Below are 144,179 nucleotides of genomic sequence, written 5' to 3'. Positions count from 1 at the left end.
CTTCTCTTCCTCCTCCTCGTCCTCCTCCTCACTACTCTTTCATCACCATGTCTTCCTCCTTCTTTTCAGTACTCCTTCACCACCGCCATCACTCCTGTTGGTAGTAAGCAAATGTTAAACACCGATGTGATAAGATGTATCACACTAGAAACTATTAACAGACGCATTAAATCAAGTGAATGTTATGCTTTTACTGATGATTCTGTGCAGGTAGAACAGGCTGTGCAATTGTAATATGTAAAGAAAAAGAGATGGTAGTGTCAAACAAGCAAAGGCTGAACAACTGGGCCAGCACAACACAAACTGACTAACTGGAATCTACTTAACCACAGACTACCTTAAAGAAAGTGGAGGTGAGGTGATATTCTGTGACTCTCAAAGTGTCTTAAGTTGTCTGTGATATTAAAAGAAATAAGATAACTGCTAAGGAGAACAACTTTCGTATTGAATTTGTGTGGATTCCGTCCCATGTTGGAATTAGGTATCATGACTGTGCTGATAAGTTGGCCAATGAAGCATGCAAGAATTAAAATGTTGACCGTGACCTTGGCCTGTCCAATGCTGTACTTAAAAACATTGAAGTCAAAATCATGAACTCTGATCTAGAAGAACTGAGAAATGCAGAGAGACCTAGCGGGTGTAGCATTAGTAAATATGACAAATTTTGTGACAAGAGTTGCCGGTTTGGCCAGCATAAGGACAGAACCAGACAATGTGATGTAGTCGTGGCCAGAATTAGTCTAGGATACAGACACATATGGCAAGTTAGTAACGCTGTACCCAAACTGGAACAGCATTTAAACTTTGTGATAAACCTTTAAAGCATACACTTGAACACTATATTATTGAATGTGACACTGTCAAAGACTTCAGACCACCTGGCTTATTGTATCGTGAACTATGTAATTACTACATTAAATCAGTAGCGCTTGTGAACATTTTTGCTGTTCATCCAAAATTTGCTAGCCCACACTGATTAGTCCTGACTTCTGTATATGAACCACTGTCCTGCGTGGCAGTGAACAGTGTTATCACCCACATGACTCTGGCCTACATATACTGATTGTGGATGAACCTCTGTCCTGCGCCTCCTCCTCATCCTCCTTCTTTATCATCTTTCTTCCCTCCTTTATAACTCCCAAAATACCTCCTACCTCCTTTCTCAACTCCCCCCCCCCCATTCCTACAAAAAAATCTCACAGCCGAGGGAGAGGAAGGGTATAGGAAGGCAAGGCAAGGTAGGGGAGGGAGGGAAAGGGGAAGAGAAGGGATGGTAGGTAGAAGGGAGGGGAGAGAAAAGTAAGGTAGGGGAGATAAGAAGGGGAAGATAAGATAGAAGAGGGAAATAGGGAGGGTAGGTAGGGGAAGGGACGGGAAGGAGGAAAGGTTATGTAGAGGAGGGAGGAAAGGGGAGGGAGAAATGGGAGTGTAAGGGAGGGAGGGAAGATTCAGATTTGCCCCGCGGAGGGAAGAAGAAGGTAAGAGAGAAGAGGGTGGGAAAAGGAGAGGAAGGTAAGATTGGGGGAAGAAGGGGAGGGCGTGTAGGGGAGTAAAGGGGAGAGGAAGGGATCCAGCCTCACCCCTTAGGGACGGCCGCTACTGACTTGTAAACAGACAAGTGTACGCCGGCGCCACCACCTGCATCCTCTGGCGGTGCGTGATGGGTGTGTGAGGGTGCTGAGTGTGTGTTGAGTGTGTGAGGGATGTGGAGAGTGTGTGTGTGGGTGAGGGTGTGTTGAGTTCGTTTTAAGTGTGTGTGGATGTGTTGAGCGTGTGCTGAGTATTTGGTGTTGTGTGATGAGTCCTTGTGGGTGTGTTGAGTGTGTGAGAGTATATTGAGTGCATGGTGAGTGTGTGTGTGTGTGTGTGTGTGTGTGTGTGTTCTGTGTGTGAGTGCGTGAGTGTGTTCAGTGTGGTGAGTGTATGAGTATGACTATATATGTTGAGTCTGTGAGGGTGTATTGAGTGCATTATGAGTGTGTATTGAGTGTGTGAGGGTGTATTGAGTGCATTTTGAGTGTGTATTGAATGTGTGAGGGTGTATTGAGTGCATTATGAGTGTGTATTGAGTGTGTGAGGGTGTATTGAGTGCATGATGAGTGTGTATTGAGTGTGTGAGGGTGTATTGAGTGCATTATGAGTGTGTATTGAGTGTGTGAGGGTGTATTGAGTGCATTATGAGTGTGTATTGAGTGTGTGACTGTGGACAATGAATGGCCCCAAACATTCAGACGCTCCCGGAAGTTGATTAACTCTGAGGTGTGGAGATACCTGTGGCGCCATCCTCATCCTCCTGCTTCTCCTCCTCCTCCTCCTCCCCCTCATCCTCTTCTTCTTCTTCTTCGTCTTCTTCTTCAATCAATCCTCTTCCTCGTCTTTCTCGTATTCTTTCCTGTTTTCCATTCCTCTTTCTTCTTCTTCCGCACTTAGTTCCTCATCTCTACCACCTCCCTTATTCCACCTCTCCTATTCTCTCCCCTCCCTTTACCGCACCTCTGCACCACCCTTCGCTAACCATCCTTCACCACTCACTCTCCCCTCGTTATCATCACAACTCAAGCCACTCACAAAAACGCAATAACACATTTCACTCATTATTCAAACAGCGAGGTGTAGCCCCCCCCCCTCCCCTCCCCTCCCCATTTTACACTGGTCGGGTTTATCTTAAAAGAACAGCGAGTGTGGAAGTGGTTGATGGCTGCAGGCCCTCTCATCCCTTTCCTCTGAGTAATGGTTGTTAAGATAAGCTGATAACCTCAAGTACGTCAGTCCAGTACTTAGATTAATAGCTGTTGTGTTTCTGACCAAACACCCAGGAATAGTAGTGCTCAAGTCTCATGGGGGGGGGGGGGTTGTTTTCCTGTCTTTACGTGGAGGCTTTGTCCAGAAGGTCTCAAGCACGTCATAGTTCACACAAGGCGGATTCGTTTTCGTTTCGTCCTTGTGTGTGTGTGTGTGTGTGTGTGTGTGTGTGTGTGTGTGTGTGTGTGTGTGTGTGAGAAGTGAGTGTTGGTTGTCTCCTCTGCCTGGTCTTGTGGGGGTCTTTCTGTAGGTGTGTTATGAAAGCTTACTGTTGTATGATGGGCATTCCTTTAGATCACCTGAAGATTAGACACTCTAAGAGCTTTCTTTCACCTGATGATTAATTACCCTAAATGTTAACCTAACCTCACCTAACCCACGTAACGTAAGGTTAAGGTGTTTAATCATCAGGTGAAATAAGCTGTAGCGTTGATGACGGTCTGCGAGAAATATCCCGTGTTCGGTGTTATGGGAAGCCAGGTAGGGACGTGGCTTTTGGTTAACATTGGTAGTTGTCTTATTTCGGGATTGTTTTCACATTTAACTCGTGATATTAATACTTTTTTCGTATGAGTTTTATGTTATATATATTTTGATAATTATTATATTTATTTTTATGTATAATATTGTCATTTCTCTTTGTCACCGTAGTGTTCTTATTTGCTCTTCTGAATCGATAAAAAATAAAGAAATATACTAAATTTATTACAACCAACAAGTGGTGTATCAAATTTGAATCTGACCTGTTGATTACCTGAAACGAAGATTCAAATCAATGTTTAAGACAACGCCGAATCAAATCAAGATTCACTGAGTCAAATCAAGATCTGCTGAGTCAAATCAAGATCCGTCGAATCAAAATAAGATCGGTTGAATCAAAACAAGATCTGCTGAGTCAAATCAAGAACCACTGAGTCAAATCAAAGTCAACCGAGTCAAATCAAGATCAGCTGAGTCAAATCAAGGGCAGCCGAGTCAAATCAAGGTCAGTCTAGTCAAACCAAGATAAGCCGAATCAAATAAAGATCACACGAATCAAATCAAGATTTACCGAGTCAAGTCATGATACACGGAGTCAAATCAAGATTCACCGAGTCAAATCAAGATCCAACGAGTCAAATCAAGATCTAACGAGTCAAATCAAGATCCGCCGGCATTAATTTATTTTAAGTCGAAGCAGCTGATCATCTCTAAGTCACTGGAGTTGGAGTACTGTACTAAATTCGAGACAAAAGGAGCGTTAGGGAAAGGAAAGTTGTTGACGTCTTGTAGCGACACAGATCAACCTAGCAACCTGGGGTGAGAACTACAATCTGGTCGTCATAGTAACCTGGAGTATATACAAATAACACTTCCTCCCTTTAAGAAGCCAAGTGTGTGTGTGTGTGTGTGTGTTAACCCCACCATTGATAGTAAACCCACTGCCAGTTCTTGCTAGCCATTTTTTCACCTTAAAATGGCGGCAGTGAGTCTCCCAGTACTAGAGACAAGATGCATTTTGCACCCTAAATGTAAAGTCCCCTTCACTGGTGCGTTCACAGGAGCTCGTCAGGTTTTGTGCAGTGTGTTGGCGTTGTTGTGTTTGTTTACATTCGTCGAAAGGAAACTCGCAATAGTAAACATACAATGAAATCAAATTAAAACAATATTAAAACATATCTCAATGTAATGATTTGTGGAATGTTTACATGACGAGCCCCTGTAAACGCACTAGTGAAGATGACTGTACATCTCTCGACTAAGCGCCTCATAAAATCCGCTATGTGCCAGGGACAGGAGACAGCAGGAGGAGGAGGAACGGGCCGGGTGGTCGTCGCATGGAGGGACTCTGAACCCACCACAAGAGGTTGTAATTAACAAGTGTGTGAGGGTGCTAGTGAACCACTTGTCATGAGGACTTCCACTTACTACTCCCTCTACCACTTCCCCCCTCCCCTCCCCTCTCTTCCTTACTTCCTCTCTCTCTCCCCGTACACCTTCCTCTCTCCTCTTCTGCCCCCCTATACCTTCTATCCCTTAACACCCCCTCCTCCTCTATTCTTTTTCTTCCTCCTCCTCCTCCTCCTCCTCCTTCATACCCCCGTCTCTCACTCTGACCGTCCCTTCGGCCTGACACCCCTCCCCCTCCTCACTATGGGGTGGGTGGGTGGAGCCCCTGTCACACTTTACCCCCCACGGAGTACCATCAGCTGCCGCACCCAGTGGCACTCCCCACACCACACTACTACTGCTGCTGTTGTTAGTGCCAACTGAAGCTGTTACTCTTGTCCTACTCTTGTTAATGCTGTTTTAAGTTACTTTTGTTGTAATCATTGTTACAGCTTCTGCTACTGCCGGAGCTGCTACTCGCTACTGCTTCTACTGTTGTTGTTATTATTATTAGTATTGTCGTTGTTATTATTATTATTATTATTATGTTCCTGTGGTTGTTACTGTTGTTATTATCATTGTTGTTCATGTTATTGTTGTGGCCGCCGTGTAGTTGTAGTCCTGGTGACCTCGTAGTCTCCACCAGCTGTCTCTGAGGAAGCTTCGAATTGCTTCTCGTCCTTGCTGGTCGATCTTCCCATCTTCCTCTTCTCTTGTTTTTGTTCTTCCCAAAAGTCTCTCCTTCGTCTCTTGCTACACATAGTTTATCTTCTATTTCTCTTGTTATTGTGTGTGTTATTATCAATGTTTTGCTTCACTCTCTTATATGTTCCTTAAATCTTTCGTTTTGTCTTATTTTGTATTTCCTTGTTTCTCAAATTCCTTATGTGTCCCTTCTTTTATTTGTATTTTTCTTCCTTTGTTTTTGGTATTTCACTTTCGTTTTTTTCAATGTCTTAATATTCGTATTCGGTATCTTGACTTATTTGCGTTTTCGTTATCTAGACTTGACCTTTTCGTTATCATTATATCGCTAAAATGTATCATCAACGATGTTATCATTTCTTCGTCTTCGTCCACATAAGATTTCTCGCCCTTTAAGTCTTTTTTTTTTCAAGGATGACGAGTCTCGCTTTCATTCATTCTTGTCTTTTTTTCCCAGGTTCTCCTCCAGTTACTCGTTGGTATTATAGTCATTAATTCTTCTTCACTTACGTAGTAGAGCCACATGGTGCTTCAAACCCTTGCTGGCTCTCCTTACTGTCACACATGCGCCTTCTGCTGATGTTCCTGCTGCTGTTCCTGCTACTTCTGCTGGCTCTACTTACTGCCACACATAGGCTACGTCTTCTGCTACTGCTGATGCATTTGCTTCTGATTCTCTACTATTTCTGATGTTGAATCTCTACAGTATAGCTGTCGTTGTTTCCATTCTGCTGTAATAATTTTGGATGCATTTGTTGTGTCGCTGCTGTTCTTGTTACTGTTGATGAACTCTAAGCTGTTGTTGTTGGTGCAGCTGTTGTTATGCCTCATGCAGTTATTGCTACTGTTCTAGTTGTTATTGTTATTGCTGGGTTGGGCTACTGCTGTCATAACTGTGCTGTTGTTAATACCGTTGCTGTTTCATTGCTTGTAACCGTTTTACTGTTTTCATTCTAATGTTACTCTCTCGTCATGTTCCTGTCCTATACTGTGGTCATGCTGTTGCTGTTTAAGTGGTGCTTCTGGTACAGGAACAGCACAAGTGGCGGCGGCAACAACAGCAGCTTCCCACTCTGACCCGGTAATGTTTTTTCTGGTGGCATTGCGTTTGTTGTTGTTACTTCTGTTGTTCTTGTGGAGGCGAGGCGGCGTTCTGGGGTCTGCGTCATTCTCGAGATATTTAACGCACCCCAGTTCTCCTCCTCCTCCTCCTCCTCCTCCTCCTCTTGCTTCATCTTCTTATTCGTTCTCGCCATCATCTTCCTCTTCTTATATTTCTTTATCACCTACTTTATCACCTAATCTTTGTCTTCCTCTTCTTTCTTATCCTCCTCCTCCTATCCTCCCCTTCCACCTCTTCTCCTTTTTACTTTTGCTCATTCACATTACGTCATTCGCCGGATAGCTGATACACCCCAGCCTTCGCTTCTGCCTTCTGCCTTCTTCTTTATCCACCTCCCCTTCTTCTTTTTCTTCCTTTTATCTTCTCCCCCAACATCATCTATTTCGTCTTTCAGTTGCTATTTCTGCCTTAGTCTAGAATAAGACAAAGGAAACTATAGACTCTGAAGGAACTAAAGAGTAAACAAATGACTATCGGAAGGAACTGAATAGTAAAGAAAAGTCTAAAGGAAGGATTTATATGAAACAGGAACAAACAATTACTTTAACACAAATAAATTAAAAACATATCAAATAATTCAGTCGACAGAAGCAGACACTAAAAAAATAAACAAAAGATTCACAGAAAAAAGGCTAAGAATAGTTTAAATTAGTTCATTAATATTGTAAAACAAGACCAAATTTAAGAAACCAAATTCAATGTAAAATGTGAGGCTTTTGTAGTAATCTTTATGAAGTAAAGGAACTGTGCTCGAGGTAAACTGAGCGGGTGTTTGATATTATAAATAATGCCATTTGTCTATATTTTTCTTTTAGTGTTTTCAAATTCCAGAATGAAACTTCTTCCAAAAGAGAAATACACAATATTCATGATATGCTCCCAGGAAATGATAAATCTAGATCTATTAATTTGTTTTTCTCAAAAATAAAAATAAAAATCTTAAGATGAGTTAAAACAGAAAAGGAGAAATTTGCGTAATTTTTTTACCAAGTCAGAAAAGAGTTTTCATTATTTTGAGTTACTTTACTATTCCAAGATGGTGAACTTCACAATAACAAAACAATTTATTTTTAATCAACGTCCTTACAGGAAAAATGTCTTATGTGTGCCAGATGAGGGAAAGATGCAAATCTGTTGGGGAAGGTGGGTAGTGAGGGTAAGCAATCATGAGTCGTGTGCAGGAGGGCAGGAAGGGTCAGGATGGTAGAGCACCTCCTCACCACCGCCTCTCTGGTAACCGTCGCAGCCTAGCCGTGGGAAACTGCGCTCTCTAGTCGCTACCCCTCCCTCCTTTCCTTCGTCCTCCTCCATCCCCCTTCTCCTCCTCCTCCTTCCCCCACCATCGTCCCCCTGCACCCTCCTACCCCCCCAAGTAACCCACAACCAGACTTTTGGCTTCTCAGAGGTCCATCGTCTCCTCGCCTCTCCCTCCTCTTCTTCTTTCTTGCCGTCTTTTTATTTTTAACACATCTTTGTCTTTTTTTTTGTATTATTATATTTCAGTATTTCGTGATGGTCTACAACATATATGACCATTTAGGATATTAATATTGGTTTACCTTTGTAAGGTTATCTTAGGTTAAATCGACTTAACCTTTACCATTGTTTACCTGCTGTCTGTGTACATTGTAAAGTAGGTACCTGTTGTAAGTCGAAAAGTTGCGAATTCGTATTCAGGGAGTTGTTGGAGCTTCCAATAACTTGATGACATAAACTATTGACTCTTCAGGCTTCTACGCCCTTAACTCATGAGACATAAAGGCAAGCATGAACTTAGCATGCTTCCCTGTTGGGCGCTGTAAACGCTTCTGCGCTTCACCTTACACAAGGATGTAGGGGATTGCCCCCCCCAAAAAAAAAAAAAAATTGTGTACCTGATGTCTGTGTACATTATTTGTATACCAATAATATGTACATTGTATTCTTGCGCTGTACATTCTGTACGTTATATACCTGCACTGTTTATGTACACTGTTTATATACTTACCCTGCCATGTACATTGTTTATATACCTACATTTTGCACGTGTTTAATTTAAATGTGAATTTGTATGTCGATTTTAGTGAAGAATATCTATTTATTTTTCAATCTGGATAAACGAATTATGGCTGCCTCCTTCACACAAATATAAATTATCTGCTATGAACTCAGGATTATTTTTAATGATGATATAGAATTATAGATGGTATTTAACAGTACAACGAGAACTCCAGATTTTTTCATATTAGCAATATACTAAATAAACGTAATAATTTAGGGGATATTAAATTTGAATAATATAACTAATTTTTATTATTTATTATTTTTATTAATGCCGGTATTATTGTTCAAAGTGGTACCTATGCCGGAAATTTCCGGCTAGGCAGAGTAGAGATTATGTAACCATGATGTTAAGTTAGGTTGGAAAAGTCACGCATACTGATATTATAAGAGTCGTCAGGTTAGGTTCTTTAGGTTTATGTGGGTATAGTCAGTGCTGGCCCGTGCTGGCTATTCTCATATTTTACAATTACCAAGCTAACCTAACCTAAGCTTTACCGAAAACTTTAAAAAGGTTACCTAGTAATATTTCAGGAGATGCGCGGGTTAACGAACAACAATAGGAAACTTCAATAAAAGAAAACTTCTTCCTTTTCTTAAGAACACTCCCCCAAAAAGAGCGGAGGAACATTTTTTTTACTAAATCTAACCTAACAAAAAAAAATATCTATTGAACCAAACCTTTTGACTCACGTATCAGGACACATGACTTCCACCCTAACTTAACATTCTGGCTATGTAGCATCTAGTTTATACAGCCGGGAAATCCCGGTTAAATAGCCTTTCCATTGTTATTATTGTTAGTATCATAATTTTATTACTATATAATAGTAGCAAGAGATCATATTATCATAATGGTCCCTAGCTCTCGCTGTTGCTGGCGCCGATGTCACGAAAACATTTTTTTTCGTTGACCTTTGTTCCTGTTGCATTTTTATAACCACCAAATTGTTCTCAAAATGCAATCTCCGGTAATTTCTCGACGATTGGTATCAGTGTACAGAAAAACCACAGGTAGGTAATTTCCACCAGGTCACAGAAACACACTTGTGACATATAGACTTCTTTAATAATAACTAAATCTTCACAAAACTGTTCACGGGATAATTTCTTCACAGCTGGACTTCTCACTTCGTATATGTAGTCAGCACACTACCAGTGTACAATTCTTTAGTCTTTTCACTTTATATCGCTCATAACAGTTCCACAATACTTGAACACCAATATTATCTTTAGTTGTCACTAGGTTTGTTCTTCACATTCAAAGCAGAAACAGGCGACCCTACCCCAAGGCAGGTCGCTCGTGCTTATATACCTCTCCTCAGACGCCTAGAGTATCCTAGCGCCTTCTAGGCATTGCAGGTCACAACGAGATATGCCCAGAAAGTTCTAGAATGATCTAGTTCTAGGCTTACAATACGTAAGTAAATCATAACAAAAATGATTGAATGCACTGTAGAAAATTCTTACATAAATAATACATCAACATATACAAGAAAAGCCTCCAAAACTTGCCAAAATAACTGCTGCTTGGACTAGAAAATAATCAGAACACCTAGTTCACAGATCTATAATACTAAATTATGCCCCTGAATAACAGTATTCTTTCTCTTTAACAAATATCTAAAACCTCGACAGTCGCTCCCTTGTTTTGTTGTTGTTCACTGTTTCATTATGTTGACTTCCATTTCTTCATAGTAAGTAGTAAGTAAGAACTGTTTGTCTTCACGCGGAAACCTCCTGTCTTCCCTCCTCCCTCCTTTTCTTTCTCCTTCCTTCTTCCCCTCCTCCGCCAGACACACGCAACTGCTTAGTTTATTTGTGTTTCCCCTTTTTACCAGTGGTGCGCGACCCTTTTTCTTTTATCAAACAAAAAGCTTTAAATGGACTTTTTTTATTTGCCTATAAGGAATTATTTTTAATCGTAATTCACAGTTTTGTTTTCTTTTGAATCAACTTTGTTTGCTTTGTTATATCACCAGTAGATGGATGGATAAGGAGGGGGGGGGGTCTTTTCCGCCTTATTTTGCTCAACATCGACGTGGTTAACTAATGGAAAGATCTCAGTGTTCGCACCTCGCGCTCATAGAAGATAATTACGCTTACAAAACGCAAAAACCAGCGGCCACTAAGGCGCAAACATACGTAGTGAGGAGGCTAGTTTGTTTACACACAGCGTGGTGCGTCCACCAGTCGGTCTGGCCGTCAAAAACAGGACATAACCTCACCGCAACCACCAACTCCCGCACATACACCTACTGAGAAATAGTCACCAGGAGCTGCGAATCTAACCTTTCTTCTTCCTTTTTCTACTACGTCGCGGCCTTCTACCGTAGGCGATGACGGGCGGGGAGACATGTAAGGCGACATTCTTCCCGCCACGAACATAGTGAGGTCGCCGACACTAAGGGCGGGAAGATGGTCTCCGCTCACTAGCTTAAACACTCACGACACATATTGGACGTGTCACAGGCCCAGCCCTCGTTTATTTTGTGAGTGTGTGTTTGTTAGTATAGCGGAGGAGTGGGAGAGGGAGGCGGAGAACCGAGGGGATAATGATAATGAGGAAGCAAGGAGAACTCTTGAGACACTGGACTAGCAAAGTGGAACATGGTGAAAAGATACGTTTATATTTGTATGTAGAGCCAGCTGATGTTCCATATGATTTATAAAGTTGATTTTAAAATAATTTCACAGATGCAAGATATGGCTTCACAGCTGATTGCTGGACATTCCTCTTCAGTCTACAATATCATTCCACACTGACAGTAACTTGACCTTACCAGCCATGAATATTTCCAGGCAATATAAATTACACAAGATGTAAAAATAGTGGTGCTGGCAAATCAGTCATGTCATGTTGACAGTAAGGTTAGACTCCTCGCATTCCTCCCCTGTCATTCTTCAGAAAACTAATATAAGGCGTAGGCTCACCCTCACCCCCTGCTCTCACCCACCTCTGAATTACACCTCACTTTGACGGTAATACGTCAACAGACCCAATTATTTCACTTCTGACGTATGAAAAGAAATACATTGGCATAGACGCGAAGTTACGTAAAACTGATTTTCCCCTTACAACGAATCAAATGAATGGGAGTTTCTGATTAGCGACAACCTACATCATCCGCCTACACATGTGTTGTCGCTGAATTTGACATGAATTGAGTTTTAGTAACCATGTTATTGCTGGTTGTCTATGTGAAGATCGCAGTTAATGATGAGGAATGTTTGGGGTGAGCAGAGAAGCACGTGTGGTGGAGGTGAGCAGGGACAACCATCTTGGAGGTACAAAACCTAACCAAACTTAACCTAACAACCTACCCCAATAACTTAACCTAATAACCTAACCTAACCTAACCTAACCCTATGTAGCATTCGGTAATCTACATTATATTTCCACTCTGAAATAAAAGTTTTGGCTCTCGTGTGCTGTTGTCTTTCACTTGCGACTCACCTCACTCCAGAAAGATTTATCTCTTTATTTTCAACCTAAAATACTAAATACACGCTTAATAACGTAGTTGTTGAAGAGTAGTAATACATTATAGCACCAACAACATCGTCTCTCAATGGCTAGAGAATCAGTCAATCAGACACCGTCGCTCCCTTTCTATACTGTATACATGTTATGTGACAACAGAGGACCAGTTTACCATACAGGTGATGGAGCATCACTTAATCTAACAAAGTTTTTATGACCTGAAGAACCTTCAGCTGGTGGAATATTGTCCATTTTAATTTTTTTGGTTGTGGTATTTTGTTCGTGGGGAGACTGGTAAGATTTTGTCGTTGATGGGTACAGTGGGCACGAGGGCAGGTAAGGTGGACCACGAGGCCAGGTGTTGCCAGTTAACCAGCTAAGGGGATGGATACTGTCATGCCCCAACACACGCAGGTGATGCAACACTGGCTCAACATTGTAGATCTCTTTCTCTCTCTCGTCCTTAGTAGTGTTAAATTAAAAGCCCAATGTTCCAGAACAATATTGCTTCAAGTGCATCTCAGTATGTGTTTATGATGCAAAAATAAAAATGATGTAATCTTGTGTTCCTTTATTACTGAGACCCTCTGTGTTATCTACTGTATTAGATCCCTATTGGTGTTCAGAACCCACAGGAGCCTTTACCCAGAGTTCCTGCAGCTATTATAATTATGGTAAGAGGAATGAGTGGAGTATGTGCCTCTGTGATACATTTCCAAGAATCATATATCTGTGAACATTTAAAGGTGTGATCATCGGTCACAAATGCTGGCTTGAGTTACCGAGCAGGTTGCTGAACGTTCACAGTGCTTCCTCTTGTATAATTCATTAACCGTAAGCTCAGTAGTGAAGGCGTAAGCTAGAGTTTGGTTCAAGTAACAATATCACAATATCAGTTAAACTTGGGCAGCAGCAAGACGGCGCCAGGCAGCCACTTAACGCTAATTAGAAAATCTGGGAGAGATTAGAGGCGAGTCTTGTTGGGGTGCGGTGAGGGACGAACGTGCTAGGTTAAGGCGGTGCAAGGACGAGATCCCACCGGAAAAAATACCCACTTGACAATTTTCCCACTCAACCAAATGCTACTGACATATGTACCGTATATATATTAACAAAATCCCAACAGCTTAAGTTCCTATGAGTATTAATGCCGTGTTAGGTAAGCAATACGCCCCCGGGGTTAAGTCACCTCCACCTTTACTGCAACTCACTGGTGACGTGAACGTGTTTGCCTGCCACATAACTCTCACTGCTCCTCCACTGTATTGTGAAGCAAAACAAATCTCGTGTGTGCGTCATATCATTGGTATCTGGGCTTGTCCGATGATGAGGTGAATCGGGGGTATTGTGTGGACTTACCGACGTTAAAGATAGCCAGTCGAACGTCCGTCAAGCTGTAATATTATTCAGGACACTTCGTTTAGCCAACTGTACTGAGATACAGTACACTGATGAGTTTTGGAGCCGCGATTACTGCAAGTATGAGTATAAGACCGTTTGTAAATCCTAGCTTATGGAGCGTACCCTTCCTTAACCTTCCTTCCACCACCTCTCCCCCCCCCCCATCTCCTCTTCCCCTCTCCCCCCCTCGTGCCTTTCTCCCCTCCTTCCCGAAGTATATTTTTTATCTCCTCCGTACCTACCTTATATTATTCTTTCTCTTAACAACGCCAATGCTGTTAAAATTTACTATATAATTTCACACTGAAAAATACGTTGCTGAAAATAACTCAGGTTCGTCTTTTGAGAGAAGTGCGAGGTGAGGTTAGGTGAGTGATGGTAAATGAGTGGTTGGCACCCGGGGTGTCCGCCTGCCTGCCCTCCCCCCTAGACTGAATGGAGCCACCTGCCACCCAGCTCGCTCTGCCAGAGGGCAAGGCGAGGGGAAATGAAAGAATGACAGGATTATGTGTGAAAGACAAGATATAGCTTGGTAGGGGTAATTTTTTATACAGTAACTGTAGATCACTCGAAGATAAGATACTCCAGCTTATTTCACCTGATGATTAAACTGGGGTACCCAAACTTCAGGTGACCCGATAATTCTTCCTATAAGAGGCATCGGAACAAGACTGACTGAGGTCGGTATCCTTATAGCCTTGTACAACCGTTCATTCTTCTGTTTAGTCAAATATCAAGACAATACAAGAACCACGTCACCTTCACATCTTAAGGCGGAACAAAATAACTTGAGACAACGAAGACCTTTTACAGCGTACATGAAGTGGTCTGTGCAAGTGTAGCTTGTGTTATGTATGTCAACGTTTGGGAGTGGCTCCGGCAATTGAGGATATAAGGCCCCATAATGCCTCCCCCCCCCTGTCTGTATGTTGAGATCAATGTAACAGACGCTTTTGTAAATATTTTTGGTGGCATGTTATGTCATTGATTTTTGGGGATGGATTTCAAAATTGAGACTATCTATATTAAGTTCAGTCCTATAGTTGAACACAAACATAAAGTTAAGTTCCTAAACGTCTCATTATTATAAGACAGACTTGTTATTTATAAATTTCATAACGTACTTTCAGAGCCACAATATCTTCACTAGTCATCACTGTGTTGAGAGGCTCTCGTGGCCCAGTTTTAGCTTCTCAAGAGTATGTATCTCTTGTAAAAGCAAACCTCACTTCATTTTGCTCTTATTTCAGGACACAGCTAATGCCGTCCAGCTAGGCTACCACATGGAGAAGTTGATCTTTGACTTGGCAGATACACATTTCTTCTTCAACGATTTGGAAGTAAGTTTCTCTCGGCTTAATTTACTTTCACTTATAAAATGGATGTTTTTGCTTTAGTAATGAAACAGGGTACAGTGCGTGTAATTTGAACGGTGGCGAGGTAACTGCCATCATTAATTACACACCTGATAGTTTGATTATTTGAATGATAGTGATCTTGATTATAGAGAAATTAGAAATGGCAACAAAATTGGATAAAAGTAGATGTTTGCCTTAAATACTATTTATGGTAATTAATCCTCTTGAGTGGGCACAGTTGTTGTCTCTTGCCTTAAGCGCCCTAAGGGTTGCTGGTTCGATCCGGGCCATTCTCAGTCCACCTAGCTGTAAATGGTCACCAAGGCATATCCAATTTTAAAATGAATATTGGAAGAAAAAATCGTGTACTTGAAATTTTAGTATATTTTTTTACGTTGATTTTGCGTTTATGCTACCAAAGTGTAATGTCCGTCGAATTCCCTTTTTTATTAATGATGTATTTGAAATATGATTAAGTAAAACGGTGTCAGTAATAATGTAACACGTTTTTTCCAACAAAAAGTAACATGAACTAAAGAGCTAGTGAAAAAAGCACAAGTCTAGCATAATTATGCTACTTTTAGCACAATTTTGTAGCAAATCAATTATTTTTTCCTAACAAATCTGGTAACACTGCTTGGTGGGTACTTAATACAGTTGGGAAATGAAAGTGGTTGAGTGTCACCTTCACTCGATGAGTGCAGTGCCGGACCAACCTGCAGGCCACTCTACCGGTCACTGCCGGCCGCCCTGCATGCAACGGAGTCATCCTTAGATAACTCACTTTTATTCCTGCCACACGAGTTGGTAGGTTAGTTTATGGTATTCTTAGAAGTTTTGTATAATGTGTTGATGTTTGGCTTGCCTGCAGGAGTGTGACCAGGTCCATATAGACGACGTATCATCTGACGACAATGGACAAGACCTAAGGTCAGTCTTGCTGTTAATATTAAATGGTGGGGGGTGTTATAAACTCACACACATTTAACACAGTACAGTGGTATCCTTAAACTTGAGTTCAACCTTTCATCTGAAATTTAATTAATAAAGCAGTTGCACATTCTCACAATTTATTTTGAAGGAATCAGTCATCGAATCACCTCATGATTAACCATCCTCATGCGAACATAACTTAACCTACCCCAAACATAACTTAACCTACCCTAACATAATTTACCCTACCCTGACGTAATTTACCCTACCCTAACATAACTTACCCCTTACCCTAATCCCCCAGGTAGCATTAGGACGGTTAATATTCAAGTGATATAATAGGGAGAGACATCTTCAGGTAATCCCAATCATCTCTTAGCATCCCATTAACTTCTGTGATACATTTCATTTGCTACATTATCTCTTTAATCTTGCCACCACTCACCCAATGTTTTTATTTAGGTGTTTATTTTATTTTATTTATTTTTTTAGCAATTACAACTTCGCAACGGACGGCTTCAGCGCAGCCAACAGTAACGCCTCCTTATGCTTGGGTACAGGAGTTCGAGGGGGTGTTGACTGGATGAGGAAGCTTGCTTTCAGGTACCGGAAGATCAAGGAATTATTCAACAGCTGCAGAAACAATTCTGGTAGTAAGTATACAGCTTTGAGTATGATAGTTTAACCCCCTGAGTACTGTACAGCACCAGTGTTAAGGCGCCATACAGAAGGTGATAAGCTATATTGAAGGTCTTAAGTCATCATGCCAAAGGGGTTAGGTTAGTGTGGAAAATAGCCATTCAACATTGATGATAGGTTAGCATTAGGTTAGTTTGGGTTTTGTTTGTTTAACACAACGTGTTTAATCATCAGGCTAGATAATCAATGGCACCAAATTTTCATGTGAGCCATTATGTCATATCCTGTAGAATTTTTTTATTTTTTATTTTTTTAAGAGTTTTCCTTTGTTGAAACCATTCAATACTTAATGGAGTGCAAAGTTAAACTGTATTTGTTAATAATTAATAATACATTCATAATGATTTATGAACAAAATATACTAAGGAATACTATATAATAATAAACAAGTCTATATGGATTTTACCCACACAAATATAAGTCATACAATCTCTGATATTTAATTTCATCTGATTTTATTGTGTTAAAATTCATACAGTAATGTACAATCTCGTTCAAGATTCTTTGAACACTGCTGGAGACAGCTGACAACTCAAGGCCGTTTGTTTACTATAGTACGTAGTAAAAATTACGAATAAATGTAAAAGTGATCGATGATTGGTTACTTAGTCCCCATTGCTTAATTTAATTGTAGGGCTTTGCTGTTTCGTATTATATTATACTACGTACTATAGTAAACAAATGGCCTTGAGTTGCCAGCTGTCTCCAGCAGTGTTCAAAAAATCTTGAACGAGACAGTACATACATACATACATCTACTGTATAAACATAAACCAACATAAAATTCTTCTTGAAAAAAAGGTTACTCATGTTTAAGATTTGGGGTTTAAAATAGCGAGACAGCACACGGTGAATATTTTTTTTTGCTTTATCAATTTCCCTCCCCAAAACTTGTTTTTATTGCCTTCGTAACTGATTGCTCTGCAGCATAAGCCAAAAAATAATACAAGTATATAGCTATTTATCATCACTTATAAACATGAGAAAAAAATACACACCAATATGTTCACAACCTCCTAGCTTAAAATTGTCTGAGCCAATGTGAAGTACTATACACTGCTATAAGCGTAATTTCATGACCTTTCCAACTCAGTAATTAGATTTCTGATATGACCAATAGTTTATGAGAAAATAGCAAAAAAATATTCTCAAATGGTAAAATATTTTTGGTAAATTTTAATTTAGGGCATGAGTCCCTAATGGGTTGACCAATATGTTTTTCCAGTGTATTTTGGTGTGTTTTAAACGAATCTGACCTTTAGTTTTGGTGGAAATAGCTCGTTTTTGTCCCCCAACAATAATGGGGGAGAGCCTGAGAAATCAGGGTTTTTGGGTGGGGGAGAAAACGAAAACGAGTCCTCTGACCTACCGGGTAACTCCTAGCTGGGGGTTAGGCCTACCGATAGACCTAGCTTAAACTAACCTAAATGTTTCAGTAGTTAAAAACTTTGGGCCGCGCCATGTCCGGAAGTACAATACCTTAGTTAGAAATGGAAGGACCAGGGAATAAGTAAAAATTGGATATAATAATCGTCTTTCTCGTAAAACTCGGCAATAAACTTAAAATAAACGTAGGAAGCACAAACGACAACCAATCTTCACCACGGCCATTGTGAAACTGGTCAATGAAATTAAAATCGTACCAAGGCTGCTTCCTTTGATAAAAAATCAAATGTGATTGGTCGAAAAAAATTTGCGTGGTGATATCGATACCTCATTGGTCACGACTGGATGACGTCAGTCAACATTGCGCATGCGAGATGCACTGACAATACCTCACAGACGAAGACTAAAAACTACTTAAAATCGATTAAATTCAATTGTGTCACTATTATCTATTTCCGCCATGTATATATGGGGTTCAAAATGCTCAGAACAGGGAAATCTAAATGTTTAAGTACAGGGTAGTTTATAAATTTTGGGTGCGCTATGTCCGAAAGTAAAATAATACCATATTTTTATTTCCTTTTAAATTATTTTTGTGCCTATGTTTTATATCAATATAAATTATATTGCATCTTGTAGCCAACACTATAACGAAGAGAATGGTACTGATAAAATTCATGTTAGTCTAGAAAATCATCCTCTTTCAGAGACTTTTCGAGACAGTCACGACGAGGTTGTATAACCCGATACCGTACCGGCTTTTGAAAACTAAACACTCCCTGTAAATATGAAAAAAGGTAAAATTTCAGATTACAGCAACCAAAGAATATGATAAAAAAGAATGTGTTACCTAACCTAACCTAATGTAATATAAGGAAATTATCATAGAAAAGAGTTATAGTGATTGAGCGTAGTGAATTTCTGGAATTCTGTGGATGTTGTTTTCTGCAATATTCCTTAAAATATAACATTACACAGCCATCACTTCACTACACTAACACTAAAAATAAATTATTTCAGGTAATAGGGTAAGCACTGCAATCCAGGAGTTGAGGCAGCCCGCAGTTATGAAAATTCAAATACGGCTCAGGGTCCTACTGCTGTGATAATACTGCACATTTATCGTTCCGCTCTTCTCCTCCTATAGGCCTCGAGACAGAGTCGAGAGTTGCCAATTAGTTTATTTGATAGAACTTAATTGCTACTATGACGCATCAAAATTTGAGACAATTCTGCTGAAAATTTGATTTGGGGCAATTTTTTTTAAAGTTTTGTGACTCGACTTGCGAATCGCGTCATCATGTGCAAGAGGGTTAAGTTCACACACACACACACTGTAATAGTTTTTATACACCTATGCACTACCAGACAGGTATTATGCCACCTTTACTCCCCTATGCTGTACTGTTTACAGTACTGTACACTTATTCTTACTTCAGTACATGTTACTCCCTCTGAAATGTCTTCTTAAAGTACTGCACAGAGACGACATACTTGTGAGATTTACCGTATGTATACACTGTATTGATCACACACACACACACACACACATTAATATATTGCAAGTTTCTTTATATTTTCAGTAATAAATTTGTCAATAATCAGAAATTAAAAGAAAACATTTCTTTTAAGGTTTGTTGGATCCAGAAAACAGGGAAAAATGGCATCGAGTCCGCCAGGATATTGAGACGTTGACTGATAGTTGGCTGACTGAATCCATGAAGTGTTTGCAGCTTATTGCCTCCAGACCCAACTGTGTTAACGTCCTAGTTACCACCACGCAGCTTGTGCCGGCACTAGCCAAGGTCTTACTATATGGTCTAGGGTCGGTCTTCCCTATAGAGAATATCTATTCGGCAACTAAAGTTGGTAAGTGAGCTTTGATGTATGTCTACACATGTGTACAGTATTAGTACATATAATACATCCAATATCTATAGTATACATATACATAATGTGTTGTCTAATGATAGAACCTGCTGCCATCTGGCATCAAAACATTTTTGACCAAGTCCCAGGTTGCTGATCTGACTTTCTGCCTCGTTTACACACACTTGCAGGGTTACAATTTTTTCTCTTCCTATATTGACAAAACAACATACATTCTGTATATCGTTTCTCATTCTTGAATTATATTTTTTTTCATTTTGGTTATGGTTATTATGTTTATTATTATTTTTTTATTATTATTATTATTATTATTATTTTTGCCCCCCAGGCCCCAATGTGGGTCAATTACCTGTGTCCGGGAGGGTTAATCCCCGTTAAAAAAAAAAAAAAAAATGTCATTGCTGTAACACTCTTGGCAGTGGTTGTCTCTAATTCTTGACATATACATATAGGTGTGCAATATATGACAGTATATTTAATGAGTGTTGGAATGACCTGGACAACTTCTTCCATCTTCTGTTGTCACTCCGTTTAAGTGCTTTAGCAGAAGTGGTCTACCATTTAGTTCATCTTGAACAACAAGAATAAAAAAAGTCACTGCCTACAATCGACTGAATATACTCATCTCTTGTCGTATAATGATGCTGAATCCTTGTAAAATCGTTGTGAAAAAAAATAAACACATTCCTAGCAGTTTTTTTTTTCAATCCGGCATTATTTCTTATAACTTTATGATCTATAAAACTTATGACATTAAATGAACTTTTCTCAACAGGAAAAGAGAGTTGTTTTGAACGAATTGCTTCACGATTTGGACGGAAGCCGGTGTATGTTGTTGTGGGCGATGGAAGAGATGAGGAGATGGCTGCCAAGCAAGTCAGTTAAAAATAATTTTTGTATTTGAATATAGTTTATTAAATATTATTTAGCTGTTTTACATCTAAGTCTGGGATTTACCATTGACTCTGATATAAGTAGGATAGAAAATAAGTAAAAATAATAGGGATTAAACTTGGACAAGATTTTCAGTGTAAGTTTAACTGTTGCCAAAATGGTTTGAATGAAAATAAATTGTTAATTATGAGGAAAGTTTGACATGGTGATACTGTTGTAAACTACAAGTGATGACGACTGTGTTAGCATCAGCAGATCACACCTGATAATCCAGCTCAGTAATGTTTGGAGTAGTGTGGAATCAAACAGTGCCAGTGTCAGGTCTTTACACAGTTTTCATCACCGTCAGTGACTGATCACACCAAGTCGCTGCTACTGACATATGAGGCACATATGACCAGAATGGAGAAAACAATAGAAAAAAAAATGAAGACCTTTGACGTTTTCCTCTGTGTGATCTACCGCCCATATACCACTTCCATTCTGAGTAACTGAGTCTTTCTCGGGATACAGATGTGGTTTCCCTATCCTTTGTCCATTCTGGTCATACGCACATCATGTCAACAGTGGTGAGTGGTGTAGGGGTATCGAGATATTAATGTTGTCTAGCACTCAGGATGGATGGAAACTCTAATGTGGTTTTCTTGTATAATATAAGTTATATGAAGACAGTCTGGTGCTGGAGATGCCGTGTGGTGGGGAGCTGCTCAGTAGAAGACGTTCAGTGAGTAGCGTGTTGTAGGAGGTAGATGTGCAGGAGCTTCGTTAGAGAAGATGTTGCCTGTTGCTGGCCTCCTGGTTGAATAAATGTTAACAGCTAGGAGCTTGCTGGAGGAGGTGTTGCTTGTTCAGGAAAATGGGCAGAATGAGAGTTGGTTGGTGAGGAAGCTCAGAGGACGGCTGGTGGGTCGCCATGCTCGCTGGCGGGAGCGAGAACCGCCAGGCAGGCGAGGAGAAGCGAGGGGCTGCCAGGCAGCGGCGGAGGAGGAGGTGTTGCTTGTTCAAGAAGAATGGTCAGAATGAATCTCAATGGAGAGACAGAGCTTATATACCCAGCAGCAGCCGCTATGAGTCATGTTGGGAAAACCCAGAAAGTCGCCGGTGAATAGTTTCGTTGCTAGGCAACGGCACGTTGGAATGTGATAGCAGGTGGTGGGCTGCTACGCAGTTTGTAGGGGAGACGTCCACTACAGTGGCATCTTAGCATGGGACCCACCCAAGAAAGGTCATGAACACATACTGTAGACAGTACTGTATCTGGGATTGGACACCAGTTTGTCAAAAACATATCATCTTATATTGTTTATTGTTGTCATTGTTGACATTATAAAATAAGCTGTAGAAGCAAAAATCTTAAAATAGAATTAGCATATTTTCTTTACTATAAGTGAAAGAACTTGTGTCAACTAAAATTCTTTTTTGCAAACTTTTTTCATCAAAATTAAAGTCTGTTACTTATTAATTAAGTAAACTGATTAGGTTATTTGTAAAATTAAGTTTCCAGAAAAAGTTGTCAATCCATTTGTTTTGAATCTAGAAAGCCAATAATAACCTTACTAGTACTTTTAATTTCTTATCTATACAGAATATTAGTGATGTAATCGACATCATCTACAACACCATTTGCAATTTTAGTTTTTATGGACCACATGGAGATTATATATCTCTCGGGTAGTTTTGGGGTGGTTAAATTAGAGGCTAGTGAGCACTTTGGGAGCTAATTTTTAGGTGATCTATAAAATCTAAAATTGTGATTGGGCTCGTTGGTGGCCGGGACTACATCACTGCTCTATATGAATGTACTGTATTTACTGTACTCTATATTATATTAAATTAACCAAGAAAACAGAACCTCTTTCTAAACAGTAAAAAGTATCTCTGTTAGCCGGATTCCCTCAAACCTGGAACTCTCCGATATCCGGAATTGAAATTTTCTTGATAAATCATTCCCAAACCCAGAATTTTCTGAAAAATTCCGGCTTTGGGAATGATTTTCCGAGGGGCACATTTTCCGGAAAATTCAGAGAAAATTATCCCGATACCCGGAAAATTCCGAAAAGTTCCAGGGATGGGGATCAGTGCAATTTCTGGAAATTCCAAGAAAATTTTTCCGTTACCTGGAAAATTCCAGGGATGAGGGATATTTTTACTGGTTCGAGAGAAGGTGGAATGTGCAACTTCTGAAACTTCCGAGAACATTTTTCAGTTACGAAATTCCAGAGATGGGGATTTTTTCTTTCTTTGAGAGGGTGGTCTCGTTACCTGGAAATCTCTCATTCCCGGAAGTGCTCTGCACCAATTTGTTCCGGCTAACAGAGATATCATTATACCTTGTACTCTCATTTCACTCAAAACCCAAATACTGTAATGATAAAGCAAAAATAAACAGTATGGTACCAAAGTTGTTGAAGATTTTTTTGTTTCTGCCATAACTAGACAATGTTTATGCTCTTTTATTAAATACTCATCACTTAAATTGATTCTGATGATGATCTTTATTCTTCTCTTTTTCAGCTTGATTTCCCATTTTGGAGGATCCAAACTCATCACGATTTTGTTAACCTGTACAAGGCTTTAAGTATTTGCGGCCTTTGAGTACACCTGGATGGTCATCACATCATCTCAACTGTAATAAGAACCTTCTTTCTCTTCTTCCCAATAAATGATCTTCAGCAACTCACAGTAGCCCTCAACTATCTCTGTAATATCAAATAACAGTTTTCAGCAAGTTCAAACTATTTTCAGCACTATTCTTAAGACATTTTTGTAACCCTCTAGATTCTTACTCTGTAGACTTATCAGTATATTTAGATATCAGAGTATCACCAGAATACTCCCTTTAGAACAACCAGTCATCTCTACTAGTTTGATTACATGGTTACCTGTCCATGAATTTTAAAGTTTTCTCACTATGTACTATAACCTAACATTATAATAACCTTATGCTCACATACAGTAATTAATTTTACACCAGTAACCTCTTCATAAACTTGATCTACATGCCAGATATCCCTTAAATTCTCATGAACTTCTTAAGATGTCCAGAATTTCAGTACAGGGTACAGTATTGCTATAATCCATAATTCAGTATTGGTATGAAATTGGTCTGCAACATTTTCTCGTCAGAAGGAGAAGTGAGACTCGAAGATTCTCGGCAAGTGTTAATAACGTTGAGCAAATAGTCGGCAACATATGACCTAAGCTGTTGCGTCATCATGGCTGTAATTACCACAATCAATCAATCAATCGAGCAAATAGTGATAAAGTAATCCACATGAGAGAGTTAAAGAAGAAGGACCTTCGCTTACTCTCGGTTATGTTGGAATATAATGCCGAGGAGGACCACATCTCATTTAAATGAAATGTAAAAAATGTCAGTTTTGACACTGCAACAGTGCTTTTTGTGTGAAGCAGAGAGATGCTTTGAAAATGCATCAGTCATACTCTGAAGTTTTGAAACTGTATGTTGAAAATATACATGTGAACTATACTGTGGATCTGGTGACATTCAAGAATCACATTCAGTATGTACAGTATACTGCTGTTGTGTATGTATTAATGCTGCAGATACATGAGCAGAAATCATTGATGATGCTTTTGATTCTGATTGTAATACTCAAAATCAATTTCAAATGAATATGCATTAGATAAAATTGAAAACCACAAGAAACCTGTTGTGTAGTAGACATGTATGTTTGCTCTAAACATTCCCAAAATACATATTCACAAGGTATATATATTTCTCATTATGCTAATACATCGTCTGTGTATGAAAATTACAGGCACAGTGGAGTGTACACCTGTATATTGTACAATATGTGGGATTATGGTTGGACAGTGTAAAACAAAGCCTCATATTGCCCTCTGCCAGAACTGTTGGATTGTAGACTGTACAGGAGCTCAGTCGTGTCCAGGAGCATATTTATGAAAACTTGCGGTTCCATACAGTTGAAGAATTTTTCTGTTCTAGAGCATTTGGCATCAGAAACTGGATCTAGTGTCTTCATTTACGGCTTGTTTCTGTAGTATTACTTCGACCCCCACACTACGGTGGCACCAGGGCATGCCTCTTGAAGTTCTTTATGTTGTAGTGCTGTTGTTGAACACTGTTTTGTATATATCTGCCTCTCCTACTCATTCAGAATAAGTCAGTTTGCCGGGCCTAATATGATACGTTGAGCCGTAGAGGTAAACTTAGAGAAAGAAAGCCTTTTAGGTAGTGATATCCTGCTTTTGAAACAGTCCAGTTAAGTGGCATAATAAGTAAGCAACGTTCCATTTATATAACCAGATGAAATATCCCTCAAAGTAGTAATGTTTGTACAAAATGTAAAGCATTAGATGATTGTCCTAATTTGCTTTGTACCTTAATATTTGTAGTGACTGTAGCCTAGAAAAAAGTTCTGGAATATATTAGTACTGGCCACAAACCCTTCGAGCTCAGTGTTTCTGTCATCTTATGCTGGAAATTACTCTCACCTCGAAAATATACAAGGATTAATCAACTACTGGGCCTTTCATATATCCCAGTTTTCATTTAAGATATTGTGATGATGCTGTTAATTTTTATACATGCTTCAAACACAGTGGCTGGCAGACATTATCATTTATTGGTATTTTTTTTTGTTTTTACAAGTTATTAAGCTCATAGTTGATTATTTTCCTTGAGTCTATAGGTATGGTGGTACAGTATATTACAAGGAGCATCTGTTACCTTATGAATAATATCAACTGGAATAATTTAACTGTATATTTGGCTCCTGTGTATGCATACAATTATGTTACAATTACCGGTACTTTATTTATTGCCAAATTTTTCAACAAACCAACCATTTACTAAAATTACACTGTACAATATTCTCTTCTGTATTGATTCATGCATAATGGAATACTGAGTCCCACATCAAATAGTTGATTGATGTAGACATGAAAACAGATGACATCAGCAATAAAGTCATGCTCCTCACCAGCACTATGTTGGTAAGTTTCACTAAGTTACTACAGTACCATTTTCTGTACTGTTGGTCTCAGTGCTGTTTCTTCCAGTATAGTCCATAATTAGCAACACTGTAGAATTTATTGATACACTCCAGACACATTTGTTTTAGTAATCTTCAAATTATTACTTTGTATCTTTTGTCATCCCATAAAACAATTCTCATGTTGTTTTTATTTTCTCACGAGAGTATTTGATATTCTTTGATGCTTTCCCATTAAGCAAATTACAGTACAGGCAGTGTTCTATTTTCCATAATGATTGTCTTTCATATGTACATCCATTGTTTTGTTATGCTGTCTCTTGGTCTTTGGTTTATAAAAGCTGTTGTAGAATGGGAGACGAGATCTGTGAATGTGAGTCGGGTATTTTACGTTAATTTACTTCCGTGCAAAATATACTGGAATTTAGAATAAAAAAAATAATCTCGGATTTCAGTGATTTATGTTCATGGCACAAGGTAGTGAAATTAAAATAAAATACGGTATACCTGTACAGTATTATGGTTTGGTGTTGATTTTGGATTGATACATAAAACGTTTCATTATTGATAAACTATGAAATACACTTGATGGAAAACCGTAAGTGTCAAGAGCATTTGTTTGTTTGGCTCAATCACAGATAACGTTTCAAATACTGTATGTATTTCAGTGAAAGATATACTGTAGTTTACAATTGTTGATATTCTTACATAACATCACCAGATGAAATCAGTAAAAATGACACCACTTGAGTGCAGTGGAAGGGTTTCATAGTTATTATGAATCCTATTTTATTTTTATTTTTTAAAATACATCACTTGAGCATTTGCTGAAGATTAACAACTCAGTTTAGACACATCCATGGGAATTGCATCTCATATTTTATTAATGTATCATAGTTGATTCCAATGATATTTTTGCTGATGAATAATATATATACAATAATATCTCCATTAGCCAGAATCCCTCAAACCCGGAACTCTCCGATAGCCAGACTTGAAATTTTCTCGGAAAATTGTTCCCAAAGTCAAAATTTTCCGGAAAATTACGGCTTTGGGAATGATTTTTCGAGGGGCTCATTTTCTGGAAACTTCCGTGAAAATTTTCCCAGTACCCGGAAAATTCTGGGAATGGATTTTTTCCAATGTTTGAGATATGAAAATCGAGCACATTTTCCAGAAATTCAGAGAAAACCGGAAAATTCCGGGGACGGGGGATATTGATCCGTGTTCGAGAAATGATGCAATGGGCAATTTCTGGTACAGTACTTCCAAGAACATTTTTACGTTACCTGAAGGAGCTCTGCACCAATTGTTCCTGCAAACGGAGATATCACTTTATATATACTGTACTGTACTGTGTCGGCAGCAAAAGGCACTAATTAAAAAAGTGGTTGAATATATTCATTACTTTATGCATTTTTTTTTTAATATCCATAATAGATATATTAAAATTTTCTGCAATTAGTAAATGACATTTACAGTAATCAGTTATTTTATTTTTTAAAAGTAGGTAGTGGGTAGACTGCCTGTGTGAAAATTGTCAAGGTCACAAAATTACAACTTGCACTATAGGACACAAATGTGAATATAAGCACAACTCAAGAGTACGAATGTTCGGTTTAGTTGTATGAATTACAGGCAACACTTCCTGTTCATCTGACTTTTGTCTGGACTTCCTTCAATATTTGTAATTCTTAATGTATGGTTACAAATATGTGAGTAATAAATTACTATACTTTTACTCTTTGTTATTATTTCTCTGGCCCAGTTCATAGTTATGGGGGGAATTTTTTTCTTATGTGGTTAAAAATATGGTATTAAGGGTTACATCATTAGGGTGACTTTTAATGTGAGGTTCTTTTATTTGTGTAGAAGAAATACTTTTTTATGATAATACTTTCCACCTGACATATTTTATCACTGTTTTAGAATGTAACAGCACCTTTGCTTTATATAAATGCACCCAAATGAATAACACCAAGTTATTCATGACTAGATCACTTGGCTTGTATCTCTCTCAAGGGGTCAAACCAGGGTCAGCTGATATGGCAAACACCGGCTCACTCTCGCTCACCCAGGTAGTGGCAGTTTACTTACTACCAAAGGACAGGGAAGCTGGGCACTTAACTCAGTGTTATTCACAACACTTTCCTGGAGAGAATTCACAATATATTCTCTCAGATTGTACCTGTCTATATACTGTATATATACTACCTGCAAGTCAACAATATAACAGAAAATGCCAAGAAGTGTTTACGTCAAGCCCTGCCACTTAAGAGTTCCAGAACTTAATTAAAACAATCAGTGTGACACCCAAACAGCTGTCACAAGAATATTAGAAGACTTGGAGGAGAAGTAGTCTTAATTACCCTTTACCTGTAGAAGCAGTTAGCATTAAGATAATTTTATTGATCACCTGAAGATTAGCCTCTAGTTTATTGCACCTTAAGATTAACCTAACCTAATGATTAGGTTAGGTTTGATTAGCTTAGATTCATTCAGTTTTGTTTTCATTAGATTAGGTTTGATTTGATTAGATAAGATTAGGGCATATTAGATAAGTCAGGTTTGGGTTTACTTGTTAATTCTTAAGTGGCATATAATCTACTGCTACATTATTTGAGTGTTGAGAAAATCATGATAATGCTTTAAAATAATTAATGAAACAATTTACTGATAATAGGATGCAGGGTAGGAATTATGTTCTCTAAAATAAACTTTCAGGTGAAATTTAATGAACACAGAAAGATACACAAAATGAAGTTAAAAAAAACAAAAGAAAAAGAATAAAATTACTACCTGCCATCACATGATATTTCTTCCTGTTTATTTCACCTGAAGATTAGACACCCCAGTTTATTTCACCAAATTCTGAAATAAATATGTTAGGCCTCACCATTTCCTCCAATATGTCCTGGAAATCACACATCGTTAAAATAGTTAAAGCTGCCTCCTGAAAGTTGGGAATGCTGTACAGATGCCGTAGCTACTTCACTCCTGAGCAGTTAGTTGCTCCAAGTATATAAGGGATTCATTCGTCCTAACTTGGAGTACTGCTCTCATATCTGGGGTGGCTCTTCTTCTGTCCAACTATTTGATAGGGTGGAATCAAAGGCATTTCGTCTGACTAACTCTCCTCCTTTAGTCGCAATGTTGCTTCTCTCTCTCTTACAGGTACTTTAACGGGCAATGTTCGGTGGATTTGGCATCCTGTGTACCACAGGCAAGGCCGTGGGCTCGTAACACACGTCTTGCCCGCAGTGCCCACCGTTTCTCTGTGGATGTCGGGCACACGAGAATAACCCGTTATAGTACCTCCTTCTTTCCTCACACAGCCAAACTGTGGAATGCTCTGCCTTCTTCTGTGTTTCCATACTTATACAATCTGTCTCACTTTAAAAAGCTGGTTTTCCGGCATCTTCGTGGTGTAGATTAAACACAGTATAACCTTTTTCTTTTCTATTTTCAATTTCTTTCTGTTCTTTTTTTTTTCGACCCCCAGGCCCCGTTGTGGCCTGTGTCCGGGTGGGCTAATTCCCGTAAAAAAAAAAATTATTAGACACCCTAGTTTATTTCACCTGAAGATTAGACACCCCAGTTTATTTCACCTGAAGATTAGACACCCAAGTTTATTTCACCTGAAGATTAGACACCCCAGTTTATTTCACCTGAAGATTAGACACCCCAGTTTATTTCACCTGAAGATTAGACACCCCAGTTTATTTCACCTGAGGATTAGACACCCCAGTTTATTTCACCTGAAGATTAGACACCCCAGTTTATTTCACCTGAAGATTAGACACCCCAGTTTATTTCACCCAGATTAGACACCCCAGTTTATTTCACCTGAAGATTAGACACCCAGTTTATTTCACCTGAAGATTAGACACCCCAGTTTATTTCACCTGAAGATTAGACACCCCAGTTTATTTCACCTGAAGATTAGACACCCCAGTTTATTTCACCTGAAGATTAGACACCCCAATTCACCTGAAGATTAGACACCCGTTTATTTCACCTGAAGATTAGACACCCCAGTTTATTTCACCTGAAGATTAGACATCCCCGTTTATTTCACCTGAAGATTAGACACCCCAGTTTATTTCACCTGAAGATTAGACACCCCAAGTTTTTATTTCACCTGAAGATTAGACACCCCAGTTTATTTCACCTGAAGATTAGACACCCAAGTTTATTTCACCTAAGATTAGACACCCCAGTTTATTTCACCTGAAGATTAGACACCCAGTTTATTTCACCTGAAGATTAGACACCCCAGTTTATTTCACCTGAAGATTAGACACCCCGTTTATTTACAAGATTAGACACCAGTTTATTTCACCTGAAGATTAGACACCCCAGTTTATTTCACCTGAAGATTAGACACCCCAGTTTATTTCACCTGAAGATTAGACACCCCAGTTTATTTCACCTGAAGATTAGACACCCCAGTGTATTTCACCTGAAGATTAGACACCCCAGTTTATTTTATCTCATAGTTATACCAGGGGCGGATGTAGGAATATCAAAAGGGGGGGTCCAAGAAATTATGGGTTGGGGTAACATGGCGAGCGCAGAGAGCCCACCTAACTGGGGTTTTTTTTGGGGGGGGGAGGGTCCGCTTGTAGGGTTTCGTGACATTATGTTGTCTTGCACTCAGGATGGATGGATGGAAACTCTAGGTGGTGGTTTTCTTATATAAAATATATTATATACAAGACAGTCTGGTGCTGGAGATGCCGTGTAGTGAGGAGCTTGCTCAGAAGACACGTTCGGTGAGTAGCGTGCTTTAGGAGGTATCTGTGCAGGAGCTTCGTTAGAGGATATGTTGCGTGTTGCTGTGCTCCAGGTTGAATGAGAGCTGGAGGACAGCGAGGAGCTTGCTTGGAGGAGGTGTTGATTGTTCAGGAACGTAGGGCAGAATGAATCTCAATGGAGAGACTGCTAGCTTATATACACAGCAGCCGGAAGTAAACCCGTGGGAACTCGCCTGTTGCTTGACTCCGTTGCTAGGATAGACGTAGCAGGTGACGACCCCCCCCGAGCAGCTCGCTGGTTGCTAGGATACTGTCGCATTGGAATGCGGATACGCAGTTGTAGGGGAGAGGTCCACTGCAATACTCCCCCTTCCCTCCGGGCGCTGCAGGAGACTTGTTGTCACCAGGGTTGTATCTCACATATGAGACATAACGGGCAGGGGTGTGGACGACTCGGCCGCTACGGGTGACGACTCCGTCCAGTAAACAGAACCTGTGGGAGAATCAGGGGGAGAAGGATGGTTGTGGATTAGCGAAGGTTGTACAGGCAATGGTTGTTGTGCTTCTATCGTGGCTGGGGCAGCGTCCTCAGGGGCACTGGCTGGGTTGACTGGATCAGGGGCGATGTCAGGAGGAGGGTCCATGACAGGAGCAGGTTCTATGACAGCAGCAGGGTTCACGACAGGAGGAGGGTCTATGATAGGAGTAGGTTCTACTACGGCAGCAGGGTCCAGGACAGGAGCAGGGGGTACCTGAGGGTGAAAAGAGGGTGCCCAGAAATGTCGTGGGCGGAGTGTTGCTGCCGGTGGCAACTGCGGGTAGACTGGTGCAGGCGTAGTTTGTTGGTAGTGCTGCTGGGTAGGGGGCTTAACGGGTAAGGTGGCCGGCTTGACTCGGTCTATGCTGACGGTGTCGTGTCTGCCATTCCTGATAATCGTCAGGAACTTCGCTGAACGGGTAACAACCTGGAAGGGTCCATCGTAGGGGCGTTGTAGTGGGTTTGCGGTGAGCATCATGCCTGACGAAAACATACTCGGCCGTGAGTAGTGCAGGAGGGATGTGTTCATTGCGCCAAGGAGGCTGGCTTGGAGCAGTAGCTCTGAATGCAGAAACTGCTTGTCATAGCTTTTGGAGTAAGTCGTGACGAACGGCAGGAGTGGTTTGGTGGAGGTCAGGAGGGAGTGAGAAATCCCCGGGTAGGCGAAGGGGCTCGCCTAGGGTGAGATCTGCTGGGCTACAGTTCATATCCTCCTTGTGTGAAGCACGGATGCCGAGGAGCACTAAGGGTAGCGCATCTGTCCAGCTGTAAGGGTCGTGCTGTGCCTTGAGTGTGTCCTTCAGCTGCCGGTGAAACCGCTCTACCATGCCGTTGGATTGAGGGTGGTATGTAGTGCTGGTTTGCCTAGTCGTGCCGAGGAACTGTAGGAGGCTGTGCCAAAGTTATGACTCAAACTGGGCTCCTCGGTCAGTCATGACGGTAGCCGGGGGGGGCCAAAGCAGGAAACCCAACCGGACATAAAGGCGCGGACGGCAGACTCTGCTGTAGCATTGGGTATGGGGATGGCTTCTGTCCACCTGGTGAAACGGTCGATGCAGGTGAAGATGTAGGTGCTACCTCAGGATGATGGAAGCGGTCCCACTACGTCGAGGTGCATTACTTGAAAACGTCCTTTGGGAATAGGGAAGGTTTCTAAAGGGACCCTTGTGTGACGGTGTATTTTGGAGGACTGACAGGCCAGGCACTGGGCAGCCCATTTCTTAGTATCGGTCTTGATGCCGGGCCAGACGAAGCGTTGCGTGAGGAAGCGCTGGGAGGCCCGCACATCCGGGTGGCTGAGACCATGGATGCGGTCGAAAACAGCGCGGCGGTGGACGTGAGGCATGAACGGTCTAGGCTGCCCACAGGATACGTCACACCATAATTTGATGTCTGTGCCGGGGATTGGGAGTTCTTGGAGTGTGAGGCCTGAGGGAGATGTCTTGTATGCTGCCAGGTCTTCGTCTTTCTCTTGAGCCGCGGCTAGCTGCCCATAATCAATGGGTGGAGATGAGGGAAGAATGTTGGATATACAACGAGAGAGGGCGTCGGCGATCTCGTTGTGGCTGCCTTTAATCTGTTGGACGTCGCTGGAGAACTCCGAGATATACGCCAAGTGGCGCAGGACACGAGGTGTATGTGACTGGGAGGCTGAAGTAAAGGCGTGGACGAGGGGCTTGTGATCAGTGAAGATGGTGAACTGACGGACCTCGAGGAAGTGCTGGAAATGCTTGACAGCCAGGTATATGGCCAGGAGTTCTCGATCAAAGGAGCTGTATTTGAGGTGTGGTGGTTGAAGTCGTTGTGAGAAGAATGCAAAGGGCATGAGAACTCCGTTGATCTCCTGCTGTAAGACGGCTCCCACTGCAGTAGAAGAAGCGTCTGTTGTGAGAGTGGTCCGGGCGTTAGGAGCAGGGTGGGCCAGGAGGGTAAGGCGTGTGATGTGCTGTTTGGTAGCGGTGAATGCCGTAACAGCCTCTTGAGTCCATACGAGAGGCTCTTGAGACTTCTTTGGGAGTCCCCTGAGAAGGTCGTAGAGGGGAACTAGGACGGTGGCAGCGTTGGCAATGAAGCCGTGGTAGTAGTTGACTAAACCAAGGAATTCTCGGAGTTTCTTCGCCGTTTCAGGTTTGGGGAACTCCCTCATGGCAGTTATCTTCTGTGGTAGGGGTTGGGTGCCACTAGGCGAGACTCTGTGACCGAGGAAGTCGATGCAGGAGGCTCCGAAGACGCACTTAGCAGCGTGAACTTTCATGGCTGTCTTCTGGGTATCAGCAGGTGCTACAGGGATCTGGTGGAAGGCACGCTCCAAGTCGATCTTCGAGAAGATTGTCTTGCCATTAAGTTTGTGGTGGAAGTCCTGGACATGCGGAATAGGGTACCTGTCAGGTTTGGTGACGAGGTTCAGGGATCTGTAGTCACCACACACCCTCCAGTCGCCGGATGATGGCTTAAGAACCATGTGAAGAGGCGATGCCCAGGGACTCTTAGAAGGAAGAATGATGCCGTCTTGCAGTAGTCTGTTGAATTCCGCCTTGGCTGCGTTCAGGAGATCAAGGCATGGGCGGTGGGGGCGTGAGAAGACTGGAGGTCATTTGGTCTCGATGTGGTGGAAAATTCTCGACGTAGGTGTGTCATGATCGTAATGACGGATAACCTGTAAAACTAATGATCCATATTACACTTACACGTCCACAAAACCTTCTGAGTCTCCTAGTGGGAATGTCCTCCGTTTTCCCTGTTTCTTTGATGATGTCATCGAGATGTCGTATGTTTGTTGACTGTAGTTGTAAACTCTTTCGGCTACCGAGAACCTGTAAACCTTTTTTTTTCACCTATGATTAGCAGAGACTCTGATCATAGTGAAATTGTGGTAGGGAGGTTAACTGAGGAATTAGTTAATATTCTGAAGGGAACTTTTAAAATCTGCTCATCGGGTGTTGTAGCAAGGCGTTGCGTGTTGGGACCTGTTGCCATCCAACCTTTTGTCATTAATTTAATTCTTGCCTTTGATTGCTCAGTCAGAGCATTGTTTGTAAAGATAATAGTAGGGAATGAAACTGAGTTCGTAGTCTCAGTTTCAAACGTCAGTGTTACAGTAACATAATTCAGTGAAATGGTTGAGTAGGTGGAATCTGTGACTTTAGCGGGGGTGGAAGGCGGCTGTTGGTTTTCAAATCAGTGAGCCGCCACGCTTCCCTCCCACAAGTAGGTCACTCCACCTTCTCCATGTTGTAATTCGCCATTTTTAAGTGATTTGACCTAATTAATAGTTTGATTACAAGTGTTAAAGTAACGTAGTTAATGTGCTTTGAGTTAAGTATTTTATGTCCTTACTTAATGACCCTTTGAAACGTTGAGGTTCGTTATACAACGCCAGTGAGCCACCACGCTTTCCTCCCACAGGTCCCTAACGCAGCCTAGGCCGTGTCTGTAGCATGGATGACGCATCCACTAGTCTTGGGAGATGTCTGAGGTCCAGTGGAGACGGGTGTCCCCGTGAACCCCGACCGTCAGAAGCTCCACTACCACCCATGGGCCCCATAGGAGGTAGAATTCCCCTTACGCCCTGCCCCTGTGGTGAACCCGGATCTTCAAGCCCCAAACTACTGCCAACCCCATCATTGGTGGATGAGTACAGTACATAACTCAGTGGGGCTGTTGGTGTGGTGGTGTTAGTCCACCAGAATTATCGGAGTTTGTTGGAAGGTGTCACTTGGTGATGAGACTCCCAGGGCGGCCGCTGGAGTATTGCCCCTGGTGTATTGAGTGTTGTACTGGCAGGTGCCACTGGTTTTATTGGTACTAAGGTGCTGTAAGAGTTTATGTGCATTTTGGTGTGGGTATACCCAGTAGTGGTGCAAGTAAATTGAGTCTGAGGGCATGGTACCAGGAGTTCCTGTTTTGCACTCAAATTCATGCTGTAATAAAATTAGTCTTCTAAAAGAGGAAATTTTCAAGTTGGGGACACATGTGATTACTCTACTGTGGGTATCACTTAACAGAGCCTTAATTCTTCAAGTGATACATTTACTGCCAGCCTGGATTGCTTTTGTTGCAACTAGGCTTCTGCACAAGAAATTCTTCCACGGGCAATAACAACAAAAAGTACTCTTGGGTTACCACACATAGTCTCGCGTCACTGACAGTCACTGCAGACGGTTGTCGCGGCAAGGAGAACTGGTAAGCATGACTTGAATTAACCACTTAGGTGCAGTAGACCAGCCTGGATTGCTTTTGTCGCAACTAGGCTTCCACACGTGATATTTCCATGGGGATAACAAACCTAGGTTAACACACTTAGTCTCGTGTCGATCACGGTCACTGCAGACGGATGTCGTGCCGGAGAACTCTAAGCGTGAATTGATTAATCATTTACTGTAGGTTTGATAGGCCAGCCCGGATTGCTCTTGTTGCAACCAGGCATCCACACGTGATATTTTCACGGGATAACAACCTAGGTTAACACTCTTAATCTCGTGTCGACGACGGTCCACAGGACGGAGTGGCGGTGGAGGACTCCGGGTGGTGTCCTGCTCCCTTCAGGAGAGAGGAGGTGAGTGTCTTGACTAACCCATGGCCAAGGGGATACTACTTAAAATTATGCTTTTGGGTGCGAGGCGATGAACAGTACAACACTGTCTCACTGGCCCCCCCCCCCCTAAAGGCTGGCTAACATACCACTAATGGAAAATATATGTCCCAGTTATGCCTCGCCGGGTGCCTTATCTCTAGTAAAACAAACTTTGTAATTGGTTGCTTGGGTAAGCCAACCCATGACAATCGCCCCTACTAAGAAAAATTTTCTTCGGAGAATAAAAATTTCAGCACCTGTATACAATCAAGAGAATGCCTAGCCCAGACACACATTTCGACATTCACACTGTGGTGTGTGTGTGACACTAACACTGGAAGGGATGTAGTTGCCAATCGCTACTGAGGGAAAACCTCAACATTTACTTTAGATTATCAGGCTGGAGGAAAACTCCGAGGCGAGGGTGACAATTCCCGAGCAATAGTACATGATAAGCGTAAACACGCTACATTTATGTTACAGCAACTTGTTGTGTGGTGTAGGGTATGTAGACATTGTTTAGGTGGTACAGGTGTCGTGTTATGTTCTCAAGTGTAGAGAGGTGTGAAAGGGTTTACATAACATTTGAAGAGTCGTCAGATGAGTGGAGGTTCGAATTTACCGGAATATATGGACACTCCCACACATAGGTCAGGTCCTAGACACGCTCTGCAATGTCGAATGAACTTCCCCCGGTGGGTGAAGAGAAGGATTCCTTCAGCCGGCTGAAGTGGAACTGGGTCCCTCTGTCGCTGAGGACCCCCAAGGTGAGGGTGTACTCTGCCCATCACTCACCCTTGGGTCTACTGTCCACCGCCTCTTGCTGAAGTCCACCAAGATGAGGATGTAAATCCGTCCGTCACTCGCCCTTGGGTTTACTGTCCACCGCCTCGTAGTGAATCGAGAGGCTGAGGTGGAACTGGGTCCCTCCGTTGATGAGGACCCCAAAAGGTGTGGAGGTACTCTTCCCGTCACTCACCCTTGAGTGTGCAGTCCACCGCCTCGTACTGAATCAGCTGGCTGATGTGGAACTGGGTTTACTGACCACAATGTCCGCCGCTACCCTCTCAAGGGTTCGGGGATCACTGTGAGAGGCCACAGGGGTGCAGGTAGAACTCGCCCTCCGTCGTTGGTTCTGGCAAACGTCACAAGTCCTCTTCTGTTTCTATATTTTCCACCTTTAACTTCAGATTCAAAATTTCTTAGGGTCCCCTCAAATGTACTAGTAATCATTTCGTAGTACAATATATGCGTTTGCATAAACTGCTGACAAGAGTGCAATTATCCGCGGTCTGTGTCCCTGTTCGGGCGCCAATTGTCATGGTTTTATGGTATATCGGTGGTAGTATGAGTGGATTATATTATATAAAGATTATAATTTGTTGTGTTTCTTATTTCTTACTTTAGAATTTGATACCTTCACACTGGTTACTTACAGGAGATTATGGCGTATCTACATAGAAGTTCACTCCACCACTCGACATTCCATGATTTATACTTGATAAATGATGATTTAATGAATTCCATTAATTTTCAACATCCATCTAAGTTCTTGGTTATACTTTGTCATAACCAATCAGTCATCACCTTTAGTAATAATAAGATAAGATCACAGATACGGGCAGATAATTGCACTTACATATATTTTTCCAGCTTCCATACAATGATTGACAATTTGCATGGATATATGACTCACTCACATTCACGCTGTAATAAAATTAATCTTCTAAAAGAGGGAATTTTCAACTTGGGGACACATGTGATTACTCTACTATGGGTATGACTTAACAGAGCCTTAATTCTTCAAGTGATACATTTACTGCCAACCTGGATTGCTTTTGTTGCAACCAGGCTTCCGCACAAGAAATTCTTCCACGGGCAATAACAACAAAAAGTACTCTTGGGTTACCACACATAGTCTCGCGTCACTGACAGTCACTGTAGACGGTTGTCGCGGCAAGGAGAACTGGTAAGCATGACTTGAATTAACCACTTAGGTGCAATAGGCCAGCCTGGATTGCTTTTGTCACAACCAGGCTTCCACACGTGATATTTCCACGGGGATAACAACCTAGGTTAACACACTTAATCTCGTGTCCACGACGGTCCACAGGACGGAGTGGCGGTGGAGGACTCCGTGTGGTGTCTCGCTCCCTTCAGGAGGGAGGAGGTGGGTGTCTTGACTAACCCATGGCCAAGGGGATACTACTTAAAATGAGGTTTTTGGGTGCGAAGCGATGAACAGTTCAACACTGTCTCACTTCCCCCCCCCCCCTAAAGGTTGGCTAACATACCACTAATGGAAAATATATGTCCCAGTTATGCCTCGCCGGGTGCCTTATCTCTAGTAAAACAAACTTTGGAATTGGTTGCGTGGGTAAGCCTAACGCAACCCATGACATTTATTTATTTATTTTTTTAAATGTAAGTCATTGTTACGGCCCTCCTTTCACCGCTTACACAGCTTCCACCACTGGTTACCAGCGGCTAGGGTTGTATGAACAGAAACAGTCGATATCTCAAAAGGGTTGTCGAATTATCACTGGCTGTCCCGCCAGTCTCTAGTAATTCCCCGACGATCGATATCAGTGTACAGACAAACAACAGGTAGGTAGATTTCCACCAGGTCACAGAAACACTTTTGTGCACTGTAGTCTTCTTTAATAAACAGTAATCCTTCACAACACTGCTAACAGGGCAATGTCTTCACAGCTTAACTCCACACTTCAAATATATAGTCAGTACACTACCAGTTTACAATTCCTTAGTTTTGTCACTTTATATTAATCACAACAATTCCACAATATTTGCAAAACAATTGTCTTCAGTTGTTCTGCTAGGCTTAGTCTTTACACTAGAAATAGAGGCGAGCGACTAACTGTCCCTGTCAGTCAGTCAGAACACCGAGATAAGAGAGCCGTGGCTCTGAGGTGAACAAGGAGATTTAGGGCAAGGTATAGTTAAGAAGTGGGAAGTACAGAAGAAGAATGATAGCAGGTGGGCTTTCCACCTTGCAGAGGCTGGTTTGTGGCTTAACCAATGACAGACGTCCCTCAGTCCTCCAGGGGCAAGGGAGGTTAGATAAACAAAGCTAAGCTGGTTTAAAGTGCGATCCAAGGGAATGTGCTGTTTTAGGGTTTGTTGAAGGGTCCCTTCAGGTCCTTTTGTTGCTCAAGGGATGTTCCTCATCTTTTGTGATTGGGGGGTCCCGCCAGGTCCTTGTGTAACTGACAGGATAATCCCCATCTTTAAGGTTATGCATGTGGTGATGGTCTTTCGTGTTGGTTGTTTCTTGGAGGGTCCCTTCAGGTCCTTGTGTAACTGAAGGGCTGTTCCTCATCTTTAGTGATTATGGGGGGGGGGTCCCGCCAGGTCCTTGTGTGAACTGGCAGAATAGTCCCCATCTTTTCGGTTATATGAGTGGTGTTATTCTCTCGCGTATAACGGTTCCTGGCTGATTGTGTTAATGTTGATGCTTCTTGGCCACCAGCTGTGTGATATATTGTTGTTTACCTGTAATAGTTCCTGTAAAATAGGGTCTTGTGTTCGGTTTAGTTTGTCCCATACCGCTTTTGCTTGTCTATGTTATGTTCGATGTGTATGTCTCGTATTTTTTGTCTGTATGGCGGCCTATGTTTTGCTGTTCTTCTTAGTGCTATATTTTGGACTACTTTCAGCTTGAGTTTGTTAGTTAAGGTGTGGTCTGACGAGTGATTCGTATAGATGTAGCTGTGTTTTGGTGTTTAGTTTTCTAAGGCGACGGAGTTTGGTTAGTTGTAATTTGGCTTTCGTCAATCTTTCTCTAGTGTGTTGGTGTATACCGTTTCTGGTGATTTTGAGTCCCAGTGTTTTTCCACTTTCTGCATATGGTGTACTGCGCACATCACTGTCATTCCTAAAAACCTCATTTAATTCACATTACGCTACATAACATTCAAATCCACCGCGCTTGTAGAATCTCAGAAAACGGGAAACATTGATAAAGGATAACTCACCTACTCAATGTTACTAGATCATGTGTTGTATTGTACCCAGGTACAGTTATATAATGTTAATTGTATGTATTCATAGCATTAAGGAGAATTCAGGGTATCCATAAGATGATTGGGAAAGTCCAGTTGAGCCGGACTAGTGTACTGTAGGACTAACTGTGGATCATGGCTTAAAGGTCATACTATTTACGTCTGTGAAAATGTAGCGAACATAACTTCCACAGATATCATATGAAAATACATGAAAACCATGATCTGGAAAAAGGATAAATGTATCAGAACTATGTGAGGTGTTGGAAGTGACCCAGGAACTATACTTGAAAGGAAATATCTTGTATGCGTCGGTGTGAACTTAATACACCTCGTATCCTCACGTGACATATACCCACGACATGTACAGTGATCAGAGAATCTCATGTCTGTGTTCAAATAGTGCAATGTGTGAGAGGAGGATCCCTCATTACAGTTGTGAGTGAAGTGGATATACCCATGCCATGAACATTCGGCCTTTGTTTTGGGAAGCGTCCTGTACCCGCCTCGAGAGTGCCGCGTTGACATTATAACCCAATGAATTTACCCACGAACTAGCAAACCAGGACCTTACCTTAGTGTGTAATTTAGGATTAAAATATGTGTTTTAAGGCATGAGTGACAATATACCGGAAAGTGTTCAGGTGAGAACCGTAAGAAATAAAAGTAAAAATTAAAGATTGGAAACTGTAGGCCTATGTGGTGACGAGCGGCGGGGCACTGCCCTCAGTACCCTCCGTTCTACCGTCACCTCAGGTCAGTGTCCTATCGGGCTATATCCCGCCCTGTAATTAAGGCTTATATAGAAGTTATTACAGTTTAAAGCTTTGCCTGATGTATAAGTGTAATAGTAATGTGTTAGGGTGTGTGATAACCGCCCGTCAGGCATTATTTCTCAGTACCCTCCGTTCTACCGTCACCTCAGGTCCCATGCGGTCGGAGTGCCTTGCTGCGCGGCAGCCATTGTCCCTGTGAGCGTCCCTCCAGGTGGTGACTACTCCCAGCTATGCCGACCCACTGTGAACCTGTGGATTCCCAGCACACCACCCCAAATGAGTAGTAACAAATAAGGAGACCGTGAGAAACTCCGCGGTCGTCACTTGGAGCGACCTATAATACCAGGCATAGAAATAGTACTGGTATGTCTCTTGGTGAAGCCCTCGTCTTTACCCACCGAGGACAGTGCGCGAACGAGGTGCCTGTTATGTATACCTAAAAGTTACAAGGAGTCCCATACCTGCAGGGGGGGAGTGTAACATGTGTGTTGAGATGGTGCTACTATGTATGATAACCGACGGTGCTATATTCCATACAGGTGGAGCAGTCTGATGTGTTAAGGGGTAGTGTAAGAAGGAATGACCGAGGTAAGGAGTTCACAGGTTGTTATGCAATGAGTATGTGGATGACATGCCATTAATGTAAGACGTCTGGTGCCGAGCGGGGTAACCAACATTTTCGTTGTTCTTCTGAGGAAGGCCAATTCATTTGTATGTTTTTTTACCAGTATGCTTTATAAGGAATAAATTAATTAAGACATGTTAAGGTTTCACCCTTCTTTCCCCTTATCGATCTGGTCAATGAAAAGCCTAACCCAATGCCTAGTCCACTCTGCACGCTACCTAACGAGTTACATACTGTCCAGAGGGGGTCTGGTGGCAGCGACCCTTAGAAATTAAGATTAGAGCTAAGTATTCCCCTTAGAAGTAGTGACCCCAGTCTGGCAGTATAATGGTAACTGTTGATTTTTTATTATGATTGGGTATGGATTTATTTTTGCAATGTATTAATCTTTAGTTTCTGGATGCTGGTTTGGATTTTCCATTTTCTCTCATAGTTGTTAATTGCTTCAATTTCTCTTCCTGTTCTTATGGCCATCATTTGTTTAGATCTCCCTGGATATTGTATTATTTGCGTGATATAGTCAGCGTATGCTATGTAGTCCGATTGTCTTGGGTCTGGTATGTCTGCTGTGTATATTGTGTACAGTGTGGGTGAAATGTTACTGCCCTGTGGGACTCCACTGTTTATGTTGAAGGTTTGTCCAGGCTTGTCTGTTGTCTAAGAAGTTGCAGAGAAGGGTTGTCATGTTTTTTGGCCACACTTTATCGAAAGCTTTTGATACATCTCTGAGAAAGAAATTGCACTGGGTTTTATTGCTGAGGGGATTAGCTATTGTTTCGTAAATTAGTGCAATAGCCGTGTTTGTGCCTCGGTTCTTCCGGAATCCATGCTGTCTGGGGTTATATTTGTTTTCCTGTTCTAGATAGTTTCTGAGTCTGTTGTTGACTATTTTTCTAGCATTTTGCCTGGGGTTTCTAATAGGGATATTGGTCTGTAATTTTCGTCCTTGTTGGGTTTTTCCGGGTTTGGGTATGAGTCTGATTTTGGCTGTTTTGAATCCCGTGGGGAAGTGTCCTGCAGGGCCGGATTTAGACCTGTGGAGGCCCATGGGCAGCTTCTTTGTGGAGGCCCCCCTCATTATAACTTCCCAAGAGGGTGGGGTGACGAGTGAAGCGAGCCTAAACATGTGGGAGTTCCGGGGGGCGCTGTAAGCCCCCCGGGAAAATTTAGAAATTTGAACACTTCTTTGGAGAATTTTGAAGCCATATGCAGTTATATTGAGGAAATTAGAACATTGAGAAATTTTTAATTAACTGTATATTTATTGATAGTGTACAAATTCACAACACACACAAAAGTGAGACATGACTGGAGTCATTCATGTGGTTTCAAGTCGACCAGCCCTGATATAGCTACTACCGCACATGTCAAAATTTTTCAAGAGACTTCACAGAAAAGAATATATTATTAGTTATTACAGAGAGATGATTCTTTGCATTATTAATCAGATAAACCTTTACTCAAATAATGGATTTGTCCAAGAATGCATGTATAGGCTTCTTTAAGCCCAAGGTCTGATGTAATATGTGGAGGCCCCCAGATTGTGGAGGCCCTGGGCAGCTGCCCACTTTGCCCACTCCTGAATCCGGCCCTGGTGTCCTGTTGCTAGTGAGGCGTTAAAGATCTGTGTAAGTTGTTTTATCAGTTTTGTGAGTATGTTTTGAAGGACGGTTTTGTTTATCTGACTTAGGCAGCCCGTATATAAGTATGTACGGTTCGTCAGACACCTAGAACATTCTAGCGATGTCGAGACGCGGGAGGTCGGCTCGAGACCCGCCTGGAAAATTCTAGAATGATCTAGGCTTACAATAAGAGGTAAATTAGAACAAAAATGATGCAATACATTCTAGAATATTATTACATAATTAATATATCAATATCATCAATATACACACGAAAATTGCATTAATTTTACCCAAAATGACTGCGGCACGGGACAGAAAACAGTCAAAAGACCTAGTTTACAAGATTATAAGACGAAATTATGCCTCGGCATAACATTACCCCTCCCTAATCCTTGTGTCGTCCCGACACACTCATTCCCTATATACATGATAATCCTGAAACTTGGTAGGTCTGCTCTTCTTCCGCTGCTGCCGCCGACGTACTGGGATGTCTTCAGAGTCCTCCCTTGGCACAGCAACCTCAGTCACATCCTCAGATTGGTCCCCCTCTCCTGTCACGTCCAATTCTGCTAAGAGGGAACAGTGCTCCACTTCCTGGCCCATGGTTGGGTTCCCTGCATCGACACGGCCCTGAATTCTTCCAGGATCTCCGGTCTGGTCCTCGTCGGTGGTAGGTGCCTGCTCCTCGGATTCTTCCAGGTGTACTGCCCTGGCCCATGATACTGCCACAGACGATTGACGTGGACTACCTTCGGCTGAAGCTTCCTTCTTCCCCTGATCCGGTAGGTCACATCTGAAAGGCATTCCACTACAGTGCATGGTCTTTCCCGTGGACTCTGCAACTTCGGTGACTGACCTGTCTTTCGCAGAAGGTTATACAGCCAGACCTTATCACCGTCCTTGTAACAGACCTGGCGTGCTTTGACATCATAGTTGCGCTTCATCACTTCACCCCAGAACTCCAGAGCTCCTCGAACTCGATGGTGGACCTCCGTCAACCCTTCTTGGAGGTTTTTGACGTAACTGGTGGTTTCTTCAGGAAGTTCTTCATCAGGAGGTCCTCCTGTCAGCAGGTTAACTGGTAGCTGCAGTTCGTGACCCAGCATCAGTTTTGCCGGTGTGTATCCAGTTGACTCGTGGGCAGCCGACCGATATGCCATCAGCAGAGCAGGCAGCTTCTGGTTCCCATTCTGTCTGCCCTTCAACACAGTACTTGGCCAGTTCTTGTCCAATTAAACTTTTCTACCATTCCGTCTGACTGGGCCGAAGTTGAGTGGTTCTAGTCTTCCTCATGCCCAACAGTTTACAGCACTCGCTATACACAGCTGACTCAAAATTTCTGCCCTGTTCCGAGTGCAACTCGTGGGGCACACCAAACAGACAGAAGAACTGGTCCACCAGCACCCTGGAAACAGTCGTGGCCTTCTGATTTGGGATGGCATAAGCTTCTGGCCACTTAGTGAAGTAATCCATGGCCACACAGATGTACCTATTCCCATCTGCAGTGAGTGGCAGAGGTCCTGCAATATCCACTGCGACCATTGGTGCACCTGCCTGGTACAACTGCAGCGGGGCACCCGGGTGAAGCTTTGGTCCCTTCTTGGCACAGCAGACATATCACATGACCGGCACCATTCTTCCACATCCTTACGCATGCCAACCCAGTAAAACCTTTGCCGCAGGCGACTCAGGGTCTTCTTCACTCCCAGATATCCACTGGTTGGATTGGTGCGCATCTCCCTCAGAATCTCTGACCTTATCTTCTGGGGAAGTACTGTCTGCCAGTACCTGTTGAGGCCATCGGTAGTCACCCACTGGCGCTGCAGCAGACCATCCTTCAGCCGAAGAGCATCCCACTACGCCCAGTAGTTTTTAGTCGTCGGACTTGCTCCAGAGATCGTCTCCCAGGTTGGCAGCACTGAGCTCTGGTTCGTCCACTCGACCACTGGTTACAGGTCTTGATCTTCCAGCTGCAGCTTCTCAAGGCCTTCCCCAGCAACGGCTGGATCCTCCTCCACTGTAGTGCGACTACACTTCTTGGGAACCGCCTCTCTCCTGCAACACTGCTGACAATCAGGCTCCACCACTCCCAGACGGGTATGCAAGGCACCGTTCACCTTGGGGGGCAACCGCACCTCTGTTCTTGGGAGAATAAATCTTGTCTGCCTAGCTGTAATCTTTGCACTTGCATGTTTCACAGACCTCAGCGGTACCCGCTTTCCCTTTATTCTCAAATGCCTCGAGCCAAGGTCCAGTTGACACTTGCGAGGTAGAAGGTAGTCCAGATCCAGGATGCAAGGGTCTTCTATATCTGCTACATAAGCTTGTAGGGTTTATTCTTCCCCTCCTAGCTCGATGCTGATATCCACTGGTCCCTTTAGCACTGTGCATTGTCCAGTTACCCGCACAGCTGTTGCAACGTCTCAGGCAGTTTTCGATGACTAACCACGTCTGGCCTCACAAAAGTCTGCTCCGAGGCTGTGTCGATCACCAACGGATACCTTACGCCATCGATCTCACCTTCAACCTGGACACTGCTTACAGTGGCTCGGTTGTATTTTGTCAATAGTGGGGCTCTGGTGAGACAGGCTGGTAGTTGCCCCTTAGCACCAGCCATCTCTAGTCTCCTCGCCTGAGTGGGCTGCTCTTTTTTCCCTCTCGGAATTCTGTAGGGGCTTACTCTTGAAGTGTCCATCTTCTCCACACGTCCAACATCCTCTCCTCTCCACGTTCTTCTCTGTATTGCCCTTCTCTCGCTCTCGTTTCCGCTTGTAACAGTCCTCTTGTTTGTGCGCAATCTTCTCACAATACCAGCAGGCTCCTTTAAATTTCTCTGCCTTTTGTACTTAGCCCTTTCGTGCTTTAAACCCAGAGCTAGATTCCATCCTGCAGTTTGGTAAACTTGACCTCACATACGATTCCAACTCCAGGGCTCTAGCCAAAGCTTCCTGTAGAGTTGCAGGTTGGGACTGTTTCACCTGAATCTTGAGCTGCGTGTTGTCCAATGCATCCACAAACTGGTCCCTCGACAACATGGCTAACAGATCAGGTGATGCTCCAGGGTACGCCCTATGAGCCATATTTTCCAGGTCTCAAGCAAGCTGTTGCAGTGTTTCACATCGATTACAGGTACAAGTACGGAATCTGGCTCTGTAAACCTCATTTTGGTGCTTGGTTCCATACCTTCGTTCTAATACCTTTACCAGAGACATGTAACTGCTACGCTCTTTTCCTGTCAACTGGCTGAGAACCTCCATAGCAGCGCCTTTAAGACTCGTGGCTAATTGTACTGCACACTGCTTGTCGTCCCACCCGTTTTGTTCAGCTAGTAACTCATACTGTGCCTGGTATGCTTTCCATGAGACCTTTCCGTCGAATTCCTGTGGTTTCTTCTTCACTGGCACTTTTGGATAGTTCATCACTTCACTTGACGTAGATTGGGATCTGAACTCAGGTGCTCTGTAACTTAACTCCACACTTCTTTTTTCCACGCACTCATTGTATTTTCCATCATTTTTAACACAATTCACTCCACTCTGAGAGTGCACAAATGATGTTTCACGCACACCATCACAATTATAGGAGTCACTAGTTCATGGCTGATACCCTGCTACTGACTTTCTTTAGCTCTTCACGTACCTCTGTCATCTCACCACTCAGTTTTTGTTTGTGCTGCTTCAATTTTTCACCTAGTTCCTCCTTTGTCGGTCCTAGTTCAACTTGCACTTCATGAAACGCGTCATCTCATCTGTTACACATCACTTGCAGAGCCTCATCCCGTTCATGAATTTTCTTGACGATCTCTTCCTGCAGCTGCTGTAGTTGTTGCTTCTGCTCTTCTCTGTTCTTGCAGCTGTTCCTGAATTTTCACTTGCAGCTGCATATTTTCATGTTTCTGTTCTTCTCGTTGTGATGTAGGAATTGCATGAGATCAGCCATGGAAATCTCTCCTTGCCTGGCCTGGCTTCTGGTCTGGACACCTCCACCCTCCATCTTGATTAATATCTCACTGCTAGGCTATCCCAACCTTAACATCAGTGTTACGACCCTCCTTTCCCCGCTTACCCAGCGTTCACCACTGGTTACCAGCTGCCAGGTCGTATAAACAGACATGTGTATCACAAGTGTCGTCGAATTTCCACTGGCTGTCCCGCCAGTCTCCGGTAATTTCCCGACGATCGGTATCAGTATACAAACAAGCAACAGGCAGGTAGATTTCCACCAGGTCACAGAAACAGACTTGTGAATTGGAGCCTTCTTTAATAATCACTAAATCTTCACAAAACTGTTCACAGGATCCGTCTTCACAATTGGGGTTCACACTTCAAATATATACAGTCAGCACACTACCAGTGTACAATTCCTTAGGTTTTACACTTATATCTCTCACGATAATACAACAATTATCACTAGGCTTGTATTTCACACTGAACAGAAACAATCGACTTACCTATAGTCTGCTCGCAGGTGTTTATAAATGTCTCGTCAGACGCCTAGAACATTCTAGCGATGACCAGACGCTGGAGGTCGGATTGAAACACACCTGGAGAATTCTAGAATTTTCTAGGCTTAGAATACGTAAGTAAATCATAAAAAAAATGATGCAATACATACTAAAATATTTTTACAAATGTAATACAGAAATATATACACAAAATCTCCAAATAACTGCTGCTTGGAATAGAAAATAATCAGAACATCTAGTTCACAAACATTATAATATCAAATTATGCCTCAACATAATAGTATCTTCATGGGAAAGTATGTGGCGGAGTTTTTTTTAACCACAGCTGAGTGTTTGTACTATATTTGAGGAACGGTGTTCCCACCTATAAGACCTGAGTCGGACTGCCGTGTCTAGGGGCGTGGAAGCCAGCATGGTCACACGTTTCTATTTTAAGAGGTCAGGCAGTTTGACCTTTGTCCCTGTTGTATGCGAAGGGTTATTGAGTAGTATATTGAGATGTTTGTTATACACATTTATTGGTGCTTGAACATTCTGACCAAGAATGTAAGGGAAATTAGTCCAGACTTAAATATAATTTTAAAACATTTATAAAGATGGTTTTCGATCTTTACTGTAGTCTATCGTTTGTATAACTTTATTAATTCTCCAAATAAAAATTAACAATCATATTTTTATCTTTGTCACCCTCTCCAAAAATAGTGTCCCGTATTTTGAAATAAAAGTTCTGACAACCTATAATTTTAATTGGTCAATGTTTGCATTTAATGGTGTTATAACAAACAATTAATAACACTGCATGTGCCATTTTTATATTATTATCTCCCAAAACCACAGTGTAAGGCGGCGCTGTGCATTAAAATATCGTTGTCAGTTGATCGCCTCACTTAAAGACATAAACGGTAGTGTTAACACTCAACTTAACAAACCAAAACTGGGTCTTTAATTTACCTGCATAATGTAATAGTAAATACATCGAAATATTTTATTTTTTGTGTGCGATTTATATGAATTTTGGGCTGTAGAGAATTACTAGTACTGTAGTTAACACCGGAACAAGGTTGTTCGCTTTCTTTAAATAATAAACTCGTATATAAATAACAACTATGCTACAGTACGTCTGGTTATCAAATGTTAATACAGTACAGTAGTCATGCATCAATATATTATCAATGTATCGGGAGTTACTTATCCATAAGGCCACAATAATGTTTTTTAATTGATAGTTTGAGGACTATCTTACAATAGTGATCGTCATTCGCCAATCACCACCAGACGCAGGCAGCGGTGTGCCAGACTGCCAGTTGACAGCCCGCCCTGGCAGGGTGAGGAAGGGTTGGGATTTGTGCCGTTGTCATGCACCAAACCCTAAGTTATGCCAAATCTTCTGGTTGTATATGAAAGATTATATTCCTGAAAAAGGTCACGATGATGGAGAATTACAGGTTTTAAGAAGTCTTACAACTGAAGGAAGTACGAATGATACAAGTCCATCTGTCAATTTTTGTGATTTTTTTTTGGGGTTATTCTTTTACTCTCAGGTCCTTGACTTTGCATTGCTTCGAGCACTAGTAAATTCTTTAGAAAAACTTGCGCTTCTGAGAAACAAAAGTTCAGCTATTATCATTATTATTATTATGATGCACAAGCGTGGGATTTGCTCGGAATTTCTATACTGTATCATGTAAACGTAATATTTCTTCTGGCTCGACAAACTTTCTGCCCGGAAGTTTCATTTTAATTCAGTTCTGTGCAAGCAACAATCGGTCACTCCCAAAACCGTAATGCTTTTTCTTTTCTTATAAAGAGCATTACGTTCAGCTCATTTTCACAAGGAAACCGAAAAACGTTAAACATTAAAAAAAAATCATTCCTCTTCCTGCAATCTTTACAGGAACTTTAAGTTGTATTAATATATTAACAAATATTAATGTGATTACAAGGTTATAAAAATTAGGATTGTATCATAGTTCATTGTAGTGGTCAAGGGAGGAAACATTTGAAAACTGGACATGGTCCTATGGGGGACTTTGTAAAAAAAAAATGCTGGATGAATGCAAGTAATTCATTAAATACCTTTACAATCCCTCCGCCTTTTAACAGAACTGAATCACTGTTCCAAGATAAAGCCCATAAAATATACGTCATAATGTTGTCAAAATTACAAGAGCAAATGGTCCCCACTTGTTGATGGGCGAGGATTCCCACGACCTGACGTTATGGTAGACCTCGCCCCAGAGGTGTTATTAATTAATTAAACAGACATAAATAAGCCAGGTACAGTACCGTGAACATACTGGTGTGAAAATTGAAGCATCCATTATCAAGATACAGCACCGGGACCTGGCAATTATCACAACGTACACATCGCAAAATGGAAGTTGACAACATTATCGTGAATGTTAGCGCCGTGAATTACCCTCGAGGTAGTTCGAAGGCTAGAGTATTAAAGGTCCGTATGATATTTGTCTCTAAATTTCAGATGAAAGAATAGATCTTCTCTTACGAGGAAATTTCACCGCAAGAACCTTTGAAATTGACACCTAATATGACTGTGAACTAAGACATCTCACCGAATACCCTGTATTTGGCATGACGCATTTATTTCATTCATGACGAAGGTAGAATCCCTTCGGAAGACCAGAACGCATCGTGGCGCAATAAGTTCCGTGAGAGCCACCACTCAATACCACATCTGCAGTGCCATAAGTGCCGTGGGAGCCAATATGAACTGCACACCGGCACCACAGTTAATAACAAGATAAAAAGCAGGTCCACCGCATCTGAAGGCAGACACTCTGTTGATTGTGTTCAAGAAAGACGAGGACCTCGCAGGCATCAATATGGTAAGTCACTATGTGCTTCACTGTACGGTACACACACACTCGAACAATTCAATTTTCTTCAGTAAAATTGTCATACAAGTTCACACTGATCTAGCATGTGTATAGAGTCTATAGCATATAGACAATATAGCTATACAGTTCAGCATGTGAAATGTGCACACAGGGTGGTGTAATGTGTCCAGTGTGGCAGTATTATGTTAGTGCTAAGGTGCAGGCATTGCTTGCTTCCTCTCGCTGGCTAACCCTTGTGGTGAACTGGGAAGTAGCCTTGCCGAAGTCTTCCCCTGCCAGTACACAGCCTCTTCACCATTAAGACTGTAATTAAAGTATATATAAAAATAAATAATTAAATAAACTAAAAAATAAATAAAAAATAAAATTAATAAATGTTGAAGTGATAATCGTGGTAACATTATGAGATGTTCTTATTACCACCATGCTATTGTACTATTCCAGATGATACTAAATGTTACATAATACTTCTTTGATATAAATGTATACTGTAGTATATACAAGTGATCATGGGCCCTTCGTGCCCGGTGGTGAGTCTGTTGGTACAGTTTACCGAGGTTGTTATAATCATAGTCGTGGTTATTATAATCATGGTCGTGGGTGTTATAATCATAGTCGTGGTTGTTATAATCATAGTCGTGGTTGTTATAATCATGGTCGTGGGTGTTATAATCATGGTCGTGGTTGTTATAATCATGGTCGTGGTTGTTATAATCATGGTCGTGGTTGTTATAATCATGGTCGTGGTTGTTATAATCATGGTCATGGTTGTTATAATCATGGTCGTGGTTGTTATAATCATGGTCGTGGTGTTATAATCATGGTCGTGGTTGTTATAATCATGGTTGTTATAATCATGGTCATGTTGTTATAATCATGGTCGTGGTTGTTATAATCATGGTCCTGGTTGTTATAATCATGGTCGTGGTTGTTATATTCATGGTCATGGTGGTTATAATCATGGTCGTGGTTGTTATAATCATAGTCGTGGTTTTTATGAGCATGGTCGTTGTTGTTATAATCAGTCGTGGTTGTTATAATCATAGTCGTGGTTGTTATATTCATGGTCGTGCTTGTTATAATCACAGACGTAATCTTTATAATCATGGTTGTTTTTGTTATAATAATAGTCGTGATTGTTATAATCATGGTCTTGATTGTTATAATCATAGTCTTGGTTATGATCATAATCGTGGTTGATATAATCATGGTCCTGGTAGTTATAATCATGGTCGTGGTTGCTATAATCATAGTCGTGGTTATGATCATAATCGTGGTTATTATAATCATGGTCCTGGTTGTTATAATCATGGTCGTGGTTGTTATAATCATGGTCGTGGTTGTTATAATCATGGTCCTGGTTGTTATAATCATGGTCGTGGTTGTCATAATCATGGTCGTGGTTGTTATAATCATGGTCGTGGTTGTTATAATCATGGTCGTGGTTGTTATAATCATGGTCGTGGTTGTTATAATCATGGTCGTGGTTGTTATAATCCTGGTCTGGTTGTTATAATCATGGTCGTGGTTGTTATAATCATGGTCCTGGTTGTTATAATCATGGTCGTGGTCATAATCCTGGTCTGGTTGTTATAATCATGGTCGTGGTTGTTATAATCATGGTCCTGGTTGTTATAATCATGGTCTGGTTGTTATAATCATGGTCGTGGTTGTTATAATCATGGTCGTGGTTGTTATAATCATGGTCTGGTTGTTATAATCATGGTCTGGTTGTTATAATCATGGTCCTGGTTGTTATAATCATGGTCCTGTTTGTTATAATCATGGTCGTGGTTGTTATAATCATGGTCGTGGTTGTTATAATCATGGTCAAAGTTGTTATAATCATGGTCGTGGTTGCTATAATCATGGTCGTGGTTCTTATAATCATGGTCGTGGTTGTTATAATCATAGTCGTGGTTGTTATAATCATGGTCGTGGTTATTATAATCATGGTCGTGGTTGTTATAATCATAGTCGTGGTTGTTATAATCATGGTCGTGGTTGTTATAATCATGGTCATGGTTGTTATAATCATGTTGATGGTTGTTATAATCATGGTCATTGTTGTTATAATTATGGTCCTGGTTGTTATAATCATGTTGATGGTTCTTATAATCATAGTCGTGGTTGTTATAATCATGGTCTGGTTGTTATAATCATGGTCGGTGGTTTGTTATAATCATGGTCGTGGTTGTTATAATCATGGGCGTGGTTGTTATAATCGTGGTCGTGGTTGTTATAATCATGGTCTGGTTGTTATAATCATGGTCGTGGTTGTTATAATCATGGTCGTGGGTGTTATAATCATGGTCGTGGTTGTTATAATCATGGTTATGGTTGTTATAATCATGGTCATAGTTGTTATAATCATGGTCTGGTTGTTATAATCATGGTCCTGGTTGTTATAGTCATGGTCGTGGTTGTTATAATCATGGTCGTGGTTGTTATAGTCTGGTCGATGTGGTTATAATCATGGTCGTGGTTGTTATAATCATGGTCATGGTTGTTATAATCATGGTCGTGGTTGTTATAATCATAGTCGTGGTTGTTATAATCATGGTCGTGGTTATTATAATCATGGTCGTGGTTGATATAATCATGGTCGTGGTTGTTATAATCATGGTCGTGGTTGTTATAATCATAGTCGTGGTTATGATCATAATCGTGGTTGTTATAATCATGGTCGTGGTTGTTATAATCATGGTCGTGGTTGCTATATTCATAGTCGTGGTTGATATAATCATGGTCGTGGTTGTTATAATCATGGTCTGGTTGTTATAATCATGGTCGTGGTTGTTATAATCATGGTCGTGGTTGTTATAATCATGGTCGTGGTTGTTATAATCGTGGTCTGGTTGTTATAATCATGGTCTGGTTGTTATAATCATGGTCGTGGTTGTCATAATCATGGTCGTGTTTGTTATAATCATGGTCGTGGTTGTTATAATCATGGTCGTGGTTGTTATAATCATGGTCGTGGTTGTTATAATCATGGTTGTGGTTGTTATAATCCTGGTCTGGTTGTTATAATCATGGTCGTGGTTGTTATAATCATGGTCCTGGTTGTTATAATCATGGTCGTGGTTGTTATAATCCTGGTCCTGGTTGTTATAATCATGGTCGTGGTTATTTATAATCATGGTCTGGTTGTTATAATCATGGTCCTGGTTGTTATAATCATGGTCGTGGTTGTTATAATCATGGTCGTGGTTGTTATAATCATGGTCGTGGTTGTTATAATCATGGTCGTGGTTGTTATAATCATGGTCTGGTTGTTATAATCATGGTCTGGTTGTTATAATCATGGTCCTGTTTGTTATAATCATGGTCGTGGTTGTTATAATCATGGTCAAAGTTGTTATAATCATGGTCGTGGTTGCTATAATCATGGTCGTGGTTCTTATAATCATGTGTCGTGGTTGTTATAATCATAGTCGTGGTTGTTATAATCATGGTCGTGGTTATTATAATCATGGTCGTGGTTGTTATAATCGTCGTGGTTGTTATAATCATGGACGTGGTTGTTATAATCATGGTCATGGTTGTTATAATCATGTTGATGGTTGTTATAATCATGGTCATTGTTGTTATAATTATGGTCCTGGTTGTTATAATCATGTTGATGGTTCTTATAATCATAGTCGTGGTTGTTATAATCATGGTCCTGGTTGTTATAATCATGGTCGTGGTTGTTATAATCATGGTCGTGGTTGTTATAATCATGGTCCTGGTTGTTATAATCATGGTCGTGGTTGTTATAATCATGGTCCTGGTTGTTATAATCATGGTCGTGGTTGCTATAATCATGGTCGTGGTTGTTATAATCATGGTCGTGGTTGTTATAATCATGGGGTCTTGGTTGCCAGTCATAGTGGAGTGCTTTTATAATCTGGTCGTGGTTGTTATAGTCATGGTCGTGGTTGTTATATTAATCCATGGTTGTGGTTATTTACAATCATTGTCCGTGGTTGTTATAATCATGGTCGTGGTTGTTATAATCATGGTGGTGGTTGTATAATCATGGTCCTGGTTGCTATAATCATAGGTCGTGGTTGTTATAATCATGGTCATGGTTGTTATAATCATAGTCGTGGTTGTTCTAATCATGGTCCTGGTTGTTATAATCATGGTCGTGTTTATTTATAATCATGGTTGTGGTTGTTGCAATCATGTTTTCGTGGTTATTTATAATCATGGTCGTGGTTGTTATAATCATGGTCGTGGTTGTTATAATCATGGGTCGTGGTTGTTATAATCATGGTGAGTGGTTGTTATAATCATGGTCGTGGTTGTTATAATCATGGTCGTGGTTGTTATAATCATGGTCGTGGTTGTTATAATCATGGTCGTGGTTGTTATAATCATGGTCGTGGTTGTTATAATCATGGTCGTGGTTGTTTATAATCATGGTCGTGCTTATTATCATGGTCGTGGTTGTTATAATCATGGTCGTGGTTGTTATAATCCGTGGTCGTGGTTGTTATAATCATGGGCGTGGTTGTTATAATCATGGTCGTGGTTGTTATAATCATAGTCGTGGTTGTTATAATCATGGTCGTGGTTGTTATAATCATAGTCGTGGTTGTTATAATCATGGTCATGGTTGTTATAATGGTCGTGGTTGTTATAATCATGGTCGTGAAGTTTGTTATAATCATAGTCGTGGTTATTATAATCATGGTCGTGGTTGTTATAAGCATATGGTCGTGAAGTTGTTATAATCATGGTCGTGGTTATTATAATCATGGTCATGGTTGTTATCATGGTCGTGGTTGGTGTAATCATGGTCGTGGTTGATATAATCATGGTCGTAGTTGTTATAATCATGGTCGTGGTTATTATAATCATGGTCGTGGTTGTTATAATCATGGTCGGTGTTGTTATAATCATGGTCGTGGATTGTTATAATCATGGTCTTGGTTGTTATGATCATGGTCTTGGTTGTTATGATCATAGTCATAGTTTGTTATGATCATAGTCATGGACCTGTTATGATCATAGTCATGGTTGTTATGATCATTGTCGTGGACCTGTTATGATCATGGTCGTAGTTGTTATAATCATGGTCGTGGGTGTATAAATCATGGTCGTGGTTGTTATGATCATAGTCGTGGTTGTTATAATCATGGTCGTGGCTGTTATAATCATGGTCGTGGTTGTTATGATCATAGTCGTGGTTGTTATGATCATGGTCGTGGTTGTTATAATCATGGTCGTGGTTGTTATAATATGGTCGTGGTCGTGATACTTACAGTATCTAATATACTTTAAGAAGGAACAGAATAAAGGTTAGAATAACTAGTTAAAGAAATATTCGCCATAAGGAGAGGTTAAAATCATAAATAAATAAAAGTTATTATGAATCACCGATGATCATTCCGAGATAAATTGTATTATGAAGAGAAGTGACCTTGATTCTGGTTAGATTTGTCACCATCTGCTTAAGTCATCACCTGTGTTAAGTCATCATAGTCATCATCTACGTTAATCAGGTTTAGACCGACCATTGATGTTCTTTCCTTGCGAGGGTGTTAGTTTTCAATGCGTCTTATTATTTACGCTGGTGGATATAAGACCTCCTACCCTCACTGACGCAACTATGGTCAATTTGGTGTTATTCTTGTTTATAAATGCCTTCTAATCTGTCTCAAGTCTATCCGTCCTGTCTATTGCCATCCCAACTGTCTGTTCGTCAGCGTGGTGTTTGAATGTGAGCCCGTCTGTACTCTTTGTGTCGTCAAATCTGTCTGTCTTATCCGTTGTTGGCGTGTGTCTGCCTGTTTGTCTAATGTGAACCAGTCAGTCAGCTGTCTGTCTGTCATGTTAGTTGCCATATTGTCTATTTGTGCATGTATGAATCTGTCTATTTTTGTCAACCTCCTGTCTGTTTCACTGTCTATATTCACCCTGCGTCTATTGTAGTCATCTTCTCCATGCATTCCTGTTATTATCTTTTTATCTCTTCTCCTTTTCCATATACAGTCACCCACAGGAATAAGTATACACTGTAGCTGTAAGGTCGTCTGGTAACGGTGAAACTGCGCATCCAGACGCATGATGAAACTCAGCTCCCCCCACCTGTTATCTCTAAGTATTTTCTGTTTCCCCTTCTTTATTCTTCTATTCACTCATCTTCCTTCCTTTACTAATCCAAACAACATTAAAAAAAAAGAAAAAAAGTGGGGGGGGGAGGAGGGAGCCGTATGATAACTGCAATCGTGAGCTGACAGTGTACAGCGAATGAGGGTGCGCCAAGTCCAAAGCCTTGCATCGTTTTCCAGCGTAAATAAAATGGTTAATTAATGGCTTCCTAAAGAAACCATCGATATGGGACCAGGTTTGTTCCACACTACGAATTCTTTGCGATTTTTCCACCAAGTTCGGGTGCCCAAAACAGACACCTACACACACAAACAGACACACGCCTAGTCCTATAGTATATTAGATCAGGTGCCTAAAACAGAGCTCAGGTTCTCAACTGGCTCAGCCATGTTAATATTATTGTTATTATCCACTCTGTATCTGTGTTTTTCTGGCTAAATAAACTGTTCCAATTCAATTCAAATTCAATTCCTCGAGGTAACACACGGTAACTGGGTGCCTCGCTGCCCCAGGCCAGGCCAGCAGGGGTTCTCGGAGCAGCAGTAGGCCCCAGAGGGACGGCACATAGGCCCACCGGCATGTGGACACACTCTGACGCCTACCAACCACTGCCTTCCAGATTAACCTTGGTAGGTATAAGGTTACGGGAGTAAACCCCAAACGAAAAACCTGCGGTGGAGCCCTGCATCAGGCAGACATGCCGACAGTAAGACCCCAATGGCAGAATAGGCAGAAGAGGTGACCAACACGTGAACCCGATGACTATACTGGCGGATGAAGGCAATGCAAGATGGACAGGCTACCTGCACCACTAGATCAGGAAAAGGAAGGCCAAGATGTGTGGTTGCAGCCTGCCCTCCGGCCTCACCACATAAATCAACTCATGTACAGCCATCATCCAGCTCACCATACTTTTCAAGCAGACAGGCAGGCAGAGATGACTGCCAGGAATCTCTAGTCACAACTTTGCACATAGGGGCATAGATAAGATGGTCGTTTATGCACTGGGATCTAGGCAGCAGTGCAAATCGGTTCTGTCTTTGCGACTGGGCAGCCCTTTCCAGAAGCCACTCTGCTCACCCCACATAGGAATGGGGCTAGAAAGGTGCCCTAAACATAGCCTGCCTAAAAAAAAAAAAATGACTGGGCTACAGCACCCAGTAAGGACATCCGAATGCAGTCGAAAACATAATCATAATCACAGATTAAAGCAAAAACAAATTATGCAACCTCTTATGGACGCTGCATGGAATGTCAGAACCCTTCTGGATACAGGCACAAATGAGCATCCGGATAAAATAACCGCACTTTTAGCAAAACAGCTGTCTAGTTATAACATCGACATAGCAGCCATTAGTGAGTCTCGGCTCCCAAACGAAGGTCGGCTCACAGAATGGTGGTCCAGCTGTACCTTCTTCTGGAAGGGTAAGCTTGCTGCAGAAATTAACTGCATTTATGGAGTTGGCTTTGCCATTTGCCGATGTATCCTACATCGACTAACTGAAATGCTTGTTGGGGTCAACGAGTGTCTCATGACGCTCAGAGTTCCGCTGAATTACTCACGTTATGCCTTCTTCACCAGTTTATACGCCCCAAAACTGGATGCAGAGGATGACATCAAGAAGGCCTTTTGCCGACGTTGACAGAGTTATAGCCTCTATCCTCAGAGAAGATAAGAATGCCAAAGTTGGCAGAGATGGTGACTTATGGCAAGGAACCACAGGGAGAAACGGAGTGGGCAAGTGTAATCCTAACAGCCTTACTTGTTTTGGCAGGCCTACAAGTTCAAGAGTTTGTGGCAACACCCATGACGCAAACATTGACATCTCATTGACTACAATCACACTCAGAGAAAGAGATCGCCGAGATGTCCTCATCACCCGAACCATGCGTGGCTCAGAACACTGTGACACATCATTGTCTTTTCTGAGCCAAACTCTTCAAGTTGCCCCAAAACGGCGAAGGCAACAAACCTCCAGAAGAGGCTTTAACACCAAGCGACTCGAGGATCAAACAATAGCACGTGCTTTCAGAAAGCAGCTCAACAAGGGGATGATAAACAACCCAACAACAAACAATCTAAATCCAAGTACCGAATGGGGTATCCTCGACGCTCTCATCACAAAAACCTGCAAAGAGACCCTCAATTAAAGAAGAACAAGGCATCCGTCAGGGCTGGAAAGAGCACTACATTCGCTGCTCAATCAAAACACCAATGTGGATGTCCTGACTACCCAGCAAATCCCTCAGAACCCAGATTTGACCTTCCTCAGCTATCCCCCATCTGTGGATGAGGTAACTTCTGCCATCAAGCAGATGAAAAATAACAAAGCCACAGGGCCTGATAGAATCGGAGCCGAGGTGTATAAAACAAGAGGACCTCTGCTTACCAGCTGTCTCCACTCTCTCCTGGAGAATATACGGGAGAAGGAGGAAATCCCCCAAGATCTTAAAGACGCCTCCATCCTCAATATTTATAAGAACAAGGGAGACCTGTCAGACTGTGGCAACTACCGTGGGATCTCGCTGCTGTCTTTTTCATTTTCTTGGCTGCCTTCCTTACTCATGCCAGTGCCAATTTAGCCGGTGGGGTGGACATCCAAGTACCGGTTGAAGGGAGTTTTCAACATAAGATGACTCCAGGCAAGAACAAAGGTGTCAGCCGCTTCCATCACTGAACTTCAGAAGCATATACACACTTCGTCCTTGAGGTGAATTTATGTAAGATTCAGAATCTCTTTCAGCCTTCCCCTGGTTCAACCACACCTCCATCATACATCCACGTTAACGGCACTACCCTCTCTAATGTTACCCACTTTCAATATCTTGGCTCCCACCTGACCACCAGATCAGATGTGCATCTCAAACCTTTGGCAAACTCTGTTCCCATGTCTTCAGCTGTAGGGAGCTGAAATTATCTACAAAGTTGCACCCTGCTGTATGGCAGCGAGACATGGGTCACATACAGGGGGCACCTTAAGGCACTTGAAAACTTACACCAGTGTAGTCTATGTTTCATCCTCCAAGTTCACTGGGGAGATAAGAGAACAAATGCTGGTATTCTCGCCGACACCAACTGTAGGAGCATCGAGGCTACCATTCTCCATGAACAACTATGTTGGACTGGCCATGTTACCCTCATGGACGACAGTAGACTGCCAAAGTGGCTATTTTACAGTCACCTAAACGAATGATAAATGTAATGCTGGTGGGCAACTGAAAAGGTATAAGGATAGTCTTAAGACAAGCCTGAAAAAGTGCCAAATCGACCCCTCACCTACTGGGAGACGATCACTTCACACCGTAAAGCTTGGAGGAGCATCACAAGAGAAGGTGTCAATACTCTTGAATTAACCCGACTGCACACCGAGGCAGACAAACTCCATCACCGGAAAGATGCTGCCGCTGCCCCTCCTGCACTAGATGTAAACCCCCAGATGTGCAACATCTGTGGACGTCCCTGGCGGTTCCGTATCAGCCTCTCGAGTCACCTTAGAGCTCACCAACGAAGGTGACAGTAATCGGCACGACGGACTTCAAGACCGAGTACGTAACAGGAAAGGTGAATGAGTGGGTCAGGGAAATCCAAGCTCTGTCTGAGATTGCTAACACAGAGCCACATGCGGCTTTTGCGAGCATTCACCCATGGAGTCAACATCGCTGGAACTACCTAATGTGCACTATCCCTGATATCGGACCCCTCCTCCACCCTCTGGAAAAAGCTATCAGCGTCAATTGCATTCCCAAATTAGTGAAACACCCTCACTTAACCCCAGCAGTAATATCACTCCTTGCACTACCACCGAGACTGGGAGGAATGGGATTGACCAATCCAGAGGAGATTGCTGCCACCGAACATCAAAACTCAGTTAAGCTCACAGTAGCCCTCAGGGACCACATAATAGCTCATAACGCAACAGGGGAGGTGGATACCAGTGAAGTAAACAAGATTCGAAGGTCCATTACGACAGAACGACAGCACGGCCAAAGTGATAAGTCGCAGAAACTGTTGCTGCAAGTACCAGAGAATTTGAAAAAATAAGTAGCTATAGCGCAAGAGGTGGGCGCCTCGAACTGGCTGACTACGTTACCGATAAGGGCAAATGGTTTCAGTCTCAATAAACAAGAATTTACAGATGCCAATGCTCTAAGGTATGGGAGGCCAGTAGAAGGTTTGCCCTCCCAATGCGTGTGTGGCTCTTCCTGTGGCGTCGATCACGCCATGGTGTGCAAGAAAGGGGCTTCATATGCATGTGGCATGACGAAGTAAGGGATCTCACAGCAAATATGTTGAAAAAAATCTGCTATGATGTCAGGGTAGAGCCGACCCTCCTTCCATTGAACGGTGAGAATTTCCAACATAGGACTTCAAACACATCCAACGAAGCCCGTGTAGACGTCAGTGCTCGAGGATTCTGGATGCCGGGACAACGAGCCTTCCTCCACATCAGGATTTTTGATCCCATGGCCGCATGTCACCATAACTTAGCTCTACAGTAGATGCTGCACACAGGTGGAACGAGAACGACAAGATAAGGACATACGGGGAGAGAATTCAGAACGTTGATCAAGGCAGTTTCACTCTTCTAGTGTTCACAACCTCTGGTGGGATGGGACCAAGTGCAAGATGCTTCTATGCCAGACTTGCGGAGGGGCTATTCGAACAGAAGCAGCAGCCCAGAAGTTATGTTACAGCCTGGATGAGCTGTCGACTGTCCTTCTCTCTCCTTAGGTCGGCTTTGCTAAGCCTCAGGGGAACGAGAGCATCGGCCCCAAAGCCGACAACAGTTGCAGATATTGACTATGAGGCAACAGTCACTGAATCCAGCATAGATCTGTAGCTCAACTAACTCAACACAGCTTGGGTAGCTACTTATGTATTAGGATATTTAATTTTAAGGTAATAAAATGGCGGCGAAGGTGTGGCTATTGGGGGAGGCTGGAGGCCACATAAAAAAAAGTAGTAGTAAACACACACATATATATATATATATATATATATATATATATATATATATATATATATATATATATATATATATATATATATATATATATATAAACTATGCAAATGCACAATATACATAAAGTGGGGCGGATAAGCACATATAATAGGCCTGATTGTACACTTTTGTATAGAATTATGAGACTTTGGCCACATATTCAACTTGGGTTAGGAAAGATTTTCTGATATAGTGCCAACTGAACAGCGCCCCCTGGGTGCCTACAGCGCACCTAGCCACTGACCTCGGTAGCGCCTCCCGAACAGTTTTTCTAACTGCAACAGTTCCCTTATTTTTGGCCCAAACATGCTGAAATTTGGATATGTTATGTATCGTGGCCTTATAAAAACATTTTATTCCATATAATTTTTTTCAAACCAAAGTGTGTTTGTTTATTTGTTTGTTTGTTTGTTTGTTGTTTAGAAAATTTCCGATTTTTTCCTGAACTGAATTTTTTTAATTTCATATTTATGGTCTTTATTTCAAAACAGTAATATAATATACCCCTTTATGGGGTACGCTGTTGAAAGCCTTGTCAAAATCTAGGTTTATATTGTCGTTATTGCCACCCTGTTCCAAAATTTGGGTCCAAACATTCAGTATCTTACGTAATTGTGTCAAGCAGGAGCGTTCTGGCATAAAACAGTTTTGGCAGTCCTTTACAAGGTTATTTCGGAGTAGATGTTCCATAATGGCATCTCTTATAATGCTCTCAAGTACTTTACATACTATGCTGGTCAGAGTCACTGGTCTTTAGTTATTCGTGGATCTCTCTTCTTGAATATAGGACTCACATAAGCCATTTTCCAGTCATCGGGGACCTTTTGTTCATCCAGGCATTTACAACCTTTAGCTTTGACAGTTTAATTCTTATATCCTCTTATACGAACACAATGTGGGTCAGCACTGTGTCAAACCGTCTGACCTCAAACGCAGGAAGATTGTTCACATCCTCTCTTGTGAACACCAAGGAAAAGAAGTTCTACAACGCCTTCGCCTTATCCTGGTCAGAACCTGCGTAATTACCATCTTCAAGCCTCAGGTCCGATACTCCTACTCGCTTTTATAATTTCGACTTTGCGTAGCGGTAAAAGCCTTTTGGTTTGACTTGACCTCGCCTGCAACCAGCCTCTGGAACTCTTTTTCAGCCCTTCTACACTCTGACATTACTTGGTTCCTGGATGTGGCATATATCCTCTTGCCCGGCTCATAATTTTTCCTAACCCACGTCTTGAATTTCTGAGTCATTTTTCATAACTTTGTCGACCGCCGCATTGTTCATGTGTTTGTGTAGAGGTCTCCTTGTATTCCTGGAGGCACTGGGTTTGGTCTTGGGTAATATATTTATCGATCAAATGGTTCCCTTTACTGGTGAGATGCATATATTTGTAATTATCATCTTGTTTTCCTTACAAAAGTTAATTACTATTTCTCCTCTCTCATTTCTATTACCCAACCTCTAGGGTCCTTCTTCTGATACTTCTTTCCCTTTCCCAACTTTTGCGTTCAAATCACCCGTTATAATCAGACAATAATTAAACTGTATGTAGTCTTTTGTTTTCTTTAATTCTTCATAAAATTTTACTAAGACTTCATCCTTAACGTCATTTGTTGGTGCATCAACCTGCATTATTACCAAGTCCATGGGTTTAGCATTACTGTAAACTTGACTTACAAAACTCTCTCTGACACTGCCCAATATCCCTTTACACTGCTGTTCAACTTCTGGTTCACAAGAATACCATGACCTCTCTCATGTTTTTCACAACCTGAATATATGAAGAAAAAATCTTCACCACTAATGCTATTTGAACCTGTCCATCTTACTTCACTTAGTTCCATAATGTCCCACTGCAGTCTCTTCATTTCCCAACAAACACTTGCATACTTACCAGCCTCATATAATGTCCTCACATCCCATGTTCCAATCTTGATTTTGTGTGTGTTTATCCATAAACTTTCTGTAGTTGTGTTTAATGTCCAAGGCTTTGTTTTGCTCGGACAGTACTTGCTAGCTCTCGGGAGGCAATGTGGTTGGACCTTTAGTTGACGATGATCCAACAGGAACGCCTGAGAATCGCTTATTGTCTGTCCATGGTTGTTCAAGGGCAAGAGATGAAGTTAATGAGAATGGATGTCCCAAACCTTTTATCATCACAAGATTAATTAAACGGAGTAAAGAATTTGCCAGTTTAGTGACGACTCACTTTCAACCTCATTATTTGAGGTTACAAGATGAGAACTTTAATACCCATCCCAGGTATTTGAAAGTGATTCGCTCGAGCCCCCACATCACGACAAGGTAGCACAAATTCGCCCACTAAATGGATTCGTACCTTGTGGGGTACTGTACGCACAATAAGGTCTAAAGAATAAAAGGATGTGCTCATGCGCATGTGGGGGGGCTTTATGACGTCACCCTCCCTCCTCAGAACGCTTGTATACTAACATATTGTATTTCTCAAATCGTGTGACATTAAACAAAAATTTGACCATCTGGTCATATAATTCCTGTTAAGAAAAAAATTTTCATTGTTAGACTTACAGTACTACAAACAAGTTCAGTTTATTGTATAGTGAAATATATGCATACAGAAATAATACCAGTTGAATAAAAAAAATTTGTAAAGCTAATAATTATACAAACATCAAACACAGCATAACTTTACCAATTTTGACAGAATTCGTGTGCAGTTAAACATTATATTAAATATTTTTTTTTGTATTACTGTACTACATCTTGTGAAAGTTAAAATAAAAATTTTAGTGACGATTTTTATGGTGCTGGCGCGATGATGTCACTTTAGAAAATATTTTGTGTAATACAATACAGTATTGAGTTATACCCCAGAGAGATGCATATGAGTATTATTCATAGAAATAGTGCAGCTGTTTGAGTTAAACTTCTGGTACTCTGTGGCAAAGACTTTATGAATGATGTGCCATAATTTTGGTCAAGCATTTTCAACCATCAGTATGAGCTTGTTTCTTGTATACCGGAACTTATGGTGTTTTAACGTTTACTGGGCACCAAGGAAGAGAAAACACACCACGAACCTGAAATTTGTGCACTGCAGTGTGTATGATCACAAACAACTGAATGGTGCATGTAATTATATTAAAAACAATAAAATATTTTATGCTATTTTACACAACTTTCAAAATACACTTTCTATGTTACTCCCCTGTAAATATCATTAGAATCTTGTCTTCTACATAAGGAAGCGCTTCTTCTTGTCACTTCTTCATTCTTGGGAAATCTGTGAAAAATAATATTCCCCTTATGTTTGTAGCTTGAGTAGCAACCATACACTGTATAATTAGTAGGCATGATTTCACAAGTTTATAATCCCACTCTAAACTTCGTAATTATAACCAGTAATTAAAGGATAAAGGAAACACGTGCATGCTTCTATTCTTTCAATATGTACTGAGCTGGATCGGTGGTAGAGGGGGTGTGTCGTCATGAGTATGAGTGGTTGCATTTCCGTACACTACAGAACAGGACTTATTTTCTTCAGACCTTGACGACAGGAACACGTCCTCCATATGACAGGATGCGCCATTATTGTTTCTAGTGTAGACTGTTCGTCAGTCAGAGAGACTTCAATTTGATAAGGTTAGGTATTGTGTGGATGAATTTAGATAGGTTAGATTATGTTAAAGTTAGGTTTGTTTTAATTTAGGTTAGGCTTAGGTTAAACTAGGATATATTTTACATAGGTTAGGGTTAGTTTGATTTAAGTCAGACTTGGTTAAGATAGGTTTAGTTTCATGTTAGATTAGGTTTGATTTAGTTAGGTTAAGTTAAGCTATTGGAATAATGAGCCCACTGCAAGCTATAATTAGATGTGTTTATTTTGTCTGTATATGTTTGAGTAACTCTATGCCTCTCTGTTTGTCTTTATGTTTAACTTTTTTATCATTAAGAATTTTTGGCATCTGGCACGTAGCAGTACTCAGTAACAAAAAGTGATATTAAATTGAGATTTATATTGCAGAATCCTGACGCGCTGCTCTATCTGCTGTTGTTAGCTGTCACCCTGCCTACTGGACACTCTATGTATCAAGATGAGTGAGTATCTCTCTTTACTACTGTCGTTCTCAAATGACTCCACCTACACCTCAGTCACCTTAATGATACCCGTTAGAGGTCTTTGACTTTATTTTAGCAAACATTCGATTCTCATTCATTCATTTCTGGGTCAGTAGATTTGAAATTGGCCCGGGTGTATATACCTTAGTCTGGATAAACTGAAATTTAGACACTCCATCTTATTTCACCTTTGGATTAACTTAACCACCTTAACGCTAACCTAACGTAACATAATATAAAATAACGTAACCTGACATAGACAGACAGAGAGGATTGGTAGGAGGAAAAAAAGGTAAGGAGGTAGGCACAGTATGTACTGTACATGACCTGCAAGTGATAAGAGGCTCACCAGAGGTCACTCCCCTTACTTACAGCGTCAAGGCGTGGCCCTGCCCGAACCCAGAGGAGCTAGTCCCGTGCACCTGTTATGCTGATGAAGACCTCAATCTCTTTGTGGACTGCCAGGACCTCCCCAACTTAGAAACGCTTCAAGATGTCTTTGACGAGAAGTTTCCCTTTAAGAAATTCTTCAGATTGCAGGTTTAAAAATGTTTCACCTATGTGATATTGTTTTCTCTCTCTATTTTTTTTTATTTATTTGTTTGTGTTTGCATGACAGATTCCTCCAGCGAACGTGTATTCTTAATCAAATTATCTAGAAAACATTCATTTTCAATATTTATTGACTGTTAACTTTCACAATAGGATATTTTAGTTATCCTAAGCACTTTGTTTTCTGTCGTGTTTTCTGTGTAAAAACTGTTATATATGTTATAGTTAATTTATTTAAGCGTTACAACACACAACGGACTCTGGTTCAAAAGGAGAATAACTTATTTTGTATTACTTTTATAACTTCATGGAAATTAGTGTCTTATACGGTAAAGTTATCGTCCTTCCCTATCTTATCTTATTGCTAACTTTGCTACGCGCTTTAAGACTGTTGTTGAAGCGCAGTAATACAGTGAAACCTCTATATAACGGACTCTTCTCGCCATATAATCCGTAAGATGGAGATTTCACATTACAAACCCTCAATGTAACGGATTTTCCTCTCTATATAGTCCGTTAAACAGAGGTTTCACTGTAACATTATAACAACAACAGCTATCGCAATTTTTTTTACCTAAATCAGGTTAGGTTAGGTTAGGTACTGAATTTTATTTACTTTTATCCTCTTCGCCACTGATCGGCTCGTTACTGCTTGGGCGATCGGTCACGTCTGTTACTCACTGTTGGCAAGTACTGGGCATGCACTGGCTCCTGAATGTATCTGATCCTGCTCCAGAGTTCAAGTCTGGTCTTGAAAGAACTCACTCTCGGTGCCGTCACAACGGTGAACGGTAATAAAGTCACAGGAAAAAAAGTCACAGGAAAAAAAGTCACATTTAAGGTATTAAAACAATTTTTTTTAAACAGTTATTAACTGACAATACATGACTTTTACATATTGACAACACAATTTATATATGATGCACGTAGGTTAGGTTAGGTTAGGTTAGGTTAGGTTAGGTTAAGTTAGGTTAGGTTGGGTTGGGTTAGGTTAGGTTGGGTTGTTGTTAGGTTAGGTTAGGTTGGGTTAGGTGACTTTTTTTCCTGACTTTTTTCTGACTTTTTTTCCTGTGACTTTTTTACCTGGATTCGTCACAACACTCTCTGGCAGGTTGTTCCAAAAGTTCAAATTGGATGAGTTGTCAGAATTTTATCGTAAGATTGCACGTCAATGGGAAAAGAAAACGCTTAAATTCACTATGGTAATGATATTTTTTAATAAATTGGGCCAGAAAGTATAAAACATAAGGGTTAAAGTAGTTAAAGAGGCACGTGACTGTGAAAAGCTCTGTGATTGGTTGTGACGTCACCGGTTGGCTAGAGCCACCGTGCAGGAGCCTGGAGTAGCCAGCTTTTTTTTTTTTTTTTAGATTAGCCCACCTGGCACAGGTCACTGACCCACATCGGGGCCTGGGGGGGCGAAAATGTAATAATAATAATAATAATAATAATAATAATAATAATAATGTTGATAATAATAATAATAATAATAATAATAATAATAATAATAATAATAATAATAATTAGTTCGTAGTAAATAAAAGATATAATAAAAAATAAAAATAAAATAATAATAACAATAAAATAATAATAATAAAAACCATAAATAAAAAAATAAAAGAGATCATTAGTGAGAAATTTCATAATTATGTACTGTATGTATGTTGTGTTGTCAACCGTAAGAGAAACAATTGAGACCCTGCAACTGTGTGTAAATGAGGCAGAAAGTCAGATCAGCAACCTGGGACTTGGTCACAATTTTTGTAATGCCATATGGCAGCAGGGTCTACCATTAGACCACACATTATGCTTCCAATATCTTCCCAGGCGGTAGTACCTCCCTGTTTGGTAGCCGCCTACCGTGGTGTTTGTGTTGTTACCAGCAGAAATACAGGAGTTGTGGCCATATATAGTACAATGTTGAACTACACAGGCACACCTCATTATTAGGTTAAAATAAATTACTGTTCAAGTATCATTGTGTGTATTTACTTGCTGGGTGCCAAACTGATGCAAAAGACCGATAACTCCAACATGGAAGTTTTCATCACTGTTCTCTATTTCATGTCTGGAAAATTTAAATTTTCATCACTTATGTCTATATTTAATGTTGTGGAAGGACTAGGGACGACCATGGCCAGGGGATGGGCTTGAGATGATCAGATGACAGATGTGAGTTAACGTGCTTCATAGCTGGACGGCGGAGTTATTGATAATACTCTACAATCATAAAGACATCTACTTTTGGTAAATTTCTTTCATCTGCCCTGATGAACCCTGGATGTAGTTGTCCAACCTTCTCGGCTGATCGGCTCTGTAAATAAATTTTATTAGATAATTAATTGTGCTTTACTGTGTAACACAGTAATGCTGTATTGAATATATAAATATTACTAAGCACATTAACTAATTCAATGGGTATACAGTATGCTGCCCCTACTACAAATTTCATAGTACAGGTATAAACATTCCAAAAAATTTTGGTATTATTTTGGTTTTGGTCATCTGGGGAACCTTAAGATTCTAACTGTGGGATTAAGTACTTTAAACATTAAGACACATTATCTCCACAGGATTTCTGTCGCAAAATATTTTTCGATCGCATAAGAAAATACAGGTCATATGTTAGGTTAGGTTAGGTTAGGTTAGGGTATGATAAGTTATATTATAAGTTATAAGGTTAGCTTAACATGCACCGTTAATGGGGGGGTAGTAACTCAAAACTAGTGATTTCCGATAGAAATGAAGGTCAAAATCGTTCATCTCACATCGCAAACCATCAGAAAAAAACATAGTCTGCATGTCTAAGTACAGGGATGACCAAAACTTAAAATTTACCCAATATAGCCTATCTCGAATCTAAACATCAAAATACTTCTGGTAGTTAAAGTAAAATGTTATCTAATAATTAATAGGTAGGCTCGTAGATAGTAGGCAGCTACTGAACAGGGAGATACTACTGCCTGGGAAGATATTGGAAGCATAATGTGTTGTCTAATGGTAGACCCTGCTGCCATATGGCATCACGAAAATTGTGACCAAGTCCCAGGTTACTGAATTGACTTTCTGCCTCATTTACATAAAATTGCAGGGTCTCAATTGTTTCTCTTACTTTGACAACACAACATACTGTACATAGTGTATATCGTTTCTCACTATTGATCTTTTTTCATTTTTGTATATCTATATGGTTCTTTATTATTATTATTATTATTATTATTATTATTATTATTATTATTATTATTATTATTATTATCAGTGTTATTATCAGTTATTATTATTATTGTTATTATTATATTTTTTTTAATTTTGTATTTATTATAAATTTTAATTACTTTGAACTAATTATTATTATTATTGTAATTATTATTACGTTTTCGCCCCCAGGCCCCGATGTGGGTCAGTGACCTGTGCCCGGGTGGGCTAATCCCCGTAAAAAAAAAAAAAAGATATAGCCCAAGCCCAATGTATTCTCGAAACAAAGTGCAGACAACAATATCATTACCTCTCAATTGACTCATATCGCCATCCCTGCGTCGTCTGCAGGGAAGTTGGTGACGTCATTGCAAATGGCGGACCCGTTTTTGGAGAAATAAACTTATCTCGACTATTATAGCAGGACTTTAAACTTTTATTACAAATTATATATACTGTATCACTCTACGAACGTGACAGAGTGTGTTTGCTTGTGTTTGCTCAGAACCCATAACTTGTCCAAACACTGAAAAATTTTGCTCTCACTGTTTTCTGGACTTATGGCTTCTTCAACCTTAAGCTGTGACTACTTGTGGGGCAGGCAACCGCCAGCTCCAGGTATGGACACTCGACTGAGTAGTGCTCTTTGAGATATTTATACACTTCAATTAGGTCCTCCCTTGCCTGTCTGTCGCATAAGCTAGGCAGTAGCAGGCGCTCTAATCTTTCCAGATAGCTGAGGTGCCGAAGTGCAGGCACCAGTCTAGTGGCCCTCGGACATTCCAATCGCACTGACAATCCCTAGCATATCTCGAGGACCAGACGGGGTGACAGTACTCCAGACGGGGTGACAGTACACCAGGCGGGAAAACACCTCACTCTTAAAGATCGCTACGAGGGACCGTCTAGATATCTGAACGGCCTTCTTATAAGACCTACTAGTTTAGTTACTTGGTTGACCTTCTTCTCACAATGGCCCGAGAACTTCAGTTCATTGTCAACATACACACTCAGGTCCTTTTCGCATTCGGTCTCTATTAATGCAGTGTCTTCGTCTGGGACATATGATACGCCTCCTTACCGTTGGTACGACCTACGTGTAGATGCATCCTCTTACATTTCGTGACATTGAGTCTTAGTAGCCATTTTTTCTACCATTCTATAAGATTACGGAGATCTTTCGAATCCAGGTAAAAAAGTCACAGGAAAAAAGTCACAGAAAAAAGTCACCTAACCTAACCTAAGTGCATCATATATAAATTGTGTTGTCAATATGTAAAAGTCGTGTATTGTCAGTTAATAACTGTTTTAAAATATTTTTAGTTTTATTACCTTAAATGTGACTTTTTTCCCTGTGACTTTTTTTCCTAGCCAAAATTGTGACTTTTTCTGTGACTTTTTTTCCTGTGACTTTATTACCGGTCACCGATCTTTCTATAGTTCTACGCGCTCTCTTTGGTTCGGAAATTCCCTAAACATCTTGGAATCGTCCATAAGACATTTGTATGGAGGAGTGTATAGCTTCTGGCATGTCATTTATGAAACAGACAAACAACAACGGGACCAATACACTGCCCTGTGGTACCCCGCTAGTGACAGGCACACAAGACGATTTCGTACCATTTATCACCACACACTGTTTGCGGTCAAGCCGAAAGTTTCCGCTCCACTCTAGGACACTTCCCGAATCCCGTACCCTTCCAGTTTAATTCTCAGCTTTTCATGGGGTACGCTGTCAAAAGCCTTGGCAAAATCTTTTTCTTTTTTTTCTTTTTACGGGGAATAATCCACCCGGGCACAGAGCATCTACTCACAGCGGGGCCTAGGGGGCGAAAAAATAAGAGTAAAAATAAATTAAAAATAGAAAAGAAAGAGATTACATTAATCTACACCACGAAGATGCCGGAAAACTAGCTTTTTGAAGTGAGACAGATTGTGTGAGTATGGAAACACAGAAGAAGGCAGAGCATTCCACAGTTTGGCTGTGTGAGGAAAGAAGGATGTACTATAACGGGTTATTCTAGTGTGACCGACATCCACACAGAAACGGTGGGCACGGCAGGCAAGACGAGTGTTACGAGCCTACGGCCTTGACGGCGGTACACTGGGTGCCAAATCCACCGAACATTTCCCATTAAAGTACCTGTAAGAGAGAGAGAGTGAAGCAACATTGCGGTGAAGAGAAAGGGGTTCCACCCTTTCTAACAGTTGGACAGAAGAAGAGCCACCCCAGATATGAGAGCAGTACGCCAAGTTTAATGTCGATATTGTCACCCTGCTCCAGAATTTATCTATATTGGGCCTACTCATCTACTGCAATGTCTAAATTCTAATTTTCTAATAAATGAGAAATATGTTGAGACAAGACTACAGTATAGTTAAACATGGCATCATAGCCTGCGCAGTAAGAATTTGTTTTGTCTCAGCCGAGTGTGAGGACGCTGTACTGTACAGTACTGTACCCTGAACAGTTGAGAACTATTGTTATGGGAAATAGTTTAGATTGTGCTTGAGTGGCGTACTTCCATTTTCTTTGGTGGGTTAATTCCACAGTATATTATTTGTTTGATTAGTATATTGAATTTTTCAACAGCATTTTGTTTTTGAAAGAACCGTTTTATATTTTTATTATATTTAGAGTATCAATTATAATGATATGGTATATTTTAATGGTTGGAAAATAACTGCCCTTACTGGGCTCAATGGCCTTATTACAGTATGGTGTGGAACCGTCAGACTCGGTTCTAACGTGGAGACGAGATTGCGCACTTAGTTTTCTGGAAGGACACACACAGAGCTAGGTGATGTAAGTTTAAATGGAGCCCGCTGTGCATCCCGATGTTCTTTTGTTATTATTTGTAGAGAGGCACATGGCCGGCAAGTAAACAGAGGGACCCTTCTCTCCATGTATTATTATCACCCTACAACATCCCCTTGCCTTGCCTGCTCGACACGTAACATGGTGGCAACAGGTGGAATACATGATGGAGAGGAGTCTGGCCGAATAAGAAGTGCTGACAAGAAGAGGTAACACCTCTGTAGTGGAGGTCTGAGCCACTATTTTCTGGTGAGGGAAGGCTCAGAGGACGAATGCTGCGGCAACGACCGCTGTGACTGTTGTGTTCACCTACCTGTTGTGATAATTGCTGTGCCGATATACCGTAACTGCTACCCTGCTGTGAAGACGACTCAAACCTCAAGCTAAGTACCTAATTGTATTGTAGCTCAACCCTGTACCTGGTATCAAGCCACCACAACCACTGTCACTTGGTTCCAACGTAGCCGAGAATTGGAAAATTTTCAAGTAGCGGTGGAAGGACTATGCAGTGCTTTCTCAATTGGACAAGCTTTGTATTCGTAACTGAGGAGTCAGAGATAAGTGTCAAAGAGGGAAAGTGATATATGAGAAACCTAAGAAAGACTGCAAGTTTTGTGGTTACAAACATGCTCTCGTAAAATAGAAATTCCCTGCATATGGCAAAAAGTGTGTATCATGTGGCCTCAGTAATCATTTTGCTAACGCGTGAAAACCACAGAAAAAGTCAATTTAGTCAAAATAGAGGTAAAGAATAAGAAAAGGCATATGATCTATAATGTATGTGACATTGACTGTGACACATCTGAGTCTGGATCTACCTCAACAGAGGCAGCTGCTGACTATATTCATTCAGTGTCTTCTAACCTAGATCACATGAAAACAATCACAAGGAAGCTAAGTGTAAGATGGTAACAGGGGGTAAAGAGACAGTCTTTCAGATTGACACTGGTTGTACTGTGAATACTCTACCCCTCAGTTTTGACAACATTTCAAACCTACAGATGGAGTCCTTAAGACCTGGAACCAAGGCAGTCAGGTTCCAGCTAGTATATGTATTACGAATTTGTACAATCCTGTAACTGGTCAGAAGTTTCCTATTGATTTCATTGTCTTTAAAGAGAATCTTACACCACTTTTAGGGATGAATGTTCGTCAACAGATGGGACTGGTGGAAGTAAAGGAGGGCAACTTTGAGCGAGAGTACAATATCAGATGAGAAGAAGAGTATTTGGATGTGATGAAGGGCTCTCTAGGAACCCTCCCTGGTGTACAGCTCTTCAAAGTTGACCCAAATATTAAACCTGTAATTATGCCTGACAGACGCATGCCAATATCCATGAAGCTTAAACTAAAGGCAGAACTAGAGAGACTATAATAGTCAAGCTGGGTGTAATTGTACCTGTAGATGAACCAACCCCTTGGGTGAATCAAGTTATTGTGAGTCCCAAATAGGATGGGGAAGTCAGAGTTTGCATAGACCCAAGAGAGCTCAATAAGGCCCTTCAGAGGGAACACAATAGACTTCCTATTCTTGAGGACACCCTTCATGAATTGGGCCAGTCTAAAGTAATCTCAAAAGTCGTCTTGGCATCTGGCTATTGGCATGTGAGGCTTGATACTCCTTGTTACTTGACCACATTCCAAACATGTTATGGTAGATTCATGTGGCTGCGCCTACCTTTTGGGCTTAATGAATCCTCAGAATTTTTTTAGAAGCGATTACTTGAGGCACTAGCAGGTTTGAAGGGAGTTGTCTGCATTGCTAACGATGTCATAATACACGGGGCCGATACGACAGAACACGATGCAAACATAGAAAGTTTTCTCAAATGTTGTAGAGAGAATAATATCCAGCTTAACAAAGACAAGATTGAGTTGCGGAGTGACACTTTAACGTTCATGGGACATCAAATAACGAAAGAGGGTCTTGAAACTGGTCCTGAAAAAGTAAAAGTAATTATGAATTTTCCAACTCCAGACTCCAAAACTAGCCTCAGGTCATTCCTAGGCCTCGTGAATTATGTGTCCAGATTCCTACCTAATGTATGCAATGTCTTACACACACTTTATAATCTGTTGAAAAATGATGTACCCTGGTACTGGTCCAATGCACAAGAGCAGGCTTTTCGGAAAGCTAAAGGCGTGATAGCTGATAAATTTCTACTGGTGTCCTATGACCCTAATAAAGAGTTAACGCTTGAGAATGATGCTAGTGAATATGGTCTTGGCTCAATGCTTCTACAGGAAGGAAAACCTGTTGCTTTTGCAAGTAAGTCTCTAAGTGAGGCAGAGAGGAAATATGCACAAATAGAGAAAGAAATGTTGGCATTTGTCCATGGTCTTGAGAACTGTCATTATTACACATATGGTCGCTTTGTTAATGTAATTACAGATCACAAACCTCTTGTTAACATTAGAGGCAAGCCTCTGTCTCGTGCTCTCAAACGTTTACAAGCAATGCTAATGAGAACTCAAGAGTACCACTATAAATTATACCACAAATCAGGCAAAGGCATCCTCGTGGCTGATACCTTATCTAGAGCCTAGGTGGATGAACCCCGGAAAATCGTGCTGTCGATTCATAACTTGACTGACGCTCCTTTCAAACCAGGCAGGCTGTGTGAAGTTAGAGAGGCCACTGAGAAAGATGAAATACTGAGTCAACTGAAGGTAGTTGTTTTGAAAGGTTGGCCAGCTAACAAAAGTGATGTTCCTGTGAGTGTGTCACCTTATTTTAGCTACAGAGATGAGATAACTGTTCAAGATGGTGTGTTGTTACGGGGAGAGAGGGTTATAATTCCCACCACACTTAAGGATGAACTTAAATGCAAACTACAGTACATGCGGGCCATTCAGGAATAAACTCATGCCTGAGGCCAGGAAGCTGATTTTCTGCCCCAGCATGTGTTCTGAGGTTAAGCAGTACATAGAATCATGTAACATTTGTGCTTCTTCAGCTAGCAGACAGGCCCCGGAGCCACTTTACTTGCATGACGTACCAGACCGTCCATGGAAAAAAGTAGGGACAGACATATTCACAATCAAGCGTCGAGACTATTTAGTTACCGTAAACTCTTTCAGTCAGTTTATTGAGGCTGACAACTTGCCTGTGTCTGACTCTGAGACTTTTGTTTTCAAACTTGAAAGTCATTTTGCTCGTCATGGCATACCTGCAACTCTGATCAGTGATAATGGACCGCAGTTCACATCGAAACACTTCCAGCAGTTTACCCGAGCTTGGAACATCTCCCATGAGACGTCAAGTCCAGGCAATAGTTAGGCTAATGGAGCTGCTGAAGCAGTTGTGAAGACTGTGAACAGAATGATAAAGTGGTGTTTGAAGACAAAAGAAGACATGTACCTATGACTTCTAAACATCCGAAACACCTCACAAGAGGAACTGAACACGAGTCCTGCACAACGATGGGGAAGAAGACGCTGGTGCCCACAAATGATACCCTACTGAAGCCCAATGTTCTCTGGACGAAAATAGATGGCTTATGCAGAACAAGGAGAGTACTGTGACAGAGAGACACCAGGACCATAGATCGCTGAGATCGCTTTCAGTTGTAGAGGTGGTAAGGATGCAGCCTATTGACAACAAAACGCAAGAGTGGAAGGGGGCTACAGTCACCAAGAAGATCAAAAGAGAACCTATGAAGTCGAGACGGAAGAAGGCAAAAAGTACAGAAGGAATCGGCATACGACCCACAAGAGTTAAAAGAGACAATAAACCTCAAAGAAGCCTAGAACCTGAAATCCAGGAGGAGCTTGAAGGGAAACCAGCATGGTCTGAACATGGTGCAACTCCCATAGCAGAACGCTCCCTAGTAGAAGAAAAATACAGGACTAGAACTGGACGTAAGGTGACTGCCCTTAGGAGACTAGACCTATAGCTTGACTATATCAATGGGACTTATCTACCTGCCCATAGTGACTCTGAGATCTGATCTGAAAGCACTAACTATGTAGGTTTTGTAAACTATATACTGTACTTAGCATTAAGTCTTGTATTACCGTGAGTGTGTTTTTGTAACATTCTACAAAATAACTACCTATGCTAATTCAAGGAAGATACTGTGGGGTTTCGTGATGTTGTCTCGCACCCAGGATGGGTTGGAGAAAGGAAACTCTTTATGGTGGTTTTCTTATATAAATATATTGAATGTACAGTGCAGTTTGGTGCTGGGAAGTTGCTGCGTGGTTAGGAGCTTGGTGACTGGTGAGGGAGCTGGTTGGCTGAGGAGCTTGTTGGTTCGGGAGCGTGGAGTAGTGAGAGGCCTTCACGGCTAGGCTGGGGAGCTTGCGGAGAGGTGTTGCGTGGCTGTAGGTCGAAGAAGGGAGTTCACGGCGAGGTTGAGACCTTATAATAGCGGAGGTAGGCGTGGCTTGATAGCAGTGCCGGATTTAGACCTGTGGAGGCCCATGGGCAGCCTCTTTGTGGTGGCCCCCCTCATTATAACTACCCAAGAGGGTGGGGTGGCGAGTGAAGCGAGCCTAAACATCTGGGAGTTCCGGGGGGCGCTGTAAGCCCCCCGGGAAAATTTAGAAATTTGTACACTTCTTTGGAGAATTTTGAAGCCATATGCAGTTATATTGAGGAAATTAGAACATTGAGAAATTTTTAATTAACTGTATATTTATTGATAGTGTACAAATTCCCAACACACACACTCACACACACAAAAGTGAAACATGACTGGAGTCATTCATATGGTTTCAAGTCGACCAGCCCTGATATGTGGAGGCCCCCAGATTGTGCAGGCCCCTGGGCAGCTGCCCACTTTGCCCACTCCTGAATCCGGCCCTGCTTGATAGCTGACCCCCCTTTGTCAGACCACGAGGCTTTGGCTGGGGAACTCGACAAGGGATCGGCTGGTCAGCGACAAACGGCAGTTGCAGTTGTAGGGGAAATATCCACTACAATACCTTGATTTTAACCTTAAGAAAATCCTTTAATATCGATGTAATGAAGTATAGAACATATTATTTTATAATTTTTATTATTATATTGCATTTCTATTTTTGTTTGTTTCTTTGTTTGAAATTTGTCAGTACATTCTTTACCTTGAGGGGAAGCATGTTACGTGATGTAAGTTTAAATGAAGTGCGCTGCGCATCCCGATGTTCTTTTGTTATTGTTTGTAGAGAGGCACATGGCCGGCAAGTAAACCGAGGAGCTTGTAGGAATTCGTGGTATAATGTTGTCTAGCACTCAGGATGGATGGAAACTCTAAGGTGGTTTTCTTGTAAAATATAAGTTATATGATAGACAGTCTGGTGCTGGAGGTGCCATGTGGTGAGGAGCTGCTCAGTAGAGACGTTCAGTGAGTAGCGTGTTGAAGGAGGTAAATGTGCAGGAGCTTCGTTAGAGAAGATGTTGCCTGTTGCTGGCCTCCTGGTTGAATGAATGCTGGGCAGCGTGGAGCTTGCTGGAGGAGGTGTTACGTGTTCAAGAAGAATGCCAGAATGAATCTCAATGGAGAGACAGAGCTTATATACCCAGCAGCCGTGAGTCCTCTATGAGTCATATTGGGAAAACCCGAGAAAGTCGCCGGTCTTTTGGTTCCGTTGCTAGGTAACGGTAACATCTGGTGTCGCCGCTCGCTTGGTTGCTAGGGAAGATTGTAGCAGCTGGTGACGCCGCTACGCAGTTGTAGGGGAGACGTCCACTACAATACTCCCCCTCCCCTCCCGGCGCGGCGGGAGGCTGGATGTTGTCCGGGTTGTGTCCCACACATAACACATACCGGGCAGGTGTATGTACGACTCGACCGCTACGTGTAACAACTCCGTCTAGTGACACAAAACCTGTGGGAGAATTAGGAGGAGAAAGAGGGTTTGGGATTAGAGGAGGTTGTACAAGCAATGGTTGTTGTGCTCCTGCTGCTGCAGGGGCTGCGTCAGGAGGAGGGTCCATGGCAGGAGCAGGTTCTATGATAGAAGGGAGATCTATTACAGGTTCAGGTTCTATGACAGGAGGAGGGTCTATGACAGGAGCAGGCTGTACATGAGGGTGAAAAGAGGGTGCCCAGAAATGTCGTGGGCGTGGTGTTGCTGCCGGTGGTAACTGCGGGTAGACTGGTGCAGGCGTAGTTTGTTGATGGTGCTGCTGGGCTGGGGGCCCGACGGGTAAGGCGGCCGGTTTGACTCGGTCTATGCTGACGGTGTCATGTCTGCCATTCCGGATAATTGTCAGGAACTTTGCTGAACGGGTAACCACCTGGAAGGGTTCATCGTAGGGGCGTTGTAATGGGTTGCTGTGAGCATCATGCCTGACAAAAACATACTCGGCTGTGAGTAGTGCAGGAGGGATGTGTTCAGGGCGCCGAGTAGGCTGGCGTGGAGCAGTAGCTCTGAATGCAGAAACTGCTTGTCGTAGCTTTTGGAGTAAGTCGTGACGAACGGCTGGAGTGGTTTGGTTGGGATCAGGAGGAAGTGAGAAATCCCCGGGTAGCCGAAGGGGCTCGCCTAGTGTCAGATCTGCTGGGCTACAGTCCATATCCTCCTTGTGTGACGCACGGATGCCGAGGAGCACTAAGGGAAGCGCATCAGTCCAGCTGTAAGGGTCGTGCTGTGCCTTGAGTGCGTCCTTCAGCTGCCGGTGAAAACGCTCTACCATGCCGTTGGCTTGAGGGTGGTATGCTGTAGTGCGTTGTCTAGACGTGCCGAGGAACTGTAGGAGGTGCTGCCAGAGTTGTGACTCAAACTGTACTCCTCGGTCAGTGATTACGGTTGCGTGGGGGCCAAAACGGGAAACCCAACCGGACATGAAGGCGCGGACAGTAGTCTCTGCTGTAGCGTTAGGCATGGGAATTGCTTCTGTCCACCTGGTGAAACGGTTGATGCAGGTGAAGATGTAGGTGCTACCGTAGGATGATGGTAGAGGTCCCACGATGTCGAGGTGTACTACTTGAAAACGTCCTTTCGGAATAGGGAAGGTTTGTAAGGGGGCCCGTATGTGACGATGTATTTTGGAGAACTGGCAGGCCAGGCACTGGGCAGCCCATTTCTTAGTATCAGACTTGATGCCGGGCCAGACGACACGTTGCGTGAGGAGGCGCTGGGAGGCCCGCACACCCGGGTGGCTGAGACCATGGATGCGGTCGAAAACAGCGCGGCGGTGGACGTGAGGCACGAACGGTCTAGGCTGTCCACAGGATACGTCGCACCACAATTTTATCTTTGTGTCAGGAACAGGGAGTTCTTGGAGTATGAGGCCTGAGGGGGATGTCTTGTATGCTGCCAGGTCTTCGTCTTTCTCTTGAGCCGCGGCTAGCTGCCCATAATCAATGGGTGGAGATGAGGGAAGAATGGTGGATATACAACGAGAGAGGGCGTCGGCGATCTCGTTGTGGCTGCCTTTAATGTGTTGGACGTCGCTGGAGAACTCCGAGATGTAAGCCAAGTGGCGCAGGACACGAGGTGTATGTGACTGGGAAGCTGAAGCGAAGGCGTGGACGAGGGGCTTGTGATCAGTGAAGATGGTGAACTGACGGGCCTCGAGGAAGTGCTGGAAATGTTTGACAGCCAGGTATATGGCCAGGAGTTCTCGATCAAAAGCGCTGTACTTGAGGTGTGGTGGTTGAAGCCGTTGTGAGAAGAAAGCAACGGGCATGAAAATTCCGTTGATCTCCTGCTGTAAGACGGCGCCCACTGCAGTAGAAGAAGCGTCTGTTGTGAGAGTGGTCTGGGCGTTAGGTGCGGGGTGGGCCAGGAGGGTGAGGCGTGTAATGTGCTGTATGATAGTGGTGAATGCCGTAGTAGCCCCTTGAGCCCACATGAGAGACTTGTGAGACTTCTTTGGGTGTCCCTTGAGAAGGTCGTGTAGGGGGGCTAGGACGGTGGCAGCTTTGTCAATGAAGCGGTGGTAGTAGTTGACTAAACCCAGGAATTCTCGGAGTTTCTTCGCCGTTTCAGGTTTGGGGAACTCCCTAATCGCGGTTATCTTATGTGGTAGGGGTTGTATGCCACTGGGCGAGACTCTGTGACCGAGGAAATCGATGGCCGAGGTTCCAAAGACGCACTTAGCAGGATGAACTTTCATGTTGTTGTTCTGCAGGCGTTGGAGAAGGAGTTGTAGGTGGTGGCGGTGCTCGGCAGGCGTCGAAGATGCGACGAGGATGTCGTCAATGTAGACGGTGACAAAATCGAGGTCGCGAAGCATATGGTCCATGAACCTCTGAAAAGTCTGTGCTGCATTGCGTAAGCCAAAACTTATGAAAGTGTACTCGAAGAGTCCAAACGGAGTGGTGATGGCTGTCTTCTGGGTATCTGCCGGTGCTACTGGGATTTGGTGGAAGGCACGCTCCAAGTCGATCTTCGAGAAGATAGTCTTGCCATGAAGTTTGTGGTGAAAGTCCTGGACATGCGGAATAGGGTACCTGTCAGGTTTGGTGACGAGATTCAGGGCTCTGTAGTCGCCACACACCCTCCACTCGCCGGGTGTTTGCTTAGGAACCATGTGAAGAGGCGATGCCCAGGGACTCCTTGAAGGGCGAATGATGCCGTCTTGCAGTAGTTTGTTGAATTCTACTTTGGCTGTGTTCAGGAGCTCAGGGCGCAGGCGGCGAGGGCTTGAAAAGACTGGTGGTCCTTTGGTTTCGATGTGGTGGAAAATTCCCGATGTAGGTGGTGGGGGTAGGGAGACTCGGGGTGAGAAAAGCTCCTTGAATTCGTCGAGCAGGGAGGAGAACTCGTTGGAAGGCGCAAGACAGGTGATAGTGTCGGTGTGTCTGGCACGAGAACCCTGGATCTTGCGTGCTGTAGGCTCATGGATGAGGCATAGATGACTTGGTTTGACGCCGAGCTTGTGGAAGGTGAGGAAGTCGAAACCAAGGATGGGTTGAGACACGTCTGCTATTACGAATAACCAACGCAGAGTCTTGGGCAGACCGAGGTCTAAGGCGAGGGTGCGTACGCCGTAGGAGGCGATGGAGGTACCGTTGGCAGCGAACAGGTCATACGAGGGTTGCTTTGACTTGTCTCGTAGTGAGGGAGGGATGAGGCTGACCGATGAACCTGTGTCGATGAGGAACTTCTTGCCGGAGGTGTGGTCGGTGACGCGCAGTAATGAGACGCCTGGAGGGACGGAGGCTGAGGCGTCTCCCAGCCTCCAGTGTTGCCGTTTCCCGAATAGGTGCAATAGGGCTCACAGTTTCGAGCATTGCGGCCGAAAGTCTGGTGATACCAGCAGAGGGAAAATTTGTTGTGCTGGGGGTTGGCTGCTGTGTGTCGGAACTTGTAGGGCGTGGTGTGTGATTCAGGAACTGGTGCAGCAGCGGGTATGGAGGAGCAGAACTGCTCAATGGTGTCCATCCTGCGGTTCAAAATTTGCAACAGGTCCTTGATGTCTTGTGAGGTATTGCTCGGCTGAGGGGTGTTGACCCGGCTTACAAGTTCGATGGTAGGTACTGGTGTGACCGTGGCGGCAAGGGGTGCAGCAGCGCACTCGTTAAAAATTCTATCTGCCGCGGTTGCATATAGTTCTGGTGTCGTAGAGTAATCTACTGCGGACAGGATGTTGCGTACTTCTGTGGGTAGCTTTTGTGCGTGAAGCTGGCGCAGGATAGAGTCGGGGAGTCTGTCTGTGTGACGGGAGTTCAGCCGACACATCTCCTCCCAGAGACGTCCCGGGGTTGAGTTCCCGAGGGAGATAGAGGATAGATCTTGCAGGAGATTGGGGCTGGTCTGTTGATAACACGTCTTCAAGGCAGCCCGCAGAGTAGCGAATTTGTTGTCATCTGGAGGGTTGGAAATGGTTTGTGAGACCCGCGTGGCCACTTCCGTGGGCAAGGCACAGAGCAGGGCGCCATACTTTTGCTCGTCGGTCGCTCATGAGCCGGCGAGGGCTGCTTCCGCATGGTCTAGCCAGTCCTCGACGTTGTGGTTGAAAGTCGGCAGAGAGATCCGTCCGTCCTCCATCCTGTGTGAGTGCTTATCTCCGGGAGTCACCATTGTAGGAATTCGTGGTATAATGTTGTCTAGCACTCAGGATGGATGGAAACTCTAAGGTGGTTTTCTTGTATAATATAAGTTATATGATAGACAGTCTGGTGCTGGAGATGCCGTGTGGTGAGGAGCTGCTCAGTAGAGACGTTCGGTGAGTAGCGTGTTGAAGGAGGTAGATGTGCAGGAGCTTCGTTAGAGAAGATGTTGCCTGTTGCTGGCCTCCTGGTTGAATGAATGCTGGACAGCGTGGAGCTTGCTGGAGGAGGTGTTGCGTGTTCAAGAAGAATGCCAGAATGAATCTCAATGGAGAGACAGAGCTTATATACCCAGCAGCCGTGAGTCCTCTATGAGTCATGTTGGGAAAACCCGAGAAAGTCGCCGGTCTTTTGGTTCCGTTGCTAGGTAACAGTAACATCTGGTGTCGCCTCTCGCTTGGTTGCTAGGGAAGATTGTAGCAGCTGGTGACGCCGCTACGCAGTTGTAGGGGAGAAGTCCACTACAGGCTCTTCTCTCCATGTATTATTATCACCCTGCAACATCCCATTGCCTTGCCTGCTCGACACGTAAAAATTTCCTGCTCCATATTGTTAGTTACCATATTTCAAATCAGTTTCATTGTTAAATTTGTTAGTATATTACATATGTAGGTAACTGTATTCTTCTGAATGACTGGAAACGTCCTGAACATTGTATATACTGTAAAGTCATCTTATATTATTGATTGTAATTAAACTGATATTTTAAGCAACATTAGCACTATCTAGGTATAGTTATATTAAGTTTAAATTAGCAAGGGCTATTAAATACCGGGAACACTTTTTTTTTAATTTTGTGTGCCTTTAGAGCCTTTTAACTCTTTCATGATAAGATATAATATTAACCAACGTATAAATTATTTTTAATAACTTCCGGAAATATAAAAATACCAGGAATATTTGTTTAATATTATGTAATTTTCTGCAAACGTTTATTTTACTGTTATCTTTTGATTACCATTACTTTTTAGATTAAATTGATCTTTTATTTCCCATTTTAAGGTCAGCAACAGCGAATTCTCTAACGGGTCTCTGACGAAGGAGGTGTTCAATGGCTTCAGCTTCCGTGAGGTGATAATGTACGATAACAACCTGATAAGCGTGGAACCCACCGCCTTTGAGGATTCTTATGCCGAGTTATCTTTCTTCGAGTTTTCAGATGACATGGAAACCTTCCCTTTACGTAAGTTGAAGTTGGAGATGATGGATCATCTCAAGATTAGCCCCCAGTTTGTATTACCTGATTATTAAACACCCAAGCGATACCTGGGAGTGATTTAGGTGAGGTCATGTCAGGTTAGGTCATGTTAGGTTAGGTTAGATCATGTCATGTTAGCGTTAGGTCATGTTAGGATAGGTCATTTTACGTTAGGTTTGCGTTAGGGTGGTAATTTTTAAGGTGAAATAAGCTAAGGTCTAATCTGTAGATGATCTATGTGTTGGTATTAGACTTCAGTATCTCATCAGAGACAGATTTAAGACTTTGTAAAGCGAGTTAAGAAATTAAATCCTCAAATTTCACAAAAGGAAAGTTTCTTTTAGGGTTCAGCTGATCAACTCTTTTGATCTTAAGTGTATTTATTAGTAGGATGCAAAAGAAAATAAGGTGTAGTATTGTTCTCCACTCCCCTTCCTCCCCATCCCTACTGGAGCTGGATGCTATTTTCCCTGATGGAGGCGGGAGTGGTTATTGAAAATTTACGTCTCGCAAACTACACTGATCATTTATCCATCTACTTGATTCTGCACATTTAATTCCACGTTGGCAGCTCCTGATTTTCTCTCAGATATTCTTTTTTGTCTTAATTTTTTCTACATCACCATTTTACTCTCCGTTACTCTATTGTCACGAGAATTAGTTCCTTGGTTACTGTACACTCTCGTCTCCCCTGCAACTCGGAGGAACCATAATAATTTCGTAACCAGACATGGAATCAACAGTTACATTAACCTGCCATATTGCAGCCGGTGATATGTCGGATTTCACGGAGCTGCACGAAGTGGTGATGTCAGTGAACTGCTCGAGCATCCCTGATCTAGTGTCACCCAATGTTATCTCGCTGTCCGTCAGATGCTGGAATGAAGCTGAACTCAAGTCAACTACCTTGAGCTTCACTAACTTGATGACACTTCACCTGCACGACTCTTCCCTCACCACAGTAAGTGTTCCTGCAGCGGTTAATGTTCCTTGGGGATAAAACGAGGCACCAGACGACACCATATTTTTTGTTCTTGATTGTGTTCTGCTCAGCTTCTTTTTTTTGTATTTAACTGTTCAGGGGATTAATTATCACTATATCAATTAAACAAAAGAAAGAAAAATGTATGTTGTTGGGTCACCGTTGGTGTACAAGGAGATAAGCTCTTCAGGGGACAAAAAGCTGGAATTTGGAGTACAGTACAGTAATGGCTTGTCCTAAACACTGATGAATTGAATTAGTTTTGTGTCGATAATTACTCACCACCTATGATTGTGTGATTTGTGTGATAATCTGAATGTTCTTAAGTACTGTAGATGAAAAAGTTAATTTCCAGCCGCCATGATCTCGAAAATTTAATGTTGTTCAATGTGAGTAAGGCGCATGGACCGGACGGAATACCCCCTCGTGTTCTGAGGGAGTGTGCTGAAGCGCTGGCCCCTATACTTGCTCGCCTCTTTCGCCTCTGCCTCAAAACCCAAACTTTTCCTTCTTCTTGGAAGCATGCCTTGGTTCATCCCATCCCGAAGAAGGGTGACCATTCTAATCCCTCTAGCTATCGCCCCATTGCCCTAACTTCATCCCTCTCTAAGATTTTCGAAACTATCTTGAACTCCCATTTTCTCCGTCACCTTGAACGCCTTTCTCTTTTGTCGTATCACCAGGCGAGATCTACTGGTGATCTGCTCTCCTATTGCACTCATCTTTAGTCATCCTCTCTTAGGGATTATGGGGACACTTTCGTCGTGGCCTTCGACATCTCCAAAGCATTTGGCAGGGTATGGCACAAGTCTTTGTTATCTAAACTTCCCTCTTTTGGTTTCTCTCCCCCACTTTGTTTTCTAATCTCTAGCTTCCTTGAAAACCAATCCATGGCAGTTGTTGTCGAGGGATCGATCTCTCGCTCTTTCTCAACCAATAGTGGTGTTCCACAGGGTTCCGTTCTTTCACCTACTCTCTTCCTTCTTTTTATCAATGATTTACTTCACACTACAACTAATTCTATCCATTCTTACGCTGATGATTCTACTTTTCACTCTTCTTCATATTTTCCCCTTCCTCCTAAATCTCAAACTAAATCTATCAATGCGGATCTGTGCAGCATCTGAATCGGGAGGTACATACTTGGTTAAGTTCAATAGTAATAAAACTCAATATTTATCAATTACACTTTGTAAATTAGACGATCTCCCACCAATTACATTTCAGGACGCTATCATCCTGCCAAATTCTGAAAAAGACATGTTAGGCCTCACCATTTCCTGCAAAATGTCCTGGAAATCACACATCCTTAATATAGCTAAAGCTGCCTCCCGAAAGTTGGGAATGCTGTACAGATGCCGTAGCTACTTTACTCCTGAGCAGTTAGTTGCTCCAAGTATATAAGGGATTCATTCGTCCTAACTTGAAGTACTGCTCTCATATCTGGGGTGGCTCTTCTTCTGTCCAACTATTAGATAGGGTGGAATCAAAGGCATTTCGTCTTATTAACTCTCCTCCTTTAGTCGATAATCTCTCTTCCCTTTCTTTTCGCCGCAATGTTGCTTCACTCTCTCTCTTTTACAGGTACTTTAACGGGCAATGTTCGGTGGATTTGGCATCCTGTGTACCGCCGGCAAGGTCGTGGGCTCGTAACACAAGTCTTGCCCGCGGTGCCCACCGTTCCTCTGTGGATGAATGGTCACACGAGAATAACCCGTTATAGTACATCCTTCTTTCCTCACACAGCCAAACTGTGGAATGCTCTGCCTTCTTCTGTGTTTCCATGCTTATACAATCTGTCTCACTTTAAAAAGCTGGTTTTCCGGCATCTTCGTGGTGTAGATTAACACAGTATGTTCTTTTTCTTCTCTATTTTCAATTTCTTTCTGTTCTTTTTTTTCGCCCCCCAGTCCCCGTTGTGGGTCGTTTAACCTGTGTCCGGGTGGGCTAATTCCCGTAAAAAAAAAAAAAAAACACTTGCTAATTAAAATGCATAGAGTACGAATATTTTGGTAATAAAATTACTTTGAGTCTTTCCGTAGTAAGTCTACAGTGCAACTAAACCGATGGCACAGTGGTAATACGTGTATCTTAATATTGTGTTCCGGTGTTCGAACCCTGGACAGACGTGGGCAGGTGTTAATACGATCAATTGTTTCCTTGATGTAAGGAGGAAGACACTAGTACAGCCACTGTTCTGGCACACTTGAGAGCCAGTACAGTACATGATCAACAGTATTGTACGTAAGAGACACGTGACCGACTGACCGCCCCAGTGGTAAAGTGGTTAATGGCTAAGACTAAGAGACCGTAATTCAAAATCTGACAATATTACTGAAATTTTTGTCGCTTTTCATCATAATTGTAATATTTTTGGGTAAAATTATAGTTTCGGTCATGCGGGGAATCTTAGGAATTTAACTATATCAAAGACTTTGAACAAGTAATATTGGTGGTAATTTTACCGTTTAAAATACTCGAAAAAATATCAATTTCCTACGGAAATGCTGCAGAAGAAAAGTGTCTTAGAATTGTTTAAACTACTGCCTCCAATAATTAAATTCCTAAGATTCCCCGCATGACCGAAATTATAATACTTAGGTCTATAGTGTAATCGTTTCGGTCATCCAGAGAATCTTAGGAATTTAGGTTAGGTTGGATATAGTTTCTGAGTTCTGTGGCTTGGGTAGATTAGGTTGGAAACTTGGTTAGGTTAGGTTAGGTTAGGCTAGGCTAGGCTAGGCTAGATCAAAATCATTCAAACACGTCAAAAACTCGGAAAAACGTATGGATTACTCGAGGGCTCGAGTCTCTGCCCAGACACAGGTGAGAAGGGTGTTGCCCCAGTTTCTTCTTGTACTAACACTGGATAGACCAACCACCCGAACGGCCAGTAAGCTTATAAATGGCGAAAATAATAAAACTATTGTAAACATGAAGATTTTTGCGGAACAAAAAAGTATTTGTCTCCCCAAAACTCTGACTGCTGTATCTTCACCACAGAAAATTTAATATTCATGGTAATACTCAATCAATTTTATTTTACCCACCTTAGTTTTTTTAAAACAGAGAAAACCGATCACCTGAAACTACGCTAGATAAATTTGTATTCAATAAAATAGTAATACAACTTCAGTGTTTCAACTTGTACTGTGCTGCCTGTGCATAAACATTCACAAAGCAGGTATACAATGTACTGTATATAGACAACGTAGGTCTACAATGTACTGACCATGGACAGTGCAGGTATACAATGTATTGACCTTGGACAGTGCAGGTATACAATGTACTGACCTTGGACAGTGCAGATATACAATGCACTGACCTTGGACAGTGCAGGTATACAATGTACTGACCGTGGACAGTGCAGGTATACAATGTACTGACCATGGACAGTGCAGGTATACAATGTCTTGACCTTGGACAGTGCAGGTATACAATGTACTGACCTTGGACAGTGCAGATATACAATGCACTGACCTTGGACAGTGCAGGTATACAATGTACTGACCTTGGACAGTGCAGGTATACAATGTACTGACCATGGACAGTGCAGGTATACAATGTATTGACCTTGGACAGTGCAGGTATACAATATACTGACCTTGGACAGTGCAGGTATACAATGTACTGACCTTGGACAGTGCAGCTATACAATGTACTGACCTTGGGCAGTGCAGGTATACATTGTACTGACCTTGGACAGTGCAGGTATGCAATGTACTGACCTTGGGCAGTGCAGGTATACAATGTACTGACCTTGGACAGTGCAGGTATGCAATGTACTGGCCTTGGACAGTGCAGGTATACCATGTACTGACCTTGACAGTGCATGTATACAATGTACTGACCTTGGACAGTGCAGGTATACAATGTACTGACCTTGACAGTGCATGTATACAATGTACTGACCTTGGACAGTGCAGGTATACAATGTACTGACCTTGACAGTGCATGTATACAATGTACTGACCTTGGACAGTGCAGGTATACAATGTACTCAAAAACAACAAACTACACAAATCAGATATAGTTTTAAGGTGATTAGGTTAGATTATCATTAGTATGGTAAGGTTAATTTAGCATTAGAGTGGTTAGGTTAGCTCTAGGATGGTTGATCTTAAGGTGAAATATGCTGTAGGGGGGGGGGGTAATCCTCAGGTGATCCATATTTATATACAGTGGACACTAACCTATTATTCATATGTTGCAGATAGACCCAGACAGCTTTCAAAATTCTCCCAAACTTCTGACCGTGACCCTCAATAGAAATAATCTTGATGCTATCGTCGAGCTGAACTTCGTAAACCTGTTAGAGCTCGACCTTAGTGACAGTTGTCTCGAGGACATGCCACACATTTTAGGTAAGTTGTTTTTTCCTTTTTTGCACTTAGTTATCACATGCATACCCTGAGACAAAATCAGATTCAAATAAATTACTCAGAAAGGCTGTTCGCGGCGGGACAGCATCAGACAGAGCGCCACATAATAGCAGTAGCATAGCACGAAGATTCCACCTGAGAGATATTCAGTGAAAGTAGTCATGCAAGTTTAAGATAGGTTCAGCAAGTTCATATACAATGCAGATATGTAATTTAGTATGCATATATACAATGCAAGTACTATAGAGTGTACAGTTGGGGACTTTTCCAACTGTTACAGTCAGCGTGGTCAATCCACCCTCTCTGCGAGGTGTGAACCTCGGGAGTATTGACTCGTGAATCAGAAGCATTCACATAATCTAAGGATGATCGGGGATGGCCCAATAAATAACAGTTGCATTTACTTATATTGAACATGGCATCAAAATATTAATCATGTATAATAGTCCACCAATGCGTGTTTCTTGTCTATTTGTAACACACCGGGACAGCTCCTCGCGAAATATATCATCAGATTACTGAATAAAGTCGGATCATAGGAGGGAGGGTCGAACATGAAAATCGTTGGTATTAAGCCTACAAATATAACATTGTTACACGAATGGGATTTGTGCATTTGGCCTCTTTACACCCTACAAAACACCCCTAAAAGAGGGTGGGATAACTTCGTTGGTGACTGACTGTCTAATGCCTCATTGTCGTTAATTTTTCTGGTTTTAATTTCGGGTTACCCGATTAAGAAAAAGGTGACTGCAAATATTTCATGGATCCCACAGCGTGTTGTTATCAAGTTTCATAAAAATCGGTAAAGCAGTTTTCTGACCTCACGGGCGTGTGCTTTGGAACATAAGGCAAACGCTGGAAATTCGAGGGGCACATTGTCGTTAGTAGTAGGGGTTTTTTTTGGGGGGGGGGGGGCACATCATGTTAGAATCAAAATTTTATGTTTTCGTGATCGAAGATCTCTATTACTCCTAGGTGCAAAAAATTAGTAATGTAGCATGCCTGTATCATAGCTACAATCTTGATGAGTTACCGAGTCACAACCAGATGAACATAATACCTGTATAATTATAATCTTAACGTTTCTTATATCATCCTATATCAGGGGTGGGCAATTATTTTCGATGGCGGGCCACTTCATGAATGGTGGTACACTTTGCGGGCCACAGGTTAACAGCGACAAGCCAGTATTGCTGCTATGTCCACCCAACTTCCAAAATTGTCCTTTCTGTAATTAATAAGAATTTTTTTTATGATTGCCAAATGCAGTGGAGGGCCACAGAAATAATTTGGCGGGCCAAATGTGGCCCGCGGGCCGTACTTTGCCCACCCCTGTCCTATATCATATATTTTTTATTTGCCCCCATGGGGGCTAGTTTATTGGGCACCCCCTTACATCCTGTGCAAGGTGAAGAGCAAAAGCATTTACAGCGCCTATCTGGGAAGCATGCATAGTTCATGCTTGCCTCTATGACTCATGCATGAAGGGCGTAAACGCCTCAAGGGTCATGGGTTTTGTCAGCAAGTAACATAAAGTGACAAAATGATTGTGTGGGGGGAAAATTCCCAGTACAATTTATCTGTTTATGGCAAAGCGTGGCAGGTCCCTAATAATGTCAAGTGCCAGGCCTGTCTTTAGGAGGAGGGATATCTGGTCAGGGAGCGAAGAGGTGTTGGTAACAGGGCCATCGGGAGTTACCCTGGGAGTTTGGGTAGGGCCCCTGGGAGCAGAGATTGAGGTGTCGGACATTGAGGTCCCCCACTAGGAGGGTGCGGGTGGAGGTGATATGTTGTGGTAGAACAGGTACAGTAGGGGTGGAGGGAGGCACATAGGCATTGACAGTATTGAGGGACATACCTTTTAGTGTGATTGTGATGGCGTGTGCGTCGGTGGTGTCGTCATCAAGGGGGACGTCGAGAGGTTGGTAGGTGTATAATATGGACACGAAGTAGTACCTTAAGCTGTGTATTCTTATATTACTCTATTAATTATGTATAGTAAAGTATTACAGAACATGTATTAATCCTATGTAATATTTCCATTTATTATGCACCATGTTATGTATGTGAATTACCATATTTACATTTTATGTATTCAGCTTGTGAATGCTGGCATCTGTACATGCCAGCGCGCAGTGATACAGAGAGTGGAGATCACCAGTCCCTGTGGTGTGGAAGCGTTCTGTCTATTGTCCCCCCTGTGTATCTCCCGTATGAGAATAAGAACCTATTTTCAAGATAACAAGTGTTTGTGTTTACCCTCAGTAGTGTAGAACATTTTGGGGGTACCAAAGACAAACATAGAGTAGGGGACGTCCTTCTTGGTGTAGATACGTAGTCAACGTGCATGTCATCATGGTGGTCCATCGATGCAGAGAACTGGAGTGGATGGGCCCCAGATGCCGGTATGCCGGTGGGGGACGGGGAGCCGGGGGTGGTGTCCTCGGGTCCAATAGGGGGCCCTGGTAGTGACAGCTCAGAGACATGAGCAGGTGCGGCTTGCGGTGGGTGGACAGAATGAGGCACCATGTATCGTGGTGATGGAGCGGGACGTGGCACGGGGGCAGCAGGGCACACCGGGGCAGGCTCGGTCGGTGCCACGCCAGCAGTGATGCCAGGCGGCGGTGGAGTAGGCCGTGAGCAAGAGGGGCACACCGGGGGGCTACCAGCTTGTGTCAAACCAGAAGAGGGGGTGTAGGTTGGAGATGGCGGTACAGAGTGTATAAAAGAGTTTTTCAACACGGTTGGTAAATTCGTGGAAGAGGGATAGGATCTGTGTCGTGTCACCAGAGGGAAATTGTGGTGGGGCACCAGTGGGAGCACAAGGCCTGACAGAGTCAGAGTAGACGGGGAGGAGGCCCAGTAATAGTTGAGTTAGGAGACGGCCGGGACTGCTGTGTTGCAGCCAGGTGAGGCCAGGCAGGTGTTGTTGAAGAAGGAGGCGTTGCTTGAGACAGAGAAGGGGACGCAGAGGGAGGCGGCCCGGTAAGCTGGGGCGGGAGGTTGAGATTGATGCAGCCCTCGGGGAGGGTTTTCTCCTGGGACAGGCGGACGTTTAGGGCATTGCCGTGAGTCAGCATTGTGCTAGCCACCACAATTACAACACCTGGGCACAGACAGGAGTGGTGGTTACGTGAACAGAAGCGACATCTGGGAATATCACGTCGGCAGCAGGCGGTGAAGGTGTGACCCCAATGGGAGCAGATGACACAAAAAGAAGGCCCGGGGTGATATGGTTCTGCATACAGTGGAGGGAGGACTGGGTGGGTCTCAATATACTGCCAGACTGGGGGTCACTAATACTAAGGATAAATACTTAACTCGAATCTTAATTTCTAAGGGTCGCTGCCACTAGACCCCCTCTGGACAGCATGTAGCTCGTTAGGTAGCGTGCAGAGTGGACTAGGCATTGGGTTAGGTTTTCCATTGACCAGATCGATAAGGGGAAAGAAGGGTGAAACCATAACATGTCTTAATTAATTTATTCCTTATAAAGCATACTGGTAAAAAACATACAAATGAATTGGTCTTCCTCAGAAGAACAACGAAAATGTTGGTTACCCAGATGGGCACCAGACGTCTTACATTAATGGCGTGTCATCCACATACTTATTGCATAACAATCTGTGACCTCCTTACCTCGGTCATTCCTTCTTACACTACCCCTTAACACATCAGACTGCTCCACCTGTATGGAATATAGCACCGTCGTGTAATGGTCATGATAAGAGCTAACCTGAAAACCTTAAGGATTCATATTACGCTCAAACGTCCACAAAACCTTCCGAGTCCCCCAGTGGAAACGTCCCCCGTTTTCTCTGTTTCCCCCGCCTTTGTCTATGGGAGCAGACGCTGTATGCTGGGACCTGTTGCCATCCATTCCTTTGTAATCAATTTAATTTTGCTTTCGATAGCTGAGTCAGAGCATTGTTAGTGAAGATAATAGTAGAGAATGAAAAGGAGTTCATAGTCTCAATTTCAACGTCAGAGGGTACCGTAAATTAATTCATTGGAATAGGAGTAGCTGGACTCCCTGGCCTAGTTTGAGTGAGGGCGCCGCGGGCATTTTAACCGTTAGTAAGTGCCCGTCCCTTCATCCATACAGGTATGCCATTCCACGCTGTGTTGTAATTTGCCCTTCTTTAAGTGATTTGACCCAATTAATAGTTGATTGTGCAAGTGTTACAGTAACGTAGTTGATATGCTCTGAGTAAAGTCATATTTACGTCTTTAACGTCCCCTGAAACGTGTTGTTGTTGTCACCAGTTAGTAAGTGCCCGTCCCTTCATCCATACAGGTCCCTAACGCAGCCTAGGCCGTGTCTGTAGGGTGGATGTTGTATCCACTATGTCTGGGGACATGTCCGAGGTCCAGTAGGATCAGTTACCTTCGTGAGACCCGGCCGTCAGACACTTCAGACCACCTATAGCCCCCATAGCTGGCTCGTCTGGCCCTAACGCTCGGTCCACGAGGTGACCCTGGACCACCAAGCCACACACCACTACCAGCCCCCATCATTGGTGGATGAAGGTCTACCTCAGTAGGGCTATATTTGTGTGGTGGAATTAACCCACTGGGATCTCCAGAGTTCGTCGGATAGTACTCCATGGTGGCTGGACCCCATGGCTGTTGCTTGAGTATCACTCCTGACGACTGAGTGTTGTAGTGGCAGTTGCTCTAATATGTATGGTGCTAAGTGACTATCCTAGTTGTGCTATTGAGTATGTCCACCCAGTAGGGTTGGAAGGGTATTGAATATGTCCACCCAGTAATGGTGTGAGTATGTTGAGCCTGAGGGCCTAGTAATAGATTTCGTCTGTTAGTACAAACCAATTTTTTCTTCTAATTTCATATTCATGTTTAAATAAACTTTGTATCTGTATAATTGTGTATATTATTTACCTACAGTATCTACCGTTATTTCTTCCCTATTGCTTGATACTATCATTACACCTACCCACGAGCCTCCTATCGTCACGCTACCAATGGTGATATATAAGAGTAAAAGGAATTGTTACTGGCACACAGGCCCTCATGAAGGGTGGCAGTAGCAGCCCTCATACATGGTGGCAGCTCAAGCCCTCATAAATGGTGGCAGCTCAGGCCCTCATAAATGGTGGCAGCTCAAGCCCTCATAAATGGTGGCAGCTATGGTGATGTAATGAACATAGTATCGAGTTGGGAGGAATGACTGTGATACTGTAGTTTTAACTGAGTTATAACCATTTCTCTGTACGGGTATTTAATAACCATTCCACTGTAACTAATGAGTATTTCAGATTGCTAATGATTTTGTCCCATATTTTTCCGAGGTACAGCGTTTTGTGGTGGTTTGCAGAGAAAGTGAAATAAGTTCAAAGAAATACCTTGGAGTTAGGTTAGAAAAAGTCTTGTTTAAAGTAAAAGGAAACCTGCAACAATAACTTGTAGAGTGTGAATAAGGTTCATTAATATTGGAAGAATTTTGATATGTAACAATCTGCCCAAATTTTTTTTCTGTTGTTAACTCAGTATTACTTACAGACAGTGAATACATGTTTGGGCCGTGGCACTAGTTGTGAAATGTTCCATCGTGGGAGTGCCCAGTGTTTTAATTCTGAGTGCTAACAGAAGCATTGCACTATATGCAAAGGTTAAGTGGATGCTAATTCTGCATTTGTAATATTCTTTAGTTATGTGTTAGGTAGGATATATATTCCATTTACTTAATATCTCGGGGCATTTTACAGTTCCTACTATTAATATTCCTATGTATACGCTATAATTTAAAGTTATTTTAACCAGGTGCTAACGGGTCATTATTTTGTGTAACGTATGTTATGTGAACTCTAATGCCAGTATACTTTCAGAATACAGTATTATATATGTGAGGACCTTATGGTGATACGGTATATGGAAAATGTTATACAAGTGTATGGACCCAGAATTGTGAGTACGGAAATTCGTGAAGTGTTCACGCAGTGTTGCACCATACTGAGTCTGTGAATGGCAAAGTGTCTAAGTGAATTTTTGATGCCATAATAGTATCTTTGGGGAGATTAATAATCTGAACAGTAGTTTGAATAGTTGATGCATGGAGTGTTAGTCGTATTGCAGAAAATCAGTACCAGTCCTTGGGTCTTGAGTGAGCACTGTGCGTGTATTGTATTTACAGTGGGGTATACCTGTAGTATTGATTTGTTGTAACACAATGGCAGATGCTAACGCAAATAAGGGGACCATGACGGCCAAAGCCGCTGTTGATTTAGCAACAAAAGTCCAAGCACTTCTGGCTAAACTCGCTAAAGCCATGGGTAAAGGAGGAGAAAACCAGTGGTTAGACTGGATCTTTAAGAAACAGTGGGCTTTGTAAGTGAACCTCCTTGGTTGTTGATGGGTAGTGAAGTGCACAATCTGTTGTAGGTAACTTTTGGTAATTGAAGAAGAAAAAAAAAAATGGAGGATTTTTTTTTTGGGGGTTAAAAGTATTTTGCAGAGGAAGGGTCAATTTGCAGTAAAGACAGAGATTGGAAGATGTATTGGCAGTTATGCAATCATCTGAAGGGTATCTGTTACTAGTATGAGTAAAGATACCAGTGGTGAATTCTCAAGTTCTGGTTGGTAAGTCCTACGTAGGCTGGGTGTTGTTGGTATATAGGTGTAGAGTTCGTGACTTTCAGGGAGTATTCGGGCATATAAATATGGTGCTATTACTTCTACATGGCAAATGCCATAAGTACAGACAGTTTTTGGTTTGGTGGTGTTCTCATGAGGACCGTTTCGTTAGCATTGAATTCTTGGGAATACCCGCTCGTTCGGAGTCCCTTGAAGGGTGCTGCCTCTCGCGAGTGCGACATAACTCTTAAGATTAAGGGCAACAAATCATTCCTTTGACTTGATGGGGTCCGTTCGTTTATGTCCTAGCTTGAGAAATCTATGTTAAATCTCAGTGTGTCCTGTCAGCATTTGACCAATCGCGTAAAAGAAACTTTCATAATCTATGAACATTGAAATTTGAGTTCTGTAAGGAAATTTTGAGTGTGCATTTTATCTACCGATGTGAGGGTGTATTTTGTAACATGTAACACCATTTATTATTATTATTATATGATATGAGGTATCTAACTCAAATCATTATTATTCTATGATGATGTACTTGACCCCATTTATTATTATATGATATGATGTATGTAACACCATTTATTATTATATGATATGATGTATTTACCGCCATTCAGTATTATTATGACATGATGTACCTAACCCCATGTGCTATTATTTTTGGTGCTATTTTGTAATATGTATCCCAATATATTTTTTATGAAGGTGTGTCACATTCTAATTGTATGTTAACAGATTTCCATTTCTTGTACCTAATCCTGACCACCGGTAGGGAATTATTTTTCTATTTTTATTGATATAATTTGTGCAATGTTTGTATGAGGATTTATACTTTATATTAATGATTTAATATGTATGTCACTACTTACGTGTTTTCTGAACGTTACCGCATAATGATGAATCTTGGGGAAGGAGGAAGCTTTGTAATGGTCATGATAAGAGCTAACCTGAAAACCTTAAGGATTCATATTACGCTCAAACGTCCACAAAACCTTCCGAGTCCCCCAGTGGAAACGTCCCCCGTTTTCTCTGTTTCCCCCGCCTTTGTCTATGGGAGCAGACGCTGTATGCTGGGACCTGTTGCCATCCATTCCTTTGTAATCAATTTAATTTTGCTTTCGATAGCTGAGTCAGAGCATTGTTAGTGAAGATAATAGTAGAGAATGAAAAGGAGTTCATAGTCTCAATTTCAACGTCAGAGGGTACCGTAAATTAATTCATTGGAATAGGAGTAGCTGGACTCCCTGGCCTAGTTTGAGTGAGGGCGCCGCGGGCATTTTAACCGTTAGTAAGTGCCCGTCCCTTCATCCATACAGGTATGCCATTCCACGCTGTGTTGTAATTTGCCCTTCTTTAAGTGATTTGACCCAATTAATAGTTGATTGTGCAAGTGTTACAGTAACGTAGTTGATATGCTCTGAGTAAAGTCATATTTACGTCTTTAACGTCCCCTGAAACGTGTTGTTGTTGTCACCAGTTAGTAAGTGCCCGTCCCTTCATCCATACAGGTCCCTAACGCAGCCTAGGCCGTGTCTGTAGGGTGGATGTTGTATCCACTATGTCTGGGGACATGTCCGAGGTCCAGTAGGATCAGTTACCTTCGTGAGACCCGGCCGTCAGACACTTCAGACCACCTATAGCCCCCATAGCTGGCTCGTCTGGCCCTAACGCTCGGTCCACGAGGTGACCCTGGACCACCAAGCCACACACCACTACCAGCCCCCATCATTGGTGGATGAATGTCTACCTCAGTAGGGCTATATTTGTGTGGTGGAATTAACCCACTGGGATCTCCAGAGTTCGTCGGATAGTACTCCATGGTGGCTGGACCCCATGGCTGTTGCTTGAGTATCACTCCTGACGACTGAGTGTTGTAGTGGCAGTTGCTCTAATATGTATGGTGCTAAGTGACTATCCTAGTTGTGCTATTGAGTATGTCCACCCAGTAGGGTTGGAAGGGTATTGAATATGTCCACCCAGTAATGGTGTGAGTATGTTGAGCCTGAGGGCCTAGTAATAGATTTCGTCTGTTAGTACAAACCAATTTTTTCTTCTAATTTCATATTCATGTTTAAATAAACTTTGTATCTGTATAATTGTGTATATTATTTACCTACAGTATCTACCGTTATTTCTTCCCTATTGCTTGATACTATCATTACACCTACCCACGAGCCTCCTATCGTCACGCTACCAATGGTGATATATAAGAGTAAAAGGAATTGTTACTGGCACACAGGCCCTCATGAAGGGTGGCAGTAGCAGCCCTCATACATGGTGGCAGCTCAAGCCCTCATAAATGGTGGCAGCTCAGGCCCTCATAAATGGTGGCAGCTCAAGCCCTCATAGTCGGTTACCATACATAGTAGCACCATCTCAACACACATGTTACACTCCCCCCCTGCAGGTATGGGACTCCTTGTAACTTTTAGGTATACACAACAGGCACCTCGTTCGCACACCGCCCTCGGTGGGTAAAGACGAGGGCTTCACCAAGAGACATACCAGTACTATTTCTATGCCTGGTATTATAGGTCGCTCCAAGTGACGACCGCAGAGTTTCTCACGGTCTCCTTATTTGTTACTACTCATTTGGAGTGGTGTGCTGGAAATCCACAGGCTCACAGTGGATTGGCATAGCTGGGAGTAGTCACCACCTGTTGGGACGCTCATAGGGATAATGGCTGCCGGGCAGCAAGGCACTCCGACCGCATGGAACCTGAGGTGAAGGTAGAACGGAGGGTACTCAGAAATAATGCCTGACGGGCGGTTATCACACCTCTAACACATTACTATTACACTTATATATCGGGCAAAGCTTTAAACTGTAATAACTTCTATATAAGCCTTAATTATAGGGCGGGATATAGCCCGATAGGACACTGACCTGAGGTGACAGTAGAACGGAGGGTACTGAGGGCAGTGCCCTGCCGCTCGTCACCGCGTAGGCCTACAGTTTCCAATCTTTAATTTTTACTTTTATTTCTTACTGTTCTCACCTGAACACTTTTCGGTATATTGTCACTCATGCCGTATAAACACATATTTTAATCCTAAATTACACACTAAGGTAAGGTCTTGGTTTGCTAGTTCGTGGGTAAATTCATTGGGTTATAATATCAACACGGCACACCCGAGGCGGGTACAGGACGCTCCCCAAAACAAAGGCTGAATGTTCATGGCGGGGGTGTATCAACTTCACTCACAACTGTAATGAGGGATCCTCCTCTCACACATTGCACTATTTGAACACAGACATGAGATTCTCTGATCACTGTACCTGTCGTGGGTATATGTCACGTGAGGATACGAGGTGTATTAAGTTCATACCGACGCATACAAGATTATTTCCTTTCAAGTATAGTTTCTGGGTCACTTCCAACACCTCATATAGTTCTGATACATTTATCCTTTTTCCAGATCATTGTTCTCATGTATTTTCATATGATATCTGTGGAAGTTATGTTCGCTACACGCTCACAGACGTAAATAGTATGACCTTCAAACCCTGATCCATACTTAGTCCTACAGTACACTAGTCCGGCTCAACTGGACTTTAACATTCATCTTATGGATACCCTGAGTTCTCCTTAATGCTATGAATACATACAATTAATATGATATAACTGTACCTGGGTACAATACAACACATGGTCTAGTAACATTGAGTAGGTGAGTTATCCTTTAACAGTGTTTCCCGTTTTCTGAGATTCTACAAGCGCGGTGGATTTGAATGTTATATAGCATAATATGAATTAAATGGGGTTTTTAGGAATGACAATGATGTGCGCAGTACATCAACAGTGGTTGGGCACTCCCTCCCCTTCCATTTAACTATAACAGCTGCTTGTGGGGTCTCCCCCCGGTAGTGTCGACGTATACTGAGTATACGTGGATTAAAGTCTCGAGCATCTTCGACTTCAGCGTATAGGGGGAATTGTTGAACTAGGATATGGCAACATTCAGCTGCGTCAGCAGGTGGAGGCAAGAGGACAACCCTGTCAAACCCAACAGATCTGTTTCATAGACCTCAGGAGTCTGACACTTGATCAAATTACGGTTCCTACTTTTTTGGAATTGAATGTTGAGACCGTGTTGTCTGCAGTACTACATCATCCAATTAAACCGTTCCTCGACGGTTTTCAGTGAGTCCTTGGGTAAGTGCAGATTCAGCTTACTTGGCTGGTTGGCAGAGGGGCGGGTGGCGAGGGAAGCTCGCTGCCCTTGGCATTGGTGTTGCCACTCCGGCAAGTGTTTCCCATAGAAACATTACTGTTACTGTCACTATCACTGAGGTCTGACTCTTGTAGGGTGTGGGATGCCCTATGACTACAGTAGCCGTATCAGAAATGTCTGTATCCATGTGTGAGGGGACGCCTCTTCTGGGGCGTTTACGTCGACCCCGCCATCCCATCGCTGTCAACACTTGCCGGCGAAGGGGTAGGTAGAGACTGAGGTGGCCTTTGTGTGACGATTGGGAGGACAGGAGCACCTATGGGTACACGTCTGTCCCCTTAAGTGGTCAGACAGCGTATCATATATAGCGCTTAGGTGTGCGTGGCTCTAGTGAGTGGGGCCTAAAGGTGAGGGTAGGAGGGGTCAGGGGGTGGATTTTTTTTTTTTTTTTTTTTATTGGGCACTCCCTACATCCTTGTGTAAGTGTAAGGTGAAGCGCAGAAGCGTTTACAGCGCCCAACAGGGAAGCACGCTAAGTTCATGCTTGCCTTTATGTCTCATGTGCCGTCGCGGTGGGGGTCAGACGGGTTCGTGGTCGGGGCTTCGGGGGGGCACACAGTGTTATGACTGATCTTATATAAGAATATCCATCCCTTATAGGGAAATTCAGCGGGCTCCTGCATGTATATAGTAATTTGCCGTAAAACATATCCAGAAAGATGTCAAACACATTATTATAAATAACATTAATATGTATTCACCGCCATGAACAGGAATAACTAATCCACAAAACCTGGAGGATATTGACAGTAGGGCGTATTAAACATGAAGGCAATCTACAAAAATAGTTATAATTCGTAATCCAGCATTACAGAGTATTGCAAAGTCATCCGGAAGTAAGATATGTTATGTTGAAAACATTTTGATTCAGCATCTCTTGAGTTACTCGACGAGACGTGAGGTGCACACTGCACCCTGGAACGAGGAGAATATTTTAAAACTATTTGATATAATTTTACTCATTACATGGTCCAGCAACGTTGATAATTTACATGCTTTTTCGTTTATATCTGCTCTCATGGATTAATTGATGTAGTATGTGCAGGTAGTAGGTAGTAGGCAGCTATCAAACAGGGAGGTATTACCACCTGGGAAGATATTGGAAGCATAATGTGTTGTCTAATGGTAGACACTGCTGCCATATGGCATCACGAAAATTGTGACCAAGTCCCAGGTTACTCATCTAACTTTCTGCCTAATTTAAACACAATTGCAGGGTCTCAATTGTTTCTCTTACTATTGACAACAAAACATACGTAAAGTATATCGTTTCTCACTCATGATCTTTTTTATTGTTATATTTAAATTTTATTTTAATTTTGTATTTATTATTATTATTACAATAATTATTATTATTATTATTATTATTATTATTATTATTATTATTATTATTATTATATTTAAGAACAGAGGGGGACTGAGTTTTCCTTCACTAGATGTTATTAAAATTTATCAAAGTTGTGAAAACATTTTCAGGAACAATGTCACTTCTCTGACTTCTAACCCCTATAACAAAATAGTTTCCTGCAATAAGCAAAAAAAATTTCAGTCTTTGTTAATTAATCATTCAAATAAAAAATTTTTTAGAGCTTCTTCCTCACATGGCTGACACAAACCCATTAAGCAATCATCTTTCTTTATTGATCAAAGCATCTCTGTGAAATCTACCTTAAAGTAAGGCGTTCCTATGCAGGAAAACAATACACGATTAATCTACACAAACAGAACAAAATCAAAAGTCGCCAAACCCATAATAAGTTGGTTTTGTTCAGTGGATTGTAGGTAATGTATGCAGAGTGCTTACTGTATGTCAAGAAAAACAGTGTATGATCCTATTATTTCATAAATTGTGTATAATTTAGTCTTTAATTTAAGGTTCCTCATTAAAGATATAATTGTATTACAAAACTGACTTCATTTTATTTGCCAGTAACGAAAGGTGAAGAATTAAAGGTAAGTGGCTTGTACTGCCGCTCACACCATAACCCCTACCAGTATGGCGGCCACCAGCCCATGCTGGCTTCACTCCCCACGGGCCGCGCGGGCCGTCTCCACCTATATTAAACCTCCTTCGTAGCACTGGCAAGCAGTGATAAGTTGAAAAGGCAACTGAGAGAAGGGTATTACAGTTTGGGGGTGAATTACACGACCCTGCGTTTTTTCTCTTTTTCTTTTTACGGGGAATAGCCCACCGGGGCACTGGTCATTGAACCGCAACAGGGCCTAGGGGGCGAAAAAATAAAAGTAAAAATAAATTAAAAATAGAAAAGAGAACGATTATATTAATCTACACCACGAAGATGCGGGAAAACCAGCTTTTTGAAGTGAACATATGATCATAAGAATTAAGGAAACTGCAGCGGGCCTATTGACCCATACTGGGCAGTCCCGTTCACACCCAACCCCCATCGCTCATATATCCATCTAACCTATGTTTGAAGGTATCCAGCTTATTAGAGTTAATGATGATGTTTGGTAACTTGTTCCACTCATCCACTGCTCTTTTTCCAAACCATTGTTTACCTATCTCGCGCCTAAATCTAAACTTGTCTAATTTTAAACCATTGTTAAGAGTTCGCTCTTGGTTGGATAGTTTGAGTACCTTCGTTATATCACTTTTGTTTAGCCTTGACTTCCATTTATACACCTCGATCATATCGCCCCTCACTCTACATGCTTTAGCCTGTCTCTGTTCTCAAGGTTCCTAATGCCCGGGAATAGTCTTGTCTTCTCCTCTGAATTATTTCAAGGGATTCTATATCCATTCTTTAGTAAGGTGACCAGAACTGAACTCCGTAATCAAAGTGAGTGAGGTCTCACAAGCGCAATATATAGTTTTAGGATAACCTTATGTCTACCAGGCTATTTACACTGTATTTACACCTAACTTAATCTACCTTAACTTATCCTAACCTAACCTAACCTAACCCAACCTAAAATAACCTAGGTTAAGTTAGGTTGGGTTAATAGACGTTACAATGTAAATATCTCGGTAGACCAACTCCAGCTCGGTAGACCGCATACTATAAAGCGCCGAACACCCACGTCAACCCCGATAACCGGTGTGACATTTGCGCACATGACATATACTCACAAAATTAATGGAAAGAAACACAAATGCTAAAAAATATGTATATTATTTGCAAATCACAATTAAAAAAAAACAGTGTACAAATTATGTGCTAAAATTGTTATTATATGTTTTATAATCTTTATGGCAATTCATAATGTATAAAAATGTCAAAATATATCAAAATTATAACTACTCCAATCGGATGCAGTGCCCTGTTGCTGCTAGGTTAGGTTAGGTTAGGTTTGTATACTGGCTTTTATAAATTATAATTTGGAAATAAATTATATAAAAAATATGTGAGCATTTGTCTTCCTTTCTATTAATGTCTTGTGAGCAGATGTCATTGAACCCCCATAACCCGTCACTCACTTACTGACCCCTGTGACCCCCAGACCAACACGGTACCCTGATTATTTAACCTTCATATTAAACATCCTAACGTTAACCTAACCTAACCTTATCTAACATAACATTAACCATATATATATATATATATATATATATATATATATATATATATATATATATATATATATATATATATATATATATATATATATATATATATATATATATAAACTAACCAAACCTAACCCCCAGGCAGTATTAGGTTCGTTAATTAAGTGAAATAAGTTTATGATTTGATGAATATTTACATTTGTTTTCTAGGAATGCAGGAGAATGGTGTGGTGAGGATCTCATACAACGATGAATTGAAAAAGATGAATGAAAATAACACACTGGAATTGATAAACGGAAACGTGACGATCGAAGCTGAAGGTGTTAGTGTAAGTATGTGTTGGTGTCACCGGCAGACGGCTTTGAGTTAAATACTATTCAGTAAGACCATCCTTCATGTTTAGTGATTCAACATGTGTATCGACAGTACAGGTAAACAATTCAGCAAATATACAAAAAATGTACCTAAACAGAACGGATATATATACAATGGTTGATAGTACAGAAGTTCGACCGAGGATAGCCAAACGCTATTCTGTAGTGACTGCACATTACGCCAATCCGATCCCTAAAAGAAGTCAAAGTATAATAACCTAATCAGATGTATGTCTCTTATTTCTTCCAGCTGGGGTGTGACTGTAATCTCCGGTGGCTTTTGGGGAAAAACGACGCGGAAATGTACTTGAACAACGTTGTGAAGGTGGGCACAGACTGCCCACAGTCCACTAACTACACCAGAAATATCCTAAACCAGTTTTGTGGGTAATAGGGGGTGAAGGAAGCGGTGTCCCACCCTTCCCCTACTATTCTCTCTCACTCTCCTCTCTCCTTTCCCCCCTTTTCCCTCTCGTTCTCCTCTCCTCTCTCCTTCCCCCACCCCTCTCTCTTCTTTCCCCTTTCCTACCACCACTCTCCACCTTCCCTCTCTCTTTCCCCCTCGTCCCCTCTCCCCTCTCCTCCCCCCTTCTCCCCCCTCTAGTTTGAAGCAACTCTATGACTGCCTGTTCTGATCATCAAGAAATAGCCAGGTTTTTTCTCTCTTCCTTAATACATATGACATAGAGAGAGATATGAAAAATGAATACACTGAAAAGAATGTAGAGAAGAGTGAAATAGATAAAGGCAGAGAAAGGTTCAAAGATAGCCGTCGATATCTGACAGATAATTATATTCGTTGGTCAAGGGCAAGATAATTTGTGTGTGTGCGTATTTATTGTACCGGATATATGGGGAAATGAAGGCTCACTTAACAAGCGAGTAACTCTCATTTTGGATTATAGTTCTTGTTATAGGGGCCAAAAATAGACGATTATTGGTCGATAGGTCGGGTGGTCATATATATATATATATATATATATATATATATATATATATATATATATATATATATATATATATATATATATATATATATATAATCCAAAATGAAAGTTACTCGCTTGTTAAGTGAGCCCTCATTTCCCCATGAAAACCCTTTTTGTATTATTTCAGAATCACCTAACTTGTATTTATCATTGAAAAGAACAAGTTGTAGCTAATTTGACCATGTAACATTGCAGTTTACTTTACAACGAATATCTGATCATTTTGTACGAACTTATAAATAAATAAGTTCATGAAGGAGCCAGCAGAAGTCTTGAGACGATATAAACAAATATTTTGACAGCATGAATCTTGTTTACCATTCCTGGTTGTGCATTAAGGAGCATCTAGCTGGGTTACTGGATGAAGATGGCGGGAAACTGTACAGAGACTGTAACGTAACTATATGCAGTGCAATAGCTGTGTTATTTTCTTCCCAGTGGGTAAAAAGATCTGACCTCTGCTTGTTTGAGAACCTGGATGTAACGGGGGGGGGGCGAGTTCAACAAACAAGCTGCCACCAATGTAACGACGGCAGGTTTTCTCTCTCTACTCATAACTCTTTCTTATCTTTTACTCTTACTTCTCTTGTCTTAGTTCTTTAATTCAATTGTTCATTTTACTTACTTCAATGGTTACTGCATAACCTTAGTTCTTTTTGGAAGCATGGACGAGGGTCTAGGCACATGGGCATTGTAATTTTGATATCAAGTCACTTGGACGGAAATAACGGTGAACTACTGTGGGAGAAATGAATACTCCTAAAATACTCAAAGAACAGGTTTATTAATATGATATCAAGTGGGGAAAAATATATCATTCACATATAACTACCAGGCTCAACTCCTGGGCTTATTGCAGACTCAGTATTTTCTTATTTTTACTCAACAGCAATTACTCAGATCCTGTACTCTTACTTTTCACAACCTTACTGGTGTTACATTACATTACATAGCAGGACCAGTTCCTTGGCCCTACTCACAATACATAGTTACATGGCAACTCCTTGCAGATTACTTTACTGCCACTCCAAGTGGGTACTTCTACTTCACCCACATCTTCTAGTGGTACGTTTCATTACAGTTACATAGCAGGACCAGTTATAAGACAACCTTACTTAAGATACTTCACAGAGTGTTGGTAGTGCATAGGAGATGCACTCACACACAACACGTTAATACTGATTCCAACAAATACATGGGTCCACTACCCAACATGGGGTAATTATTAACAAACACATACAACCACAGTGGACCATAACTCCAAGGCATGTCCCAGGGTATAGCACTGGTGCCTCTAACAACTGACGACTGCTGTTGTGGTCGGTTGTACTCCGACACGTGGTGAGCGTCTGGGGTCCTGCCCCACGATGTTGATTTGTAGTAAGTAAATCATGTCGAATCACCGACATCGATGCATATATTGATCCCTGCTGGTTACCCACCGGCTCAGCAGCCGATGGGGTGTTCAAATAAGCCCACCCTGGAATCTAGGGACAAACAGGAGAGGACGTGATGGAGGAAGACTTGGGAAGCATGATGACAACACAAACAAATCTTTCGTCTCGCAACGTCAGACGACATTTACTTTATATTACTTCTCACACTGGGTGAATGACAATTCCACTGTTACAACATGAACACTGACAATACACTACAATGACTGAATCAAACTGAATGGCGAGGGAACACTGCTACATACATACCTGGGGACAAACAGGAGAGGACGTGACGGAGGACATCTCTCTTCCCGCTCCCCCGTGGTTATATACCCCTGAGTTGCCAGCAATCGCTACTCACGCAATGACAGAGATTACAACAACCCAACTGTTACTCATTCAAAGATGACCCTCAGTTGACAAAGGTCTGGAGAATTACTTGAGTTGATTTACACAGACTAATTCAAGATTGAACTGGCCAGCAGAAGTGGAAAAAATGTATTGACAACTGTGTTCGAAGGAGGGACTTACTGGGAGGGATCATGAGTATAAACGTCCATGGGGAAAAACAAGTCTCTTCTTAGGAATAGCTAACCCACTCATGTTTTGCGTTCGTGGAGTATAATAAGAATCAGTAGTTAAAACAGACTAGCAGTAAAAGTGACCATGACATGGACATTATGCTTTGGGTTGCATAGAAAGTATCTTGTATTGGAAATAATTTACTATTATTCCTTATAAAATTATTATATTGATGTATGGAATATAAGATATTATGGTGTTCAGCTAGGATCTAAGTCTGATATAGAAGATATAATGCAGTACAGCACTATGACAGTGGATGGTAGAACGTATCATAGATGAAATGTGTTGGTTATGAATTTATAAATACAGTATTCTAATTGCTACAACTCTACAGTGTTCACCTCTGCACTGATTTAACTGTGCATATTACATATATAACATAATTCAAACCAATACCTATTCAACTAGAATACTAGATAAATATTGGCTGATGTTATTGTATAATGTATTACTATGCTCCAACAACTACCAGTGTGGTCTTTGAATATGTATTCTTAGTATAGTCATAAAAAAATATTGACTGGTTGAAAATTATGCATAATTTTTCTTTTTAGATATTAAAAACCTTTATATAAAGCAAAGGTGCTTGTTACACCGCTCGGCCACCTCCAACCGAGTCCTCTTGGTTTAAATCCTTGGTATACCTATCCATGTTATAATAAAGTGTGCTTTAGCTAAACTGTTGCAACTTGCACATGCCTTTTCAATGCCTTTTGGAGAGTTTTCTTGGAACTATTGTGTACCTAGATGACATTTTCCTGTAACAAACTATCATAAAAGTCAAGGAAATGACAAATATAATGGCAGTTATGATGAAACAAGGTAGGATACTTCGGAAGTTAATTAAAAATAAAGAGAATCCTGTAATGCTGGAAACTGTGTTTCATTAATGTAAGATAGAAGTTAAAGCTTATCAGAGACAATGTGAAGGCTGCTGATTTAATATTCAGTAAAACTGGTATGGGCACCAGTTCAGAAGTAATGTTTGATACAAATGCAAAATGATGACGAGTAGGCAAGGTTGTGATTTCATTACTGCTGAGCTCACAATTGTCTGGTGCTATTTGATAGCCTTCTACTCCTAAATGTTTACCTACACCCTGACATATAGTCAGTGGGCCAACAAGGGTTAGACTCGTTAGAGGAACCACCAATAATGACTAAAGTTATCATATATCACTGGAAAGATAAAAACCTCTAGATTCCAAATATGTATGATAGAAGTGCATATGGCTTAGGTTTAGTAGTTAAAATTTATGTTAAACAGGGGTACCATATATTGCCAACTCGACATTGTTAAGTCACACTCACAACTGCACACTACGTAATTAGGTCTCATTCTTCTTTAGAGTGTTACATATCTCCAGTCTGTCAGTCTACATGCATTAGTAGAATGCATAACCATAGTTTTGTAAGTGTGGTCTTGGTGATTTTCAAAATTGAAACTGCTCATAATGCACTCATGTAGAGGTAACTTACATAATGATAAGTATCATGTATGAATCTAAGTCATAACTAAAATTCATAGGAAGAATCATGTTATATTTTATAATAACCAATTATATGCACTTTACATGAGCACAGCAAAAACAAGAAAATCAACACAATCAATTTACGCCCCAGAATTGTGCTTATTACCTTACTACAAATATATGTAAACACTTGCATCCTAATGTGTTGCATTCGCAAACACTGTAATCACCAAAACTTGCTGAACGTAAAATAGTATTTGTCAAAAATAATAAAAACTGTTTGATATAAAATTCTAGCCTTGCTAGATGATAAATCAAGCATAAGTCAAGATGTAACATTTTGATAAGAATGACTCGTAACTGCCAGTCACTGCTCTGATATAACAACATACATGTACCACTATTCTTAACTGCATATTCATAGGTTATGGCTATCAAAGAATGCTTAGAAATGGTTTCATTTGCACTCACACTTGCAAAGAGGAAAGTCTGCATGCTTAATGTTTGCTTTCATAAGTGATGCAACTGAGTATCTAGTAAAGCACAAGCACTATAAACTACATGCAGTCAATTAATCTATACACTGCCACACACATCTTGCACTCACGAACAGTCCAAAAGTGACATACAACTAATTAAGCTAATATTCTGCACTGTAATCATCAGGCTCATCAATCATTGCCTCTTCTTCTGTTCTGTGGGAGCCTTGTTAAAACATGTTTTCAGTCTGCACATTTCACTACAGCGCAGGCCATGTGCAATACATTGACAGTCAGGTACTTTACACGCCTGTACACACTTGCAAGCCAGCAGTTCCAGCACAGCAAGAGGTACACACTGACCATCCATCCAGTCAATCGTAATGTTCTCATGTGTACATTTCAATTCATCCACCAGTTCAACTTCTTCTGCTGTTATTTTTACACAATCTTCCTCACATGTATCATACACGATTGTATTGATTTCTGCAAGTTTCCTCCTGTACTTACTGTAGCTTCTTTCCACTGAGAAACGAGAAATGCTATAAGGTTTGTTGTGCCTTGAGAGATATGTTTGTAAGTCAGAACTTCCGTATCTCCAGCCCTATGTTTAACTTTTGCTTATTTAAAAATCGACAAATACTTCAGTGTTCAATAATATATATATATATATATATATATATATATATATATATATATATATATATATATATATATATATATATATATATATATATATATATATATATATATATATATATATATATATATATATGTAATATTCAGAAATTTCAGTGTGATTTCAAACACCGCGCCATTGGCGATACTGAGCTTTCAAGGTCGTCGGAGGGAACAGAGCGCTCCCTGCACATAGCGAGAGGTTGTGGAACTAGGCCTAAGTGATATTAAATGTAATTTGCCGAATTAATAATGATGCGATTCATGAAGTTAAGGGACTATTATTGAATTTGAAATTATTATAGATCGTTTATCAGTCTGAATAATGTTACGGGTGTCCCAAGGAGTTATTAGTTAGGCGGAAAATATGTCACGTAGGCCTAAGCTAGCGCCTTGGAGAGACGCGACGCTGGCTGGTCCTCAGTCACGTGAAAGCGATTGGACCTACAGGACATCCCTGCGCGTCCGTCCACAGAAATAGTCACGTGGTCTAGTCACCTGTGCTGCGCTATTGCAGTATAACAAGTAAGTCTCATTCAATCTCAGACAGGGTTTAGATAGGGCAGTGATAAAGTTAACTAGAGCTAACAGTGAGTTCATTTCAGGGTTTCTGCCAGAACCCACTTGACTGCGAGAGATTGACTGCCGTTTGAGACTGCCGTTGATGATTGAGGGTGGCGATTGTCGCCATTGAACCGATCAGTGTAGGCCTGTCACTGTTTAACGGGGTATCAAAGGATCTCTTGAGGGAATCTAGCCGTCTGGTTGCCCAGCTGACGACGGGACGATCGTTGGGGTCATCAGCTCTCCTCTACCTCGGCTCACAATACCACATGTTTCAAGCAGCTTAGTGAAACCCTTTTGCTAACGGGAAGCTAAAGCTTCTCTCAACTGTACAAGGTCTGATTGGCTCACTCCCTTCCGCTTTATGGATGTACCGGGGGGGGGTAAAGTGAAGCTAGCTGAGTGATACAGGGTTGCACACTGGGGCCAGGAGTCAGTGGAGTTTAGAGGTACACTTTCCAAGGTGGAGAAAGGCTGATTTGGGCCTTCAACTACGGGTGCCTGTTGGTTGTGCCTTAAACGACTACGGAGTGCAGGTGGAATCTGTGTGTGTGTTAGGTTAGGGAGCATGGTTCACGGGTATTGGACTCAGTAACGTCTTTATAATAGTGACAATATTTTTGTGTGTAGTTAATACTATTTTTTCAGTTACTAATGTATGCTGTGTGCATTTAAAATTTCTTTATAGTTTCAATCTCAGATATAACCTTTGTTCCCCAGAGTAGTGTTTAAGTTAGGTTAGGAGGTGTGCATCTGTTGGTGTAACATAATTATATTGAGTGCCCTTAAGGCCTATTCATTGTAGAGTATTTAATTTCTTATTTTTTAATACCATTTCCTCAGTGACTGATATTATTTTGTTGAAAACCCTTAAGGCCTGCATCTGTTGGTGTAACATAATTATATTGAGTGCCCTTTAGGCCTATTCATGGTGGAATTAATAATTTCTTATTTTTATACCACTTCCGCAGTGGTGGATATTATTCTGTGAAAACCCTTAAGGCCTGTTTCATGTGTGCAAGCAACATTTCTTAATACTTTAAATTTATTGTTGCCTGAGTTTCTAATAATTTCAATATCATGTATAACTTTTATTCCCCAGAGTAGTGTTTTAAGTTCAAGTTAAGAGGTGCGCATATTGGTGCACCATTATTTGATTGCGTTTGTAGTTGGAGGGAATATAAGTGTCTAAAATTTACAGTGTGTCTCATTCATCCCAGTCACAGACGCTATCCTTCCACGGGTCACGGACAATTCATTTTGTTAGTAAATTTAAGTGCTCTTGTGCTGGTTCGGGATTTCTCACTAAGGGGCACATCCACTGCCATTACCATCTAATAATCTTTAATAAACCCCAAGTCAAGTGAGAAATTAAAGTCCAGTAAATTCCGACCGGTTACATATATATATTACACGAAAGCGCTTGGGAACTTCGTGTTTTCTTCTTTCCTTGTGGTTATCAGCATATACCTAGATCACGCGCACCTACAGTGATTTACTTGCATATATATATATATATATATATATATATATATATATATATATATATATATATATATATATATATATATATATATGTGTGTGTGTGTGTGTGTGTCTGATAAATTACTGTAGGTGCACGTAGTCAGTATGCTCCTAACCACAAGAAAAAAAAAGTTCTTCAGGGGTGAGAGTACAGACTAAGGAGAGAGTACAAAATAAGGTGTTTTATATATACAGAGGGAGGGTGCAGAGATCGATAGGGTCATTACCTAATACCTGACCATTGTGGACCTGGTCTCACCCTCCTCTGTATTTTATTTTGTACTTCTCCTTAGTCTGTACTCACCCTGAAGATGTGAATTACACAAAGCGCTTGGGAACTTTGTGTTTTCTTTTTCCTTTGGTTATCATATATATATATATATATATATATATATATATATATATATATATATATATATATATATATATATATATATATATATATATATATATATATATATATTTAATGAGACTAGATTCTATGATGTTCCTACTATCATAGAATCTAATCTCATTAAACATACCAAAGCATTCAACATGAATTTGAGTAATGATATATATCTATATATATATATATATATATATATATATATGTCTGTCTTTCTGTTTGTCTGTGTATCCGCACGAGAATCTTGGAAACTACTTACCGATCTGGACCAAACTTGGCATGGATAGTGTCGTGATCCCACTACCCTTTATACTTGGGGAGTGAATCCTACCCCAAGTTATTAACAAATAAAGGTACAAATAGGGAACACGGCAATAATTATCCTCACCAAAAACCTACTCAACTAAATGTACTTGAAAAAGTAAGAACAGTTGAAATAAGTGAATCACAAAAGGGAAGATAATTAATTAATTCAATTTATGTTCTAAAGGGAGTAATGACTAGCAAACATGAATTTAAGGGAATAAGTAAGTGTATAATAAAATAAGAGTGATGCCGGAAGGGCGAAAATATGCTGTAAGGAGTTAGACCAAACAAATATTACTTAACATTACTATATTACACAAGACATACGAAATATATATATACAACAATCACTACAAAATGATTATCCCTACCAAACAGGAGATACCTTACCACCAGGATCCCTTCCTAGGCCTAACTAAACGTGTCACTAATACCTGATACCCCTAGGGCATTGCAGAAGACTGGATAAAGCACTAGACAAGGGTCAAGGCTAGAGAACGAATGGACATGTCTAACCTATGTCACGGTTTTTCGCTACTGCGGAAGCGTGCCCACGCCGGGAGGAGAGCGTCTCATATCACGTGATTCAGGACATTTGCTAGATATTTTATATAATTAATTAATACTACTATTGAGTTGACTTAACAGAGTAAGACAATGATGCATATTAATAACATACATAAATATACAATTAACCTAAGTAACTAAGAACAATAATAATATAATAAGTACAATTAACAATTTATTAATAGCTTGTATGAAATGTAGGCGTGAACATATGCCTCACGCTATGCGAGTTCCCGAGCGCTCAGGCACGTGACAATAGCAAGTGTCATGTGGGGATCTCAAAAAAACTCCAACCAACCAGATCCGACACAACTGAGAGAACGAGAGAAAGTGAGAGACTGACGGTCAGCCCTGACGCACACACGTAGAAAAGTCGTATTCCCTCCTATGATTTACAGCTATTTTGATCCTTAAGTTCTCTTTCATTATGGTTTACTTTTCTCTGCATCTAACCTCCATCCATTACACCACACAGAGGTTGAAAAGTCGTATCCCATCCCACGTATTATAGCTAATTTTATCCTTATGCTCTCTCTCATTACAGCTTGCTTCTTTTGATCTCTAACTTTTCTAGGCTGTCCATTCTAGCGCTAAAATCAATGTTGCTACGTCCTACCTTAGCAAATCTATTCCTTGCCATGGCAATCTATATAAATAACTGAAAGAGGGTCTCTGTATAAATAAAAAAATAAGAGCGTCGGTGGTACATGGCAACTTTTTGCCGAGGGACTGTTCGAGCGTTGTTTCTTAGCTTACTAGCTTGAGCCACTGTTTGTTTCCAGCTTTACCCTGGGAAGGAAGGATTGTAATCGCGCTGAAAGCAAAAATTAAGATCAAATCTAACTGAACAAAATGCCACCAAAGAAACGACCAAGACTGTCAATTCATGAAAGAAGACAGAGATTCACTGAGAAAGCAGCAATCAAGATCAAGTGAATCAAGGCAATAACGTGCTGCATGTTTACAAACTAAGAGAGAGCGAACAACGGCAAGCCGGTCACAGGAAACAGATCAGGAAAAGGAATCCCGCCTTAATGCTCAGAGAGAGCGAACAGCGGCAAGTCGGTCACAGGAAACAGATCAGGAAAAGGAATCCCGTCTTAATGCTGACAGGGAGAAAACAGGGTAACGTCGGTCACAGGAAGCAGATCAGGAAAGGGAATCCCGTCACAATGCTGACAGAGAGCGAACAGCAGAAAGGCGTTCTCAAGAACATGATCAAGCGCATGAAATTTGTTTGAATGCTGATTGACCCTAATGCAGTACAGTGAGACAATGTGGAGCCTCCCGGAGGGTGGCGTCCTACTGTGGCCTAGAGAAAGAGCCGTCTGGAGGGCGGCGTTTCTGCTAGTAATAATAATAATAATAATAATGATAATGATAATAACAATAACAATAAAAAAATTAAAAAAATAAAAATAAAAATAAAAATATAAAAATAAAAATAAATATAATAAACTCCTACAGACACCTCACTGTTATCTAAGCTGTTTTAAAAATATATTAAAAATTTACTAAATAACAATAACATTTTAAGACACACATACATATATATATACACACACATACATACATACATCTGCTTTCAATATCACTTCTTTTCCCTGCATTTTTACTGCTTTTGTTTTGTTTTTTTTTGGTCAGAAAATGTCTTCAGGTTTAGCTTTTTCATTCTGCTGTTAAAGTCCTGTTGTTCAGCACTGTCCTTAAGCCCTTTCTCTTTGAACTCTTGCTCGGCATTTTCACCCAATTCTCTGGCATGTATAATATCATATACCACGTCTTTAGGAGCAGCAATGCCAGTAGATAAACTGACGAGATCTATCACTTGGCCAGATCGATTTATCTACTTAAAACACTACACAGCTACGTTAATGGCTCCCTGCATATTCACACAACAAATAACTAAGTCAAAAACACTTTATATAACGAGATGGAACATGGACTACTAGACGTTACCTGCGCACAGATGGAATTCGTAGCTTAGAGTGAGGACAGGTCGTGGCCTGGACACGGTCTCCAGCCAGCGTTTCACCCCCTCCAGTCGTGGCGTGACCACATAAGGGGACAGACGATCCCATAGGTGCTCTTGACTTCCTGATTGTCCCACAAAAGTCCCCTCAGCTGGCAAGTTTTTGCCAGCATGGGGGGTCGACATAAACGTCCCAGAAGAGGCTCTCTCATGGACACAGACATCTCTGATATGGATACCATCGCCAACTCGCCTGGTCATACTGAATCCAACCCCCTTCAAGAGTCAGACCCCAGTGATTATGACAATGACGGTAATGTTTCTGTGGGAAACACTAGCCGGAGGGGAAACACCAATGCCAAGGACCCTATCACCCTGCCCTCTGCTAACCAGCCAAGTAAGCTGAATCTGCACTTCCCCAAGGACTCCCTGAAAACCGTAGAGGAACGGTTTAATTGGATGATGAAGTACTGCAGACAACACGGTCTCAACATTCAATTCCGACAAGGTAAGAACTGGAACTTTATCAAGTGTCAGACTCCTGAGGTCTATGAAACACTTAGTGCTGTTGGGTTTGAAGGGGTTGTCCTGGTGCCCCCCTCCCCAGTAGACGCTGATGAATGTTGCCACATCCTAGTGAAACAATTCCCCATATACGCTGACATCGAAGATACATCGACATTACCGAGGGAACACCCCACAAGCTGCTTTCATTGTCAAGTGGAAGGGAAGGGAATGTCCAACCACTGTGGAGGCCCACCGAATCCTACCTCCACTTTGTGCAGAACCTTATCATCCTGGGCCTGCTTTTTGTGAAATCTGTTCTCATTGGGGTCACACCTTCACTGCCTGCTGCCGACGTGATCGTCCCAGATGTCGATGACGCAGCTTGGAGAAGGACGTGCCCCTAAGTGCTCGTGTTAGTCATCAGAGGAAATAGCCGCCGTGGATCATTGTGTTGTGGGGGAAGAGGGGCGGAGTGTGAGGAAAGACGACCTTCTGGCCACTCTGTTAAGTCAGCTGGAGCAGTTGAGGAGAGAGATAGAAGCTGTAAAGGAGGAGAACGAAGCCCTCAGGACTGAACTCCTTCAGGTAGGTGTCCTGCCTAGCAGGACACCTGCAAAGGAGGAGCAGGCATGGAGAGTTGTTGTTTCCAAGGGGACTAGGGTCAGACTCAGGAAAGTTGACCAGGGTGTGAAGTGCAGTTGTCATGATCGTGATGACGGGTAACCTGAAAACCTTAAGGATTCATATTACTCTCAAACGTCCACAAAACCTTCAGAGTCCCTCAGTGGAAACGTCCCCCGTTTTCTCTGTTTCCTTGATGACGTCATCGATAGGCCGTCTTTGTCTAAAGCAGTGGTTCTTAACCTGGGGGGCGTCAGTAATTTCCAGGGGGGGCGCAAGCCCTAGGGAAAAAGTAGGAATTTCTCTAATTATAAGTATAGTTTTTATTCTCTTAACAAGAGCGTGGGCTAATATTGAGAAGCTCATGAAAAAATGCAAAAGTATCGCCTTATAACTTTAGTTTTCTATAGGCTACTTTTTTTGACTTAGGGCTTACCATTTTCTGTAATTATTGACCCCCCCTCCCTATCCCTCGAAACCCATGGGGGGGGGGGTTAACTCGTCCTGGACCTGTATACTGCTCGTTGGTGACTGGTGAGCCCCGTTCTCTCCCAGTCTTCTGCACACGTCAGTGGCAATAATTCCTCTTCTCTCACATTTATTCAGTTAAGGCTGTTGTGGGGTTTCTGGATATTTGGTTCACACTCAGGATGGGATGGAGAAAGGAAACTCACAATGTGCTCTCTATATACATGTTGTATTGGATGTACAATGCAGCTTGGTACTGGGAAGGCACCATGGTTACAAGCGTGATGTAGAGAGAGCTGGTTGGTGAGGATGCTCAGAGAAGGACAGCTTGTGGGTCGCCATGCTCGCCGGCGGGAGAGAGGACTGCCAGGCAGGCGGAGGAGAAGCGACGGCCGCCAGGCAGCGGCGGAGGAGGATGTGTTGCTGGCTGCGGCTGTAGGTAGAAAGAGAGAGATCACCACGAGGTCAGGTATTAAATAGCGGGGCTAGGCGTGGCTTAGCAGTTGACCCCTGCTCCGTGATGTATGGCGGCGCTGGTTGACCTAGACCACGAGGCATACACTGGGGAATTGGTGGGGTCGGCTCGGCAGCGACAAACAGCGTTTGTAGGGGAGAATTCCACTACACTGTTGAGGTATGTGTCAGGCAACAGTGTAAAAGAGGAAATGCTGTTCTGTCACCCCATGGAAAGTTGTACAACAGCAGCAGCTATTTTTCATGATGTATCAAACTTCTTTCAGGAAAACCAACTTTCGTGGGACTCACTGGTAGGGGTGTGTACTGATGGAGCTCCAGCCATGCTTGGTCTGCAGTTTGGATTCATTACAATGGTGAAAGAAAAAAATCCGTCTGTTGTAGGTACACACTGCAAACTTCATCGTGAATCCTTAGTATCCAGAACTTTACCTGCTGAAATGAAGGATGTCCTGAACGTGGCTATCAAGGTAGTCAACTTTATCAAAGCTGGAGCCTTAAACAGTCGTCTCTTCAAACTGCTGTGTAAGGATACGGAATCTGAACATGAAACCTTACTTTTTCACACGAACGTACGATGGCTATCAAAGGGGAACATGCTTGGACGGCTTTATGAACTACGAGAAGAAGTAGCAATATTTCTTGATTCGAAGCAGAAGGCAGATCTCCATGACAAGTTCCAGTCTGAAGGCTTTCAGCTATCTCTAGCTTACCTGGTGGACATCTTCGAAGCGTTGAATGCTCTCAACCTTAAACTACAAGGGAAAAACATCAACATGCCCCACGACACCATTCGAACCTTCATGGCCAAACTCGACCTCTGGAAGTGTCGAATTCAGCAGGGAAATACAGCCAGTTTTAGTAACTTGGATTCTGTTCTCATTTACGGTAACCTTGATTCTGAGTTAAAGAAACAAATAATCACTCATCTAACTGACTTGAAAACAGAATTCATCAGATACTTCCCAGAGATAGTTGAGAAGCGTGAAGCCTGGAAATTCATCAGGAACCCATTTCAATGTGAAGTAGCTGATGTTTCGGATGGATTGCAAGAGGAGTTTCTTGAGTTGAAGTTCAACTCCACAGCTAAGGAAGACTTCAAAGAACTGGATCTTGAGACGTTCTGGGTCAGGTACCTTCCTGTTTACCCTCTGATCTCACATCAGGCTCTTCGGATTCTAACTATGTTCGGATCCACTATCTTTGTGAAGCTGCATTTTCCACGCTCGTTGCTGTCAAGACCAAGTACAGAAACAGGCTGAACGTTGAAGGGGATTTACGTTGTGCACTCACTGGCATTCAACCACGCATCCAAGATCTAGTAGCTAAGAAGCAGTGTTTTGTATCTCACTAATTTATACTCAATAAAAAGACTAAAAACACAATATTTTTCATTTTTCTTTAAAATCTGGGAGGGAATTTTATTCATAGATGCAAGGGGGGCGTGGAGGAAAAGACCAATTCCTAGAGGTGGCGTGGTAGTAAAAAGGTTAAGAACCACTGGTCTAAAGGGAACTTTGAATATAATCCGCGGATTTCGTAGCAAGACGCTGTATGTTGGAACCTGTTGCCATCCAACCCTTTGTAATCAATTTAATTTTGCTTTTGATAGCTCAGTCAGAGCATTGTTAGTGAGGATAATAGTAAGGAATGAAACGGAGTTCATAGTCTCAGTTTCAACGTCAGAGTGTACAGTAAATTAATTCATCGAAATAGAAGTAGGTGGACTCTCTGACCTATTCTGAGTGAGGGTGCCGCGGGCATTTCAACTGTTGGTAAGTGCTCGCCCCTTCACCCATACAGGTAGGCCATTCCACTCTGTGTTGTAATTCGCCCTTCTTTAAGTGATTTGACCCAATTAATAGTTGATTGTGCAGGTGTTACAGTAACGTAGTTGATATGCTCTGAGTGAAGTCATATTTACGTCTTTAACGTCCCCTGAAATGTGATGTCGTTGTCACTGTTAGTAAGTGCTCGCCCCTTCACCCATACAGGTCCCTAACGCAGCCTAGGCCGTGTCTGTAGGGTGGATGTTGTATCCACTATGTCTGGGGAGATGTCCGAGGTCCAGTAGGATCAGTTACCTTCGTGAGACCCGGCCATCAGACACTTCAGACTACCTATGGCCCCCATAGCTGGCTCGTCTGGCCCTAACGCTCGGCCTGCGAGGTGACCCCGGATCACCAAGCCACACACCACTACCAGCCCCCATCATTGGTGGATGAGTGTCTAACTCAGTAGGGCTATTTGTGTGGTGGGGTTAATCCACTGGGATCTTTAGAGTTCGTCGGAAAGTACCCCATGGTGGCAGGACCCCATGGCGGTTGCTTGAGTATCATTCCTGACGACTGAGTGTTGTAGTGGCAGTTGCCCCTGGTCTTTATGGTGCTAAGTGACTATAAGAGTTATGTGTTATTGAGTATGTCCACCCAGTAGTGGTGTGAGTGTTATTGAGTATGTCCACCCAGTAGTGGTGTGAGTATGTTGAGCCTGAGGGCATAGTACCAGGTTTCGTCTGTTGGTACATATATATTCTTTCTCCTACCTCCATATTAATGTTTAAATAAATTTTGTAATTGTATATTGTGTCTATTATTTACCTACAGTATCTACCGTTATTTCTTCCCTATTACTTGATACTATCATTACATATACCCACGAGCCTCCTCTCGTCATGCTACCAATGGTAATAAGTATTAGAGTAAAAAGAATTGTTACTGACAAACAGTCCCTTATAAAATGGTGGCAGCACAGGCCCTTATACAGTAACCCCTACCAAGTGTTGGAGGAAGCTGGCGAGGAAGAGAAGAGGCAGGACGATGTGGTGCCAGGAGAGAAAAGGGCAGTTGTTCAAACCCTTCCCAGTGGTAAGGTCGTGGTAGTTGGGGACAGTCAGGTGAAGTTCTTAGATAGGACTTTTTGTGCAAGAGATAGGAAACGTGGGACTAGGGTGTGTTTTCCTGGGACTAGGATAGGGCATGTAGCTGAGAGGATAGATAGGGTTTTGCCAGGGGAGGGTACCAATCCAGTAGTGTGTCTTAGTGTGGGAGGTAACGACATAGGAAAGAGGAACTTTTCAAGAGGTATAGGGAGGCGCTGGGGAAGGTTAGAGATAGGGGAGGGATCCCGATAGTATGTGGTGTCTTGCCTAGAAGAGGAGTTGGTCGTGAATGGCTGTCCAGGGCAATTGCTATAAATTGACGACTGGAAAAACATTGTGCAAGCAATGGTTGGGCATTCATTGTTAACTAGCAACCATTCTATGGCAACGGCTACCTGTACAGTCGTGACGGAGTACACTTGTCTCGTGCTGGGGTAAAGACGTTGACTGCATCCCTGGAACGTGAAATTGTCACTCCAAAGGGAGGGTTTCGCCAGTAGAGAGAGGTCAGGGTAAGTGGGAGTAAAAAAAGAAGCAGGTCTTGGGAAGTAAAATTGGTTACTCAGGACAAGGGGTAAAACAGGACCAGGGAAGGGTAGGTTTAAATGAATACTATACAAACAGTAGGAGCGTTAGAAATAAAATAGACTTGCTGAGAGCGGTTGTATATACCGAGAATGTAAACGTCACAGCAATCACCGAAACTTGGATGAATCTGGCGAGCAAAAACTTTTTATCAGAGTACCACATAGAAGGGTACAACCTTTTTCACAAGGACAGGGAAGGGGGGAGGGGTCGCACTCTTCGTCAGGGATACATTAAAATGTTGTATTAATAATTCAATAAAGGGTGAAATAGGAACCGAGTCTGTATGGGTAGAAATTACAGAAGGAAGAGAAAAACTAATTATGGAGTGATTTACAGGCCCCCAAGTCTTGGGAAAGAAAGAGCTCAGCCCATATGGCAGGAAATGAGGAGGGCAGCAAAATACAACAACCTGTGCATTGTGGGGGATTTCAACTTCAGAAATATTGACTGGAACAACATTGTAGGTGACTATGAATCTGAAGACTTACTAGACGCAGTACAAGACAATTTTTTGAAACAACTAATCACAGAACCTACTAGAGGTGACAATATATCAAACCTAGTCTTAAAAAATAAAGAAAATATTATCAGAGATATCACAGTAGGGGAAGAACTAGGGAACAGTGATCACAGAGAAATCAGGTTCACACTAAATTGGGAAACGAAAAACAATGACAAAATGGTCAGAGTCCCAAACTTTTGATTGGCGGATTATGAGGGGCTAAGAAGGTATCAAGGTGAGGTCGCCTGGGAACAGTCAGGTCAGCCCCCGGTAGGAACGGATGAGGTCACATGCGACACAACAATTGATCATGACTATTAAATTCACTAGTATACTACGTAAAGCACAAGAACAAAATATTCCATTCAGAAAAATTAGGTCAAATAAGAATGAGCCAAGGTGGATGACCAAAAAACTTAACATAAGAATAAAGAAAGGAATTTATAAGAAATTAAAGGGAGGGGAGGAGCAGCTCAGAAATAGGTAAAATGAACTATCTAGGAATGTTAAGAAAAATGTAAGGAAGGCAAAGAGGGTCTACGAAATCAGGATAGCAAGAGAATCCAAGGCGAGTCCCAAGGGATTTTTCCAGGTATATAGGACAAAGGTCAAGGACAAAGTAGGATCTTTAAAGACAAAGAGAGTGGAAGTGATCGATGACAGTGAGGAAATAAGCAAAGCATTAAACAGCTACTTCTTATCAGTTTTCACAGAAGAAATTCACGAGGAAATTCCATAGGTGGAACTGATATTTAGGGGAAATGAAGAAGAGAAAGTAAAGAATATCACTATCGGAAAAGAGGATGTTCTTAAGCAGATAAATAAATTAAAGAAGACAAAATCCCCAGGGCCGGATGAAATTTTCCCTGGAGTTTTGAAAGAGTGTAAGGAACAGATTAGTGGACCCCTCGTAAATTTATTTACAAAATCATTAGACACGGGAGTTGTGCCAGACTTGTGGAAACAGGCAAATATAGTAAACATATTCAAAAAGGGAGACAGAGCATCAGCGTTAAATTACCGGCCGATTAGTTTGATGTCAGTAGTGGGGAAATTTCTTGAATTAATTATAGCAAATAGCATCTGATCGCATTTAGAGAAAAGCAAATTAATCTACGACTCTCAACATGGGCTTACAAAGGGAAAATCTTGTCTAACAAATCTGCTGACGTTTTTTTAGGAAAGTCTTAGAGGTAGTAGATAATGACGAAAATTACGATGTTATTTACTTAGACTTTAGCAAAGCATTTGACAGAGTACCACATCAGAGGCTTCTGAGAGAAGTTAAGGCTCATGGTATCGAGGGGAAAGTATTAAATTGGATAATTTCATGGCTCACCGATAGAACACAGAGGGTCAGTCTAGATGGTGTTAAATCTGAGTGGGGCTGTGTAACCAGTGGGATTCCCCAAGGGTCAGTAATGGGCCCACTCTTGTTCACAATCTAGATACTGGGATCAGCAATGACATAAGCAAGTTTGCGGATGACACCAAAATAAGGCGGCAGATTAATTCAGGGCAGGATGCAAATGCACTACAGGAGGATTTAAATAAACTGCAGGAGTGGTCAGAAATATGGCAAATAAAATTCAACACCAGCAAGTGCAGCGTACGTAATATTGGAAGAACAAATACTGTCAATGTATACAGCCTTAACAACATCAACCTAGAAAAGTCGACTTGTGAAAGAGACTTAGGAGGTACTTGTAGGCCCGGACCTATGGCCTAGGAAACAGTCCGTTAATGTTCTAAATAAGGCAAACAGAGTATTAGGTTTTATATCTAGAAATGTAAGTAATAATATTGCAGAGGTATTATTGCAACTATATCTTGCGCTCGTCAGACCGCACCTCGATTATGCTGTTCAGTTCTGGTTCCCTTATTATAGAATGGATATTAATTCACTAGAGTCGGTGTAGTGAAGAATGACAAAAATGATACCGGGACTTGGAAACCTTCCATATTAAGATAGGTTAAAGAAACTAAACTTGCATTCCCATGAAAGACGAAGAGTGCTGGGAGATACGATAGAAGTATTTAAGTGGGTGAAAGGAATCAATAAAGGAGATATAGATAAAGTTCTTATAATATCCGAGCAGGATAGGTCTCGTAGCAACGGATTTAAGTTGGATAAGTTTAGGTTCAGGAAGGAGATAGGAAGGAACTGGTTCATAAATAGAGTGGTGGACGAGTGGAAGAAGCTTAGCAACTTTGCAGTAAGTGCTGGAACTCTGGCAAGTTTTAAAAGGAGGCTAGATAGATTCATGGATGATAGAGAGTGGTAGTAACTCTCGACAGGAGCTGCCATACCGGCCTATTGCAGACTCCATATTTTCTTACGTTCAGTCTAAAGGGCCGCCTCCCTCTGCGCACCCCTCTGTCTCCAGCAATGCCTTCTTCAACAACACCTGCCCCTGCCTGGTTTCACCTGTCTGTAACACAGCAGTCCCGGCCGTCTCCTAATTCAACTACTACTGGGCCTCCTCCCCGTCTCTACTCTGCCGCTGTCAGGCCTTGTGCTCCCTCCGGTGCCCCCCCCCCCACAACCCCCCTCCAGTGATATGACACAGATCACATCCCTCTTCCAAGAATTTACCAACCGTATGGAAAAACTCTTCGTTACACTCTGCACCACCATCTCCGACCCAGTTACTCCTCTCTTCTGGTTTGACACAAGCTGGTAGTCCCCCTGTGAGCCCCCCCTGCTCACGGCCTACTCCACCACCGGCGGCCTTCACTACTGGTGTAGCACCTATCGGGCCTGCCCTGGTGTGTCCGGCTGCCCCCGAGCGAAGTCCTCCCTGATCTTCACGACACGTGGTGCCTCAACCTGTCCACCCACCACAAGCCGCGCCCACTCCTTTGTCTGTGCTGTCTCCACCTGGGCTACCTATTAGACCCTCGGCTACCCGTACCCCACCAGCATGTCGATGCACACGCCATCACAATCACACTAAAAGGTACGTCCCTCAATACTGTCAATGCCTATGTGCCTTCCTCCACCCCTACTGTACCTGCCCCACCACACCATATCACCTCCACCCCCACTGTACTTCGCCACGCCTAGTACATTGGCAACCCTGAGCCTGGCCGCACTGTTTGTAAACTTTGTGGTCAACCTGACTCTCACACCCTCTCTCACTACATCCTCACTTGCCCTATGACCTCCTCCTACAGGCCCCCAGCCGTTACCAACACCATATTCCTCCCTGACCAGATATCCCTCCTACTAGTGACACGCCTGGCACTTGACATTATTAGGGACCTGCTACATTTTGCCATAAACAGATAAGAACATAAGAACATAAGAATGGAGGAAACTGCAGCGGGCCTATTAGCCCATACTGGGCAGTCCCGTTTACACCCAACCCCTATTGCTCATATAAGCACCCAACCTATGTTTGAAGCTATTCAGCGTATTCGAGTTAATGATGATATTTGGTAACTTGTTCCATTCATCCACTACTCTGTTTCCAAACCAGTGTTTACCTATTTCACGCCTAAATCTAAATTTGTCTAATTTAAAACCATTGTTGCAAGTTCGCTCCTGGTTGGATAGTTTGAGTACCTTTGTAATGTCCCCTTTGTTTAGCCCTGCCTTCCACTTATACACCTCTATCGGGTCGTCCCTCGCTCTACGTCTCTCGGGGAGTGCAAATTAAGATGCTTTAACCTGTCTCTATACTCAAGATTCCTAATGCCCAGGATTAGTCTTGTCATTCTCCTCTGAATTCTTTCCAAGGATTCTATATCCATTCTGTAATACGGTGACCAGAACTGAACTGCGTAATCCAGGTGTGGTCTCACAAGAGCAAGATACAGTTTTAGGATGACCTCGCTAGTCTTGTAACTAACACTCCTTTGTATGAACCCAAGTACTTTATTAGCCTTGTTATGAGCAAAAACACATTGTTTACTTGGCTTAAGGTTCCTACTTATCATTACTCCTAAATCTCTCTCGCAGTCGGATTTCTATGGCATCGTTGTTCATCTGGTATCTGGTTTCCCTGTTTACATCTCCTATACTGAGTACTTTACATTTGTCCACGTTGAATTTCATCTGCCATTTTTCAGACCATTCGAAAAATTTGTTTAGATCTTCCTGTAGTTTTGCGGAGTCCTCGTCAGATTTAATAACATCCTATTTTAGTGTCATCAGCAAATTTGCTTATGTTGCTGTCTATGACGATATCTATGTCGTTTATGTATATAATAAATAATAATGGTCCAAGTACTGAGCCTTGGGGAACTCCACTTGTGACGTTGCTCCAATGGGACTTAATGCCATTAATGCTCACTCGCTGTTTCCTGTCCTGTAACCACGCCCTAATCCATTTAAGGATATTACCTTTGATGCCATGTGCTTCTACCTTTCTAATTAGTCTTTCGTGGGGGACTCTGTCGAAGGCTTTGCTAAAGTCAAGATATACCACATCATAATTGTGCCCCTCATCCACCGATTCGAAAACTGATGAAAAGAATGTTAATAGATTAGTTAGACATGAACGTCCGCTTGTGAAGCCATGCTGGGAATCATTGATCAATCGGTGCTTCTCCAGGTGATTTCGAATAGAGTTTGAAATGATTGCTTCCAGTAATTTGCCTACTATTGATGTTAGACTGATTGGGCGGTAGTTAGAGGATAGTGATCTATCCCCCTTCTTGAAAATCGGTATTACATTCGCTATCCTCCAGGATTCTGGTACTACAGCTGTTTTTAAGGACATGTTAAACAACTTTGCTAAGGGCATACTAAGCTTACTTACATTCCTTTAATACTCTGGCAAATATCTCATCGGGACCAGGTGACTTATTAGGCTTTAGTTTGTCTATTTGCTTACTAACATCATTACTAGTCACTACTATCTCGCTTAATTTGTTTTCTTCACTATCTCTGAATAGAGTCGGTGCCTCGGGTATCATGTTTAAATTTTCGGTGGTGAAAACTGTTGAAAAATATTTATTCAAATTATTGCTCATTTCTCTGTCGTTATCAGTGAGCTCGCCGGTATCTGACCGTATTGGTCCAATCTTTTCTCGTGTTTTAGTTTGATACATTTGGTAGAATCCTTTGGGGTTTGTCTTCGCCTCCCTTGCTATCCTTACGTCATTATTCCTCCTGGCTTTCCTTATCTCGGTTTTAACCCTACTCGCCAATACCCTATAATAATCCCGGAGGTAAATTTCGCCACAATTTATCCTTCTACCTATAGGCTTCCTTTGGCCAATGATGTTCTTTAAATAATTATTTATCCATTTAGGGTCATTGTTGTCTGATCTGAGTTTTTTTGTATGGTATGTTCTGCCTTTGTGCATTAAGTAACTCATTATTTAAATTGTAGTAGAACTCGGCAATCTCAGATCTCGTTATCAGGTCGGTGTCATCTGTCAGGTTCACAGCCAAGCGCGACACCCCCTCTCTCAGCTGCCTCTTTAAACTGTCAAAGTTTGCCCTTCTGATATCTGGGACTTTAGTGGAATTTTCCTTACATCTGTCCTGAAAATCTAACTGGAATCTAATTTCTTTGTGATCGCTGTTTGCAGGTTCGTTCCCTACCTCGACATTGCTAATGAGGTTTTCTCTGTTTGACAGAACTAAATCGAGTATGTTATTACCTCGGGTGGGTTCCGTTATATGTTGACTTAGGAAACAGTCCCGGATCGTCTCGAGAAAATCCTCTGATTCTGAGTTACTCGTATGGTCAGTCCAATCTATTTGGCCAAGGTTAAAGTCGCCTACTAAACAGACTTTGTTGTGTATGGAAGCCCTGCGCATTTCATTCCAGATAAGTCGCTCATTGACGCTATCAAGATTGGGAGGTCTATATATTACTCCTGTGATTAATTTTTCCTTACCGTCGATTAATTCTATCCAAATTGTTTCTGTATTCCGCTCAGTTTTATTTCCTTATTTATTTCACACTTCAGATTATCCCTAACATAAATTGCTACTCCGCCTCCTTTCCTGGTCTGCCTATCGGTATGGAACAGTTTGTAACCCGCAATTTGGTATTCGACCGGTAGCTCACGTGAGTCTAGGTTGATCCATGTTTCAGTGAATGCTATTATATCGATTTTTTGGGTACATAAATTGTACCGGGAATTTTCCCCCACACACTCATCATTTTGTTACTTAATGTAACATGAGATGGAACCCACAAAAAATGTATGTCAAGAATATTATCATGGACTAAAGCTAATAGACATAATAACTGTGGGATTAAAGGGAGGCATAGAGGCTTAGAGGAGGAGAGGGTGTGATAGCTGTTTTGGTATCACGTTAATTGTTTTAATTAAGTTTTGGAACTCTTTGAGTGGCTGGGTTTGATGTTAACACTTGTAGCTGTTTTCTTGGATTTATTGTAGAAGGAGCTATATACACAGGGTATCCACAGGTTCACAGTGGAGGGGCATAATGGCCGTAAGCAGTCACACCTCACATGGTGCGTCCCTCACAGTGTGGTAATGGCCGATGCTCAGAAGACGTGGTACCTGTTTGGTTGAAGAGCAAGACACAATTGAGCATAATGCCTGATGGGCTTTTATCACCGCACACTAATACAACTACTACTTCACTTTATAACATCAGACAAGGTTTTAAGATGTAAAATACTGCTAAATCTTTTTAGGGCTGGATGGAGCATGATGAGGTTCACTGACCTGTTTGGATGAAGAGCGAGGCACGATTGAAACCGATGCCTCGCTTCTCTCCCTCGGGTAGGCCTTTATTTTCCAATTTTTAATTTTTACTTTGAATTCTTATGGCTCAAGCATCTCCATTTTCATATCTATTGTGACCTTATATCTTGTAATTATATATCTCAATCTTAAATTACATTCTAAAGTAAGGATCTGGTGTTTGATAGTTCTTGGGGAAATTAATTGGGCTATAATATCAACGTGGCACTTAACCCGAGGCGGCCTAGGCGCCAACCCGAACAAAGCCTAGCTTCGTATTTTCATGGCGTGGGTATACAAGATATTGTCTTTAAAGCATAGATTCTGGATCACTTCCAACACTTCACGTAGGTCTGATACATTTATACTTTTCCCAAATCATTGTTTTTTTTTCATATTTTCATCTGCTAACTGCAGTAGTTATGTCACTAATTGTTCACAGACGTAAATATTATGACCTTCAAACACGATCTTCCCTTATCCTTATAATACCCAAGTCCGTATCAATTGGATTCTCCCAATCATCTTATAGATACCTTGAGTTCTCCTTAATGCTATGAGTACATACACTTAATATTATATGCTGATAACCACAAGGAAAGAAGGAAACACGAAGTCCCCAAGCGCTTTCGTGTAATTCACATCTTCAGGGGTGAGTACCCGTACCTGGGTGCAATTCATAAAACAATTCATAAACATTCAGTAGGTGAGTTATCCCTTACCAACGTTTCCCGTTTTCTGAGACTTTACAAGCGCGGTGGATTTGAATATTATGTAGCGTATTTTTTTGTTATTGGGCACCCCCCTACATCCTTGTGTAAGGTGAAGCGCAGAAGCGTTTACATCGCCCAACAGGGAAGCATGCTAAGTTCATGCTTGCCTTTGCTTTATGTCTCAAGAGTTAAGGGCGTAGAAGCCTGAAGAGTCGAGGGCGTAGAAGCCTGAAGAGTCAGTGGTTTATGTCTAAGCAAGTTATTGGAAGTTCCAACAACTTGTCCCTGAATACGAATTCGCAACTTTCGACTTACAGCAGGCACCTACTTTGCTGCTAGGTGAACAGGGACGAAGGGGACTGGGAAGAGTGTCCAAACAACTTCCACTGGCCCGGGAGTAGAACCCGTAACATCTTGCTTGCTAGGTAAGAACGGTACCTTTTTACCACCAGCTCCCCGTTATGTAGCGTAATATGAATTAAAGATATTTTAAGGATGACAATGATGTGTTTAGTACACAGTGCGTAACAGAGACGTGACCGATCTCCCAAACGGCTAACCAGGCGATCAGTGGTGAAAATGATAAAAGTAAAAGTAAGTAAGTGTATGCACACTTAACATTATATGGATACGTACAGGGGTACAATTCGTATAAAACAACATACAGCATGCGAATTACCCCTTCCAAAAGTTTGCCGTTTTCTGTGACACTCCACTAGCACGGTGAATTTGAATGTTATGCAGCTGTAATATGAATCAAGATTATGGAGACCAGTATTAATGTACGCAGTACAAGGTAAACTATTCGATCAATAAATACATACCTAAGACCAAACCCAGTGCCTCCAAGAATACAAGGTTACCGCTACACATGAACCATGCGGTGGTCGCAAAGTTAAGAAGAAAACTCAGAATTTGGAGACGTGGATTAGGACAAATGATGAGCAGGACAGAAGGGTGTATGCCAGATCCAGGAACCAAATATAGTTTGAGTTTAAGAGGGCTGAAAAGGAGTTCCAGAGGCTGATTGCTAGTGAGGTCAAGTTAAACCTAAAGGCTTTTACCGCTACGCAAAGTCAAAATTATAAACGCTGGTAGGAGTATCGGACCAGAAGCTCGAAGATGGTACTTATGCAGATTCTGACCGGAATAAGGCGGAGGCGTTGGAAAAAAATCGTCTTTGTTCACAAGAGAGGATGCGAACAATCTTCCTGTGTTTAAGGAAAGACGTTTTGACATATAGCCGATCAGTGGCAAAGAGGATAAAGGTGATTAAAAAGTACATTTGGAATTTACAGCTTGTACAACGAAAACTACACTCAGTAGATTGACTTTTTTACAGCATTACTTCATTGTATTTAGATATAATTTATTCTTCCGTAGTCAACAATATAATTTGCAATAACTGATTATAATATGAACAATCATCTGCTTTTAAATATTTTATGGGACAAAAGCAGGGGGCTAAGCCTCGCCCCCTCAGGATCACACTAGTGAGTGAGGAGGAGAAATGGCAAGTTATTCGGCAGGCAAAAAACTTAGCAAGGAGCGAGGCATTTAGGGATGTATTCATTCACCCAGACCGCACGGTAATGCAGAGAGAACAGCACAAGAAGATCCTGCAGGACTTGAAGCAGAAGAGGGAGGAGTCGAGGAGGAACGGGGACAGGTGTACATGGGTTATACTCAGGGGGAGGGTAGTGGAAACAATTGTGCCGACACAGGGCCAGGGGGCAGCAGTGCACCCTCCACCCACTCAACCCCCCACCCGGGAGGCGGCACCAGCTCAGCCTACCGGACATGAGGGAACGAGCGCCGTGTAAACAATGGCATTTCTAACCACACCCTGCAAAATACAGTGTACTTAGCAAATGCTGCAGCTTCTGAGAATGTGGGGGGAGCGGGTTTATTACTAAGAGCAGAGACGTTACCGAGAACAAATTCTGGCTTGAATGTCATGTACACTAATACTGACACGTTCCTTGATAAGAGAGAGGAGTTTGAAACACTACTAAGAGTACACCAACCAGATATTGTAGGAGTTGTAGAACTGTTGTACAAGAACAGGAGAATCGACCCAGAGGAATGTGAGTTCAGTATTGCTGGATATGACTCATTTACGAACCTAACTCAAGAATCCTGCAGGAGGGGTGTGGTTATCTACGCTAGGCAAGACCTGAGAGCCAGCCAGGCGAGGGTACAGGGAGAGGATGTTTTTGAAGAGTCCAAGTGGTGTAAAATTAAATTAAAGGGAGGGGACTTACTTATCGTCGGGTGTATCTACAGATCCCCAAACTGTGGCCCACTAAATCAAAGGAACTTAAGAACCTTAATAAACAATGCGGCGATGCTCAACCCTAGCCACCTCCTTATCATGGGGGACTTTAACTATGGCGACATCGACTGGAGAAACGAGTCCACCCCGAATGACTTGAATAACCCTGCTACTCTTTTTGTAGAAACTCTGAGAGATAATTTTCTGTTCCAACATGTGAGAGACCCGACACATTACAGAGGGGAGCAAACACCCAAGCCACTTGACCTCATCATAACAAACGAGGAGGGTATGGTGGCCAAACTGGAACACCTTGCCCCAGTTGGCACCAGTCACCATACAGTGTTGTCATTCAGATTTAACTGTTACCTAGTTCAAGATAAGGCCAGGCCAAGGTGCAAATATTACAAGGGAAATTACAATGGGATGAGGGAAGAGATGAGGGGTATCAACTGGCCTGACTAATTGAGGTACAAGAACGTAGACACTACGCTGAATCTCATAACTAGTAAAATGACCCATTTGATCAATAAATATATACCCAAGACCAAACCCAGTGCTTCTAAGAATACGAGGGGATTCCTACACATGAACCATGCGGCGGTCGACAAAATTAAGAAGAAAACCCAGAAATTCAAGACGTGGGTTGGGTCAAACGATGAGCAAGACAGGAGGATGTATGCAAGAGCCAGAAACCAAACAAAGATAGAGTGTAGGAGGGCTGAAAAGGAGTTCAAGAGGCTGGTTGCACGCGAGGTCAAGTCAAACCCAAAGGCGTTTTACCGCTATGCAAAGTCGAAATTGAAAACGCGAGTAGGAGTATCAGACCTGAGGCTTGAAGATGGTAGTTACGCAGATTCTGACCAGGATAAAGCTGAGGCATTGAACAGCTTCTTTTCCTCAGTGTTCACAAGAGAGGATGCAACTAACCTTCCTGCGTTTGAGGACAGACGGTTCGACACAGCACTGACCCACATTGTGTTCACAGAAGAGGGTATTAGAAATAAACTGTCCAGGCTAAAGGTCCATAAGAGTCCCGGACCTGACATGGTGCATCCTAGAGTGCTAAGAGAGCTGTGCAACGAGCTTGCAGAGCCCCTGAAGATTCTGTTTTGTAAATGCCTGGATGAACAAATGGTCCCCAGTGAATGGAAAGTGGCTTATGTGAGTCCTATCTTCAAGAAGGGCGATAGTCACTCCACGAACAACTATAGACCGGTGAGCCTGACCAGCATAATATGTAAAGTACTTGAGAGTATTATCAGAGATGCCGCGATGGAACATCTACTACGAAACAACCTTGTAAAAGATTGCCAACACGGTTTTATGCCGGGGCGCTCTTGCTTAACACAATTGCTCAAGGTATTGGATATTTGGACCCATATTCTAGAACGGGGTGGTAATATCGACAATATTTACCTAGATTTTGCCAAGGCTTTCGACAGTGTACCCCACGAAAGGCTGAAAATCAAACTAGAAGGGTACGGAATTCGGGGAAATGTCCTAGCGTGGATAGAAGACTTTCTACATGACTGCAAGCAGTGTGTGGTGATTAATGGCACGAAATCGTCATCTGTACCTGTAACAAGTGGGGTACCACAGGGCAGTGTATTGGGCCCGCTGTTGTTTGTTTGTTTCATAAATGAAATGCCTGACGTTGTACACTCCTCCATACAAATGTTTGCCGATGATGGCAAGTTATTTCGGGAAATTAAGAACCAAGCGGACTGTGAAGAGCTGCAGAAGGACCTCTGTGGGCTCCAGGAATGGTCGAAGAAATGGCTGCTGAGATTCAATGTCGCGAAGTGTAAGAGGATGCACCTGGGGCGTACCAACGGTAAGGAGGAGTATCATATGTCTCAACGGGATGAAGAAACTGCACTAGTTGAGACTGTGTGTGAGAAGGACCTAGGTGTGTATGTTGACAATGAGCTGAAGTTCTCGGGCCATTGTGAGATGAAGGTAAATCAGGCAAATAAATTATTGGGTCTTATAAGAAGGTCGTTCAGATATCTAGACGGTCCGTCCCTCGTGACGATCTTCAGGAGTGAAGTGCTTCCCCATCTGGAGTACTGTCACCCCATCTGGTCCCCGAGATATGCTAGGGACTGTCAGTTGGTTGAAAATGTTCAAAGGAGGGCCACCAAACTGGTGCCTGCACTTCGGCACCTCAGCTACCCTGAGAGATTGGAGCGCCTGAACTTGCCTAGCTTATACTACAGACGGGCAAGGGGGGATCTAGTTGAGGTGTATAAGCATCTCAGGGGGCACTACTCAGTTGAGTGTCCTTACTTGGAGCTGGCGGACGCTCGCCCCACAAGGGGCCACAGCTCAAGATTGAAGAAGCCGCAAGTCCAGAAAACCGTGTGGGCAAACTTTTTCGGAGTGAGGGTTGTAAACTCTTGGAACAATCTACCAGAGAGTGTTGTGACGGCACCGAGTGTGAGCTCTTTCAAGAGAAGACTTGACCAACACTGGAGCGGGTTCAGGTACATTCAGGAGCCGGTGCATGCCCAGTATTTGCCAACAGTGCGTGACAGAGACGTGACCGATCGCCCGGGCGGCTAGCGAGCCGATCTTTTGGTGAAGAATATAAATGAAAGAGACGTGACCGATCGCCCAAGCGGCTAACAAGCCGATCAGTGGCGAAGAGGATAAAAGTAAAAAAGTAAAAAAAACATGAATTTTAGATTTATACCAGTTAGTGGTAGGAAAGGAAACTACGTTTTCTTTTATGATTAAAATAAAGAGATGACCTACAAGTTGTCTAATATTATATGTTATCATAAAATATACTTTTAGTATTAATGATAAGGAGAAATGAGTCTCACTTGCATGAAGTATCTTGCAAGGCCGAATAATGCTGCTTGTAGATATATGTAATTGGAAATGAAAAGAAAACGGGATTTGCATTCGAACGCTTTGATAGGCCCTAAGTACTGTCAGGTTTACTGAAAAATAATAAAACAAAATTGTGTCAAGAAACATAATTATATAAATACATTATAGATGATTTATCATATTAAAAGATTAAAAACCATATATACTAATAATAATTTTCAGAAATTTGACTAGGGAAAAGTTAAAGGAAGGGATAGGAACACTCTGTTGTTGTTTTGGTGTGGGAGAGTCTGTCTCGGCGGAGGTGATAGTGCAAGGGACTCCTTATTATCCAAGTTACTCCGGAACCCAGACGTAAGAGGCCATCTGTTTTATTCTAAATTATCCCTTAATTACTAGTTGATTATTTAGTATACCTGTAGTCAGGATATTCGTTCAGTTGTAAGTAAAATATGTGATAGGAAGAACCGACTCTGTATCTCCGTAGATTTTCATGGTAAAGGATTTTTCTTCATTCGCTGAATTAACAAGATTTTTTTTCTCTTTATTGCCGTAAGCACCGCTGGTTAATATATAGATATCTGATATAGATTATAAAGTAAAGAATAAAACATCGTATTTATGTGTTTATTTGATAGGTATAAGTAAGCAGTGTTAGAAGGAATGTCACACAAAAGATCCTTGACATTTTATAAAGGTTTGTGACTCGTATACTGAAAGTGAACATTGTATCAGTAATCTCTAAAATATTCTTTCAGTTTCGCGGTGGGAATTTGTAAGTGTGTCATGTGCATAACTTGCGAATTTTTAGGTTTCTTTAATGTTACAGGTTATTTCACTGATTTTGCAATAGATTATAGTAATGAAAGCTGAGCACTGGATTTTTTAGGGTGAAGGTGAGGAAATGTGACACAAGTAGAATAATCAGTAATTTGTTATGAGGTTTGCAGAAATGTTGCATATGAAGTAAATAATTTGTGGATTAATAGTCCAGGAGACATCTGATAATGTTCAGCCGTTGCAGATGAGGAAATAATTGTTTACTACTATTGTTTGACTGATACAACTCTATTTATTGTTATAATTTGGTTAATATGTCAATATAAGTGGATTAAAACATTTATTATTTGTAACTTGGTCATCTTTCACCATTATAATTAGTGCCGTGAGATGTCTGTAATGGGGGAATTTTCCATCATGTGGGGGTAACATTTTGTTTGGGTTGTGGGTAATTGAAATTGAATAATATGTAATGTAAACAATAAACCCTGATATTGCATTAAAAAGATTAAAATATATATTAGCTTTAGGATTAGATTTTTGTTTTGATAGACAGTTTTTGTACTGTACAGCAGCTACATGCACAGTTTATAATTTCTTTATTATACACCTTATTGTAGGTTGTGGTTATCAGGTGGTGGGAAAAGTAGTTTCTTCTGGGATTGACAGTCTAGCCCTTTCAGCCCACCCTGTCCTTAGTGAAGCTTTTTAATGTGGTTTTGGTGATAAAATATTAGTTTGAAATCACTGCTTCACAATATAATGTATCTTAACATCACATATTGGTACACTCATTAATAAATCAATATTTCCAGCTTTTCTTTAAATATCTACCACAGTTCTTCTCATACTTCCTCCTCAGTAGCTTGGTAGGCACTTAAGGTATGGTTCACGAACTATTACACCTATACTGTACAATACTGTCTAAGAAAAAGGGACTGAAATCACCACATCATTTAAGTTTGTATCAAGATGGCAGAAGAGAGATTTTGTTAAGGGAACTTATACAATCAGACTATGAACTACATTTACCTATGGGTGTAATGGATTTCAAAATGAACACTACTTCTCTTGTCCAGGGCCAGTCCTAGAGTGCGGGCTCAGGGCAAATCAATGTGTGTGGGACCCCTCATAAATATAAACTAATTGACATATCAAGAATTCTAATTAAAAGAAAAATTTAATATCTACATTGTTATTTTTGTGTAAATCAAATGTTTGCATAGTGTCAATAGTTAGGTCTATGCAGCATTATTTAATGTTCTTAACACCGATTTAGTTCTTATAATTCTTATGAATATTTTTAAAATGCCATACAGAAGGATGACAACCCATTATACATACAGTACTGAACAATGTTATGTTGTCTGTTACTGGATATTATATAATTTATATTCAGCTCATTGTGTATTACAGTATTCACCTTCCTGGCCTTCCTTGCAGTAAACTCTGTTATCATATGGTGATAATCCAAATTTGATGTCGTTTCCTTTACGATAGGAATTATAGCAGGTACAGCATACTGTATGCAGCCAGTCTTGAGACGTACGGTACTAGTCCTGAGATAGTTTTTTTATTAGTTTAAGCTTTGAAAAGATTTCTCTGCTGATACACCTGTAATTGGTACAGTATTGTCAACAAAATCCTATATACCATTTTTACCTTTGGGAAGGATTCATCTTGTGACTTTATAAAGTGAAGGGTTTCAAAATGCGCTCTGTTCCTTAGGGAATGAATTCCCAGAGTAGACCTAGCTCTGAGAAAAGGTCTTTATCATCAGTGTCGTGAGGATCTCCACCACTGAACGTGTTCACCATATTGATGCACTGCTTGTTCATGTCCACTTCTGTTATTTCTTTAAGTTTATTGACATTGTAGAGGAAACCAAAATTGCTGGCGTACTTTTGCATTGGCTCAAATCGGTTTGTGACTTAAGCGACTGGTTAATAATATCCAGAAAATATTTGGTTTCAAATGATTTCTTGGCTGGATTCTGTATCTCATCAGAGTCATCAGCATTTATTGATGGATGCTATTTTGTCTTACATTTGAGCAGTTGATAATTGAATTCAGGTGCAGTGTCCATTTCTAATGCTATTTCTATGGCTGCTATCTTAGTGGAAATTAATCCACAGCTCCTGTATTTCTGCAGGAAGTCAATGACTCCTTTGATATGATTGATAGCCACATCAACTGCATATCATTGGCTTGAAGAGTCATACTCACTGTGTTTACAGCAAACAAGATGTTGTACCACACAAATCATTCCAATAAGGAATTCAAAATTTTGGAGTTCATAACAGGTCAAGGACGATGTGCCTCACTCTTGACTTTTAAGTCGTCATATTCTTCAACAACAAGTAAGGCATTCCAGGTATCACTTGTTTGGTAATGAATTGCTGTTACACTCTGTAATCAACATTCCCACCTAGTTTCTGACAAGGGTTTTGCAGTTACAGAGGGATCTTTCATTCTCAGAATTTGCCACCTATGAGTAGAAGCAGAAAATATATTATAAATTTGCTGTACAACTCCAAAGAATGTCATGGCTTTTAAGCTGCACTTCACCATAATCTCCCAGTACTGTACCATCATAAATTTTTACACTTAGGCTGAGCAGCAGGTGGCAGGTACAGTACTGACCTGATTGTAACTTCAGGATTATTGGAAAAATATTCCATCATAGGTCAACTGTAGATACAGTACAGTACTGTACAGTACTTTCAAATAAAATTAAATCTTCTCGTCACCTTTGGTAAAGAATAATGACACAGCTGCCTTAGGTCAACATCATAACATATTTTCGCACACTGGAGGTTGAGCCCACATGGTGCCAGACCCCGTGGCTGGGCTGTGAGGCCCCCTCCCCTGAGCACAGGGCCTGGGCAAGTGTCCCGACTTGCCCCCTCCTAAGACTGACACTGCTTCTGTCATCTCGATAGGGTTGATAAGCGTGACTGTCACATCATTTCTTTTACCCATTTGAAATACTCTACAGTACTACAGTACTCTAATTATATTTCCAAACATATTCCATAATGAGCTCAACTCCATTTAAAAGTTAGCAAAATGAAACAAAATTTGAAGGTTGATTTATTGTAAAATTATCAGAAGTGAAGTCTGTCATTGTAATATGTTTATTATGTCTGTGAACAACAACAGAGTCGATGATGTAAACTCTTGTCACGACCTGGTCACTCACTGTAAAGACATCCAAGACGACCAGAGCCAGTGTAATTACTCTCCACAGTCTTGGCCTCAGCTATTTTGAAGCTGTAAGGTGGGTAGTTGTGTCTAAGCCAACGGTAGCTCAGTGGTTTAGGTGTTAAGAAGACACTGGTGCCACTGATGACAAGCCAGCATGATTGAGGCAGAAGGTGCTTGTACAGAATATTAGTTAAATGTCATAGTTGTGTGAATATTATCTTACAATCCAAGAAATGAATGAAATTCTATCAAAAGAAAATATAAATTATATATTTAGTTTCTCTGATTTTTCATTCTCAAATGGACAAAAAATGTCTTGAAAATCTGCCCACCAACTGAAGATGCACAAAACAGGTACTGTATGGTCATCATCTCCCTAAACTTTTATTTAGACTATTGTACTGTACAATATGTGTATTTTATCATGTATAGTTTCCAGCAATTTTATAATGTACAGTATAGTTTGGATTCTGCGTTCAATTGAACCCGTGGAGGCCCGCGTAAAATGAAAGCGTAAATGAAATAACAGAACATATGGGATTAATTGAAATAGAGACTGGGCCGACCCCCAAACTCCACTTTTGCCGAAAATGTACGTGCGTTGTAGTAAAAATAACATCTTAATTTTATGATGGTATGCACACATAATTAATAATTAGAGAAATATCAATAATATTAGGTTTTAACACTTACGTTAGTAAAAAGCTGGGTGCACACACATGGATGGCGCTGGTTCGAGAGCAGAGGCAGATTAGTTGCCCTCCGGTGAATCACTTTCACTACTTTGCAGAGGTTTGTAGGGCCTCCCAGACAAACCCCTCAAAGTCCATATCGTCACTATCACTGACTTGGGCTGGCTGTGGTTGTGGTGGGTTATGGCGAGAAGTCCTCAATACTATGTGACTAGCGATATTTGTCGAGATAGATCTGGATATCTGGCTCCATAACTTTCGTCAGTTGGTTATTAGGCCTTCATCGATGCTTGTCTGGGTTGTTGTCAGGATGACTTAATTTTCTCCCCAACTCGATGATTTCCTTCACATTATCATGGCTTGGTCCAGGTAATTCAGTGTTTTCTCTGGTGGTGGGGGTCCCAGCGGAAGCCATTGTGAGTTGTGAGGGAATAGCGGGCACAAGAGAGAATGTATCGTGGACTGAGAACAATGAGACAGGCCCTGCTAGGTCAGGGCTTCTTCCTCCGTGGAGGGCACGTCATACATTAAACCAATCACAGCTAGCGGGGAGGAGGTAAGGATCGTGGCCCAATCACAGTCCGATCGTCATATGACGTCACCGATACTTGCCAGCGACCCTGCTGCGCCTTCCCCTTCTCGTAGTCAGGCATGGCGGGAGGTTTGAATCCAAAATGGCGGCGGCTGGACCACCAGCTGCTCTCCGCGTAAATGACCAAATTTACCGCGTAATTAAAGCATCTCAATTCTGGCAAGGCACCGCGTAAATGAACAAACGTGTTAACCAAAACCGCGTACATCCAGACTATACTGTACAGTATTGATAAATTAATTACATATGGCTCATTTGGAGGCCCCTGAAAAGAACCCCCCTATGCCCCCCTCCAAATGATGCCTGTGAAAGAATTTAATTGTTAGTACAGTACTACAGTACCTTATCCAAGCATATGGGTGTTATTGATTAAATACTTTTATGTGGAGTATCTAGCTTTCTGTACCTGTATTGTACAGCACAATATGACATTAAACTGTATCTTTCCTTTATTGTTAATTTCTCCAACATCATCATTTATTTATTATGATTCAATCACTTGAAAAAGATTAGAAAATTAATTTGCTTGTGGTGAGGACTTGTGAGACATTTTGTGTAAGTAACACACACACACACACACACACACACACACACACACACGAAACGGGATTAGGGACTGACAACAGGATCGAGAAATAATCTGAAATAATACTGTACATAGAAAATCTAAAATGAGTGTATCATTTTCTTCTCAGCACCACAAAACTCTCACTTTTATGCTTGCCAGCCATTTTAAATGGAATTACAAACGAAAGTTTTGTCAGTACACAGCGCAATCACTAACGTCGGGACTCGAAATCGTAATTTGAAAAAATTTTGGTACGACTGGGGCGGTTGTATGTCCAGTTGGTCGTAAGTCAAGGAGTAGCTGAATATAATATTTGATCTCTAGGAGAGATTAATTGTATGAGGATATATTCGGTATTGTATATGTATTATTAATGCAAAATAAAGTTGATTGCTTGATTGATATAGATTTATAGTAACATGTAGAGCTTACTATAACTTCATGTGTGAAGTGTAGTGTGGTGGAGTGGACGAAGAGGAATACACTAAGGTGGTATGGACATGTGCCGGGGTGCATGAAGACAGGCTGACAAAAAAGTTTATGATAGCAAGAGAGAATGTTGGGAAGGGTTGACCAAGTGCACCTGGGAGAAAAGAGTTAGAGAGTTTGGTGAAGAGAGAGCAGGAAGGGAGGATGGGTGTTTGAGAGAGCAAGTGAGGTGTGCAGAGATAAAATGGTCTGGAACATTTCTGCCATGGCCAACCCCTGTTGGGGTTTAGGAGAACAAGGCGGCAATATTGATTGATTGATTGATTGATCAAAACAGAGGTGCGGGCAGGCTCCGTGGCTCAGCAGCACTTCACCCCTGATCATATCTCTCCACTTTCACGAGATGCTTGGTGACCATACGATATTGGTTAAACAAATCACTGAAAGTTCGTACGGCGACCACAAGTAAGTTTAGTAAGCTACCACTGGATGAAGTTGGTGTGTATTTGTTTGTTTTTCGCTAGACCATCACTGTGCATGGCACAAACACTGTGAAGTATTATTTGCCAATTGCTTACAAATAATCAGAAACAAATGTAGTTTTAAAAATTTTGAGTCTACCCTCAAGTCTACTCTGTGCTTTGTTATTAATAAAGCACAAGTAAAAATTACCCCTTCTCCCCTGGTCAGCAAATGTTATTCATGGATTTGGCGACTCACAGCCATTTTGATAACCTAACACCACGAATTTGAAGGGCCTACTGTAATACAGTGACCCTCCGTTAAAACTCAATCCGTTCCAGAGGTGTTGGTTCCGAAAAGTTCATTAACAGAACCATTGTTTCAATGGGTTTTTGGTAACTGGTTCCAGCTCACGAAAATTTCCTAAATTCAACAAAATGGTAGAAAAGTTCACTTACTTTGAGGTGTGTATGTGAAAGGCTCCTGGATGATGATGATGATGATGGGATTTAGAATGGGGGTGGAGGAGAAGGAAGAAGAGAAGGCATTGGGGTGGAAGAGAAGTCACCCCATGGTGCCATTCACCCATAAAATTTTAGCTCTGGTGTAATTCAAGATTATTTCTTTAAATCAACACTGCACCATTATATATTGTCAATATATAAAATATATTTCAAAATGAATAATTTGCTTGGAAACACAGAAAAAGCGTTTAGTTGAAGAGAGTCTCAAGCAAGATGTACCTCCAGTGAAAATAGAGAGAGACTACTCTGTTTACTGTGTTAAGAGGCTGGATGCCACGCATTAAACTAGTCACTTTACCTTCAATTATGTTCAATAATTGTTAAAATGACTAAAAAATTGAATATTAAACTTTAAAATTATTGAATAGTATAAACTTCTTGATATTTACTAAAATAGTAAAATTTAAGCCCCAGAACGATTAATGTATTGGCGGACTGATACTAAAGCTGGTTGCCCGGTCAGTGCAAAACATGTTGGTCGGTTAAGTAGAACTTCGTTAACCGAATTTTTTCGTTAACCGAATTGAAGATCCTTATGGAAGGCAGTTAGTTAATCGAAATTACGTTAACGGTGTTAGTTAAACGAGGTCATTGTAATAATAATATTATTATTATTATCATTATTATTATTATTACTACTGTATTACTATTACAGGGGTATTTTGGAGCAAATGCCCTTTATAAGGCTTGACGCTTGGTTGATTGTCTTAAGCTGGTAACATCATCAACTACACTCTGGAAACTACCACTTTCAAAAAACCTCTAAGCTGTTAACACATACGTATCTAGCCAGAGTGTATCACTAGGTGGCAGTAGGTGGTCATCAGTTTGTAGAGGGTCCAAACAATTCCTAACACCCTTTTTTTCCTGAGTGGACGGTCATGAACTAAAGCAATCATTAGTTACATCTTCACCCTCACTAATGTCAAAGGTACTGCGTGTGGCAGCTCTGTGCTTCTTAATGGTATTGTAGGAAAACCGGGGTTATTTCCGCCTTGTGAAAGTTTCTGGGTGCTTGGTAACCACCGTAACTTTTGTTGTACGGCAAGTTGGGTTACAGCCACCGTAAACTGTTAGTGAATTCCCCTTTCAGCCTTAAGGTTGATCGTGAGGTTGTGGTGACCAAAAGTAACCTCATAGCTCTGCAGATATCACTTATTCATTAGAACCCAGTTGCTGTAGTACATATATTTCATATATTTTCATATTCTAAGGTTAGATTATGTCTTCCTCTTCATCCTTGGAATGAGTGTTAGCTGTCCTCTCTGGGCTCATAGTTGTAGGGGATGATTCTAAAAATAATGAGAAAGGAACAAACAAAGTTAATGCACATTTCTTGAGTTAATGGAGATGATGACACTACCAGGATGTCTAGGCTCACTGGCTAGCCACCTCAGAGCATAGAAAACAACTCTCAGTGCTACAGCCTGGCTGACCACTCAGATTATGGAAAGTATGATTGGCCCAACTCATGGGTGTTAAAGTGAGCTGGTTCTTTCAGAATTTTGCTCATTAAATTGAACAATATGAGCGTGTTCATTGAATTTTCAAACCTTAAAACACTAGGATCGTTTAAACTGAATTCTCGTTCATATGTTGCTCATTCAGCAGGACCTTCCTGTAGACGGTATTGTATCAATGTAGTGGCCATACAATAAGTGGTGGAAAAGCAGATCGCATCAATGCCACAGAGTGTGCAATAAAACACAATTCATTAATACTGTACTGCACTGTGCTTGATGAAAGGCTTGGATCCATATACAGTACTACTGTACAGTGGTACCTCGGTTAATGAGCACAATTCGTTCCAGCAGGTTGCTCGTTAACCGAAAAACTCGTTAACCGAAACCATTGTTTCAATGGGTTTTTGGGTAATTGGTTCCAGCTCACCGAAAATTGCCTAAATTCAACAAAAAAGGTAGAAAAGTACACTTACTTTGAGGTGTGAATGTAGAGGCTCCTGGATGATTATGATGATGATGATGGGAATTAGAATGGGGGTGGAGGAGAAGGAAGAAAGAAGGCATTGGGGTGGAGAAGTCACCCCATGGCACCATTCACCCATAAAATTTTAGTTCTCTTGGTGTATTTCAAGATTATTTTCTTAAATCAACGCTGCACTGCATTATATATTGTCAATATATAAAATATATTTCAAAATGACCAATAATTTGCTAGGAAACACAGAAAAAAAATGTTTAGTTGAAGAGTCTCAAGCAAGATGTTCCTCCAGTGAAAACAAAGAGACTAGCCTGTCTGGTGTGTTAACAGGCTGGATGTGCACGAAACTAGTTTTCTTTACCTTCAATTATGTTCAATAATTGTTAAAATGACTAAAAAGTTAATATTAAACTTTTAAAATTATTGAATAGTATAAACTTCTTGGTATTTACTAAAATATTAAGAAATTTAAGCCCTAAAACTGATTACTGTATTGGCGGACTAATACTACAGCTGGTGGACGCCAAATGAAAGCGAAAACATGTTGAAGTCGGTAAGTAAAAACTTGATAATCGAGGGTTGCTCGTTAACGAAGTTAAGAATCTTATGGAAGGTAAACCGTTAACGAAATCTCGTTAACGAGGGACACTGTATATACAGTGACCCTCGTTAACGAACATTCAGAAGGTGGTTCGTTAACTTGAAACCATTGTTTCAATGGGTTTTGGGTAATTGGTTCCAGCTCACCGAACCTAAATTCAACAAAATGGAAGAAAAGTTCACTTACTTTGAGGTGTGAATGTAGAAGGCTCCTGGATGATGATGATGATGATGGAATTAGAATGGAGGTGGAGAAGGAAGAAGGCATTGGGTTGGAGAAGTCACCTGGCACCATTTCACCCATAAAATTTTAGTTCTCTTGGTGTATTTCAAGATTATTTTCTTTAAATCAACACTGCACTGCATTATATATTGTCAATATGTAAAATATATTTCAAAACGACCAATAATTTGCTTGGAAACAAGCGTTTAGTTGAAGAGAGTCTCAAGCAGATGTTACCTCCAGTGAAAACAGAGAGACTAACGCCTGTTTGCTGTGTTAAGAGGCTGGATGCGCGCGTTAAACTAGTCACTTTACCTTCAATTATGTTCAATAATTGTTAAAATGACTAAAAATTGAATATTAAACTTTTAAATTATTGAATAGTATAAACTTCTTGATATTTACTAAAATAGTAAGGAATTTAAGCCTAGAACCGATTAATGTATTGGCGGACTAATACAAAGCTGGTTGCCGGCCAGTGCAAACATGTTGAGGTTAGGCTCGTAAAAAACTTGATCGAGTTAGTGGATTAACGAAGTTAAGAATCTTATGGAAGGTAAACGTTAACGAAATCTAGTTAACCGAGGCTCGTTAACCGAGGACCACTGTATACAATACAGTGACCCTCGGTTAACAGACTCCGTTCAGAAGGTCGTTAGTTAGCGGCTTAATTATTTCAATGGGTTTTTAGGTGAGTTTCAGCTCACCGAAAATTTCCTAAATTCAACAAAAATGGAGAAAAGTTCACTTACTTTGGGGTGTGAATGTAGAAGGCTCCTGGATGATGATGATGATGGGAATTAGAATGGAGGTCGAGAGAAGGAAGAAGAGAAGGCATTGGGGTGGAGAGAAGTCACCCCATGGCACCATTTCACCCATAAAATTTTAGTTCTCTTGGTGTATTTCAAGATTATTTTCTTTAAAAGCAACACTGCACTGCATTATATATTGTCAATATGTAAAATATATTTCAAAACGACCAATAATTTGCTTGGAAACAGAAAAAAAGCGTTTAGTTGAAGGAGTCTCAAGCAAGATGTTACCTCTAGTGAAAACAGAGACTAACGCCTGTTTGCTGTGTTAAGAGGCTGGATGCCGCGCATTAAACTAGTCACTTACCTTCAATTATGTTCAATAATTGTTAAAATGATAAAAATTGAATATTAAACTTTTAAAATTATTGAATAGTATAAACTTCTTGATATTTACTAAAATAGTAAGGAATTTAAGCCCTAGAACCGATTAATGTATTGGCGGACTAATACTAAAGCTGGTTGACCGGCCAGTGCAAGCGAAAACATGTTGAGGTCGGTTCGTAAGAAATTGATTAACCGAATTTTGTTCGTTAACCGAATTTAAGAATCTTATGGAAGGCAGTTCATTAACCGAAATTTCGTTAACCGAGGCGTTCGTTAAACGAGGGGTCACTGTACAGTACTGTATCTTGAAAAAAAAATTTGTTTTCAATTTAAGTTGTAGAACTGTTTTTATGACCATCCATTTCCAGCTCAACAAAATCTAGAATTTCTGATTTACAAAGATTTAATTATATATGAGGTTTAATAAAATTGTCACTGAATGTTAAGAATGTTAACACCTTCCTGGCTAGAAAACCACTGCTTATTTGTACTTAAACACTTGTTTATGGGATCCCCTATGAGTTGAATAAAATCACCAGGCACTAGCCAAATAAAATATTAAAAGTGGTGTGCCCATAGTGAAGGGGTTAAAGACTCCTGTTAATTAACCCCTTCACTACGGAGATGCTACTTTTAATATTTTATTTTG

At 41.6% G+C, this 144,179-nt stretch overlaps 3 protein-coding genes across 3 annotated transcripts in view; all 3 read left to right on the top strand.

Annotated features, from left to right (window-relative positions):
- The window catches only part of LOC121867102 (eyes absent homolog 4-like), a 57,150-nt gene extending 29,846 nt beyond the window's left edge, over positions 1 to 27,304 (top strand). Inside the window, exons 8-13 of the mRNA XM_042366860.1 lie at positions 14,675 to 14,764; positions 15,654 to 15,712; positions 16,208 to 16,368; positions 19,433 to 19,669; positions 20,466 to 20,566; positions 23,099 to 27,304. Coding sequence (XP_042222794.1) covers positions 14,675 to 14,764; positions 15,654 to 15,712; positions 16,208 to 16,368; positions 19,433 to 19,669; positions 20,466 to 20,566; positions 23,099 to 23,179 — 729 coding nt within the window. The 3' untranslated portion in view covers positions 23,180 to 27,304. The remainder of the gene's footprint in view (positions 1 to 14,674; positions 14,765 to 15,653; positions 15,713 to 16,207; positions 16,369 to 19,432; positions 19,670 to 20,465; positions 20,567 to 23,098) is intronic.
- Positions 27,305 to 49,683: 22,379 nt separating this feature from the next.
- Positions 49,684 to 103,372, top strand: LOC121867251. The gene is made up of 8 exons (XM_042367111.1): positions 49,684 to 49,790; positions 64,912 to 64,985; positions 65,381 to 65,546; positions 82,560 to 82,740; positions 83,523 to 83,716; positions 87,951 to 88,101; positions 102,701 to 102,819; positions 103,116 to 103,372. The coding sequence occupies exons 1-8, from the start codon at positions 49,788 to 49,790 to the stop codon at positions 103,254 to 103,256; spliced, it is 1,029 nt and encodes a 342-aa protein (XP_042223045.1). The 5' UTR covers positions 49,684 to 49,787; the 3' UTR covers positions 103,257 to 103,372.
- A 29,273-nt stretch (positions 103,373 to 132,645) lies between these two features.
- Positions 132,646 to 144,179, top strand: part of LOC121867250 (signal peptide peptidase-like 3) — a gene marked incomplete in the record, with an annotated part of 131,674 nt that continues 120,140 nt past the window's right edge. The window contains 1 exon segment of the mRNA XM_042367110.1: positions 132,646 to 132,727.

Source organism: Homarus americanus, unplaced genomic scaffold (assembly GCF_018991925.1).
Source record: "Homarus americanus isolate GMGI-L3 unplaced genomic scaffold, GMGI_Hamer_2.0 scaffold6317, whole genome shotgun sequence".
NCBI classification, from domain to species: Eukaryota; Metazoa; Arthropoda; class Malacostraca; order Decapoda; family Nephropidae; genus Homarus; species Homarus americanus.
Note: the sequence above shows the minus strand (reverse complement) of the source record. Positions and strands in the feature narration are given on the sequence as shown.

Bases quoted from the DNA above. Each gene is read 5' to 3' on its own strand.
- LOC121867251 (XM_042367111.1), top strand. The intron at 64,986-65,380 runs GTGAGTATCTCT...CCTTACTTACAG, and splicing joins CACTCTATGTATCAAGATGA to CGTCAAGGCGTGGCCCTGCC. The intron at 82,741-83,522 runs GTAAGTTGAAGT...GCCATATTGCAG, and splicing joins CATGGAAACCTTCCCTTTAC to CCGGTGATATGTCGGATTTC.